Genomic DNA, 127,667 nt, shown 5'->3' on the forward strand with positions numbered 1-127,667 from the left:
CCTGCATATATGTGGAATCATCACTTCCAACTGCGGAGGAGTCAGCCACAGTGGGCATCCTCTGTGCTTCCCTGCCCATCGTCCTGGTGCTGGTGGCCTAGGCTACCTCTGACTCCCTACAACAAACCTCTGCCTGCGTGTTATGGAAGAGAACACAATGGCAGCTCCTGCTTATTGCTTAACCAGCTGTTGTTTAGTGACAAGTGGCAGATGCCTCACTCAAGTGGATTTAGACACAGAGACAAAGAAAGTGTAGATGTAGGTGTTCATAGCTCCTTAGGCAGCTGTCTCTCTTCATCCCAGCAACTCCAAGATCCCAGCCTCCCACCTTGGCAACTGCAGGGGAAAAGAATCTCCTGAAGCAGTCCCAGGTGACTTTCTAGACCATAGCCTTTGTGCTGCTTCTTTAATGGTGGGACCTGGTTTTTTCCTGGCTTCAGCCTTCCCAGATCCATGTGTTTCAGAGGAAGTGAACTCCAGTCTCAGGGGTGTTATGGACGGAATTTGGAATTGTGTTGAAGCCCTAAACCCCAATGTGGCTGTATTAGAAGACATGGTCTGATGGGAGGTCTAAAGGAGGTCATAAGGGTGCTATCCAATAGGACCAGTGTCCTTATAAGAGGAAGAGACATCAGAGCACTCTCTTCACATAGACACACAGAGGAGAGGCCACATGAGGACGCAGTGAGAAGGTGGCCATCTACAGGCCTGAAAGGCCTCACTAGAAATCAAGCCTGAGGACACCTTGATCTTGGATTTCCAGCCTCCAGAACTATAAGGAAATAAATTTCTGTTGCTTAAGCCACCCAGTATATAGTATTTTGTTATGGTAGCCCAAGCAGACTAATACAGGGATTGAACCATGATTGGTCTAAGGCAATATTTCTCAATTTTTTTCATTATTATCCCTCATTATTGACCTCCTAAAGAGTTGTTTTAAGAATTTTTTTCTCCTAAGAGAAAATATATACCCCCAATTCTCAGTCCAGTATATATATATTTCGTGCTTCCCATGAAATATATATACTACAGACATATCTATTTATGTAGTGCGGTTTCTGGGAGGGTCACAAACTATTGTCACATTGAAGATTTTGTCATACCTTACTCTAAGCTAATTTTTATAGCCTTAGGAGCAATATTGCCCCACTGAGAATGCACTGCCTAAGGCAATGCACTTGGCCTGTGATTGGTTAGAACATGGGCATGTGAGGCTAATGTAGATCATGGATGTGAATGCCACAGAGAAGGAAATCGTCCCTTTTTCACCTTTGGTCTTTATCATGGCTGGACATGAGGCCTGGATCTGCGGCAGCTATTTTGTGACTATGAGGACAAGTTTATATGCTTTAAATGGGCAGCTAGTAGATAAAACCTAGGCCATATATATATATATATATATACACACACAAACACACACACACACATATATATGTGTGTACATACATACGTGTGTGTGTATATATATATATATATATATATATGTATTTTAGATGGAGTTTCATACTTGTCACCCCAGCTGAAGTTGAATGGCAAAAATCTCTGTTCACTGAAACCTCTGCTGCCCAGGTTCAAGTGATTCTTCTGCCTCAGACTCCCAAGTAGCTGGGATTACAGGCACCTGCCACTACGCCCAGCTAATTTTTGTATTTTTAATAAAGACAGGGTTTCGCCATGTTGGCCAGGCTGGTCTCAAACTCCTGACCTCAAGTAATCCACCCGCCTCGTCCTCCCAAAGTGTTAGGATTATAGGCGTGAGCCACTGGACCTGGCCCATTGATCAAATTCTTGAGCAATGAAAGTAACCAGCCCTGAAGCTGCCCTGCCACAAACTCCCCCTTATGTGAAATGATGCATTCTCACATTTCAGCCTGTTCAGCTGTGTAGTTTTTGTAGTTGCAGCTGAAGACATTCTAACAGATTCTGTTCCTTTTCCCATAAGTTGTACCAAATCTCCTGAGTCAAACTGGCAGTGATGGGCCTGGTTAGTCCACAAGCTCAGCCCCAAACCAATCTTGTGGCCAAACTTGAATCTTGTGCCTACCCACCTTTGTAGCTCAGGGGTGGGAAGGGGTCAACCCCACCTGGACTGAGAGTTGGGGGCTGTTCCTCAGAGGGAAATCAGGGAGATATTTCCCAAAGGGATTGTGGATGCTGAGAGGGCAGATAGCTGCGTTCCACACTCACACCATCCCTTCTACATGAAATACCCCATCTCCAGCCCAACATACTCCCCCTAGTACAGCTCAGCATCTTCCTCTTCTGAAAGGTCTCCCCAAGGCCATGTTGAATTTATCCCTTCTCTTCCAGATTGTGCTCAATGGGGCATTTGTAGTCTACCTCTGTTCTTAAGAGGCCAGTCTTCATGGCATGCAATCATTCATGAATCTATCTATCCTTCAATCTTAATTAGCACCTTCTGTGGCCATCCCCAGGCCTTGGGGTGCTAAGCAAGAATAAGGCATAATTTCCATCCTCAAGGATCTCACAGTCCAGGGGAGGAAGCAAAACTCATAGGCATTCATTCAACTCACATTTACTCTCCGCACAGAGATGAGTAAAATATTCCATCTCCTCAAGGAAAGGGGTAACTCCCAAGCTAATGGGACAGACAGATGAAGAACAACTACAATGTGTAATGAGGTGACAGAAGCCACCACCCATTGCTCTGACTACAAGGAAACAACAAGATGCCTTAGAATCTCTTGGCCAAGGAAAGACACACTGGCCATGTGAATGCCATGTGAGCTGGCATCATTTCTCTGGGATGGGGTGCAGTGGAGGCTTTTGAGGCCTGACAGGCTTCCTTCACCTTACTACACTGTTTGCCAAGCTCGTGCCTGGGGGACTTGTATGTGTAAGGAGACCTGGATCTTGCAGAATTAGAGGTGAAACAGCTAATATCTGACCTCCAGGAGTCAGAATTAGTGTTGCAGGTTGGGTTCTATGCAGACATACACAAAGACAGAGTTTGACTGCAAGGTGTTTATTAGGGATCAATATCTGCAAAAGAACAGGGGAGGAATTAGGATTGAGCAAGAGGAGATATACTTAACTGCATTGTGACCCAGTAGAGCCTTTGTCAATGTGGTGAGGAAGTTGGGAGCAAGAATTATCCCTCAATGGATACCCCATTTTACATGATGTCATTATTACGAATTGCATGCCTGTATCAAAACTTGTGTACCCCATAAATATATATACCTACTACACACCCACAAAAATTAAAAATTAAAAAGAGTTATGCCTCGGAGTATCCCAAAAGAGACCAAAATATCCAGACTTTTGTCTCAACCCCTTCATTCTAATAGTTCACTATTCACCACAGACAGGCTGCCCCAGGAAGGGCATGGCCTGGGATGACGTGGCCTTCTCAAGCTGAGGCTAAGCTTGAAGGGGCTGATGCTGAAGGCTCTCTGCTGACCATGCTTCCCTGGCCTTCAGTTGTCAAGTCCTTCAGGGTCAGCTCAGTTCTGAGTGCCACTTTACTTGGGGTCACCTCTTTGATTCCGAGCAGCTCAACATAATGGCAGCCACAGTTAGGAAGCCCTGTTTTGGTGGATCAAGGTGGCCCAAGCTAAGGTCTGGAGGGAAGAAAAGAAGTCTCTGCTCAAGAAAAGAAGTCTCTGCTGTCCCTCCATCCCATTCACACTCAGGGCCAAAGGTTCTTGGAGAGGGTTTTAGATGGGCACATTATGCGCTGAAGCTAAAAATCTCTTTGAACCAGCTCACACTTGTACAGAAATGATGCTGTGATGACTAATGAAAACAAGTCACATCTATTATGTGCTTAACATATACCAGGCACTATTCCAAATTTTTTGCCCACATTAGACATTTAATTCTCACATTACCCTATCAGAGGAACAATGATGAGCATGGGTATGTAGATCACAAAGAGATGAAACCCTAGAACACAAGCATAGGGCACCAGTGAGCCCGGGAAAGACCCTGGGCCCCTGAAAGCAGTCTGCCCATCCGCCTGCTTGGGCTCGTCCCATCTTACCAAGTTATCCAGGGACTAAGGAGACTTTATGGAAACATCAAGTGGAAAGAACCAGTAGAGCTCAGTCTGCAGCCATTGCTGCCTCTTGTGGCCACATGGTGCCTCTGCTGCGCCCTGGCCCACATTCCATCGGCCAAAGCAAGTCACATGACCAAGCTCAACATCAATTAGATGTGGAAAACACTGATGAGTCACGTGGCAAAGGGCCTGGATACAGGAAAAGGTGAAAATTAGAAATAATGTGATTTACTGTGACACAGATGCTTTCTGGGGAACACCAACCCCTCCAACCTCATTTCAAGACCCTTCCTCGCTGGCCCAGGGCTCAAGGTCAATTCCCGCAACCTTCAGCCCTTTGTAGCCTTCCAGTCTTTTGAACACACTGTACTTTCTGTCTGACATGCACCTTTCCCCCCCATTCAGATCTCAGCTGAAATGTCATCTCCTCAAAGATTTGCATGGACATAGGCTTTGCTTCCAGGAGGTAGTGACCCAACAAACAAGTTTGTATGGTTGAGTCCCTGAATCCAAACCCAACCCCCGCCCTGCCACTCACTGCTGTGAGGCCCTAAGAAAATCTTATCTTTTTTCTATTGCTGTTTTCTTATCTGCCAAAAGTAAATAAAAATATCTTCCCTTATCAGTTCGGAATGCTTGCAGCTGCAGGCAGCAGCTAAACAAGTTGTAGCAAAAACAATACAGTAATAACTCACAAACTAGATGCCTGGAAGCAAGACGCTCCTGGGCTGGTTTACTGGATCAGTGATGTGATTAAGGTCTAAGTGCCCACTTATACTCTCGTTTCCTCTCCTTCCCTCTCCCCATTCTATTAGGTTGGTGCAAAAGTCATTGCGCTTTTTGCCATTAGTTTCAATGGCAAAAACCGCAATGACTTTTGCACCAACTTTATTTCCATAACGTCTTTCCTAAAACCTCCCGGAAGCTTCCATTTACATTTTTCTGGGCAGACATGGACCATATGGCCACTCTAGCAGGAAAGGGAAGTGAGAATGCCAATGTTGAGGTTTTGTTGTTGTTCAGCCTCCCTTGGGGGAGGCACCAAAGGAGAAGGGGTACGGTAAGAATTTGCTGCCATGAAATCAACCCACAATTTCTACTCCTGATCTAACTTTCTACCTCACAGAATTTTTGTGAAAATTTAGATTGCTGGTGGCACTCTGAAGGCCACAACCTAATAAGACAATAATCTAGTTTTTAAAAATTATTTATGACTTATTAAGATAAATTGATATTGGAAGAGAAAAATCATACTTTGCATTTGTTCAATAATGAACTTTTCGAAGGTGAAGGGAAAAGCAATTACTGTCTGAGCCCACACTGAGTCCCAAGTCCATGCCAAGTGCAAACCTGCAAGACTATTTCCTCCTCCAGGGACTTGCTTCGATCCGGCTAAAACAGCCTCTGCCAAGCCACCCAGCATTCCATGCTGCCAAATGCCATACTCAATTTCCTGATCTTATTTTATTTGAATTCCCTGAGCATTCAACCTGGTTGACTGCCCTCTCCTTGATACATGATCCTGTCTGGGCTTCTGTGTCCTCACAGCCCTCATTGCTCCTCAGTCTCCTCTGCTGGCTTCTCTCCCTCTACCTGAATGTCCGCTGACTCAGGACACATCAGAGCTCCTCCCCTCTCTTCCCCACCCCCATCCTTTCTATCTCAGGGTTTCTCAAACCTTAGCATGCATCACCATTATGTGGAGGGCTTGTTAACACATAGATTGCTGGGTCTCACTCCCACAGTGTCTGATTTCATCGGTCTAGGGTGAAACCTGAACACTTGCATTGCTAACAATTTCTAGATGATGGTGATGATGCTGATCCTGGGACCACCCCTTGAGAGCCTCTCACTGCTCTATCTCAACCTGTGTTTAGAGCCTTGTTTCTCAGCCCTGGCTGAAAAATGGAATCACCTGGGTGTTTTAAAATATGGACACCTGGATCTCATCCCCCAGAGATTCTAATTATAATGGTCTGCATTATATCCTGGGTACCTGGATTTGAAAACCTCTCCCAGGTGATTCCAACATGAGGCCAAAGTTGAGAGCCCCTAGTTTGGATACTAATTAAATGCTAATAACACCTACATTTATTTCCCTTTCCCAGACTTGTCCTCTGAGTTTCAGCCCAGTATGCCCAATTATTCACTCGATATCTCTGCTTATGTGACACACAAGCATCTCAGAGTTAACACATCCAAAGTGAAAGTATGAGTTTTCACTTCCAAATTGCTACTTCTCTATCTTCCCCATCTCAGCAAATAGCAACTCTATCCATGTACTGCAGTTTATTCGGGTAAAAACCTTGGAGTTATCCTTGGCTCCTCTCTCCCCTCCAGTTCCCATATACAATCCTTTGACATAGTCTATCAGTTCCACCTACAAAACATATCCCTAAATTCTCCTCTCTCCCTGCACTGCTAACACCTATGTCGGAATACCATCAATTCTTTCCTGGGTGGTCTCTGCAGCATCCTCATCTCCTTACTTCTATTCTATACTCCCTTGCCAATGCATTCTCCAAACAGCAGCTAGAAGGATCTCTTAAAATCATAAACCAGAGCATGACACACCCTGATTTAAAGTCTTGCACAACTTCCTGTCACCTTGGGCATAAAATCCCAGCTCTTGCTCATGGCCAATGAGATCCTATCCTCTTCTCAACCTTGTCTATTCTACTCTCTCCCTGGCTTAGGTGCTCCAACCACACTGGTCTTCCTTCTGTCCCTTAAACACATCCAGTTATTTCTTCCATTTACTGTTCCATTAACCTGCATTTCTGTTCCCTTGGGTCTCTGCTTGGCCAGCTACCTACCTCTCATCTTGCAGGTCTGCTTAAGTATCACTGCTTTAAAATGTCTCACTGACTCACCTGTTATGCTCTGTCATAAGATTCTATATTCTTAGCACCTATCAGAGTTGGTGATCATTTGATTTGTAAATGCATTGGTTTATTATTTGTCTTTCCCACTAGACTGTGTGCTTTGTGAGGGCAGGAACCGTGTCTGTCTTGGTCACAGTTGAAAATTCAGTGGCCAGAAGAGTGAATGAGACATAGTGGGTGTTCAAAACATACTTAAGGAGGGAGAGAAAAGAGATAGGAAGAAAAAGGAGGAAGGGGAAAGGAAGGTCTAGCAATACTCAGAGCCCAGGAACTACACACCAGACACCCCTTGTTTCCACCCAAGAGGTGGTTCAGATTAGAGGTTAGATTTCAAGGCTCCAGCTTACTAGCTCACAACTGCTTCTACTAGAGACAGGCTATTCATGCAGCAAAATCAAAATGTGAAAATGCTTTTAAGTTCCTTGAAGGCAGGAATCTTGGCTTATTTACTCTTCTCCCTGGTATTTGCACAGAGCCTGGCTCTGAATGAAGGTTCAGTAAATGGTTCAGAATGATTTGAATGGCATTTGCCTGAAGGAAATCTAAGAAAGTCTTGCCTTGGTTTCCCCATTAAATGGGGCAAGCAATTCTTATCTCCCCTTCCAGAGAGCTGCTGGCAACACAGGGAATCCATCTTGGAAGAAAAGATTGGTGGCCACCTACACCATCAGGTGAAGGGCATCTCTCAGCTGCCCTTACCACATCTGCAGCCCTAAGCTTCCAGGTGACCCCAATGGACCAGTCTGCCTGGAGCATATCCTTAGTTAGGGGCACTCCGCAGGAGGATATCTAACTGCCTTTGCTAGTGCATAGCTAATGTCCCAGGGGGCTTCCTCTAATTGAAACCCAAATTGCAATTATAGTTGTGCCAAAGCATGTGCACATGGTGCCGCTTAAAAGGGACAGATTTACAAGGCGTTAACAACTCCAGAGGCAGCCTTGCCCCAGCACCAGGTGCTACAAATCATCAAAATTAGAACCAAATGAGTCACTGGGGCTCAAGATACAGAATCCAGTGCAGATTAATGAGTGATTCCAAGAAACTTGGGAGGATTATTTAAAACACACTAACTATGCTCCTTCTACAGGGCCTTTGCACTTACTAGTCCCTCTACTTCTTCTTGCCTAACTCCCTTCAGATCTCTCTCAATTGTCACCTCTTCTGAGACACCTTCTTTGATCACATGAATCTGTACCCTGCTTAATTTTTTCTTGATAGTATTTATCATCTGATACTATTTGTTTTGAGATTGATAGTCCCAAATAGGTGTTTTAATATTGTGTAAATGTAAAACATACACAAATACACAAAATTTTCTAATTTTATGCAATACATATATATCAAGAAGATACAGCATACACACTAAGGAGGGTGCCTTCTTAGGGTTTGGGGTGGTGCGGCAGGGGAATAGAAAGATTGATTCAGAAAGAAGAGAAAAATAAAAGAGAACAAATGAGAATATTTATATATCCTAATGACAATAGTAGGCCATGATTTGAGGAGTATGATAAACTCGAATTTTCCTTCCTATCACTTGGTAAACTTAAATTATTCCTCCTTAAAGTTCTGTACTCTGGGATAATTTTTTTTTTGAAGATGGAGTCTCACTCTGTCACCAGGCTGGAGTGCATGGAGTATAGTGGCATGATCTTGACTCACTGCAACCTCTGCCTCCTGGGTTCAAGCAATTCTTGTGCCTCAGCCTGCCAAGTAGCTGGGATTATAGGCACATGCCACTATACCCAGCTAAGTTTTGTATTTTTAGTAGAGACGGGGTTTCACCATGTTGGCCAGAATGGTCTCGATCTTCTGACTACGTGATCTGCCCACCCTGGCCTCTCATAGTGCTGGAATTACAGGTATAAGCCATTGCATCCAGCCACTCTGGGATAATTTTCTTTTGGCTTTTAGAAATAACTTTATTGAATATTTTAGTACCAGTCATCTTGTGATAAATTTTCAGCCCTGGTTTTGTTTGTTTGTTTTTTGGTCTAAAACCAACTTGATTTTGTCTTTATTTTTGAAGAGTATTTTTAGTGGATATAGAATTCTAAGTTGCCAATTATTTATTTTTTTTAGCACTTTATAAATGTTATTTTATTGCCTATGGCTTTCATCATTTCTGCCAAAAAGTCTACCATAAGTCTTATTGTTGCTCTTCTGTAGGTAATGTCATTTACCTCTGACTACTTTTAAGATTTTTCTCTTTATTTTTGTTTTTCAGCAGTCTTACTATGATGTTCCTGTGATAACTTTCTTAGTATTTACCCTGCTTGGGATTTTCAGAGTTTCCTGAGTCTTCAGGTTGATGTCTTTTTTTTTTTTTTTTTTTTTTGAGACGGAGTTTCGCTCTTGTTACCCAGGCTGGAGTGCAATGGCACGATCTCGGCTCACCGCAACCTCCGCCTCCTGGGTTCAGGCAATTCTCCTGCCTCAGCCTCCTGAGTAGCTGGGATTACAGGCACACGCCACCATGCCCAGCTGATTTTTTGTATTTTTAGTAGAGACGGGGTTTCACCATGTTGACCAGGATGGTCTCGATCTCTTGACCTCGTGATCCACCCGCCTCGGCCTCCCAAAGTGCTGGGATTACAGGCTTGAGCCACCGCGCCCGGCCCAGGTTGATGTCTTTTTATCAGTTTTGAAAAAATTCTGAGCTCTTATTTCTGCAAATATTGTTAATTTTGTATTCTCCTCACCCTCTATGATTCCAAATAAATGTATGTTATTTTTTTTACTACGTCCCACATATGGAACTATACTATGACACATTCATGTATTTTCTGTTATTTTTCTATGTATACTTCAGTTTGGACACTTTTCATTCAAGTTTACTAATCCTATCTTCCACTGTATCAAATCTCTGTTAATCCCATCTAATGAATTTTAGATTTCAGCTATTATGTTTCCTCATTCTAGAGGGATCATTTTTTCTTTTTTTAATAGATTCTAGTTTTCTGATCAAATTCTCCATCTTTTCAACTATTTTATGCATTTTTTTGTATTTTTAATGTATTAATCTTAGTATTTCAAAGCTGTTATATATCTGTTTCTATTGTCTATTTTATTCTCTTTGTTTTCAGATATGCCCTAGCTTTGGCATAACTAATAATTTTAATAGAATGCCACTTATTATGCATAACGTAGAGACTCCAGATGACATATTCTTCTAGAGAAGATTTACCCTCTGCTAGACACAGAGTGGGGCTTATTATTGTAAACCAGTCAGGAATTGTGCTGAGTCAAGGCTGTAGGGTAACCCCAGGAAGGTCAGTCTCCCTGTGTTTCAGTCAGTCACACACTGAATACTTCTTCTCAGAGGATTTATGCTTAGGTTTATAGCCACCTGCTCCAGGTAGCCCAGAATCCAGCAAGTGTCCTGAGAGATTACAGAGCCCTCAAGTCTGCCAAAGGCTCTGCTGGTTTCTTCCACACTAGTCCAGTGCTATATAAAACTTGGATTCTCAGCATCCTGCTTTTGCCCAGAATTGGAAAGATGCTACATAATTCAGCTCACTCCCCTGCTGTTCATCCCTTTCCAGAATTTTAGCAATTAGTATGTTTTTTCCAATCCTATGATATCTGACAATGCTACTATAATATAATTCTCTAGTTAATTTACTCTTCCACTTCCTGGGCAACAATTTCACTTTCTCTTACTTCCTCACATCTTTGACCCCTCCTTTCTCTCCTCACATCTAACTGATGGCTCACAAATAAAAGCAAGTGGAATTAAAATAATTAAAATAATTTTTTATAAAAATTTCCACATTAGTTCATCACCACATCTCTCTAATACTTCTCCATCCCTCTCTTTTTCTTTTTCTCCCTTTCTTTCTCTCTCCATGTGCCTGCTGGATCCCATCATTCTCATTTAATCAGGGACTTTGCTCCTATAATCATCCCAGCATGAATCATTTTTCCCTCTCTGCTAAATTATTCCCATAGGTAGACAAATATACCATTATTCTCCCATCTTGTAAAAAGTATATGCCCTCCCTTGTCTCAATATCTCTGGGCAGCTACCTCCAGAGGCAGAGGTTGCAGTGAGCCCACATCATGCCACTACACTCCAGCCTGGGCGACAGAGTGAGACTCCATTTCTAAAACAAAAAAAAATCCTTGAGTTCATATTTGCTTTCCTTAAAGTATCTTCAATATGTTATGCCTTTTCATCTACCATAAAGTGTTTCAAAAAATTATAATATCGTAATGGTCTTTCTTTATGTTAAGTATTCTTTTTGCCTAGATGCCCACTTTAAAAATTTGTCTTTAAAGACTAGTTATTTTACTGGAATATATCTTGGTGTTGGTCAATAGAGGTCAATATTCTCAGATAGTTAATGTGCTTTTTCAATATGTATTTTCAATATATAAATTTAAATATTGTTTGTTTCAAGAAAGGTTATTTTTAATTACTGATTGTAGTATTTATTTTGTTTATTTGCTTCAATTTTTCTCTTTTAAGGACTCCTATTATCCATATGATGGATCTTCTTTGCCCACCAACTTTGTCACTTCTCTTGAATCTTTCTTATATTTTTTTTCTTTTTGTTTAAAAACTTTCCTCTTTTCAACTTTCTTTTTCTTAAGGTATTATTTGTTCTGCATATGACAAACAGTCACTCTGTTCCTTCTAGTTTAGACTTTATTTCTTAAATTATGTTTATTTTATTTCTAAATATAATTGCTAAGTTTTTCCTAATGTCTTTTTAGCCCACTTTAAAATTGTATATTGCAGTTCTAATATACTTTACAAACATGTCTTTCTGAAGTGCTTTCATAATCTGTAGGGATGTTATTCCATATATCCTATGTTTCTTATTTTGTATAGGATTTGACCTGGATACATTTGGGACTCATTTTTATGTTAAATTAATTTACCTGAACATTTAGAAGGATATAATTTAGAATAAGGCCATGGCTTAGGAGAGCTCTTCTGAATTCCCACAGTCCTCTCTTTTGTAGCTTTGTATAATTTTCAAAAATCCTTTGGAAAGGAAAGCTGTTCATGCCTGCCAGGACACTCTCCTAGATTGTGACAGTTCCTTGGCTTATGACAACAAATTCCAAAGCTTTACATGGTGTTCTACCTGTGGGCATGCCTGTGTCCCCACTGTCCCTTTTAATAAGGCCACCAGGCATATTGGATTAAAGGAACACCCAACTCCAGTATGATTCCTTCCAAACTTAATTAGTCACATCTGGGATGACTCTAGTTCCAAATGAAGTCATATTATGAAGTCCTTGGGATTAGGATTTCAACATATGAATTTTAGGGAAACATAGTTCAACCCATAACACTGGGTGTTTCTAGTTTCCCTTCAGGAGAGAACCTCTAAGCCCCAAGGTCCTTTGAGACCCCCGAAAGAAACTCAAACCTAGGCCCACATCTCTTTAAGTGTTTCTAGAAGAAACATCTTCCCATCGAGAGTGGTGGCATATTTGTTATCTGAACAAAGGTGTGGTGGTGTGTGCTGTGATCCCAGCTACTCAGGACGCTGAGGCAGGAGAATGGCTTGAACCCAGGAGGCAGTGGTTGCAGTGAGCTAAGATTGCACCACTGTACTCCAACCTATGCGACAGGAGAGAGACTCCAACTCAGAAAAAAAAAAAAAAATCAAAGGATTTTCCTCTGCAATTTTTTATGTCATTTGTTCCATTTCCTCATATAGGATAAAGTCTATTCTAGTGACTGTTCCATGTGCACTTGAAAAGAATGTGTATTCTGCTAGAGTTGCGTAGACTGTTCTGTAAATGTCAGATACATCTGTTTGATGGCATTGTTCAGTTTTTCTATATCCTTGCTGATTTTATGTCTATTGGTATTGATTACTGAGGTTGATGTCTCCAACAATAATTGTGGATTTCTCTATTTCTCCTTTCAATTCCGTCAGTTTTTGCCTCCTGTGTTTTATAGCTCTGTTGTTAAGTTAGGATTGTTTGCCTCTTAGTAAATAGACTCTTTTATTGTTATTTAATGTTTCTCTTTATCCTCAGTAATTTTCTTGGTTCTGAAGTTCACTTTGATATTAATATAGTAACTTCAGCTTTCTTATGGTTAGTATTTGCATGGTATATTATTTTTCATCCTTTATATTTGAACCTGGCTATATTATTACATTTGAAGTGAATTTCTTGTAGATAGCATGTAGTTGAGACATTTTTTTGTTTGTTTAAATCTGCCTTGACTATCTGTCTTTTGATTGGTGCATTTAGACGGTTGATGCTTTAACTATTCATCTGTTTGGATCTAGATCTACCTAAATAAGAAATATACTATTAATACTAATTTTCTGTTTGTTACCTTTAATTTTCATTCCACTGTTCTCCCTCTTCTAACTTTTTCAGGGGGTTGTTTGAACACGATTTGGTATTTCATTTTAATTTCTCTATTGTGTTTCTTACTATATATCTTTCTATAGTTATTTTTAGTGATTGCTCTATTTTGATCTCTCACAGTCTAGAGTCAATATTTTACCACTTCATGCGGAATACAGAAAGCTTACCACCCTATATGTCTATTTATCTTTATACTTTAATATTACATTTGTCTTATATATTATAAATGTTCCTATTCACACTTAAATGTTTATTTATAATGCTTTTTCTTTTTTTAAAGAGGGTAATCCCAAATAGTACAAGCTTAAGCTTTCAAAAAACTAGATCCAGGCCAGGTGCAGTGACTCACACCTGTAATCTCAGCACTTTGGGAGGCTGAGGTGGGTGGATCACTTGAGGTCAGGAGTTCAAAGCCAGCCTGGCCAACATGGTGAAACCCCATCTCTGCTAAAAATACAAAAATTAGCCGGACATGGGCTAATTTGGTGGGCGCCTGTAATCCCAGGTACGTGGGAGGCTGAGACATGAGAATCTCTTGAACCTGGGAGAAGGTTGCAGTGAGCCGAGATCATGTCACTGCACTCCAGCCTGGGCAAAAGAGTAAGACCCTGTCTCAAACAAAAACCAACAAAAAAAACGAGATCCAGCCTTACTTCTGCCCTCCACTTTCTCCCTCCCATCCCTCTGAAGAGATGTCAGGACTAAAGAAGACAGTCAGAGGCTGACTCCCATTCAGATTCCCTCTTGTTGGCACAGGATAGAAACTGAAGTCATTCTGTGGAAGGTGTCTAAACACATAGCTCTGAGCAGCCTCTTGCAGATTCCTGTGGGTCAGAGAATCAAGAAGAGCCAGGCACTTCAAGGTCGCACAGGTGAGGCATCAAAAGCTAATACTCCTGGCTGGAAATTAAGATGAGGAGGGCACAGGAGCTGCCGGCATGAAGGGATAACATACAGGACTAGGTGTTCTTGTTCTGGGATTTTGTAAGCCTCCAGGACTTAAACAAGCTGGTGGGGAAGAAGAGTCTTAAACTGACTATGATTTCCACCTTAATCCCTACTCTTCTCTGTCCCCACCCAGATGGGGACTTCTTCTCTAAGGCTTCCTTGGACTCTGGAGTGCAAAAGCCAGATTTCAGCTCTCTGCAACCTTTGCCTTCTGGGTTCAAGAGATTCTCCCACCTCAGCCTCCCAAGTAGCTGGGATTACAGGTGTGCGCCACCACACCTGGCTAATTTTTGTATTTTCAGTAGAGATGGGGTTTTGTTATGTTGGCCGGGCTGGTCTCAAACTCCTGACCTCAAGTGATCTGCCTGCCTTGGCCTCCCAAAGTGCTGGAATTACAGGTGTGGGCCACTGTGCTCAGCCTATTTGGCCTCACTTTCTCACATCTTCCAGGTCTCTACATAACGGTCACCTCCATGGGATACTTTCTCTGACCATTCTGTATAAAACAACATTCCTTCTCCATCACTACCTAGCCCTTCTCCTTGACTGATTTTTCTTCAGAGCACTTACCACCACCTATGCCATTCTATCGTACATTTATTTGTTTGTTTGGTTTTCATCTGTTGCTTTCATTGGATTGCAAATTAAACTCTATATTTTCATATGGAGTTGCATTTGCAGAGATTTTTACCTGATTTATCTATGGTTACATTTCCTCCTTCCTCTAGAAAAATTCCTGGAATATAGAAGCCCTCAATAAAACATTTGTTGAATTAGTTAATTAATTAAGTCTCTGCTATCTGCATGAATTGAAGCTTAAAAAATAAACAGTTTGTATAGGAAAAAAATTTTTTTAAGGTTGTATTCACTGGAATTTGTACCTAGCTCATCTATATTTGGTGTTAAGATAGACGGATTTTTAAGTCTTGCTGTTTATAAGACCTGTCCTGGATTTGTTTCTAAGTTCCTATAATACTATGACATATGTTAAGGATCCTAGAATTCTTGGCCTCAGTGGCTCTGGACAACTCACCCTAAAGTATAAAGCCAGATCTTAATGACTCCAAGATGTACAGGATAAGCCAAGGGCACCCAGCTTGATTTCACACAGCAGTTCCAGCTTGGGGGGATAATTGAAAAGATTATCACCAGGAAATTGTTTACAGGGACAAGCAAGCTCCAGACATGGCCATCACCACCTCAGGGCCCTGCCTGGTTTTTATTTTACATAAGCACTTTTCTAAGCAAAGAAAAGGATAGAACCCCGCATAGTTTTGTAGGTTTATGTAGCTCCAGGGATGAAAGGGGGGCACCCACAGAGGTCAGGGATGTCTAAGTCATCAAGGAGAGGAAAGGCTCTGAGAACTTGGGCATCCCAAGAGGTGACAGGATGGTTCTAGCTTAGAGCCAACACAGCCACATGCCTACAGGGATAAGGTCATAGTAGGCCATGCAGCTTTCATCTGCAAGTAGCCTGGTCCCTGTGACTTAAACAAGCAAAAGTGGCCAGGTAGGGGCCAAGGCAGACAGACCATCTATATCCCTTCTTATTGGGGTAGTGCTGACTTATTTTTGCTAAACAAGGATGAAGGCCCAGTATACCCAGATTTGTTTTATTTTTCATTAAAATTCAGAAATTCAGGTTTGTATGTGAAAGCTCCCAACTTTAAATGTTGGCAAGAGAATCGGATTTTAGAAGCAGTTTTCCAGTTAATGTTTCCATGTAACAAATCACCCAGATTTAGTGACGTCAAGCAACCATTTTATGATGTCCATGGTTTCTTTGTGTCAAGTTTGGACAGGGCAAGTGGGGACGGCTTGACTCAGCTCCATCATATCTGGGGCTTCAGCTGGGAAGATTCAAATGGCTGGAGCTAGAATCATCTAGAGGCTTCTCCACTCACATATCTGTCTCTGGGCTGAGATGACTCAAAGGCTGGGCTCTGCTGGGACTGTCCACTGGGACACCTACATATGGCTTCTCCATGTGGCCTGTGCTTCCCACAGCCTGGTGGCTGTGTTCTGAGATGGAGTGTCCTGAGAGCAGAGGCTGCAGATGAAAGCTGCATGGCCTTTATGACCTGGCCTCTAGTTCCATAGTGTCACTTCTACAATACTCTACTGGTCAAGCAGCCACAACCCCAGTCAGATTCAAGGGAAGGGGGACACAGACCCCACCTCTTGACGGAAGAGCATCAGTGAATTTGCAGCCATTTATAAAAGCACCACACACTGTGTGGGCCACACAAATGGGTCTGCAGGCTGGATTTGGCCAGAACATTGCTGGCAGCATCTCTGAAGGGCAGAAGTAGACTAGGGTCCAGCTCACACAGGGAAGTCAGGCAGCAATATCCCCAAAATACATATATGGCCATGGAGCCAAGACAGAGGGTGCCTGCCTGGGTGGGCTGCCCCCGGAGCAAACACCATGTGGGACTGCTGGTCCAGACACGAGCATGCTGCCTGCTCACAGCCTTCCTCTCCCCTGACCACAGACTTGGGCCCATCCCAAGTTACAGCCTGACCTCAGAACATATCTTCACCACGGGTGAGTCATCCTCTTCCTCAGGGACTCAAAGCCCCAACCATTGTTGCTTCTTCTTCCTCTCTAGAAGGACATTTCTTTAAGTCCTTGCACCTAAAGGGATGATCTCACTCTTTTTCTAGGTGCCATATAGATTCAATCTGTCCATCCAAAATTCATATGTTGAAACTTAATCCCCAATGTGGTGGTGTGTGAAAGTGAGCCCTTTGGGAGATAAAGTCCTTATGAATGGGTTTAGTGACCTTATAAAAGAAATCCCGGGGAGATCTCTTGTCCCTTCTGCTATGTGAGGACACAGTAAGATGTCTATTAACAAGACAGAAGGCCCTCACCAGACACCAAATCTGCCAGTGCCTTAATCTTGGGCTCCCAACCTCTAGAACTCTGAGAAATAAATTTCTCTTATTTATTTATAAGCTATCCAGTCTATGGTCATTTGTTCAAGCCGTATGAACAGACTAAGACACTAGACAATCTGTCATAAGTGCCTCTGATGGGTCCAAGTATTCCCAAGTGGGAAATACCTGCCTTATGCATCACCATTTGGAGGCGATCCCTACAGGAGTGCACAGGAAGGAATATGCAAGGGAAACAAGTAGAGCCAATGCACTTTCAGGTAATACACACAGTGACCCTGTGAAGTAATTATTCCAGTCTAAGAGATGAGAAAACTGAGTTTCACAGAACATCTAAAACTTGCCAGGGACACCCAGGCAAATGGGTGGTTTCACACTAGGTGGAACCAGGGAATTGGCTTCGAAGTGCAAGTGAGCAGGACAAGAGAAGACCAGCTTGCTTAGAGTAGAGGAGGTGGGTTAGGGAGAAGTGAGGTGGGCCAGGTGGGACCAAACTCTAAAGAGCCCTGCAAGCCCCATAAAGTGTCATGAACTTAATGAGTCAGGCAGTAGGGAACCATTCAAGGTTCTTGAGCTGAGGGATGACTTCATTAATTAAGGCCAGTGATGATGCAAGCAGTTTCTTACAGAGAGCTTTATTTTGCAGATCTCCTTTTCCATGCATTTCGTCATTTGATTCCCACCTGTGTGGTTAGGCTCCGCATTTGCCATATGAGCAAAGTAAGAGTCCCAGAAGTTACAATATGCCAAAATTACTAGTAGCAAAGCCAACGCAGGATGCAAGTCTCCTCCCTCCACACAAACCCAGGGAAGGGCAGTGGAGACTGCATGATACAGTGGGCATCTGCCATTCATTCTGGCCACCTAGCATCACTCTCCTTCAGCCCTTCTTTCCCTTTTGGGAACTCTCCCTCCTACCTCTCCAAATGATTTTAATGGGGCTGTTAATCATGTGATCCTATGCAAGAGTGAGCAGAAGGTCAGGCTGACCAATCAGAGTCCTTCTCAGGAATTGACATGGATGCTCTGGGAGAGACAGTCTCAGATTTTCTCTAGGGTTGACAGTGGCAATGAACCCCAGGCAACTATCTTTCTGTCATACGGAGAATACCTGCTTGAGAATGAAGTGAACAAACAAGATAGCCAGGCTGAGAAACAAAGGGAAGAGGAGTACACCAAAGACACCAGAAAGAGCCTACGGATTCAGCCATGCCTGGGCTTCTCAATTTTGAAAAACACTTTGATTTGGTTTTGTCACATGTACCTCAATCAGCCCTTGGACCTAAGCCTTATTTAGAAGTAAAATGGACTTGGGCTCTCTCTAAACCTCAATTTGTTCATTTATCAAATGAGAATAATCGGCTGGGCATGGTAGCTCACTCCTGTAATCCCAGCACTTTGGAAGCCCAAGGTGGACTGATCACATGACATCAGGAGTTTGAGACCAGCTTGGGCTACATGGTGAAACCCCATCTCTACTAAAAATACCAAACTTAGCTGGGTATGCTGGTGCTCATTTTATCAATTCATTAGATTATATTTCTGTGTTAGTTTCTTAGCTCCTCCCAGCTACTCAGGAGGCTAAGGCATGAGAATCACTTGAACCCAGGAGGCAGAGGCTGCAGTGAGCCAAGATTGTGCCACTGTACTCCAGCCTGGGCAACAGAGTGAGACCCTTTCTCAAAAAACAAACAATAACAACAACAACAAAAAACAAAGAGAATAATCAAAATAGCAAGCTAGAAAGTTTCTGGAGAATTAAATATACTTCATAAACTGTAAGGTAGCAAGAAAAGAAAAGAAAACTGTATTGAGGGACATGAAGGCCTAAGTAAATGGTGAAATATGGCAAATTCATGGATGAGATAGCTCAATATTATAAATAGGATTATTTTCTTCCATATTTAATTTACAACTAAATACAATTTTAGACAAAACTAAATTAATGAACAATGCAAATTGTTCAGGGTGGCTATTTTCAAAATAAAATTTTTAAGTTGAGGTGCCATTTGGCTGAGATAGCTCCAGTTTTTGGGGTTCCTTTATAAGCAAATCAATGCCTAACATAAACAGTAAAATGAAACTAGAGATTTAGCCAGTTTGAAACTGCCAACTAACCTCTAGGGGCTTTCCACCAGATCATGCCCAAATAAGGCAAACGCCTACCTGTAGCCAGTCAAGTAATGTCTTTGCCTTGCTTCCACATTCAGCCTATAAAAGCCTGCTACTCAACTGTTAAAGTGGAGCTTCTGAACCTCTTCTAGTTCTGAATGCTGCCGCATTCATGAATCAGATTTTTGCTCAAATAAACTCTGCTAAATTTAATTTGTCTGAAGCTTTTCTTTTAACAACAGAATAGACTGTATCTTTAGTTCCCAAAGCTCTCTCTTACTCCCTATAAGTTGTTTATACTTCCTGTGCCATTGACATCAGGCCTAGACATGTGACTTACTTTGGCCAATGATATATGACCTGAGTGAGGTAACACCACTTCTAAGCAGAAGACTGAAAAGCCACCATGTGTTTCTCCTGTGGCTTTTTTTCTGCCTTCCACCAGAGTAGTATATTCCAAATAGGGTTGCTTTATCAGCTAGGTCCCAGGAGGAAGAGGATTTGGCCAGAGGTGCAGCCAATCCTGAGTGTAAGGTGAACAAGAAATAAACATTTGTTGTTGTAAGCCAGGGAGATATGACAGTTGTTAGTTATGCCAGCATAATTTAGGGAAACTAATACAGAAATATAATCTAATGAATTGATAAAATGCTATTTTTATGCTTCATTAAAATATAAATGAAAACTTTTTGCAAAATAGTGCCTTGATGCTTTACATTGGTTTCTCATTGTTCTGCTAAACATGAGCATTCCCAAAAATGTTTCCAATAATTTATATTTTTAAAAAAGCATTTTGTGAGCAAAGCAAGCTTGGGGAAATGCTACAGGCCACTGTCTTTCTCATGAGATTCATCCCTCATATTAGCATATTAAAGACTCTGCAAAGTTCTGCAGTAAAGAAACCTTTATTAACTCAGTATTTCCTGAACTCATTTGGTGATGAAACCTCAGCCCACCAATTAATATGTTATAAGCGATGGGGATACAGGTTTTTCTCAAAATGAATATTTTTCTCTCAGCTATCATGGATTTAGCACTAGGTGCATGCATTATATCATTTAAATTCTATAAATGACCCCTGTGAGAGAGTCATCATTAGTCTCATTTTATATCTGAGAGAAAATAAAAGCTAGGAGGCATCAATTGACTTGCTCAGAAAAAACACAGCAAAAATACAAGTGAATGGTGGAGCCAGGACTTGAATCCAAGTCTGGCAACAAAGATTAAGCTCTTAATCTACCTTTCTCTTACCTCCAAAATCAACTCCTAGCTTCTGGAGCTAATAATGAAAACCCTTCATCAGTTGAAACCACGGTACCTACCCAATCCAATCCTCTCCATTTTACTCCAGACCATACCTCCTCATGCTCCACTTACCATCTTCTCGGCCATTTCTTTCTCACTAAGGGCATCCCTCCTGCTACCATCCTGACACCTCTTTTCCATCTTTAAACTTTAAGTCTTAACTTATGATCCCTCCTCCAAGAAACCTTCCTTGATTACGTTTCCCCACAGCAAACTTTCTCTGATATTACATGTCTAGATAGTGGAGCAGAGCATTTCCCTGAGATGCAAATTTTTGGATACCATCTCAAACCTACTGAATCAGAAACTCTGGGATAGGAATCAGAAATCTGGGTTTTAACAAGCCCCCAGGTAAGATTCTGATGTACTTCCAGTTTAAAAACCATGTTAGTCTAAACCAATCATGTCAGTTCCTTTTCCTTGCTATCAATTAGCTTAGTAAGAGGCACTGAACCAAATTCTGGACAGAGATGTGAGAGGAAAAGGCAAGAAAAGGACTTATGGGGGAATTTCCTCACTCTAATAAGAGACATAGGGAAAAAGGCTATACCCATTAAAGTGTTTTTTATTTCAAGCAATAAAATTCTAGCTAACAGAGCCTTCAATAAATAGAAGTTTTATCCTTCTCATTTTAAAAAAAGCTAGAGGTTGACAGTGACTGTGATGCTAGTCATCAAAGGCTCAGCAATGTCTGTGATTCTCCTGGCCTCTCCCTCCGAACACAGGATGGCTGCCACAGTTCAGGTATCACATCATATTCCAGGCAGGAGGAGGAGACAGGGAAGGCTGCTGCAAGCAATGTCTGTCTCTCTTATTGGGAAAGTAGAGGCTTCCACTTATTTCTCATTGGTTGGAAAAGTGGAGGTTTTCCAACCTCCATAATGGAGACAGTCACAAAAGGGTTAGGGCTGATATGGGGCAAGCATATCCACAGAAGCTTTCTCACTGAGTTATCTAGCTTCTCATAGCTAAAAAGCTTCCTAACAGGAAGTGTTACCAGTTTGTTCCTCAGTAGTTGCAGGGAATTGATAAAACGGCATATGATTTAGGCCCAAGGTTGGCTCAAAAACGAGATAAGGATTCACCATGACTGGCATGAACTTCTCCAGCATGTCTCTCCACTTTTCTTGTCTGTCTTTATGTTTTCTGCAGAATCATTCATCTGGGAATATCAAGGAGATGGGGCCTTAGAATTCACTAAGAGTGAGCAAGGGAGAACGGTTCTGGTTCTGAAGTGAGAGAGACCCAAGGTTCAGTTTTGGTCTGTCACTTCCACCTCTCTCAGCCTCAATTTCCTCTTCTGTAAAAAAGGGATTAATGAAAGCCCCCATCTCCCCCAGAGCAGAAATGAGGATAAATAAAGTTCACCATATAAAGCAATGAGCTCTGTGCCTAGTACTAAGCTAGGTGCTCAGTGAGCCAGTACCTATTATTGTCATTGTTCTCACTATTTTAGCACAAGCCTGTTGTGCAGCCGAGGAGATTGCTGTTATGACATCAGGCCACTGAAAATTAGTGAGCAGGGTTTCTTATTACGCCTCCTTAGAAGGTTGCTTTAACAAAAGCAAAGCTAAATTCTCACTAGCACATCAGTAATTTCCATGTACATGAGAGTCATCATAGGCATGAAAAGTTACCCTTGAGAGGAGGGGAAGAAGATGCCTCCCCCTTCAGTCTCTTTATCAGAAGATCAAGCCCAGTGCAGGGAGGGGAGGTCAGTGATTGTTCCTCCTACTCCAGGATGGAGGTGACCAGCATTCCTAGCTGCCCTCTGCACTTCCTGACATTTGTGGTTTAATCAAGCCCCATTAATCCCTCCCCGTTTCAAAGCTCAGCACAGGAACCGCAAACTCCCATAGTCTTTGACGGGAATCATGTGGCTAAAGCCAAGGGGAACTCTTTGAAAGGTAATTAGTGTCTTTGAATCCAGGACCCTTTGATTTTGCTTCCTGGCTTTAAACAATCACAGAACATTTTGTAGAAAAGGGGGAAAACACAAAGGCAGCAGCTAGAGCCCCTTACACTGGGCCTTCTGCGGCCTTTCAAGTTCTGCTGTGGCTTGAGAGAGGAAACTTGCAAATATGATGAAGTGTGGGTGAGTCGTTGAGTTGTACCAGGAGTCATGCTTCCATTCAATCATTCAGGCTCACAAGGCACCATGCTAAACACTGGATGCACAGTTTTCATTGATCATTCATTCATTCATTCATTCACTAATATCCCTGGGTCAGACACTAAGCTAAGCCCCAAGGCTATAAGTTTATCGTTTAGTGGGAGAGGCAGACAAGAATCAAACAAATAAAAACAATTGCTGTTGAGAATAAAGTACCAAGAACTAAATAAACTGAGTATTCATCCAACAAAAAGAAAGAGATCATCTTTACAGTAGGTACTTAGGGAGGGCCACTCTGAGAAGGGAACAGTGCCTGTGGGCACCATGATACATAGAAACCAGTTATTTAATCCAGAGCAGAAAGGGATCATATATCAATAGAGGTTTGTACTGTTGCTATGTTTGGGAGGATTAAAGAAAGCTACAGAAATCAGACGTAGGAGTCAGTGTACGCTAGCTAATGCTGTTGTTACAATTCTGACGTCTTAAACCACAGAGGTAGATATTTTGCTCAACACGTGTCATGGCTTGGTTGTGGCTCTGCTCACACCATCATCATCATCCTTACTCCAGGGCCCAGTTGCTGAGGCCTAGAGAAGAAAGAATTCTCAAGGGTTTCAAACCTGCTGTTAAATGCTCCAGCCTGGAAGACATGTGTTACTTGTACCTACAATTCATTGACCAGATCTGATCACATAACCTAAATCCAACCACAGGGGGACCAATAAGCAGTATCCTACATTGTGCCTGGAAGATATAGACATGTTTGGTGAATAGCCTCCTCACTGTGGACTAAGCTTTGCAGCAACAAAGCAGGACATGTGAATTGCAGACAGAGGACATAGAATATGCACAGACACAGAGGGATAAAATAGTTTGGAGTGTTCCGGTAGCTAGAGCACTGGCAGGGCTTAAAATGAGCTGAAAAGGTAGCCATAAAACCCCATGGGATGGGTACTATTATGATCTTCATTTCTGAGATGAGAAAATTGAGAACACAACTAGTGAATGGTTGAACTGATATTTGAACTGATGTAGTCTGATCCTAGCATCTAAACTTTTAATCCTTGAGGTATATTGTCTTTAAGGCATGGACCACAATACAGATGATCTTTAGTGCCAAGATAAAAAGGTTGGCCTCCACAGGCTAAGCAGTCATATTTACAAGTCATGGTGGTGGTTGTTTAAAATACGTATACTTTTTATGCATATTAAATATATAGACACAGTCTTCTTTCCTAATAAGAAATGTGGGCCAGGCACAGTGGCCCATGCCTGCAATCCCAGCACTTTGGGAGGCCAAGGTGGGCAGATCACGAGCTCAAGAGATCCAGACCATTCTGGCCAACATGGTGAAACCCCATCTCTACTAAAAATACAAAAATTAGCTGGAAGTGTTAGTACATGCCTGTAGTCCCAGCTACTCGGGAGGCTGAGGCAGGAGAATTGTTTGAACCAGGAGGCAGAAGTTGCAGTGAGCCGAGATCGTGCCACTGCACTCCAGCCTGGAGACACAGTGAGACTCCACCTCCAAAAAAAAAAAAAAAAAGGGAAGAAATGTAGTCCCCCTGACTATTTTTTAAATGGGAGATTCTCTTACTGTGTCTTTTCTTTGCCATCTTTTGATATAGAAGAGATTGCAGGGCATCATTTCTTTGTAGAAAGGAAACAACCCAAGGATAATTGTTAATGATTACTGAAATTCATTTTCCCCTTGAAGGATACAGTAAGGAATGGTGGGATCTGTGGTAAGCTAGAAAGAATCATGTCTCTTGCAAAGAAGGAAATTGTTTTTCACTTCCATTTTATTGTCACGTGGAAATGTGTAATAATTTGAATATTTTTGATATTTTGTGAAATTTTCCAATTTTAAAATATTGACTTAAAGCATGGCACAAGCCTAATAAAACACATCTGTGAGCCAAAATGCTCATGGGAGCATCAATTTGTATCTTCCATACGGTGGCCAGCTCTAAGATGGCCCCAAATGATCCCACATCCTGATATTTATTCCTTTGTGTCATCTTTTCCTACACTGAATTAGGACTGGCCTGTGTGGTCAGAAGAATATAGCAGGAGTGACAGTGTGTGACTTCTGAACCTAGCTCCTAAAGGCATTGAGCTTCCACCTTGTTCTCTTAAATCACTCACTCTGAGGACAGCAGTCACCATGCCATGGGGACATTTAAACTGACTTTTGTTGAGGCCCATATAAAAAGGAACACAGGCCCCAGCCTATAGCCAGCATCAATTGGCCAGCTAGCTATGTAAGTGAGTATCCTTGGATGTGGATCTTTCAACCCCAGTCAAACCTTCAAATGAGCACAGCCCCAGCCAATACCTAACTGCAACCTCATGAAAGATTCTGAGCCAGAACCACCTAGCCAAGCTGCTCTCAAATTCTTGACTCAGAAACCATGAGAGATTGGTAAATGACTATTGTTGTATAAAGCCAGCAGTTAATGAACTATTTCTAAAGGGCCGAATAGGAAATATTTTTGTCTTTATGAACCGTATGGTCTCTCTGTCACAATAATTCAACTCTGCAAAAGCAGCTATAGACGATACGTAAATGAATAGGTGTGGCCATGTTCCAACAAAACTTTATTTACAAAAACAAGCAGCAGGTCAAATTTGGCCTGAGGATTATAGTTTTTCAACTTCGATTTTAAGCCACTATGTTTTGCGATTTGTTGTGTGGTCATTTATAATGAATCCACTCCCTGAATTTGTGAAGTGGCCTGAATAGATCAATAGACAAAGCACATTGTTAGTAATTTAGAGGTCAGATTAGAAGAAGCTGATGGCAGGGTAAGCCCGGAAGGGCAAAAGTTCTTGGAAGAGACAATGGGCCCAGGCTTGGGCAAGGAGATGTATAAATCCAGGTGAGGAATAACTGTCTTCTGTGCTCCCTGTCAATCAACATGACAAGGAGGATGTTAAAACCATAATGGAGACCATTGCCTTTAATTCTCCCTTCAATGTCTGGTGTTGCCCTTGAACAGTCCTGGTAAGGAGCAAATGGAACAGACAGGGAGGAAGCCTTTCCCCCAACAATGCTGCAGAAAACTCACAGAGCCAGCACAATGAGTGTAGGCTTCTCAGTTGGTAACAAGATGGTTGACACCAACTGAGCCATGAGCCAAGAATAAAGGAACACACTGTGGAAGGTTCCAGGAACACTGGTTGCTGCCCCTTCCATGAACCCTCTGCTGCCTGTTCCTCTATCCCCTTTAAAGACCCCATTCCCATTCCTGTGAGTCAGGGGAGCAGTGGGGCCAGTGCACATGGACAGACCAGAGCCAGAAACGTCTGCAATATGATGGGTAGGGAAGTGGTGGTGGGTGAAGAAATAGAGACAGAGGATGGAGAAATAAAAGGGAGGAGAAAAAGGAGGAAAGGGGAGGGAATAGAGAACCAAATGGTCCAGGAGAGGCTGGACACAAGGGTTCGAACAATGAATCCACTGGGTTCAATTCAAACCCTATGACTTGAACCCCAGGCAGAATCTGGCCCCTGCCTTGATCCATCAGTGTGGACCTCATTCTCCAGCAATCTAGGTGTCTATAGCTTCTGGATTCCAAATCCACACAAAGCAGTGTCAATCTTCCAGCAGTTTTGAGATTCACTCTAATTGGCTCTCAGTTCATGTGCCATATACCTGAACCAATCACGGCAGTTGAGGCAATATCTAATTCTGACTGGCTCTCACATCACAGGCCCACATACCTGAACCAATCACTGTGGTCCAGGGAATACCTAACTCTGACTGGCTTGGGATCAACACTCCACCATTATGGTCTCCAAGCAGTGATGTTTGAGTGGAATTTTAAAAGATCAGCATCAGTTAGCTGGAAAGAGGGAAAAGGCCTTCCTAGGGATGAGAACAGCATTTAAAAAGCTCACCATGTGGTTGTAGAATGGTAAATGGCACCATATGCCTGGATGTGGCAGTGAAGAGTGGGTGATGGAGCTGAGGGTGTTGGCAGGCCCTGGTGACACAGTTTTTGGTTCTATAGCTGAAGCTGAGCAAAGCCTTGATGTTCTTCTCCACCTCTGTGGAAACTGGGAAAGGCAGGGGAAGATTTCAGGATGGAGAGTGATCATTTGTAAATATGCAAATGGCTTTGATCTTGGAGGGCTGAAGGCTGACGCAGATGTGTGAATCAGGACTCCTGGTTGCAGAGAGTAGAAACCAGCCAACTCCAACCACTGGCCCAAGTGCAGTTTAGGAAGGGATCTTGGGGCAACAAATGTTAACGATCCAAATTGGTTGTGTGAAGCAGCCATGGGGAGGTGACAATATAATTTGGTGTTTTCTTTCTGGAAAGCAGTTGGGCAAAATGAGCTAGATTCCACTTCTAGGAATTCATCCAAAGAAAAAGTAAAGATAAGGGCAAAGATTTAGTTTCACGAATGTCCACTGCATCACTGTGTATATTGGAAATAGTAGGAAACAATCTGAATGTCCTTCAGTAGAAGCCCAGCTTGTATAACGAGTCTGATGGTGGACGGTTCTTCAGTCATTTCATCTGCTGCTGTGGTAAGGATTGGTAATTCCCAGGCATTGTTGTCCATGGGCTAAGGCTGCTCTATGAAAAATGTTTTGGCTCTTCTATAGTAAAATCGGAAAAACAGAGCCAACACAAAGATGTTTGTAAAACTTTTTTTTCTATAACATTATCTCTGCTCAACTTCTTTGGCTTGGTAATGATAATAAATGTTAACTCATTTCATCTTTCCAAGATGCAAATAAGCACAACAAAAAAAATTAACAATGGCACAAACAAATAGGGTTTTTTTTTTTTAAATATGAAAAGAAGTCTGGAGGTAGATACCCCTGGAGAAATGTCAGTGTTCACCAATGCCAGGTAGGTAGGGGTCTCTGTGATTCTACGGCACTTTCTTTCATGGTTCCACCATGGCTGTCACTGTTCTTGGCATAGTGCTCATGTTTAAGGTAGGAAGAGGGAGGATGAAATAGTGCCAATGATTCTTTCCCTTCTGCATATGTCTCATTGGCTAAACTGGGTCACGAGGACACCCTTAGCTGCAAGGGAGTCTAGGAAATCAAGAATCTGTCAGAGGGAATGGGATTACCATGTCAGGTTTACTAATGATGATTAATTGCCCAGGACAGGGTACATGACCCCCTCAAACAAAACTAAGAAAGAGATAGAGAGGTAGGAAATGGTTACTGAGTGAGCAGCTAGGCATGTCTGCCACACCTAATGAGAAGAAAGTTGGTAACCCTAGGTCAGCCTGCCAACAACCCTAAATTTTCAAAGGTGGAATTTATTGCTCCATGAAATGATGAACACTAGGAAGCACTAGAATGGAAGACTGATTTTCAAACCAGATTTCTGTGTTGCCCGGAGTTACTTAGAAGCTGCTATTAGGGCAGGAAGGTGGGAGGAAGGGGTAGAGATACTGGTCCCCAACTTCCTGCCACTTTATTGGAGTATTATATTGAGCATATGCATGAAATTATACTTGCTGGACAGTACTGCCCCCTTGTCTTCAAGGGATAATTTAACTTCTCTTTTCTTTCTTTCTTTCTTCTCTTTATTTCTTCTTTCTTTCTTTTTCTTTCTTTCCTCTTTCTTTTTTTCTTTCTTTTTCTTTCTTTCCTTTTTCTTTCTCTCTCTCCCCCTCCCTCCTTTCCTTCCTTCCTTCCCTTCCTTTCTTCCTTCCTTCCCTTCCTTTCTTCCTTCTTTCCTTCTTCCCTCCCTCCCTCCTTCCCTCCTTCCTTCCTTCCTTTTCTTTCTTTCCTTATTTCTCTTCTTTCTCTCTTTCTCCAGTCTCACTCTGTCACCAGGCTAGAGTGCAGTGGTGCACTGCAACCTCTGCCTCCCAGGTTCAAGTGATTCTCCTGTCTCAGCCTCACAAGTAGCTGGGATTACAGGCACACTCCACCATGCCCAGTTAATTTTTGTATTTTTAGTAGAGATGGGATTTCACCATGTTGGCCAGGAGGGACTCGATCTCTTGACCTCATGATCTATCCGCCTTGGCTTCCCAAAGTGCTGGGATTACAGGTGTGAGCCACTACAGCCAGCTCAAGGGATAATTTCTAAGACCCCTTGTGGATGCCTGAAACTGTCATTAGTGCCAAACATCCTGATTTCCATCAGTCAGAACTTATTTCTGTTGATATCTTCCACTGACAACTGTAATGCCTTTTCCATTTTAACTAAGCACTATGGCCATAACTTTTACAGTTTGAGGTGTGACAGCAAAATTAGCATAAATTTCATTTTCCTTTTTCACAATTTCATAGATGGAAGAGTCATTCTTACGACAGATCATAGCAACCTCAGTATATGGCTTTTTTATTTCCTTATTAAGTCAAGAACTTTCATCTTTTCACTTAAAGGAAGCACTTTACAACTTCTTTGGCTTATCCAAATTGCCAACTTCACTACTCTTGCACTTTGGGGTCACTGTTAAGTAAAATAAGGGCGACTTGAACACGAGCACTGCAACACCAGGACATTCGATCTGAGAACTGAGCCAGCTACTACATAACTGACAGTTAGGGAGTGTGTACAGCGTGGGTATGCCAGACAAGGGAATAATTTCATCACATTGTTCAGAATGGCATGCAATTTAAAACTTATGAATTTTGTTTATTTCTGGAATTTTCCATTGGGCTTTGGTTGATTTTAGGTAACAGAAACTGAGGATAAACTGGGATTATTATATATGTATATGTATGTATGTATGTTTATCTGTATATATGTGTGTATATGTATATATGTGTATATTTATATATACATATTACATATATAAAAATACAGAAGGATACATAGCAGGGATTTCAAACAGGTAGCCCCTGGAGCAAAAATCAATATTTAAAATCTCTCTGATTTTTAAATTTGTTTACACTTGACTTTGTACTCTCCATTACTTCACAAATTCAGACACTCCTGATTTTTTTGCTGTCAAAGTTCACATATTTGTATTAACATTTATATAAATTAGTTCATCCTATGCACACATTTATGTTAATTTTACTACCACCCAATTCACATTTACATTAACTGCCTGGCCCCGTAAGCATTTCGTTCATGACTCTGAATATACCCTGGCATTAACTATGGTTCTCTCTGGGTCATGAGTCGTTTTTAATTTTTTCTTTTTCCTGGTCTGCCCAGTCTAATTTTGCTAAAATAAACAAACATGGCTTTTGTAATAAGGAGGAAAGACGCCATTTTAATTAAAAAGTAATAACAACGTGGCCTGTGGCCCTGTGGGCTGTTTGGGCCACGCTCCACCGGCCCCCACTGAGCCTGGCTCTTCTGGGCTGCTGTTCTTCCTGCCTCCCCAGCCTGTCTCAAATGTGTGGCCAAGTGAGCGGCTGGGGTCCCTGCCTTGCCCTATGATTGGGGTGCAGTGAGAGCTGGGGGTTGGACACTCTCTGAAGAATGGGCCTTTCCTGGAAGAATTTGGAAACCGGTTTGGGGTCTGAGGTCCTTTCAAACGCTGAACTCAAGGGTGGGGACTCAGTCCCTACAAATGCCAACTGCTTTATTCTGACTGGGGCTGTTGATAGATATATTGCTTCATGCTAATGTGGTATTATCACAGCACAGTTCCACTCTCAGCTACTGAAAGTCACTAAGACAACATCTGGTTTGAATCTTTTCTCATTATGGCCTAAAAAAATTAAAGCTGAAATTCAAACCACCCCTTTAACACTGTCTCTCTTCCTTTCTTCCTCTCCCTTTTCTCTTTCTTTTGCACTCCAGAAACTTCAAATGAGGGGAAGGAGTTTAGAAACTGTCCATCCTATGTACCCTTCTCCCCATTTTACAGATGGGGACACTGAGGCCCAGGGAGGAGCAGTGACTTGCTATATCACAAACCTTCTTAAGTCAAACAGCTCAAGTCTCCAGGGCTTCTTATCTGAAAGTCAGGATGATGCCGACCTCTCCCCACATCACCTTTAACGGATCCCCTCAAGGGGCAGACAGGATACAGCCTGGTGATCAGTAAGGAACCTAGGCAAGCATTAGCTATTGTCTCCATCAAAGGGTTTCTAGTTAATTGGGAGCAGAATTAGGTCTTTCTAGAATCCGAGTCCTCTGATTTCCAATTGTAGTGTGCCCTACAATTTACTTGGGAGGAAGGACTGAGAAGATAACAATATCTTCTAACATGCTGGGTGCTACACTATGTGTTTCATGAATAGTGCAGCATCACAGAGGAGAGCAATGTGATGGAGTCCAGCTATGACCTTGAGCAAGCACATCACTCTCTAAGCCTCTTTCCACTTGTGAAAAATGGGACTAGTAATAGGGGTAACAAGATTGTCAAGAGATGAAATGAAAGCATGTGTGTATAGAGCTAGGATTTACCATGATGCACACATGTGCAAAACTGATGCAGGCTTTACTTTCACTAATGGATCTCTGCGTGTGCACACACACTCTCTGTGTGTGTGTGTAAGAAGCTCCTGGGGATCTTGCTTCTTCTCTCTACTTCTTCCCTACTTCCTTCTCTCTACTTCTCTTTCCCGACTTGTCTCTTTCTCTTCCCTGATCTTCCTTCCCAGACACACAGGACATTCCTACCAGCTTATCTTAGATTTTTTCTACCTATGAAAAAAATAGGTAGAAAAGTGGATCTTGCTTATAGGTAGAAAAGTGGATCTTGCTGTCCAGCAGGCCAGGCTTTTCATGTGCTGATGGGACCCTAAAGAGTTGGGAAGATTAGCTTCTCTTTAAATAACACTGGCTTTCAAGACTATTTCTTTGTGAGGAACCCAGAATTTCTATTTGGCAGGTCCAAGTTTCAACGTAAACTTCTTTCTCTTAAGCTCCTGCTGTAACAATCTTGATCCCCCCTGGCAACTCTTGCTGTCTGGGGTAAAGCTAAGGAACAATGAAAGGGAAAGAAGAGAAGCCCAATGAAATATTTCAAAATCTGAGTCCTTATTACACTTCTGGGAAGCATTTACTCAGTGCCTGGCACTTAAGTAGAAATCAATGATCTCAGGGATTACTATTTTTCTCATGTATTCCCCACAATAGAAGGTATTATCATTGTATATAAGCTTCGAAAATAAGCCATTTAAGTATAATTCATATATAGAAAAGTGCACAAACCCTACGTGTACAGCTTAACATCAAAGTGATATTAAGTGAACACATTTAAGTGACTGTCACTCTTCATTTTCCCTCTGTCCTCATGTTCCCTCCCCTTCCCTGCCCCAAATAGCAACCTCTATCATGACTTCTAACACCAGGGACTCATTTTGCCTGTTTTTGTACTTTATGTACATGGAATTATACAATATGTATCTATCGTGTCTGGCTTCTTTCATTGAAAATTGTAATTGTGAAATTCATCCATGTTGGTGCATGAAGTAGAAGCTCATTTATTTTTATTGCTCTTTAGTTTTCTATTATATGAGTAAACCACAAGTTATTTATTTATTTTACTGGCAATGTACTTTAACATTATTCCCAGTTTGGGGCTTTGGTAAAATTCTGTGAACACTTTGTATTTGTTTTCTGGTGCATATAGGTACTCATTTATGTTAGCTATAAACTTAGGAGTAGAACTGCTAGGGCACAGGGTTTGCATATATTGGGCTTTATTAGATACTATCAATTTTCCAAAGTTGCTGTGCCAATGTAAAGCAAGATGTATAAAAGTTTCAGTTGACCTACATTCTTGTCTACACTTGGTATTGTCAGACTTTTCCTTTTTAGCCATTCTGGTGAATGTGCAGAGATATCTCACTGAGGCTTACATTTTCCTTTGCCTGATAACCAGTGAAGCTGAGCACATTTTCATTTGTTTATTAACCATTTGGATATTCTCTTTTGTGGAGAGCTTGTCTCTGTGTGTTATCCCTTTTTAAATTGAGTTGCCTTTTTATTTATTTATTTATTTATTTATTTATTTGAGGCAGAGCCTCACCCTGTTGCCAGGTGCCAGGCTGGAGTGCAGTGGCACAATCTCAGCTCACCGCAATCTCTGACTCCCCGGTTCAAGCTATTCTCCTGCCTCAGCCTCCCGAGTAGCTGGGATTATAGGCATGTGCCACCATGCCCAGCTAACTTTTGTATTTTTAGTAGAGACAGGATCTCACCATGTTGGACAGGATGGTCTTGATCTCCTGACCTCGTGATCCACCTACCTCAGCCTCCCCAAGTGCTGGAATTACAGGTGTGAGCCACTGTGCCCAGCTGGCACTTTTTATGTGTTCTATTCAACAAGTTCTTTGTTGGCTGTTCATAGAGCAAATGTGTTCTCTTACTCTGTAGCTTACCTTTCTCTTTCTTGATGTCTTTGGATGAACAGACACTCCTAATTTCGATAAAGTTCAGTTTATCAGTCTTCCTTTATGATTAGTGTTTCTCTGAACTGTTTAAGGAATCTTTGCCTAACCGAAGGACAAGAATATATTTACCTATTGTTTTGATTTTTACATTTAGATTCACAAATCACCTGGAATTAATTAATTAAATCAATTAATTTAATGGTGTGAGACAGGGAATTGTCTTAGCTTAGGCTGCTATATCGAAATACCATACAATAAGTATCCTGAACAACAGACATTTGTTTCTCACAGTTCTGGAGGCTGAGAGGTCCAAGATCAAAACATTCAGTTTCTGGCCAGGGTCCGCCTACAAGTTTGCAGATGGTCACCTTCTTGCTGTGCTTATGTGGCCTTTCCTCTGTGTGAGGGCATGGAGAGATACAGATCTGTCTTCCTCTTCTTAAAAGGGCACTAATCCCATCAGAAGTACCTCACTCTCATGATCTAATCTAAACCTCATTACCTCCCCAAATCTCATCTCTAAATACCATAACACTTCGGGTTAGTGCTTCAACATATGAATTTGGCAGTGGGTGGGGTGAGCTGTAAAATAGACAAAAACATTCAGCCCCTAGTAGGAATCAGGAATTTTTTTTTTTTCCCAAATGGATATCCTATTGCCCTACTACCATTTATTGAGAAGTCTGCCTTTTCCTTACTGTGCTACATGATCGTGTTTGTCCTAAATCATCACATATGGGTAAGGCTGTTTCCAGATTCTGTGCATTCCACTGGTCTCTTTGTGCCAACACTACCTTATCTTAATTACTGATTTTGTAACCTACATCTCTGCTAGAGTAAAGGCTCCTAATTTATTCTTCAAGATTTTATTTGGCTACTCTTGGCTCTGGGTTCTTATGTAAATTTTAGAATAAAATTGACTTTTTTTTTTTTTCCTAAGAAAGAAAGAAATACAAATTTCCTGGGATTGGATCAAGATTGCATTACATTTGTAGGTCCAATCAGGAAAAGCTGACATCACTGCAAATTGAACAAACATGAACATAGATTATACCCATTTTAGAGATTAAAAACATTAAATATGGGATCAGTAATGAAGTGTGACCCAATTATCTCTGAAACAGGATGATCACAAGCCCTGATAAGTCACACTGTCAAGATTAACTCCTTGGAGATTGCTGGAGGAGCTGGGAGCTTGGCAAGAGTAGTTCTAAACTCAATCAGTTTGAGAAGAAAAACAACCTTGGCCAGAGGAAGCACCCCAGATGACAGAGGTAGATGGGCTTACCATGTTCCTACCCCTGCACAGATCAAGAGTGCCTTGAGCCCATCATCTGTCTTCACTGAGCCTCATTTCTCTACCTCTGGAGGCAATGAAGCCAATATAACCTTCCAATGTAGGTTTGAAGTTCAAGTGAGATAATGGGGGTGTTCACTTATTCATTCATCCATCCATTTACACAACCAATAGATGCACCTACTGTGTGCCAAAGAGGCCCGATGAATTGGACAAAGTATCTGCTAATATTCTGAAAAGGAAAATAGACAAAATAATGACGGAATGAATAAATAATCACAGTAATGATTAAGGGTCATAACTGCCTTGTGGTGGGTAGGGCAGTTTCTTTAAAAAAAGATTTGAGGGCCGGGCGCGGTGGCTCACGCCTGTAATCCCAGCACTTTGGGAGGCCGAGGCGGGTGGATCACGAGGTCAAGAGATCGAGACCATCCTGGTCAACATGGTGAAACCCCGTCTCTACTTAAAATACAAAAATTAGCTGGGCATGGTGGCGCATGCCTGTAGTCCCAGCTACTCGGGAGGCTGAGGCAGGAGAATTGCCTGAACCCAGGAGGCGGAGGTTGCGGTGAGCCGAGATCGCGCCATTGCACTCCAGCCTGGGTAACAAGAGCGAAACTCCGTCTCAAAAAAAAAAAAAAAAAAAAGATTTGAGAACGGTTTGTAAAGTAAAAGAGCCACACATACTTGAGAATAATTTTTATTCTGCTTCTTTCTTCCCTGCTTTTTCTTCTTTAACAAGTGGAGGTCGATGTAGGACAAATTACAGTTAATTTATTCCCCCATTCCCCTAAGCCTTATTTTAAAAAGTTAAAAAACAATAAAAGCTCATTTAAAATGTTTTAAAACTTTTTTTTAAATTAAGAGATAATTCACATACTGTAAAAATTCACCCTTTTAAAAGCGTCCAATTAAGTGGTTTGTACAACAATTGCCACTATCTATTCCCAAAATATTTGTGTCACCCTAAAAGGAAACCTCCCACCAGAGTGAACCCTAATGTAAACTATGGCCTTTAGGCGATAACGATGTGTCAATGATTGTAGCAAATGTACCACTCTGGTGTGGGATTTTGATAGTGGAAGAGGCCATGTATATATGGAGAGAAAGGGTATGTCAGAAATCTCAGTACCTTCCACTCAAGTTTGCTGTGAATTGAAAACTGCTCTTTAAAAGGTGTATTTAAAAAATAAAGAAATATATCTCATACCCATTAGCAGTCAATCCCAATTCCCCATCCCATAAGCCCCCAGCAACCAGCCCCCAACTACCTTACGTTTCTAAAGAGTTGCCTATTCTGGACCCATATGAAGAGTCCAGAAGAGTCCACCACAATATGTGGCCTTTTCAGTCTGGCTTCTTTCACTTAGCATAGCATTTTCAAGGTTCATACATGTTGTAACATTGTTAAAACAAAGTTAACAAAGTACTGTATCAGTATTTCATTCTTTTTGCCACCCAAATAATATTCCATTGCATGGCTGTATCACATTTTCTTACCTATTTACGAGTTGATGGACACTTAGATAGTTTCCACCTTTTGGTTAATATGAGTAATGCTGCTATGGACACACATGTACAAGTTTTTGTGTGAATATGTATTTGCATTTCTCTTGAGTATACACCTAGGATTGGAATTTACAGGTTATATGGTAACTCTAGGTTTAACTCTTTGAGGAACCACCAAATCACTTTCCAAAAGGGATGCACCATTTTACATTTCTTCCAGCAACATATGAGAGTTCCAGTTTCTCCACATTCTCATCAGCATGTTATTGTCCTTTTTTATTATAACATCTTGGTGGATGAAAAGTGGTATCTCATTGTAATTTTGATTTGCATTTCCCTAAAGACTAATAATGTTGATCATCTTTTCATGTGTATATTGCCCATTTGTGTATCTTCCTTGAAAAAATGTCTACACAAATCTTTTTACTTTCAATAGTTTGATTATGATATTTCTATGTCTAGGTCTCTGAGTTTATCCTAGAGTTTGTTACACCGCTTAGGTGTGTAGATTAATGCTTTTCCATTAAATTATTTCTTCAAATATTCTAAATCTTTGTCTACTTTGCTTCTGGAACTCCTGTTATGCATATGGCTTTATGCTTGATGATGATGATATCCCACAGCTCTTCGAGGCTCTGTTTATTTTTCTTCATTCATTTATCTTTGTGTCCTTCAGACTGAATAATTTCAATGGATCCAACTTCAAGTTTGCTGATTTTCTTGTTGCCTGCTCCAATTTGCTGTTATGCCCCTCTAGTGAATTTTTTATTTTAGTTATTATGATTTCCAACTCCAAAATTTCCATTTGGTCCTTTTGTAAATATAATTTTAATCTCTTTATTATTATCTATTTGGTAAGACATCATTCTACTTTCCTTTAGTTCTTTATACATGATTTCCTTTAGCATGTATTTAAAATAGATTATTTAAAGTCTTTGGTAAGTTCAAAGTCTGGGCTTCCTGAGGGACAATTTTTATTGATACCTTTTTCTTTTGTACAGGGACTAGTTTCTCCTTCTTCTTCTCTTTCTCCTTATTCTCCTTCTCTTCCTCCTCCTCTTTCTCCTTCCTTCTCCTTCTTTTTTTTTTTTTTTTTTTTTTGAGACAGAGTCTCACTCTGTAACCTACACTGGAATGCAGTGAGTGATCATAGCTCACTGCAGCCTTAAACTCCTGGACTCAAGCAGTCCTCCTGCCTCAGCTTCCCAAGTAGCTAGGACTACAGGTGCACACCACCAAAGGCTAATTTTAAAAATTATTTTTGGAGATGGGGTGTTACTATGTGGCTCAGGCTGGTCTTGAACTCCTGGCCTCAAAGAAATCTCCCTCCACAGCCTCCCAACGTGCTAGAATTACAAGTGTATCTGGTCACATGGCTATGAGCCACTGTACCCAGCCATAGTTTCTTACTTCTTTTCATGTCTCATTTTTATTGTTTAAACCTGAATATTTTACATAATATATTATGGATGCACTGCATATTATATTCTAGCCCCTCCCCACATGTTGATGTTGTGGTGTTTGATTTTTTTAAGTGACTTTTCTGAGCTGCTTTTCTAAAGGCTGGATCCTTTTGTCTGTATGGTATTGAAATATTTGGCAGAAATTTACTTAAATGCCTGCAACTAATATGTCTTCCAGTTTTTGTTGAAGGTCTGTCTGCATGTTGAAGCATATTCAAAACTCAGCTAGGCAATTGATAACTCTGCCTTAGCCTTCATGTTCTGCTTGTACAGAGCCTCAAGGTCATCCAGAGGTGACAGCTTAGGGCCTTCTCAAGTCTTTCCTGTGCACATGCACAGCCCTTGGCACAAGCATAAGCCCCCACATGCTCAGGGCCTTCTAGATTCCCAGGAAAATGTCAGGGCTTTTCAAAGTCCCTATGGGACATCTTATTCTCCAGCTTTTCCTTTAAAGCTTTTTGGTTAGCCTATTGCTTGCCCCAAATGTTATTTACAACCAAAGCAATCACAAAGTTAAATAATCCCCTCTAAATGTTTTTGACAAACACCACCAGTAAAAAGGCAAGAAAAAGACTTTTTGCATTGGGTAAGCTCTGAGTCAGCTAAAATAAAGACAGTCTTGCAAGTAGGGTCTTGCAGGGAATCACCAGATGGGCCAAAAAGGACAATTCCAAGGAATGTGGCTTTGAAGGAGCTTCAACCTACTCTGTCCCCTCTGGTGGCTACCAGTTTGATAGTTTTCACTATAAATGTGGGCTACGGGTTTCCAAGGCTACCACAGAGCTGAAAAGAGGGGGATGAGAATAGGGCAAGTAAGAGCATCACACAGGTGACTGTTCTTATCAAGATTCAGCCTTTTTTTCATGAGTAAATGCTCCCTCAATTGCTGCAAGCCTTTGATTAATTTCAAGAGTCTGAAAAAGTTCATTCTGATCTTTTTTTTCCAGTTTTCTTACTTATTTTATGGAGAAAATAACTTTCCAAAGTCTTCCTCCACCATTTTTACACATGTCACTTCTGTTCTAAGGCCAGATATTGCCTTATGTAATTTTCGCCACAACTCTATGAGGCAGGGATTGATTTTTTCTTTTTTAATCCTTATGTCTATTTTACAGATGAGGAATCTGAGGCACAGACAGGTGAAGTGTCTTGCCTCAGGTCACACAGCCAACAAGTGGCAGAGCAAGAATTCAAACACAGAGTTTAACTCTAGGCCTGGAATGCTCTCTGGGATCTTTTGTCTCCCTAGAAGTGGGAAAGGAGCACTGGCTTTGGGAGTCAAGAAGTCTGAATTCAAGTCCCAGCTTTTCCGTTGTCCAATTATGTGAGCCTCAGTGTAATACTCTCGCCTGCCTCAATTTCCCCATATGCAAAATGAAGTTGTTGACTGATATCTTTTATTCTCTCTAAGAGTTTGGGTTTCCCCAGAGTGAGAACTGCCCACCAGACATCAAATTATGAGCCTTGGATGGGGGCCGGGCCTGGGCACTGCTGCCACATAGAGTACCCTGTCTTCCTTGGGTTCTTCCTTAGTGGCAGCAGCAGCCATCACAAACTGCTCTGCCAGCCGAGTCACTTGGGTGCTTTAGGTGACACCAAAGGAGACTTTTGCCTGCCAGGGCTGTCACTGGAAACGGGGTCCTTTCACTTGTGCTGTGGAGCCCAGAGCACTAATTCTCACTCTGGTTCTTAGGCGGTGCCACCCAACACCAAGGAAGGCCAGGCTGAGACGGGGAAGTCTTTCCTCCATCCTCCACTCCTCTCACCTCTACTCCCCATCTTAGTTCCCCTCCCACCAAAGCCTGCAGGAACCTGACTCTGCTTTCAGTCCATTGAATAAAGGGCATTTGTTAAAAATATTTTTTTTCCAAGTCTTTTCTTTGACCTTGTAAGGCCCTACTAATATCAGGCTTCCAAGTTACCCCTACGACCTCATCTCCTGTCACTCACCTCCCTCCCTCGGCTCTGGACACATGCCAGGCACACTCCCACCTCGGGGCCTTTGTACTTGCTGTTCCATCTGCCTGGGACAGCAGAGGGCTCACTCCGTCACCTCTTCAGGTCTTCGCTCAAACATCCCTTCTCAGTGAGGCCTTCCCTGGACTCCCTGGTTAAAATGCCTCACTTCTAACTTCCCTTTCTTCTCCCCACTTCAGTTTCCCCCTTAGGACAATAAATTGCTTTTTTGCCCAAACCAGTTTGTTTTTCTTCCTTTGCAAACTAAGCATTCCTATGAATTACAGCCTTCAATGAAGGCTTGACAGATGAACTTCCAAAGGCAATGGCTCCTCCTCTGACCCCACCAAAGGTCTTGGCATGGAGCGGGGTGCATCGGAGGCCCAGACCCAAAGCAGGACAACTTGTCTTGCTTCTGCAATTGGCACAGGGATGGTCTAAGATGACAGCTGTGGGCAGGAGGACAGCTGGGCCACAGACAAGGCAGGGGGAAGACACAGATTCAGAAGAAGCTGGACTCTGCCCTGTCCTTCCCATCCTCTCCAATTTGAGACCTGACCCAGCAGTTGGGAAACATCTTTTCCTTTTCTCTTGCTAAAGTCCAGCTGAGGCCAGCCTTTTTCCACCAGGCCATGTGAGCAAGATGGAAACTATGACAGTTCTGGATAGGCTGGAGGCTGGACTTTATCCCTGCCGCATCCCTGCCAGCCAGTCACCCTAACCTACCACATTCATGCCACCTGCCTGCCAGGCCATTCCGAGTTGCTCTGGCCTGGACAGCTTGGCAGCTGTGAAATGTCTCACACAGTGGAGGGATTAGGAGAAGATGTCAATTAGGAGTTCGGTTGACCCAGCACTTCTGGAGAGAGGGGCACACTGAGGCTCCACCAGGGGAGGAGGTGTTCAACAAAATCTCATGTTCAACAAAATAACATGGCTTGTGAGACCAGACAGACGTGGGTTTTAACCCAGTTTGTGCTGACTTTCAAAGTGGTCAGAACTATTCTTACAAGTCGTCAACACACACTGAGTGAGAATATGGGTCAAGGTTGTTTGCGTGTGTTGCCCATTTCATCTTCCTCACAATCCGGTGTAAGAGAGACTGTTATAACCTTTGATTAGGGAATCAAGGCTTCACTGTCTGTGAACTACTCTACTCTACCAGTTCATTTCATTTTCACACAACCAGGGCATATTACGATTAGTCACTCTATTTTATAGATGAGGAAAGTGAAACCCAGAAAAGTTGAGAAGTGCAGGATAAGAAGCCTGGAATCTCTGGGCCAAAAAGGACTGTAGAGAAAACTACAGCACACCCTTCTGGGGAATGTGTGATTCTAGCTCTATTCATTGTCTCTGAGCTTAATATTTTGCACTTTGTAAATTGCAGACAACTGATAGACATACAAACTTTGTCTTGTCAGAGAGAATTGACTTCCATCCCCTTTTTGGAAAAATTAGCTCTGCCTCCAATTATAATTCAATTCCTTTATTCCACATAAATGTGTGCCTTTTTGACTTGTCCTTTGACCCAGTTGTAACATGTCTGTTTCTTTTACTCCATATACGTTTGTACTTTTATTTTGAATGAGTTATAACAACTCTCTTGCCCCCTCATCGTTTAACAAGTAAAATCTTTAGCATGAGTTCACTTTTGTAGCTGTATGAGAGTCATGATTTTAACCTTTTTCTGAAAAGCATCTTTTACCAGAGCCTTAGAAATCAATGCCTGATTCTCACTGAAGTAGTCCTGGAAACTAGCCTTCCAATTCCTCCTTGCTCACCTCCAGTGCCCTTCTATTTTGCAGATAATCCTCATACACAGTGCTGCTTATCACCCCTCAGCTTACAAATGAGCAAAATAAGGCTCAAAGAGGCAAAGCAACTTGCCCAAGTCTACACGGGAAAGCCAAGCACACGTGTGTGTGTGTGTGTGTGTGTGTGTGTGTGTGTGTGTGTCCGTCTTGACTGCTTGATCAGATTGTGAACTCAGTTCCAGGTAGAGTACAAAGAATACATTTGGAAGCAGACTGGCGCTTGCTGGAGGCCAGGTGATGCTGTGGTTAAACAGCAGGTTCTCGGGGTCTTGGCAGGTTGCACCATCTCCAGGGAGCGAGGCTGCAGCAGTACCATTAGTACTGTTGGTGGTGTCTTTGACTCCTCCAAATCCTAAAGAAGTCCAGACCTAGGTGGTGGCCTATTTCTGTCCCTTCCTAGCTCTCCACCTAAGAAAACTGCCCAGGGTCATACTGCTTGTAAGTGAAAAAGCCGGGATTTGAGCCCACGAAGTCTGTCTTGTGAACTTGCATGCTGCTGACTTCAAGACCTGGACTTAAACCCAAGTTTATTCTCAGCTGTGTGACCCTGGAAAAGTTGCTTAATTTCTCTGAGCTACTTAACCTCATTTAAAAGTTGTTTCGAAAGTTGAATTAGATAACAGGTGCCAAGTGCCAGATGCATAGTAAATCCTCAATAAATAGGTGTTGCTTTCCAAGTCCTCATTATCTCAAATAATAAGCCACCTCTTCGGAGCCCTTATCATGAGCCAGGTACTGTGAGAGGCACTTTGTTGACATCATGTCCAGAAATTCTCTCAACAGCCCTTGGGAAGACACCTATAACCCCTATTTGACAATTTGATAAGCCATTTCCCCAAAGTTGCACAGTGATTAAGCAAAGAGACCGAGGTGTAAACCCAGGTTGCCTGACTCCACAACCTAGACACTTTTCTACACTGTGCACCTGCTAATGTAGTCATCTGCTCACCACATATTTATTGGGCACCTACTATGTATGCCAGGCTCTGTTCTAGGTGCCAGGGATATAGCAGTGAACCAAACAGACACAACTCCCTGTGCTCGTGGAGCTGATGTTCTTGTTTCAGGAGCATCAGGCAGAGCTTCTAGCCTTTCAAAGTGAGGCTGGTCACCCCTCCCACCTGCCTAACCAAGGTGGGCAAGTTCCTGATGGAACTTTGGGGCAGGAGCTGGACATGGGTGGCGTGGGGGCAGGGGCAAGGGTCAGGCCCAAGCCTGTGAAAGAATGGAGACGAAGATGTCTACTGGAGAAGCAGGAGGTACAGGAAAGAGAGTGGCCTCAGAAACTGACCCTCTGTGCCTCCAAGGACTTGGTTTCTTTGAGGACCGTCTCTCCCTGAGGGCAATGATGCCCAGAGCTAAAATCAGGTATTTTCATGTGTGAAGGCTGATTGCAGTGTGGACAGAGCTTGCTGGGGGGCTCTGGTCTATGGCTCCCCTGAACCTCCTGGTGGAATGACGTCAGGATGGAGGAGAATGTGCCTCTCCCTGCGTTGCTGCCCTCTGCCGGCATTTAGGTGGGCCCTGGTGCCCTCTTGTGGCTTACCTTGTCTCTGCAGGGACTCTTCATGTGTCCCTGTGGTTGGAGTTTCCCATGCCTAGACCATTTCTCTGTTCCCAGCCTAGTCCCTTGACCCTTTTTTCTATTCCCAGCCTTTTCTGCCCCTGAGGTCTGAAAAATGGTCCTCAGTCATGACTCTCACCTTTCCCTGGGTAGATCTTGAAACTCAGAGCTCAAGATCCCGCAAGCGCTTACTGATGATGTCAGAGGCTCAGCACTGTGGTGAGGAGCAAGCAGGCAGACCACCTGGCTCCAGTCCTGACCCTGCTGCCCTGCTGCTTAGGACAACTGCACAACTCCTCCCTTACTTTTCTCATTCTTAAAACGAAGAGCATAATAGTTTCTACCTTAAAGTGTTGTTCTGGGAATTAAACGAGGTAATATACCTTGGGCAATTTGTCTGTCAAAGCCTCAGTACCAACCGCCACCCCCCTCCCAGCTCCTGGCACCCAACACATACACATTTTATGCCTTTTCCTAGTATTTCAGGGGTCTGAAGCCTAACAGCTGCATTTTTCAAAATGACTTGCCGGCAGGGTTCCGAGTGAGATCGAGCCATGGGGAGGCAGAAGCAGGGGCACATTACTGCTTCTTCAACAGCAGTGGCAGAATCTGGAGTTTCAGGGTTCCGTTAGGCAGCAGTCTCTGCTAGGTGCCCCGCCACCCTACATACACACATGCTGTTCCAGGATGGAGGCAGCTGTGATCACTGCTGGTGGTTTCCCGAAGCTCTTGCAATGTTCAGACTTTCTGAACGCTGGTGGCAGCTTTCCCTAATCTTTACATTCCAACCCATCCACTGGTTCAGTAAGCACCACATTTTTCCTTGGCAGGTGTGGAAAATGGTACTACAGCCACTTTGGGAATCCATTTGGCAGTTTCCTATAAACATATACTCTACCATAAGATTCAGCAATTCTACTCCTAGGACTTTATCCAACACCAGTGAAATCATAAGGCCGTATGCAGACCTGTACACGTATGTCTACACAGCAGCATTACTCATCAGCATTCCAAGCTGGAAACAACCCACGTGCCCATCCATAAGGGACTGGACAAACTGACACATCCATACAACAGACTATTAATAAAAAGGAAGGGGCTGATACACACAACATGAAGGAAGCTTGGACATGATGATGAGTGAAAAAAGCCAGGCATGAAGGGGTATATATTTGAAGTGTCAGCTGTGGAGGGTTGCCAATCCTTCTTCAAGAAAATAATTGCCATGCAGCTATGAGGAGTGCAGTTTGCTAACAGCCCCCAGCTGTAGGATCACTGGGACAATGCTAAAGCCATGCTCTTCGCAGGCAGCCCACCAAGCACAGAGTAAGCACTAAGACCTGGCCATTTCAGTGCAACAAGGAACTCTCCATGAGATTTCTTGGTGCTGGAGTTCCGTGTTGAGCTGGCTGAGACTTACTCTCTAATCCTTATTCCTTCCTTCTCTTTTGTAGCTGCCAAATCTGCAGAAAGACCTGAAGGTTCTCCCCACATACTACTGTTCCCACTCCCCTTTTTCTTTTGTGAGACTTTTCCCCAATAAACCTCTAATACTGCTAACTCCATCTTGGCATCTGCTTCATGGGGCAACGTATACATTTCATCTATATGAAATTTTAAGAGGCAAAATTAGACACAAAAAATATAGATTCAAAAAACGCAGATCAGTGGTAGCCTGGTGATATGGTTTGGATGTTTTGTCCCCTCCAAATCTCCTGCTGAAATGTGACCTCCAATGCTGGAAGTGGTTCTAGGGGGAGGTGTTTGGGTGATGGGGGTGGATTCCTCATGAATGGCTTGGCGTCCTCCCCATGGTAATGAGTGAGTTCTCACTCTATTAGTTCATGTGAGAGCTGGTTATTTAAAGGATCCTGGCATCTCTTGCTCTCTCCCCATCTCTCTCTCCATATGGCATGCATGCTTCCCCTTTGCCTTCCACCATGATTGAAAGCTTCCTAGAAGCCAAGCAAATACTCTTGCCATCCTAGGCAGACTGCAGAGCCTTTCTTTACAAATTACCCAGTCCCAGTTATTCCCTTGTAGCAATGCAAAACGGACTAACACCTCAGCTAGAGGCTGGAGAATTTAACTTCTAAGGCACATGAGGAAATTGTTTGGAATCATGTAAATATGCTATATCTTGGTCATGGTGGTTACACTGATCTATACATTTGTTAAAAACTCATGTTAAAAACTAAAATGGGTGATTTTATTGTATGTAAATTATACCTCAATAAAGATGAATTTTTAAAACTCCTTTCTGGAAATACCTAGAGAATATGTTGCTTACAGAACTACGTGCATTTGTCAAAACTCAGAATTATACACTAAAAAGGGAGAGTTGTACAATCTATAAATTATATTTTTGGCCAGGCATGGTGGCTCATGCCTATAATCCCAACACTTTGGGAGGCCAAGGCAGGTGAATCACTTGAGGCCAGGAGTTCAAGACCAGCCTGGCCAACACAGTAAAACCTAATCTCTACTAAAAATACAAAAATCCTGCTGTGACTGATGGTGTATGCCCGTAATCCCAGTTACTCGGGAGGCTGAGGCAGGAGAATCACTTGAATGCAGGAGACGGAGGTTGCAGTGAGCCAAAATCATGCAACTATACTCCAGCCTGGGTGACGGAGGAAGACTGTCTAAAAAAATACACACATGTATATTTTTTCATGCAAGAAGAATGAATCAGGGAAATAATAATTTTTACTGATTATCATGTGGTTATTGCTGAAAATAATTTTATAGATGACAAGGAAGGTGTTAAAAAGTTGTCTGCTCCACTGAAGGCCTCATACTTCCTGATTTCAAAACTTACTACAAAGCTAGATAATCAAAACATCACGGTCCTGGCATAAAGACAGACACATAGACCAGCAGAACAGAATAGAGAGTCCAGAAATGAACCTTCACATGTATGGTCAAATGATTTTCCACAAGGATCCCAAGACCATCCAATAGGGAAAGAACAGCTTTTTCAGACAATGATGCTGAGAAAAGTGGATATTCATATAAAAAGGATGAAGCTGGACCTCTCCCTCACACCACACATAAAAATTAACTCAAGATGAATCAAAGACCTGAATGTAAGACCTAAAAATATAAAACTCTTGGAAGAAAATGTAGTGCAAACTCTTCACAACTTTGGCAGGAATTTCTTGGATATGACATCAAAGGCACAGGCAACAAAAGAAAAAACAGGCAAATTGGACTTTATGAAAATTAAAAGCTTTTGTGCATCAATAGACCCTATCAACAGAATAAAAGGCAATTCAAAGAAAGGGGGAAAATATTTACAAATTGTATAACTGATAAGGGAATAATATCCAGAATATATAGAGAATACCTAAAATTGAACAACAAAAAAGAAACAGTCCACTTTAAAAATGGGCAAAGGACTTGAACAAACGTTCTCCTAAGTCATACAAATGGCCAATAAGTACATCAGAAAATGCTCAGCATCCCTAACCACTAGGGAAATGCAAATTAAAATTATAAGAAGATACCACTGGTGGGGCATGGTAGCTCATGCCTGTAATACCAGCACTTAGAGAGGTTGAGATGGGCAGATTGCTTGAGCTCAGGAGTTTAAGACCAGCCTTGGCGACATGGCGAAACCCCATCTCTATTCTCTATTTAAAAATAAATAAATAAATAAATAAACAGATAACAAGTGTTGCTGTGAAGGTGGAAAAATTAGAAAGCGTGTGCACTATTGGTGGGAACATAAAATGGTGCAGCCTCCGTGGAAAACAGTATGGTTAATATCACTAAACTGTATACCTAAAATGATTAAGATGATCAGTTTTATGCTATGTGTATTTTACCACAAATAAAAAAACTTTAAAAAATTAATAGAGTTATATAAAAATTATAATTTTTTTTAAAAAGGGATACCTGGTACAGGTATCAAATATGTTGGATACCCCACTAGCAAGGGGAATGGCAAGTTGGGAAGTCTTGGGTATCAGTCACTTGGTGGAAGCAAAGAACAATATTAATCATGGAGGGTTTCCTGGAGGAGGTGATATGGTTGGGCTGATGCCAGGCCAAAGAATTACAGTGGTGAATGATTTCACCTCAGTGCCCATCTAGGCGTTGCCCCCTGGTTCAGTTCTTCATGGTTTCCAAGGAGTCAGGGAACTTGGAATACCTAGATTGCTGTCACTTGGCAACCAGGAACTGGTGGCTGCAGCCACCAGCCAAGTTCTTTCCATAATCCTGGGCCCTCACCTCTGGCATGGGCTCTGTTCTTCCTACGTAGTGGGGGCCCAGCCAGGGAGGCACCCGCCACTTGCTTCCCTAGGCCTGACAGAGCAAAATGGGACTCTCACTGATGTAGGTAAGTCCACAGAAAGTGCTGAATGGATCAGGGGAAACGCACACACACATACACACTCCAGCCCCAGGAGGTCCTCCCATTTGTTCCCATCCCTGGAGGATGCTGGGGTTCAGGGCAGGTAGAACATAGTCCTGGCTTTCAGGGGATTCACAGCCTAGTGTAGGAGACAAAGCTCACCTCATTTTTTTTTTTTTTTTTTTTTTGAGATGGGAGTCTCACTCTGTCACCCAGCCTGGAGTGCAGTGGCATGATATTGGCTCACTGCAACCTATGCCTCCCGGGTTCAAGCAATTCTCCTGCCTCAGCCTCCTGAGTAGCTTGGATTACACGTGCACACCACCATGTCTGGCTAATTTTTTTTTGTATTTTTAGTAGAGGTGGGGTTTCACCTTCTTGGCCGGGCTGGTCTTGAACTTCTGACCTCATGATCCACCTGCCTCAGCCTCCCAAAGTGCTGGGATTACAGGCATGAGCCACTGCGCCCGGCCCTCACCTCATTCTTTAAACACACTTATGCCAGTGCCTATTCCATGCTGGCTTCTGGGTTACAGACTTTCTAAGGCATGGCTCACCCTTGGTCAGGGGTGTGGGAGGACATAGCAGAGAGCACTACAACACCCTTGTCACCCTTTAGCAGTCACTTCTAAGAGTAAAGACTGCTTTCTCTAGATAATGCAACTCTCTGCCAGAGGGCCTTTCAGGACCCCAGAAGCAGCTCTCAGCATGTGGCAGATGCCCTCAAGTGGAGCAGTTCTGAGACATGCCCCACACTGCCCCCCAGAGTTCCCAGGCAGGAGTGCGGTCCAGTTGCCCACAGAGGTAACTGGCTTCATCACACTCCCAGACTGCCTTTCCTTCCTGTCTAACTTCCCTACTCCTCCACTGCCCCACTGCTATTGCCTGGAATCAGCTCCCAAATAAACCACTCAAATCGCTGTCTCACCATGGGCTTCTGAGGAACGCATGCTATGAGAGAGATGATGGTGTAGAAGAGGGAACCAGCATTCTGTGAGATGCCAGCTACAACCAGCTGTATGCACAGCAGTGTTGAACTGAGGGCTGGGGGTGAGGGAGCTGTCTTCTCTGGTGCAGACAAGGAGTGGGTACAATTCTTGTAAAAAACTTAAAAGCAGTAATAAAACAGACCAAAAGCCAGTCCACTTTTTACTATCATCATGAACCAGCAATTTCAATCAATATCAATGATAAAATTCTCTACCTGACTGAGGCTGATAACTCTCACTGTCCCATGCCCACCCCTTGGCACTCCACTGATGCCAAGCACACCAAGGAAAGAGCAATTAATCATGGGCAAAAGAGATGAGGGAAGCCTCACTCAGGAGGCAACATTGATCTTCTGATCGCACAGAGCTAGCTGCATTCCACCATGCCTTTGCACGTACTGTTTCCTTTTACTGGGACACCTTTTGTTCCTTAATCTACTCTTTTTTTTTTGAGACAGTCTTGCTCTGTTACCCAGGCTGGGGTGCAGTGGTGCAATCTTGGCTCACTGTAACCTCTACCTCCTGAGTTCAAGCGATTCTCCTGCTTCAGCCTCCTGAGTAGCTGGGACTACAGGCTTTCACCACCATGACTGGCTCATTTTTGTATTTTTAGTAGAAACGGGATTTCATCATGTTGGCCAGGCTGCTCTCAAACACATGACCTCAAGTGGTCCGCCTGCCTTGGCCTCCCAAAGTGTTGGGATTACAGGCGTGAGCCCCAGCACCCAGCTGATCTGACTTGTTTTCTAACAGAATCTCTCTGGTTGTGGAGTACAGTACAGACTAGAGGGAGAAAGAAACAGAATAGGGCAGTTCCAAGGCTGATGCCAGGAATCCAAGTGAAAGATGGCAGAAGCTTGAACCAGCTTAGTGACTGGGATGGGGAAACTAAATTTGTGTAGGATACAGTAAATTCCTCTTCAAATAACCAATATGTCAGTATGTTCAGTCTCCCTGTTCTTTGCTCTCCATTTTAAAGTTTAACTTCCTCCTTCATCCTTGCTCCTGGTTTCAGTAAACAACCCCCTCCTAGCCTCTATCACCTGCTTTGTCCTTAGTCATCCTTAGTCACCTGCTCTATAACCATCCTTCCCTGGGGAAACAACTCACCCCGCCACTCCGGAACATACTCCTGCTGTGTTTAAAATAGCCAATCAGAATTAGCTTAGACTGTGCAGTCCAATCCTAGCCAACAGGGGAAAGACACAGCAGTAGGGACTAGCTGTGTCAGGGATGAGACCCCCTTCCCCTCACTTGCCCACTGTGCTCTCGCCATTGCTCCATCCAGAAGCACCCTTCTATAGAAGTAAATTTGGCCTGCTAAGAAAATTTGTTTAAGTGCTATTTCTTCTGCAACACCAAAAACTTATTTCTAACATTTGGGTAAAAGCAGTAAGCGGATTTCATGAAACCTGTTGAAGAAGTAATGGGTGGTAAAAATCATAAAGGGGGTAGGCAAATAAATGATTGAAATTTGGTAGTGGGTCAGGAGCTTCTGCTCTGCAGGCAGCAGTTGTGTCTTCTTGGAGAAGTGGCTTCAACACACAGCCACTGTCATCTGCAAAATGGGGATAGTAATGGTACACACTGGCTGGGCCCAGTGGCTCTTGCCTGTAATTCCAGCACTTTGGGAGGCCCAGGCGGGTAGATCCGGAGGTTAGGAGATGGAGACTATCCTGACTAACATGGTGAAACCCCGTCTCTACTAAAAATACAAAAAATTAGCTGGGCGTGGTCATGTGCACTTGTAGTCCCAGCTACTCGGGAGGATGAGGCAGGAGAATCGCTTGAACCCAGGAGGCGGAGGTTGCAGTGAGCCGAAATTGCACCACTCCACACCAGCCTGGTGACAGAGCGAGACTCTGTCTCAAATAATAATAATAATGGTACACACTTCACAGAGTTGTTGACAAGTTGATATTTGACATTTTGGGCTGGATGATTTAAAAAAAAAAAAAAGAGAAGGTGATGTAAAGGTTTCGGTACAACATGTAGCACACAATAAACACTGAATAAATGTTATCTTAGAAGCCAGACTGCTAGGTTCCCATAACCATCCCAGCCATTCACTGTTGGCTGTGTCATCTTAGCCCTCGGTGCCTCAGTTTCCTCATCTGTGCAATAATGCACATTAATCGTTGATATCAACTGCATAGAGTTGGGCTGTGTAGATTAAACACATGAATACAAGTAAAGCATTTAGAATAATGTGGCCGGTAGCAAGCACTGCGTACGTGTTAACAATTATTAACAACGTATTTTGGCCATATTTCCCAGCCCCTTCCCTGGCCTAGCTTACCCCATTTTGCGGATGGGAAGTCTGGCTCACAGCAAGGTGGCCTCTTGGAGAACGACGTGCCCGCAGTGCCTGTCGATTCCCCGTTTGAGGCGCCGCGCCCCGCGCGCGCTCCCTGGCGGAACCTTTCAGCGATGCGCTCGCGTTGCCAGCCCGGCGCGCCTCACGCAGACGCGCCGGTTCTTGGGGCTACTTCCGGCAGCCCCGCCCCGCCCAGCCCCCGGGCGTCTCCATTTTGGTCTCGAGTGTAAATACTCCCAGAACCAGCCCAAGAGAGGAGCCGAGTTATAGCTACCACGGCCGCCGAGTCAGCTCACTGCACCACCCCTGCCCCCTTCTTTCCTCCAGACGCCGAAGTCGCGGGCGATCATGGCGGGCCTGGAGGTACTGTACGAAACGGCTGCGCCGGCCATCACCTGCAAGCAGGACGCGCTCATCTGCTTCTTGCATTGGGAAGTGGTGACACACGGCTACTACGGCTTAGGTGTCGGTGACCAGGTACGCCACGGTGCCGGCCAGGGTGGAGGAGGGAACCGTCTTCTGCCCAAACTCAGAGGACCGGAGGCCTGGTCCAGAGCGCTCGATTTCCCCGCCTAACCCAGTGCGGGGCCTGGGGCTCATGACAACGTTGGTAAAACCTGCGGGTCGGAGGTGCTCAACTGCCTCATCCCAACCCAGAGTCCCTCACAGCACAGCTGGCACAACATGCTTTGTAGACTCAAGGGCAGAAACTCGTTTCAATACAGCCTCGCAACCGCTCAGGTTAGGACTGTGTGTACCAAGGGTTCCATAGAATGGAAAATAATCGAGATAGGGGTTTAGCTCCTTAGAGCACTCCTCACCCACCTGATGCCCTCTCAACTCCTTACCACCCAGCCTCGGGGTGAGGGGACTGACTCAGTACCGCCCTCATACCACACTGTTATGAGGCTCCAGCCAACATCTGGATCCAACCACAGGAGTGAGTTTTGACCTACTCAGCCCCAAGGCAGAGCCGCTTAGTATGGGCCCAGAGCGCTCACACACCCTTCACCCTTTACTGAAGGGCCCAGCGTAGTCCACTTGCTACTGCCATCCCCAACTCAAGCTCTGGGAAACAATCACCCCCAGGGTCGTACACACATACACCCTGGGTGTGAGGGTCATATAAGATTTTCTCCCCATAGCTGCCTCCACAGGGCCAGCCCCTCCTGCACTCCCATCCCCAGGCTCTACCTCTTATAACTGGGGACATTGTTGTTCCCACAGAGTTCCAGGGCTGCTAGGCCCAACCAACTCACTAATTCTTTGCTCTAGCATTCTTCTGTCCTTCCTGTCTCTTCCCTGTGACCCTTATCCCCCACATCCACATCATCCTAGATATCTGCTCCCTGAGAGACCAGGGCCTGCCTCCATGCCTGCCCCTCACTGTTACTATTCTCTCAGTCTCAGAACCAAAACCAGCCATGGGAAACAGACATCCCCACCCATTGCACCTTGTAATGAGATTTTACCCTTCCTCTCCTTTTTGACTGCCTCAGTTCTCTCATCATTTTTTCAGCTTCTCAAATAGAGTCTTAATTCTTCTCTCCTGACATAGCTTAAGGGATTGCTCTTCAAACTTGCTTTGTACATTCTGAGCACTCAGGCAGGTATCGCCCTTTCCCCCATCCCTCACTGCTGTCCCTATTCCTCTCTGTCTCTTAGAACTAAAGACCAAGACCACGATACCCCTTTCACACTTTACCCCCTTCAGCAAGAATCAGAGCATAAGAACTGTCAGGGATTTCTGGCTCTTTTTTTCCCCAGACCTCATGTATCTCGCTGGGACCCCAGGTACACACTCAGGATCCCCATTCCCACCTCCACACTCACATACTTCATCTCTCAAACGGGCTCTAAGGCTGAAGATGAGGATGGAAAAGAACAGCCAGCCTTTCACACACACACACACACACCTGGAAGCAGGAACCATTTCATCTTCCCAAATGCATTTGTCCCTGGCCTTTTTCTGTGCTTCTCTTCATTCCACATACTTTACCTTTCAGCATTTCAGACCTTGGAACCAGGTAAAGACAGCAGCCCCTCTTTCAATGCATAGTTCCCCTAACAGAAATCCTGTCTCCCCACTTGCCTCACTCCAGCTTTTTAATCTTTAGCAGCTCTTCACTTGCCCCAGTCATTTTATTTCAACTTTTCCTAGATTCTTCAAATAAGCTGGTATGTGGATGGTGCAGGGAACAGCGGGGCTGAGAAGAGGAATAAGATTGATTTTGACCTGGGAGCTCCTCCATTGACCCTTAGCTCCCTCTGCCCATTGCCCTGCCCTTCAGATGGAACAGCTCTGCTCTGCACTCTGGCCCCTGTCATGTACCTCACACCCCTTACATACTCCTTGCTAGCTACTTCTACTCTGCAACACTGTCAGAACCCTGTCCACCTCTGCTTGGAAAGACAAGGAACCAGTTCTGGTTCTCAAAACAGGTTCCTTGTCTTTCCAAGCAGAGGTGGACAGGGTTCTGACAGACTCAGAACTGGATTTGGTTCTAAGACTGAGAGGGTGTGCCTGATGCCCTTCTCTTCTTGCTGTTCCACAAATAAATGTCAATCACTGTGGATCTGCTCCCACCATTCTTACTCTCACTCATCCTGTCTGGGTCACTTTGACAGTTTAGGGACATCAGTTCACATAAGTTGATACTTTTTTCTAGCTGGCTTGCCATATACTCAAGGCTTGCCGTATCCCCTTGCCATACACTCAAGGCTTTAACATTTTCAGATGAAATATACAGGAAGAATACGATCTCATTTTAATACTGGTTTTTTAAAAAACAAAGGTCCTTGACCAATTCCCAAAGGTCCGTCTAATTTTTCTCTGTTCATGGTGCTATTTGTTGAGCTTCTGCAGGCCAGAGAAAGAGGCTGGCTTCAGACTTCTTTGGGGAGACCCAGGAGCCTGGGGAATGGGGTTTTTGTATGCAATTGTCACCTTTCCTCTATCTATCCCAGCACTAAATCTTGCATACCCCCAAAGGAATGGGTGTTTGGATTGCAAACTAGAGTGTGGTATATTTTTGCTTCTCTCTGCCTTTACTCCTTGATTGCCATTGGGGCTCAGGTTGCACTTGTCCTCCTGTCACTTCTGCTGAGTCTACTTTCATTCAGAGTGGAAGCTAGAGAGGCATCTTTCCTGTTAGTTTATTTAAAAGGAAGTTTAATTTTTCACCTGGGGCCAGCCAACTCAGCTGCCTCAATGGTGTTTTCCAAGCTCAGAGGATATTTGTGTTGCCTCTCCAGCCACCTCCTGTTCCCACCCGTCTGTGGGTGATAAGAGGGAAAGGAAGGTCCCAAGAGTATATACTTGACTATACAAGTTGACAGTTAAATGGAAAGCTAGATTGCCTACTTTCTCTTAGGTTTTGCCTCCTCTGTTATAGGGGAATTGTGTACATAAAACTTCATTAGAAGAGCAATGCAGCCACTGACTTCAACAAAAATCCAATATTTGAATTTGGATTTCTTTCTTGAAGTTAGCACTGCTCCTCGTAAGAGCTTTAGAACGTTGTCAGGTGATTTAGGTGGCAAGGGGATAGGTAAGGGATAACTTAGGTGGTCATCAACGTAAGTTAGAGAATTTTGTTTTCTGTTGTGGGAAATCTAAGGACTGTTATGAAAGAGAGCAAATGCCCAAAATGATCTGTTTAAGTTTCTCTGTGTGTGTTTTATCTGAGAGGCATTGGGGCAAACTCATGGCCATTAAAGAATGTTTCCAGTGCCAGGATTTTCCCTAAGAAGACAATTCTTGTAGGGCCAGTCTTGTGGACCTAGCTGGGAAAAGTCTTCTCTAGCCATAGCCTAGGCGACCAGGAGCTCTGAATTCTAGGCACAGCCCTGCATCTGACTTGCTGAGACTTTGGGCAGCTCTCAGCCCCTTTCAGGCCTTAGACTTTTCTTTTCTTTTTTTTTGAGATGGAGTCTCACTGTCACTCAGGCTAGAGTACAGTGGTGAGATCTTGGCTCACTGCAACCTCCGCCTCCTGGGTTCGAGCGATTCTCCTGCCTCAGACTCCCCAGTAGGTGGGATTACAGGTGCCCGCCACCACGCCCAGCTAATTTCTTTTGTATTTTTAGTAGAGACAGGGTTTCACCATGTTGGCCAGGTTGGTCTCGAACTTCTAATCTGAAGTGATCTGCCTGCCTCAGCCTCCCAAAGTACTGGGATTACAGGCATGAGCCACCATGCTCGGCCCCAGGCCTTCAATTTTCCATCAGAGGAAGTTAAACCATGTGACTGTGTATTTAGGCTACTTTCCAGCTGTGGCTTTCTGGGACTCTTGATATTTGATGTCAGGGTTCACGGGGCAGTTGCATGCCATGTTCGGCCTGATATCACCAGGGTCTGTCCTATGTTTACTGGGGAATATCAGTTCCACTGCAGTTAGAGATATCAGCCTCACTTCACTTCAGGGACTCTGTTACTCTGAAAGCCAAAGGTGATGGGGTGGTGAGCACACCAAATTGTTTATATTCCAAGAGAGATCTCTGGTGGATTGAATACTGTACATGGAGGATAATATAAATTTAAAGGCCTTTGACAGAGCAAAGATGAGGCTGTCATCAAATTCCTGGCTTCCAAAGTAAACAAATCCACAACACTAAACCCTAAACATATTCAGAAAATTTACCCAGTTTGGGGCGAGAGGATAGTTTCTCTTTCTCAGAAGAATGGTTTGATTAGTTTCACTTTGGTTTTTCCTCACTTTCATTTCTGTGCTTCAGGCCTGTGAATTTCATTGTCATCCAGCCAGGTTTTAAACCATGTCAGTTGTGACATCCTGAATTATTTGGGATCTCTTTCCACTAAGGATTTCTGAGCATCAGAGGTGACCAAAGAGGAGAGGCCAGCAGTTCTCAATGTACGGTCTCCCCTTGTCCTGGGTATGTGAAGTTTTGCTTTGCTAGACCTTTGTCTTTTCCGTTTTCTTCATCTCTGGTCCCGCTCCCTCCTGCTGTATTCTAACGACAGATATTCCCAGTCCACCTGTCCCATGGTGAGCAATACAAATATACATCCATGAACAAAGATTATAGCATTTTTATTGCGCTTTTTAAAATTTTTACATAAATGGTACTGGAGTATAAACCTCATTTTGGGGGAACTTTTCTTAAATCATATTTTTTATTTTATATGTAATACCACAATTAAATCTGGTTTGTTCCTTCTGACTGCTATATAATATTCCACTGTAAGCACATTTTGCATTTTGTCTCCACTTTGACTACCCTAGCCAAGACTGTAATGAAGATCCTTTGTTACGTACCCTGTGCACAGGGTTTCTTCCGGGAGCAAGGATTTTGGATCATAGGATATTGGCTCACCTAATTGCACTAAAAACTTCCAGATTGCTCCCCAAAGGGGCTGTACAAATTTAAATGCTCAACAGCGGGGACTGGAGGTTCCCATTCTCCCCACACCTATACAGACATCCGGCAAAAAATAGAAAACTGGTAATAACAGAATTCTATAACTTAGTATCTCATTATTTCAGTTCTGCTCCTCTGATAGCTAATAAAATTGAGTAACTCTTTAGACACTGTTAGCTGCTGTTTTTCTTGTTCATATCTTTTGCCACTTTTTGGAGTTCCGATTGTTACTGTTCATTTTCCAGGCATTCCCTTTATGTAAAGATTATTAATTTATTTTCTTTACAGCTATGGCAAATATCTCTTCCTAGCCTATGGCTGCCTGTTAACTTCATAGTGTCTCTGTTGAACAGAAGCTTTAAATTATGAACAGTCTCAAAGGCAGCATTTTTTTTTTTCTTTTATAGATCTTGTTTAAGAAATCTTCCCCACCTAGAAATCACTATTTTTCCTGTAGAAATAATTTCAGAACTATTTCTCAAACTTCAGTGTGAAAGAAAGTCTTAGGATTTTTTAAAAAGAAATGAAAGGAAAACATTGCAACTCACAATAAAAGATGCATTTTACACCCACAGGCTAACAAGCATGAAAATGGCAAGCATTTTACCCCCACTAGGTTGGCAAGCAACAATAGCAATGTTGCCAACTACACGGAGCAACAGGAGCTCATACATTGTTAGTGGGAGTATAAATTAGTAACTCTTTAGAAAACAATTTGACTTTATCTTATAAATTAAAAGCTTTTCCTCCATGCATACTCTATAGAAATCACCTGTTGGACTCAAGTGATTCTCCAAATCGCCTGCTGGGCTCAAGTGATCCTCCCACCTGAGCTTCCCAAATACTTGGATCTACAGGCATGTGCCACCATGCCCAGGTTTTTATTTTTTGTATAGATGAGGTCTTGCTGTGTTGCCCTGGCTCAAAATGTGTACCAGATGTGTACAAGAATGTTCATAGCAGCATTGTTTATAATAGCAAAACAAATAAACTGGAAATACTCCAAATCACCATCAACAAGTAGATGTATAAATTGCAGCATTGTCATACAGAATGCTGTGTAGCGGTGAATGTGAATCAGCTGTAGTTAAATGCATTGACATGGATAAATTTCCAAAAACAATACTGAATAAAAAATGCAAATGACAGAAGTGATGCTGTTAATTTAAAATTCAAAAACATTTGAAATAATATATTTTTATCGTTGCATGTGTAGTAATACAACTCTAAGGAAAAGTAAAGAAAGTTTTTAAGAGTGGTGGTTACCCTTGAAGGGGAAGGAGGGAGATTTATTGGAGTGTACTACCCAAGGCTTAGCAGTATTGCTGATGTTCTATTTCTTAAGCTGGTGGTAGTGACTTTTTATTTTATAATTCTTTGTTATCTTTTACATGTACTATATTTTGTGTGTTATGAAATTATTTATAATTTTTGTACATGACTGCAGTCAGTCAGGGCGTATTAGGATCTGTGTTTTTAGGCAACACTTTGGTGATCCTATTGCAGTTAGCCTAAGGTCCAAACTTTGAAAAACACTACTTACAACTTCGCAGTGCTCCTTGAGATGACTGGTTTTATTCTTAGCAGAGAGATGGGGAAGAGATGATTATTAAACCAATGCTGCAGATTCTTGACAGGTTCCAGGGCTATGTCAGAAAGGTAGCTCGATATGAGGGAGAGAACAGTAGAACAGGAACCAAGAGACCTAGACCCTAGGCCTGTCACTTGCTGTAGGATCTTGGGCAAGTCATTTCTCTTGACCTCCACATTTTCATCTGTGAAGCAAGAAGGTAAAATTAGCTTATCTTAAGAGGTTCTTTATAGCTCTGTGTTTTGAAGTCTTGATCTTTCTCCTCCCAACTGTGGTGTCTTCTCAGCCGGGTCCCAATGATAAGAAGTCAGAACTGCTGCCAGCTGGATGGAACAACAATAAGGACCTGTATGTTCTCCGGTATGAGTCTAAGGATGGGTCCAGGAAGCTCCTTGTGAAAGCTGTCACCGTGGAGAGCAGCATGATCCTCAATGTGCTGGTGAGTCTCTGAGACGTGAGTGCTGATGAGATGGGAATTGGAATGGCTCTTTTGAAACCCATTTAACAGTACAGATCCAGAGCTTCAATGTTCATGTAGCCTTTACCCAGTGATCCCACTTCTGGAACTTTATCTTAAGGTGAGAACCCTAAGTATAGAACACCTTTGTGCACAAAGGTGTTTGCCACCTGGTATTAAGAAGGAGGAGCTTTCTGTCAACAGGGGAATATTAAATAAGGTAAATCTATTCAGTGACAAGATGGAAGGAAAAAACTTAGGTAACCCTATTGGGCTACTTCAGTTCCTTAAATAAGTTGAGTTCTTCGCTGCCTTGGAGCCCTTGCACTTCACATTTCCTGTGCTGGAAGGCTCTTCCCCTCCACCACCTGCTCCCTCACACAGCCCTCCACCATTCCTTCAACCTGGACAATTCTCTTTCATTTTTCACTTCCTCAAGAATTTCAGTCCTGACTGCCCACTCCTGCTAAAAAAAATATGTAAATTATGACTCTTTACTCCATCATTTTATTTTCCTACCTGAAACTTACTGCAGCTTGTGATTGTGTACTTATTTGTGCTTTGCTTTTATTCTGCATGGGACTGTAAGTACCACGAGGGTAGTGACTTTCTTTTTGTTAACTCTTGTCTTAGTGGTTTGTGTGTGACCATGTAAAAGTATCCCGCTCTGTGTATTATGCTGCACTTTTCTTTTTTTCACTCGATGATTTGGAGGTCTTGACATGGAACTACATATAGGTACACCTTATTTGTTTTAACTACTATGCAGTATCCCATAGCACCGTAATTTCTTTATTCCTTTCCCTTTTGATGAACATTTAGATCTTGTGTCAGATAGGCTTCTTGGTTTCAAACAACAAAAACCTCTTGGGTTAGTTTAAGCAAAAACGGTTTATTACAAGAACCAGGATCACCCAGGTGCAGTGGCTCATGCCCGTAATCCCAACACTTTGGGAGGCCAAGGCAGGTGGATCACTGGAGACCAGCCTGGCCAACATGGCGAAACCCCGCCTCTACTAAAAATACCAAAAAAATTAGCCAGGTATGGTGGTGGGTGCCTGTAATCCCAGCTACTTGGGAGGCTGAGGTAGGAGAATCTCTTGAATCCAGGAGGCAGAAGTTGCTTTGAGCTGAGATTGCACCACTGAACTCCATCCTGGGTGATAGAGCAAGCCTCTGTCTCAAAACAAAACAAAACAAAAAGAACCAGGATAGCTCATTAAAACAGGTTTAAGGCTGGATTTCCAGAGGCAGTGTCCCAAGTCATGCCCCGTGAACCACTGCTGCCACAACCACTGTCAAGTATTAGGTACTGGCTGATTCTGTCTGCCCTGGTTCAACCTTAAGCTGCTGATGTGATCGCCTGGTCTCTGCTGCAATCCTCATTAGCAAGATATCTGCCCCTTGCTGGGTCTGCTTCTTCATGTTGCTCACTTGCAGCTCAAAGTTGATGCATCAGCTCGACACCTCGATTGCCATGCCTGAGCCCTTTTGCAAAATAGCCTGAGAAGTAGCCTCTGCCTTGGAAAGACAATATTCCTAAATCAGAGATGTCTCCAAGCCTTAGGAAGGTATTTCATATAAACAGTCCTTATATATGTCTCTGTAGACATGTGAATATTTCTTTAGGTTCAAGACTTTGTTACTTTCCCTCCACCCCCCCACTCGTAGCCTGGAAATATTCCAGTCTCTCATTTTCTATTTTCACTCATCTAGGAATATGGCTCACAGCAAGTGGCAGACTTGACCCTGAAGTTGGATGATTATATCGATGCAGAACACCTAGGTGACTTCCACAGGTACTTACTTCTAAATGATGTCTCTTCCCTGGGAAAAAAAGAAAGAACCAATGGCAAGATATAAGGAATAGGGTGGATGTGTCCAGAAAATTAAGGAAGGTGAACGGAAGAACCTTTTACTTCTAGGCACAACTTCTTAATTTTCTTTTCTGTTTTTAATGTATTTGAAGAGGAGACTCACATAGGAAATGCCACATGAAATAAAATGATGGAATCAAGAGTCTACAAGTGCTGTGGTAACTGCAGAGTAAAGATGGACCCAGGCCAACTAGTTCAGTCAGAGCAGCTCCTGGAAGGAAGTGTGCCTCATCAGGCCCCCAACCCCAATCTCCAACTTTTTTTAAAAAATGAACATTGGGAGGCCGAAGCAGGCAGCTCATGAGGTCAGATCAAGACCATCCTGGCCAACTTAGTGAAACCCTGTCTCTACTAAAATACAGAAAATTAGCCAGGTATGATGGCTTGTACCTGTAGTCCTAACTACTCAGGAGGCTGAGGCAGGAGAATCGCTTGAACCCGGGAGGCAGAGGTTGCAGTGAGCTGAGATCACTCCACTGGACTCCAGCCTGGTGACAGAGCAAGACTCCATCTCAAAACTAAAAAATAATTTAAAAAATAAACATTATTTTCTTAGGTCCATTTTAGGTACAAGCAAAATTGGGCAGAAAGTGCAGAGCATTCCCGTATTTCCTCCTGATCCCATATACCCACAGCTTCCCTGTGTCAGTATCCCATAATGATACATTTGTTACAACTGCTGAGTGTACATTGACACATCATTATCACCCAAAGTCTATCATCTACATTAGGGCTTAAGCTTGATGTTGTGCAGTCTGTGGGTTTTGACAAATGTATGAGAGTGTGTATCTACCATTATAATGTCACACAGAAATTAGACTACCCTAAAAATCCGTGCTCCTCCTATTCACCACTCCGTTTTCCCTAACTCCTGGCAACCCCTGATCTTTTTACTGTCTACAATTTTGCCTTTTCTAGAGTGTCATATATTTGGCATGGAGTAGTATGATCCTAGGCCTTTTCAGCAGATAGCTGGGAAACTTTTTTCTTTACCTTGTGAGTTTAAACTGACACCTCCATTTTTAATATAACACTACAGGATTCTTTTTCTCTTATTCCATACTTATATCTCCCTTCTCCTGTGGTGAGAGCCCTGATTCCCAATAGCATCAATGTATTTACTCATTTACGTAATCCTAGAATACACACCAATATTTTCTGAACTGCTGCATTAGTCCCTACCAAGAACAAATCTACTAAGTAAAGTTCCAAATGATTTCTTTCCAGTTCTTTTTGTCTTTTAACTATGTTTCACTAAAGATGTAGGCGGATGGAACTGTGTTCCACTAAAGATTGTCTTCCAGGCACTTAGATTAGTGCTTGTTTTTTAAATCAGTATAATGAAATTATCTGTTTTATATGTAGTTAGGCTGATTTGTGTCTGCTTTATTCCATTTTAGGGACTTTCCTCCCATCTTCATTGACCTCCTCAGGGTTTTATTTTTTAATTTTATTTTTTTGAGACAGACTCTAGCTCTGTCACCAAAGCTGGAGTGCAGTGTGGAGATTCAAGCAATTCTCCTGCCTCAGCTTCCTGAGTAGCTGAGATTACAAGCATGCACCACCACCTCTGGCTAGTTTTTGCATTTCTAGTAGAGACGAGGTTTTGCTGTTGGCCAGGTTGGTCTCAAACTCCTGACCTCAAGTGATCCACCCACTCAAGTGATCCTGCCAAAGTGTTAGCATGAGCCACCACGCCCGGCCATCTTCAGGGTTTTAGAGTAAGCTTGACATCACTATAAATGCACAGTTATCAAACCTTAACCGAACCTCAGAACTACCCAGAAACCCTGTTACGTATAATAGCATCTAATCAGCACTACCCTCTTTGAACCTATTCCAGTCCTCACAGACTTTGAAACCACCAGCCTCCATATTCTGGCTACTCCTCCCCTCTTCCATGCAGCGTCTATGTGAGGAGATCTTTTACATATTCCCCTCCTGCTTGCCACTCTCCAGTGCATTTCCCACATAGCAGTCGGACTAATCTTTTTAAAACATAGATCAGATCATAGTTACAACTCTGGCTTAAAACCCTTCAGTGATACCACTTCACACCCATTAGAATGAGCACTATCAAAATAACCAGAAAATAAACAAGCATTGGCAAGGATGTGGAGAAATTGGAACGCTTGTGCACATTGGGAATATAAAATGGTGCAGCCACTATGGAAAACAATATAACAATTTCTCAAAAAAATTACTGTATAATACCGCATGTCCACTTCCGAGAATATCCCCAGAAGAACTGAAAGTAGGTCTTCGAGAGATATTTGTACACCTGTGTTCATAGATGCGTTATTCACAATAGCCAAAAGGTGAAAGCAATCTAACTGTCCATTGACAGATTAATGGATAAAAAAATATGTTATGTAAATGCAGCAAGATATTCAGCTTTTAAAAGGAAGGAAATTCTGGCCCATGCTACAACATGGACGAACCTTGAGGACATTATGCTAAATGAAATCAGCCATTCACAAAAGGACAAATTCTGTATGATTTTATAAGAAGTACCTAGATTAGTCAAATTATAGAGACAGAAAGTAGATGGTGGTTGCCAGATACTGGGGCAAGAGGGGAATGGGGAGGGGAGTTAGTGATTAATGGGTACAGAATTTGTTTTGCAAAATGAAAAGAGATCTGGAGATGGATGGTAGGTGATTGCATAACAGCGTTAATGTGCTTAACACTACCGAACACTTAAAAATGGTTAAGATGGTAAATTTTATGCATATTTTATCACAGTTAAAAGTCTTCAGGAAATGTTCACTGCTCCTAGGATAAAGAACACAATCCTTGATGAGGCCTGAAAGCCTAGCACTCACCTCTTCCATCTCACCTAGTACTGCCTTCCCCCATCACTGTGCTTCAGTCACAGTGTCATTCTTCTGCCCTCTTCAGACCTTTTTCCTCTGCGCAGAGTGTCCTCCCTAATCTCATGTAGCCAACTCCTATTTATCTTTTGGTTACCAGCTTGAATGTCAGTTCCTCAGAGAAGCTTCCTCTGGCCCCTATGCTTGAAGCTTCAAAACATTTTACCATTTTCTTTGGAGACAGATTTCCCTCTGTTGCCCAGGCAGGCTGGAGTATAATGGCACAGTCAGCTCATTGCAGCTTCCGCCTGCTGGGCTCAAGTGATCCTCCCACCTGAGCCTCCCAAATACTTGGATCTACAGGCATGTGCCACCATGCCCAGACAGGTTTTTATTTTTTGTATAGATGAGGTCTTGCTGTGTTGCCCTGGCTCAAAACATCATTTTTTAAGCATTTAATCAATCTGTATATTTTATGATTACCTCCTTAAAGTTGGTCTTCTCTCCTTGCCTGTGATCTCCTTGAGGGCAGGGCTTGGGTCTCTTTTGCATACAGAAGACAAAGGGTGGAAAGGGGGAAATGAGTCAGGCCTGGCCAGCAGAATGCTGTTCCTCTGGGTATTGCACATACCCTGACACCCTGGCCCCTCTCGGTGGGTAAGGGAGGAACATTTAGAGTGTTGTCTCTTGACTTCTTCACTCTGGAATTCCATTGGGAGAGAAATTGACAAAACCCATGGAAGAATCTAGGAATTATATTGGCCATTCATGCTCATTAGAGCATTCATTCTGCTCAGCAATACTGAGAGATAAATGTGATCCTGTCTCTATTTGTTTTTTAAGTACATTTGTTTGAGAGATTTGTGTGTGAGGGAGAGGATGTGTGTTGTGTTTTGTTTTTTGATTACTATGAAATGAGGGACACAATAGTACTACCTCAGTGTTTTTCTGAGAATGAAATGAGATGTCAGCACATAATCCAGCTCTTAGTAAAATACACAAAGGAGAAAAAAAATCTGATCAGGAACTATCTCCATGGAAACTGAGGCAGTGAAAGCTAAGGTATGGCTCTGCCTCCTGATCAGAGGCCCTCTCTCCCTCCTGTGCCTTTCAGCCATAGCTTCCTCCACCTAGCCCTCTTTGTTAGGTCATCGTGGCATGTCTTGCCTCTTCTAGGAATTTGTGCTCCTCAGTGAGCAAACTGATTGGCTAAGAAAGATACACCTATTGTGCCCCATTCTGCTGAACTCTTTCTTTGAGATGAGATGATAGGCCGTCTTTTGCCACAACCAAAATGGTGGTTGTTCTGCCAAGGCTTAGGAATTATGTGAGAACTTCTCCTTCAGGACATGGTGGTTTTTTTAATCAGGCCTGAATTTTACACATGCCTAGGGAGATCAGAGGTCTCCCTCTGATCTGATTTAAAGGAAAGAGGAGTTGGATTTACCCAGCCTGGGCAGGCAAGCAGCAGGCTCCCCAAGGTTCTGTGTTCTTAGTAGGAATATGATCTGTGTAGGATTTAGGTCAAGACTCATTTTTTTACCCATGGATGTCCAATTGCTCCAGCATCATTTGCTATTCCTTCATTGAATTACTTTTGAAACTTTGTCAAAAATCAGTTGTCTGTACATCTGTGGTTCTATCTCTGGATTCTCTATTCTTTTCCATTGATCTCTATGTCTCTTCCTCTGTCAATATTAATCTACCAGTATTGATTATTGTAGGCCTTAATATTGAGTAGAATAATTCCTCCCACTTTTTCTTCATCAAAATAATTTTAGCTATGCTAGTTTCTGTGCCTTTTCATATAAACTTTAGAGTGAGCTTGTCTATATTCATGAAAAACCTTGCTAGGATTTTGATAGGAGTTGCATTAAACCTATAGATTAGTTTGGGGAGAATTGACATTCTTGCTATGAACATGGTGTATCTTATCTCTCCATTTATTAAGATTTATGTTTGATTTCCATCAGTGTCATTTATAATTTTCAACATATAGATCCTGTACATATTTTGTTATTTGTTTAAAGCAGAAAGGGAGATGATTATAAGTGGCATTCTGTCCTTTGTTTTTTCAAATGTGCATTGTTAGTATATAGAAATGCAGTTGATATTCCTGTGTTGAACTTGTATCTTGTCACCTTGCTGAATTCAAGGTGTTCTAGGATTTTTTTTTTTTTTTTTTTTTTTTTTTTTTTTTGTAGATTCCTTGGGAATTTCAGGGCAGACTATCATGTCATTTGCAAGCAGAGACAGTCTTATTACTTACTTGCTAATATGTATGCCTTTTCTTTTTCTTCCTTTATTGCAGTGGTCACAATGTCCCATATTAAATAAGAGTAATGAGAAAGAACATTATTCCCTTGTTCCCAATCTTAGGGGCAAAGTATTCAGACTTTTACCATAAAGTATATTGTTAGGGGTAGGTTTTTCTTTATCAGGTTAAAGAAGTTCCCCTTTATTCTTAATCTGTGGAGAGTTTTAAATCTCAAATGGATTTATCATGTGGGATTTTGTCAGGTGCTTTTTTCTGTATCAATTGATATGACCATATGATTTTTCTTCCATGGCTTATTGATATGGTAGATTACATTGATTGATTTGTGAGTATTAACCAGCTTTGTATGCCTAGAACAAATCATACTTGGTCATGGTATATAATTCTTTTTATACATTTTTAAATTCAATTTGCTAATATTTTGTTGAGAATTTTTTGTGTGCATAAGTTCTAAGATATAGTTTGTATTTTTATTTTATTTTTTTTTTTTTGGTATGGTCTTTGTCTGGTTTGGATACCAGAGTAATACTGGTTTCATGAAATGAACTGGAAACTATTCCCTCCTCACATATTTTCTAGAAGTGACTGTAAAATTGATGTTAATTCTTCTTTAAATGTTTGGTAGAATTCTCCACTGAAATTATTTGAGCCTGGAGATTTTTTTTTTTTTTTTTTTTTTTGGAATGTTAATGTAATTCAGTTTCTTTAATGAAATTATTCAGATTATCTGTTTCATTTTGGCTGAGTTGTAGTTTGTGATTTTTAATAATTGGTCTATTCTGAGTTGTTAGATTAAGTCATTCTTATTATTCTGTTGTCCTTTCAGTGGCTACAGATACAGATCTATTGTAATATCCCCTGTTTCATTCTTGTTACTGGTGACTTGTGTCTTCTCTCCTTTTATGTTTGTCAGTCTTACTAAAAGTTGGTCAATTTTATTCATTTTTTTTGAAGAATCAACCTATTGTTTCATTAATTTTTTCTATTGTTTTTCTTTTCTATTTTATTGACTTCTGTTTTTACCATTATTACTTCTGCTTGCTTTGGGTTTAATTTGCTCTTCTTTTTCTAGGTTCTTGAGGTCAGAATTTTGGTTATTGATTTGAGTTCCTTCCTCTTTTTTGATGTAAGCATTTAGTACTATGAAGTTTCCTCTCAGCAATGATTTAGTTATATCCTACATATTTTCATATGTTTTTATTTTCATTTTAATTCAGTGCTCTGTTTCTTTTTTAGGACTTTGATCCAAGGATCATCTAGAAGTATGTTGCTTAATTTCCGTGTATTTAGAGAGTTAACTTTTTGTTTTGATTTCTGTTATGATTCCACCATATGGTTGGAGAACATACTGTATGATTTCCGTGATTTTACATTTGTGAGCTTTGCTTTATGGGCCAGGATGTGGTTCATTTAAAAATACCAGTGTTTTAGGAATCCTGGAGTCCTGCCCACTCTGTTACCTCAGCCTGCCTCCACACCTCAGCTGTGGCTCACGTCACTTGTCTCTTACAGGCAGAGAAAAAGAGGCCCAGGCAGGATGGGACAGGTGTTAGGAGCAACCTTCCTAGGACCCCTGAGTTAGTGACATAACTGGACCTTGAACCCCCAGAGCTCTGCCTGCCTGGCCCAGGAACTTGGTTCATACTCCCCATGGAGCCTTTGCCTTCCATGACCCTTCCGATGACACATGATGAACACACAATGAAGCTGAGGGAGGGGTGAGGCAGGTGAGGACAGAGGAGTAGCCAGTTCAGGCCCTGTGCCCCTACACCCTCACCTCTTTCTAATGGGGTGGTAAACGAGGAGGGGCAACTCAGATGCCTAAGAAGCTTAGGCCCAAATCTCAGAGACAGCGTGGGGCTGTTGCCCCCCTCACCCAGGTCCGCCGGGCGGCCTGTTCCCCCACTTGTAAACAGGCCAAGCGCAACGCCAGGAGCTATCAGGGTGGCCGCCGCCGTCGTTGCAGCCAGAATACCACTTCCAGGGTTGCCAGCCAACTGCAAGCAGTTGACTCTTCATCTTGTTCTTGCAGGACCTACAAGAACAGTGAGGAGCTTCGGTCTCGTATTGTGTCTGGAATCATCACACCTATCCATGAGCAGTGGGAGAAGGCTAGTGTAAGCAGTCCCCACCGAGAGTTCCCCCCTGCTACCGCCAGAGAGGTGGACCCACTCCGGATTCCTCCACATCACCCACACACCAGCCGGCAGCCTCCCTGGTAAGTACAGAGCACCCTGCGGGAAGCCTATGCTTCTGCAGAGGAATTCCAGCCAGCTATCCCTATCTGCCGCTTGACCTCATCCCTGGCTCATGTGTGTTTTCAACAAAATGATCAATGTCTTGGGGTGCATGGAGTTAGAAAGCAGAGACATAAGTGGAGTATGAGTTCTTGCACTGCTACTAGTGACCCTAATTACCCAACATTTTAAGGCTGCCTGACTCCTTTCTAGAGGGCACACAGAGCCCCTGAGTATACCTAAGGATCAGTGCCTCTGGGGCTAATGTGCAGTAGTCTAGGGTCACTGCCCAGGTAATTCACAGCTAATTCATTCCAGAGCTCTTTGTCTAGATAGGGCCCTGGGCCAGTCTTTTTGAGAAAATGCAAAGATGCAGAGGTACTAGCCAAGAGGAGATGCAGTCCCAGTGTCTTGCTCATTTCATTTCATTTCATTTCATTATCTCATGTCATTTCATTTCAGTCCTCCAACCTCTCTATCAACTTCAGGAGTTTTCCAAAGTAGCATGGGGTGTGAGTGAGTCACATCCAAGGTTTTTGCAGACCAGGATGGCACCGTTATGACTGGAGACTTCTGCTCTGAGGGAGGATACAAGGACCAGGGGACCCTAGTCTCTAGCTGAGATAGCACTTACCGATTTGGAGCCTATACTGTGATACCATACTGTTGGTAGGGATAAGGGACAGAGTTTACTGTGAGGGACATAAATAAGCACTTAATACATGTAGACTACCATCATTATTTTATTCTGGTTTGCAATAACATGCCTTTAGTTAGCTAAAAATTGGAAATCAGTTTAATTATTACAATTAATGATTGGCATATCTCTTTGTCAAAATCTTTACCAAAAATATTGAGTCTTGTGGAGAGAATGGAGAATAATAAAAAGTGGTTGAAAAGGTTGGAAATGGTTTGTCTGATCTATCTTGTTTTATCAAAGGAATAGAGATCAGATGACCTGCCTAAGGACACCTGCCACTAATAAAGAGCCAGAGCCAGGTCATAGTCTAGGTGTCCTCACTTCTGTACAGTGCTCTGGCTGTGATGTAACCAGATGTGCTCTAACCACCTTTCTATGATGGAGAGATTTAATAAGCAGCCCTGGTCAGAAGCCAAGTTGGGAAAACATTTTAGACTTGAAGTAAATAGTAATTCTCAGCTTTGTCAGACCCAATGCCCATTTCAAAACAAATATTCTGTGAAATATCCTTTACTATATTGAAATGGAATTCGTAGGTAATCTAACTTACCTCATGCACATTTCAGGGGAAATCAGTAAGAAGTCCTAACTGTAACATAATTAGAAAAAGAGAGTAATAAGATGATGATGTGTATTCCATGTGTAGGTGCCTGAGTACATGGGAGAACATAGATGTTTACACCTGTGTGTGGAATTATCTTGAATTCAACAATGACAAAAGCTGTTGTATAAAGATGTATTATATCAACAACTCAAATATGCAAAACTCTGTTGCTATTACTAACATGACTTTTTTGAAATGGTAAACAGCTATTAGGAGAATTGCAAACAAAATAGTGATTGTATATTATTTCTTCAAGTAAACCATAGTAACATTCCTGGAAAAATGTGCTTGTTTTAAAGTAGTAGGGAAAAAAAAATATTTTGTGTTCATATATAAAATGGCCTTAGGTTCAGGTAATTTATTTAGGCTTTACACCTCCATGAATATCTAACAAGACACTTGAAAATTGTGTGGGATGCAGGTCATTCTTCATTTTGTGAAACTCTACCATGAATTGTAGAACATCCAGCATCTTTGGTCCCTACCTGTAAATGCCAATAAGGCCCTCCAACTACTATGACAAACAAAAATGTCCACAGGGCTTGCACTATGGCACCTGGAGGCTGTGTCAGCCTATTTGGGAATCATAGACCTAGAATATAGAATTGTGAAAGTAAAAATCCTAGCCTTGGAAGAACTGAAAGAATTAGAAAATCACCATGTTGCAACTTCTGCTGAAATAATGTACCTAGTCACAAATTGTAAATGGTTGATAAAACTATTAAGTAAAGGTTGATATGGGACTTTATAACAGGTGGATCTGGCCTGAACCCATTGATTAATTTTAACGCTAAAAGTAGCATAATCAGACACTGTTTTCTAATATTATGCAATAGTAAGTTCACGGCAACCTCAATCTAGATCTAACTCCCAGTCTAAAAGTGTGAAGAACAGAAGAATGAGTTAAACAGACACATGAGGATATAGCAGCCAAAACTGGAATATGAAAAAATTTTATAGGATAAATTAATCGCATGGGGAGAAAAGGGAGAAGGAGGCTGTTATGGAAACAGTCATGCCAACTGAAATGCAGTATTGGACCTTGTTTGGATCTTGATTCAAACTAATTTTTAAAAAATATTTTTTAACATTTGGGGACCAGGTGTTAGACATTCTAAACATTTGAGCATGGACTAGGTATTAGATAACATTAGGAATTACTGCTAATTTTGTTAGGTGAAATAATTCTGCTTATGTTAAAAAAAGAAGTCTTTATCTGTTAGAGAGATACATTGAAGTATTTAAAGGTGAAATGATATGTGTGGTATTTACTTTAAAATAATTTCAGTCCCCCCAAAAGAGTAAAGTGTTAGGGAGGTGAAGTGTAAGTAAAATAAGAATGGTAGACTATTGATAATTATTGAAGTTAGGCAGAAATACACACAGCAACTCATACCATTTTTACTATTTTTTGATATGTTAAAAAAGTCCTTAATAAGGATTTTCTATTAATACCAGTTCTTCACAAAGTCTTCCAAAAAATAGAAGAGGAGGGAATACTTCTCAGCTTCTGTGAGGCTAATATTGTCCTGATACCAATACCAAAGATATCACAAGAAAACTACAAACCAGTATCCCTTATGAATACAGATATAAAAACCCATAACAAAATACTAACAAACCAAATCCAGCAATGTGTACAAAGGATTATATACCATGACCAAGTGAAATTGATTTCAGGAATGATTGATTTAATATCTGAAAATAAATCAGTGTAATACACCGTGTCAATAGAACAAAGGAGGCCAGGCGCGATGGCTCATGCCTATAATCTCAGCATTTTGGGAGGCTGAGGCAGGTGGATCGCCTGAGGTCAGGAGTTCAAGATCAGCCTGGCCAACGTTATGAAACACTGTTTCTACAAAAAATACAAAAATTAGCCAGGTGTGGTGGTGGGCACCTGTAATCCCAGCTACTTGGGAGGTTGAGGCACAGGATTTGCTTGAACTCAGAAGGTGGAGGTTTCAATGAGCTGAGTGGTGCCACTGCATTCCAGTCTGAGCAACAGAGTGAGACTCCATCTCAAAAAAAAAAAAAGAACAAAGGATAAAAGCTACATGTTCATCTCAGTAGAGAAATACAGCATTTGACAAAATCTGATGCCCTTTCATGACAGAAGCATTCAGCTAGCCTGGGCAATATAGTGAGATCCTGTCTCTACAAAAAATTTAAAAATTAGCCAGACATGATGGCATATACCTGTAGTCTCAGCTACTCAGGGGGTGTAGGTGAGAGGATAGCTTCCACCTGGGAGGTCAAGGCTGCAGTGAGCTGTCGCCACATCATTACACTCCATCCTGGGCAACAAAGTAAGACCCTATCTCAAAAAAAAAAAAAAAAAGACATTCAACATAGAAGGGGCTGGGGCATGGTGCCTTACCCCTGTAATCAATCCCAGCACTTTGGGAGGCCAAGGTAGGTGGATCATTTGAGGTTGGGAGTTCAAGATCAGCCTGACCAACGTGGTAAAACCCTGCCCCTACTAAAATTATAAAAATTATCTGGGCCTGATTGCACATGCCTGTAATCCCAGCTACTCGGTAGGCAGAGGCAGGAGAATCGTTTGAACTTGGGAGGTGGAGGTTGCAGTGAGCCGAGATCATACCACTGCACTCCAGCCTGGACAACAGAGTGAGACTCTGTTTCAAAAAACACAAAACAACAACAACAACAACAACAAAAAACCAAACAATAAAAGGGAAGTTTCTCAAGCCAATAAAGAGCATCTGCAAAAAGCTCACAGCTAACATTCTCCTTAATGGAGAAAGATGGAGTGCTTTCCTCTTAAGATCAGGAACAAGGCAAGCATGTTTGCTTTTGCTTTTGGCACGTTTATGTAACATTGTACTTGATATTCTAGCCAGGGCAATCACTCAAGAAAAAGAAATAAGAGGTATCCAGATTAGAAAGTAAGAAGTAAAATATCTCTATTTGTTGATGACATGAGATCTTGTATATAGAAAATCCTAAGGAATCCTCTAAAAAACAGAACTAAGCAAGTCCAACAATATGGCAGGATATGAAATCGATAAAAATCAATTGTATTTCTATACATTAGCAATGAATGATCTAAAAATTAAATTAATGAAATGACTCAATTTATAACAACCCCCCAAAAAGTAATAGTTAATAAATTTAACAAAAGAAGAATTGTAAAAGATTTGTGCACTGTGAAAGATTTGTGAAAAAATTGTATAAGATTTGTATACTGAAAACTATAAAAGATTGTTGAAAGCAATTAAAGATTTAAATAAAGGAAAGACATTCTGTACTCATGGCTAGGAAGAATTAATATTAGCCATACTCTCCAACTTGGTCTATGTATTCAGTGCAATCCCAGTGAAAATCCCAGCAGGTTTTGGGGTTTTCCCCCCGGAAATTGTCAAGCTGATCCTAAAATTCATGCAAGGGAACCAGAATGGCTAAAACAAATCTCAAAGAAAAACAAAGTTGGAAGACTTTCAAATCCCAATTTCAAAGCTTATTACAAAGCTTCAATCATCAGGACAGTATGGTAGTGGCATTAGGATAAACATACAGAGAAAGGAAATAGAATTGAGAGTCTAGAAATTAACCCATACATTTTTAGGAAATTGATTTCAGCAAGGGTGCCAAGGCTATTTAGTAGAGAAACCACTCTTTTCAAATGGTGCTGGGACAACTGGATATCCGCGTGGAAAAGAATGAAGTTGGGTCCCTTCCTCAATTAACTCAAAATGAATCAAGCACCTGAGTGTAAGAGCTTGAACTATGAAACTTCTAGACCTAGGAATAAGACTACCTTGGGTAGTCTTATTCCCTAACATTGGGTCAGACTGTGGTTTCTTAGACAACACCAAAAGCACAAGCAGCGAGAAAAAATAGACAAATTGTACTTTGTCAAAATTAAAATATTTTGTACATCAAAGGATAGTATCAAGAAAGTGAAAAGACAACCCACAGAATGGGAGAGAATATTTGCAAATCATGTATCTGACAAGAAGCTTGTATCCAGAATATATAAAGGCTCTTATAACTGAACAATAAAAAAGAAAACCCAATATTAAAATGTTCAAAGGATTTGGATAGATACCTCTCCAAGGAAGATGTACAGATAGTCCATAAGCACATGAAAAGATGTGCAACATCATTGGTCATTAGCGAAATGGAAATCCAAGAAATAGCATTATATGTAATACTCAAAAAGTAGAAACAACCTAAATGCCTATCAGATGATGAATAGCAAACATGATATATGCTTACAACTGAATATGTATATTACAGGAGTAAAAATGAAGTACTTATACATGTTATAAAATGGATGAGCCTTGAAAACATCATGTTAAATGAAAGAAACCAGTCATAAAATACTATATATTGTATGATTGATTTATGTGAAATGTCCAGAATAGGCAACTTTATGGAGATAGAAAGCAGATTGGTGGTTTCCAGGAGTAGAGGTGGAGGATGAGAAAGCAGCAATGAGGAGAGACTGCTAATGGGTACAAGGTCTCTTTTTGGGGTGAAGAAAATGTTCTAAAATGAGAACATTTACACATTCTGTGAACATTTAAAAATCACTGTATTATACATGTTAGCTGGTTGAATTTTTTAAGTGAAATATATCTTAATAAAGCTGTAAAAAAAACGAGTATTTTACAAAAGTCCTAGCCTTGGCTTAATTGGAAACATGAATATATAATGATAGAAATGATTTCCTTGAGCTCAAACCATAGTCCAAGATAATCAATAATAACTGCCCATGACTGGGGCTTCTTTTGTTGCTGTTTTAAATATTTTGCCTTTAGCTACAGAGTAGTTTGTTAGTACCTAAACAATATTTTAAGGGGTCATGATCATACCAGTAAAAGTGCTTTATTTAAAATTAGCTACTGAATGCCTTCCCCTTAAGGAACAAGGCAAGGATAACCGCTATGACCACTCTTATTCAGCATAATACTAGAACTTTTAGCCCGCACATTAAAACAAGAAAAGGAATTAGCATACAGATAAGGAAGGAAGAAATAAACCAGTTTATATATGCAGATGACATAATGATCTCCATAGAAAATCCCAAGGAATCTACCAAAAAGAAAATAATATTAAATAAGTTTAACAAGGTTGCCGGATACCCGACTAACGTACAAAAGTTAATTGTATTTCTATATACTAGCAGTCAACACGTGGAACTAAATTTAAAATACAGTACTATTTATAAGTGGTTCAAAAACTACTCAGGTAGGCTGGGCACAGTGGCTCTGGGAGTCTGAAGAGGGTAGAATACCTGAGGTCAGGAGTTTGAGACCAGCCTGGCCAACCAACATGATGAAACCCTGTCTCTACTGAAAATAGAGAAAATTTTTTTTCTAGAATTATGGGTGATATTTATTTTATTTTATAAAAGTTTATTTATTATACTTTAAGTTCTGGGGTACATATGTGGATTGTGCAGGTTTATTACATAGGTATACACGTGGCATGGTGGTGGTTTGCTGCATCCATCGTCCTGTCATCTGCATTAGGTGTTTCTCCTAATGCTATTCTTCCCTGGGTGTGGTGGCACACACCTGTAATCCCAGCTACTCAGGTGGCTGAGGCAGGAGAATCACTTGAACCCGGGAGGCAGAGGTTGTAGTGAGCCAAGATCGCGCCATTGCGCGCCAGCCTGGGAGACAGAACAAGACTCCTTCTCAAAAAAGAAAGAAAGAAAGAAAGACTAAAATAGGAGACAGAGCAGACTCCTTCTCAAAAAAAAAAATAAATAAATAAATACTCAGGTATAATTTTAACAAAACTTGTTTAAGACTTTTATACTGAAAACAGCAAAATGCCAATGAAAGAACTCAAAGAAGTTCTAAATAAATGGAGAGACATAACATATTCATGGACTCAGCATAATAAAGATGTTAGATACTCCACAAATTGATATACTATTTTAATTCAGTTCCTATCAAAATCCCACCAAGAATTTCTACAGATATAGCAGTTGATTCTAGTATTTATATGGAAAGGCAAAGAATCTAGAATAGCTATAACAATTTTTTAAAAGAATAAAAGGAGTCATTCTACCTAATATTAAGGATTATTGTATAGCTAATCAAGATGGTGGAATTGGCAGAGGGACAGACATATAGATCAACAGAACAGAATAGTGAACCCAGAAATAAACCCACAGAAGTAAGACCAGCCAGCTTCTGACAAGGGTGCAAAAGCAAGTCAACAGAGGAAGGCACACCTTTTCAGCAGGTGGTGCTAGAGCAATTGGATAATCACAAGCAAAAATATGAGCCTTGACCTAAACCTTATATAAAAATGACCTCCAGTTGAATCACTGATTTCAGTGTAACACATAATACTGCAACACTCCTAGAAGAAAATGAAAGAGGAAATCTTCAGTATCTAGGGCTTGGTGAAGACTTCTTAGATACAGCACTAAAAGCACAATATTAAAAAAAGATGATAAATTGAGCTTCATCAAAATTTAAAACTTTGGCTCTGTGAAAGACGCTGTTAAGAGGATAGAAGTATAACCCATAGGTTGGGAGAAAATGCTCGAAAACTACATATTCAACAAAGGATTCATATCTAGATAAAGAAATTTCAAAATCAACAGCTTAAGAAACAATCCAGTTAGAAAATGGAAAAATGAAGGCCAGGCATGGTGCCTCACACCTGTAATCCCAGCACTTTGGGAGGCCGAGGCGGGTAGATCACCTGAGTCCAGGAGTTTGAGATCACCCTGGCCAACATGTTGAAACTGTCTCCTCAAAAACTCAAAAATTAGCTGGGTGTGGTGGTGCATGCCAGTAGTCTCGGCTACTCAGGGGGCTGAGGCAGGAGGATCACTTGAACCCAGGAGGTGGAGGTTGCAGTGAGCCAAGATCACACCACTGCATTCCAGCCTGGGCAACAGAGTGAGACTCTGTCTCAAAAAAAAAAAAAAAAAAAAAAAAGAAAATGGAAAAATAATATGAAGAGGTAATACACTGAGAAGAATGTACAGGTGGCAAATAAACAATGAAAAGATGCTCAGCATTGCTAGCCGTTAAGCTAGGGGAAATGCAAATGAAGCCACGGTGGGATGCTTTGTACTTATTAGAAAAGCTAAATTAAAAATAGTGATGGTACTAAATTCTAGAGAGAGCACAGAAAAACTGGACCATGTACACTGCTGAAGGGCATGTAAAGTTTTACAGCTACTCTGGAAAATCATTTGGCAGTTTCTTAAAAAACTAAACATGTACTTAATAATTAGATCCGGGAATCACTCCTGGGCGTTTGTCTCAGAAAAATGAAAATTGTACCCATGGGAAAACCTATACACAGATGTTGAGAAGTTTTATTTGTAATAGTCAAAAGCTGGATATAATCTGGATGTCCCTCCTCTGTGATGAATGGTTAAAGGAACTGTGGCATATCTATACTGTGGAATACTACTTGGCAGTATAAAGGAATGAACTGTTGAAACACAGCAATTTGGTTAATCAAAGTCATTATGCTGAGTGAAAGCATTATGCTGAGCCAAACCCAAAAGGTTACATATTACGTGATTCTACTTACATAACATTTTCAAAATGACACAATTATAAAGGTGCTAAACAGATTAATGGTTGCCAGGGGTTACAGATGAGGGCAGGGCTGTAGGTGTGGTTATTAAGGGGAGTAGCATGAGAGAAATCTTTGTGGTGGTTTAACTATTAGAGAAAACTGAGTGAAGTGTATTAGAACTTCTTGTACCATTTTCCAACCCCTGCGAATTTTTATTTTTATTTTTTTGGGTACAGAGTCTTGCTCTGTCACCCAGGCTGGAATACAGTGGCGCAATCTTGGCTTACTGCAGCCTCCACCTCCCCAGTTCAAGTGACTCTTCTGTCTCAGCCTCCCAAGTAGCTGGGATTACAGATGCCTGCCACCATACCCGGCTCATTTTTGTATTTTTAGTAGAGATGGGGTTTCACCATATTGGTTGGCTACGCTGGTCTCGAACTCCTGCCCTCAAGTGATTGCCTGCCTCAGCCTCCCAAAGGGCTGGAATTATAGGCATGAGCCACCGTGCCCAGGCCCCTGTGAATCTTTATTATTTAAAAACAAAAGGGTTTTTTAAAATTTAGATGCTGAAGAGCCACTTAGGTTCTCAAGTCCATGGTATTTATTGAGCTCACTGTGTCAGGGGACGATGGATCTAGCCCTGAGTGTTTCACAAGGGCCAGTGAGGCCTTCTGCCCTACTGCTCGCCCACCTCACCTAGTCAGGGATGAGCAATGGGCAAGAAACACATAGGGAAAGGAACCTGAGCCATACCTGAAGGCTTCCCCCAGGAAGGTATTCTTTAGGACCACTAAACAGGCTCCTAAAGAATAAGGAAGAGCGCTAGACAGAGAGTAGGGCAGAAAGGGCATCTTAGTCTGAAGGCCTGTCCCGTACAGAGCCCTGGAAGGACAGGCACTGTAGCCAGAGCCGGGAGGGTGTCATTAAGTAGGTTGCTGAGCCCAGGTCAAGCTTCCCCACGTAGGGTAAGGGAAAAGATACGATACTCCTTATCAGGGTAGAAAATTTCCAAAAGGTGATGTGGGCCTCAGTTCAGTGAATCTTTACTAAGTGAAGGCTCTGAGTTTTTGGTCTGAAGAGGCTTTGGGGAAGATGTGGATATTCTACTAGGTCTAGAAAATGGGGAGGAGGGTACCAGCCAAGCACCGGGCTGCTACAGGTCTAGCAAGGCCTGCCCCAACCTGGTTTTGGTTGACAAAAAACGTCTGGTTCTCTATCTCTGGAGTTCATCCCATTTTTGACAGCACCACCACTCATTTATTTTTGTCTGATCCCAAAATTACTGGCTTTTTTCAGGCGCATATTTTCTTTGCTTTGTGTTTTCATCCATTGCTTGGACCTGTGCATTGTACATTTTTGGTGAGCCCTCTATTCAGTAAATATTTGTATCTCTGTGGGTTCAGGGATTCCTAGGCCTGGGCCCGTAGTTCAGAGGCATGCATTCCCTCTGTGGCATGGGAGACAGGTGAGTTAGAGAGATAATTGCTGTTACAGAGGTTAGCACAGAGATCCTTCTTAATAATTCTGGGAACAGCTGTTTGGAAGTGCTGCCTGAGCTGTGTCTTCATGGGAAAGGGAATTATTTCTTAAACTCTCTTTCTGCCTTTTCATATGTCTGAATTACTACATAACAGATTTTTTTTTAGTGAAAAGGTTGTTCAGGCTGAGGAAACAGGTTAGAGGCATCAAGGTCTAAATGCATGGGGCCGTCCCTGAACTTTTGTTGGACAAAGATAATTTGTCTGGAATCCTTGCATATACCAGCTATGGAGGATGAGACCAGATTTTGGGAGGCCCCTGATGTGAAATACATGAACCACCCTGTGGACAGTTGGAAACCACTGAAGGATTCTGATGGTAGCAGTACCTTTGGCTAAAGAGCCTGGTGCGTTGGAGGGGATCAGGCAGAAGATCGAGCTTGTCCCTCTTCCATACCACAGTGAAGAAAGGACTTGGTCTCATTCCTTCCCTGCCTCACCTCTCCCCCAATGTCAAGGAGAGAGTATTTATGGCAGTTAGGAGCATGGGCTTTGGAGATCGATCAGCTGGGTTCAAACCCTGTGCTTGCACCTTTCCCTGTCTTAGCACATTTAGCCTCTTGGAGCCTCTGTTTTCTGATCTGCACCTTGAGAATAGTTACACCTGTCTTAGAGGTTTTGTAGGATTGAATGTGATGATGGATGTCACATGTTTACATTCAATAAATATTCAGTGGTCTAGTAACTGGCCGCTGAGGGGAAAAAAAATATTCAGTGCATTCCCATTCAGGTAGCTGGCAAGGATGAGAACAACACTGAAGGTTTAATGAGTAGAGGGTCTCTCAAAAGAGAACCTTGTTTTATTCTTTTTTTAATACCCACTGTCTTCCCCGCAAAATGGATTTGATGTAATGCAACCAGTCGGTATGAGAGTGTCGGCCCGGAGCAGGTGTTGAGCGACTGTATCTAGGCTCAGGCCCAGGTCCATTAAGGACATTGCTTCTGTTATCATCATCATCACCCTGTGTTGAGGACAGAAGTAATTTCCATTTCTTGGTTGTTCACTGTGTGTTGGCCTATGAACCAAGTGCATTAATTTATGGTTGCTCATCTTCTGGACAGTCCTACAAAAAGATCAGTGGCATCCTCACTTTACAGCGGAAACAGTAGCTGAGGGAAGTAGTATAGCTTCTCAGCATTATCTTGCTGGGAGGGTGAGCACTGGGATTTACCCCTAAGTGGGTCTAACTCAGCAGCTGTGCTTTTCCCACTGCACCTGACAGCGTTAGCTCATGTAATAAGCAATGTGTGTATAAATTCAATGTAGTATAGACTGATTATGGAGAAAAGCCCATCCCCTTTCCCCTACTCAGTTAAGTCTTTCTCAGCAGACCTGTTTCACAGGCACTGAACTGGAGAGGTGGTTGGAAGAGGAGGCAGAATGTTTAAGAGGCTTTTTCTTAGCCTCTAGCAAATAGACAGCCTATCAGACCTCCCCTCTGTAATCACCTCACCTGCATCTGCCCCCTGGCTCCCTGCTTATTCCTTGGCCAGCCCTCTTTGTCCATGAGCTCAGATAGCTGTGTTGACGCTGATTCTTTTACTACAGCTCCCATCACCACCATGTTGCTCAGCCACCAGGCACTCACACGTCCACCTTTTCCTTTCCTCCTGAAATGCCCAGTTTTGGGATGAAGCCGCAGGGCAGGAAGGAGGCAAAAAGCAGCACAGCAGCTGGCCTCTCTGGCTGCTTGCAGAGTGTTAATTACCTCATTACTGAGCAGCCATCACTGAACACCCCTGGCTGGTACTCTGAGCAGAAATGGAAGCCTCTGCTTCTTTCTGTAGGGCACGGTCCTGTGTCTCACCACTCACCTTAAACACTCTTGTTTTGCGTATCTCATACCTGGAAATTTCCAAATACAAACTAAAGTTGGGATTGGCTGCCTTAGAGCATAAAGAGACTTGTTTCCCTAAGTGTATAGTGATGTATGGCTGCAGCTTGTGAAAGGATTCTGGGTCTGCTGTGATGATACTGGGTGCTTCTAGGCTAGGAGTACAGCTAGAGAGGACATTCCATTTTAGTGGAAGATTGGAGGTGGGCAGGCCTTTCCTTACCCCTGAGATGTCTAGGAAAGAATTAATTTCCCATCTGTAAGGGAGAGTTTTTTTATCCAGCCTAACTTTTTATTGTCATTATAAGTCTAACCTGTTTCCTTTTGCTTCATCTGTCCTCTGATAGTCAAATCTGCTCCCTGTTTTGAAAAAACAATTTTTTTCTGTGCTTAACCAGCTTATCTAAAAATAAATCTTTAGATATAAAGCTCTTATTTATGTCATTCTGAATTCATTTTTAATCCCAACCAATCTGTATCTTTACATATTTTTAAATGTTCCAAATAGTTTTCATTTTGCATTTTCTTTTTAAATTTCATAATCCATTTACTAAAGTGCTAAACATAACTCTTTTAGTATCTGGTATTTTATTTTGCTAGTGTGCTATGGTTTATATAACTTCTATGGGGTATATCAAGCATTTCTAATTTTTCATTGTAAATAGTACAGCTATGAACATCCCTGTTTATTAGGTTTTTTAAATTTTACTTCCTTGCGTTATATTACTTATGCTGGAGGACCTCAAACTTTATGTTCTCAGGAACCCTGTAGCACTCTCAAAAATTATTGAGGACCCCAAAGAGCTCTTATGTGGTTATATATGTCAATATATACTGCATTAGAAGTTACAAATGAAATTTTCAAAATATACATTTATTTATTTATTTAAAAATAAGCCCATTATGCATTAATATAAATAACAAATTTCTATGAAAATATCTTTTCAAAACAAAAAATTTAGTGAGAAGAGTAACATTGTTTTACATTTTTGCAAATCTCTTTAATGTCTAGCTTAATTGAAGACAACTAGACTCTCATTTCTGCTTCTGCATTCGGCCTTTAGGGGATGTGTTGTTTTCATTGAAGCTTTTCACATATCAGTTGTTGGAAAAAAAGAGGACTAGTTTAATAACCTTTTCAAATAATTGTAGATATGCTTTACTCTTAAACCAACTTGACAAGTAGTTTTTGTAAGTGTTAGTTGTAATATGGAATCTGAATCCATATAAGTGAGCTTTTCATATACCTGTTACATTAAAATCCACTGGTCTATCATGCCCTTTGAATGGAGCTTCTACCTGTGTATGAAACTATTATAGAATACTGTATACTTTGGTCATTTGGAAAATACTGATTCACTGAGGTATGCAGATCTGCTCAAAGTTGACGCATTTTATTATACAATATCACTGCTAATTTTTGCTTGAAAACTTGAATTTTCTCATTGGCAGTAAATACCATTCATTGTTTTCCTTGAAGTAATGGGCTTACATCCTTTTGGAGAAAATGTCTGCTATGTAGCCAAGTCTGAATAAGCATGGTTTGTCATTCTTTCAAGTATAAAAAAAAAAAAAAATTCTTTGAAAAAATGACGGCTTCAGCTTGCAACTTGAACAATTGCACAAGTACTTTTCATTATGACAATTAGTGTGCTTCTGCGTGCAGTAGAAGCCCTGTATGCAAGGCCAGGTGCGGTGGCCCATGCCTGTAATGCCAGCACTTTGGGAGGCCGAGGCAAGTGAATTGCTTTAGCCTAAAGTTTCAGACCAGCCTGGGCAACATGGTGAACCTCTGCCTCTAAAAATTAGCTGGTCGTGGTGGCCTGAGCCTGGAGTCCCAACTACTTGAGAGGCTGAGGTGGGAGGATTGCTTGAGCCCAGGAGGTGGAGGTTGCGGTGAGCTATGATCACACCACACTCCAGCCTGGGCGACAGAGTGAGATCCTGTCTCAAAAACACACAAAAAAGAAATATTTTATGCCCATTTCCCACGTCACACAGAATGTTAAAAAGACATATTTGGCTGGGCACAGTGGCTCATGCCTGTCATCCCAGTACTTTGGGAGGCCAAGGCGGGCAGACCACAAAGTCAGGAGTTTGAGACCAGCCTGGCCAACACAGTGAAACCCCATCTCTACCAAAAATACAAAAAATTAGCTGGGCATGATGGTGGGTGCCTGTAATCCCAGCTATTTGGGAGGCTGAGGCAGGAGAATCGCTTGAACCCAGGAGGTTGCAGTGAGCTGAGATTGCACCACTGCACTCCCCAGCTTAGGGAACAGAGCTAGAACTCTGTCTCAGAAAAAAAAAAAAAAGTATTCAAAGATTGAAATTCTACAAACTTGATAATCTATACGTCTTCATCAAGTACATTCTAAAGTGAAGCTGGACGTGGGTGGGTGGGTGGCAAGGGAGGATGGAGTGACTGCCAGGTTAGTGCTGCTGCTTTGAGTCATACTATGGCATCAGCAGTTCCACCCACTATTGCTTTTGCACTGGCAGTATAAATGTCAACACAGTGAAAAAGCAAATAGCTTCTGAGATGAAATAGTTTTGATGTCATGGTACAGGAGTTTATGAATCACATTTTAAAGTTTTTTTTTCTTGAAGTTTACTAGCCATTTGGACTTCATCTTTGTGAAGAGGTATCAAACTCTTGTTCATTTTTCTGTTGGATTGTCTTTTTATGACTTGTTGGCATTGTTTATATATTCTGAATTTAAGTCCTTCATTAAATATATGTATTAAAAATGTCTTCCTCCTCTTTTTAACTTGCCTTTTTACCTTGTTAATGGTGTTTTTAACATTCTTAATTTGTATGTAATCTGGCTCATCAATGCTTTCCCTTTATGTCTGGGGCTCTTTTGATTTTTGATTAAGAGTCTTTGCTCTATGCCAAAGTCATGGAGAAATCCTCATATATATTCTACTAGAAGCTTTAATGGTTCACCTTTTATATTTAGATCAATAATCCATTTTTATGTGTGGTATGAGATTGATATTTTTCCATATTGATATCCAGTTGGTCCAGCACCATATTTTGAAAAGAATATCCTCTTCCTATGTTACTTTAAAATTTTAATTTTCATCTTTCATTACTTGTGAAACTATTATTCTCTATTCTTAAAATTTGCCCTCATTCTTTTCCCCTTGGGGGTCACATAATATTGATCCCTTTGGTTTTTTCCTCTGGATAGCAAAGTTCAATAACATTTATATAGCTACTATTTATTAAGTGCCAGTGATTCCAGACAAATGCTGGGCATTTCATCCATGCACTCTTTTTAGTCCCCTCAACAATTCCATGAGATTGGTAAGGGCTATCCCCATTTTGCAGATAAGGAAGCTAAAGTTCATATACAGTCAGTAACTTCATCACAACAGTAAGAAGCAAAAGTTGTGTTATAATAGTAAATTATTGAATTCTACTTATCGAACACTTTATAATGTACAGGCACTACACTTTTGTAGTTATTCTCGTTTAATATGTATAACAACCCTGTGAAATAAATACTATTGTCTGTTATTTTACACAAAAGAAAGCTAGGGCTTGGATTTTTTATAACATTCCCTGGGTCACACAGCTGTGAAATGGTGAGGCCAGAATTTGGACTGAGTCTTATCCCCAAATCATTCTAAGTGTCCATCATGTGCTACTCACTGGGAATATGTCATGTGTGGACACAGCCTTTAAAAAGCTCACAGTTGATTGGGGCTAATTGCCCTTTTCATTCCAGATCATAAATCTTTTTAAAACAACGGTAGAAGTATGTCTGAGATCTGCTGAAGCCCAGTGAAGAATGATTAATCTGAAGGGTAGAAGAAAAGGCTTCATAGAGATGATGCCTGATAAGCTAAATTTTAAAAGACCAATAAAAATTCTGTGGTATTGAGGGTAACTGATTTTATGGCAGAGGGAACGATGGGTACCAATGGAGCTATGAAATCATCTTGTAGAAGCGGGGGAGTTTTTGTTTCAGTCATGTCAGCATGTGAAGGGAAAAAAGATGAATGCGAGGGCCAAATCACAAGGCCATATGTGCTAAGAAGGTGGATTTGATCCATGGGGTGATGGGAGCTGTCAGAATGTTTTGAAAAGTTATGTGGTTGGGACTCCATTAACCATGGATTTTTTTTTCTTTGAAGAATGCAGTCATATTCTGACAGTGGACATGTTACATGGTTAATATTTATTGAACATTTACCGTGTGCTGAGCAGTTACATTAAGTATAAAGTATATGTAAAATAATCTCTTTTAATCCTCATAAGAGAATGAGGTAGATGCTCCTGGTATCCCCGTTTTATGGAAAAGAAAACTGAGGCACCAAGAACTTGACTTGCCCAAAGCAACACATCTCATGAGCATTGGAGCAGAATTCAGCCCTTACTATTTCCAACTTTTGACACATGTATTGATAATTGTTTCAGAAGCAAGGAGCTTGGCTTGGATTGCTCCAAGAACAAAGAGAAAGTATGGTTGGAACACAGTAGAACAGTGGAGCAGAGATGTAGGAGGTGACACCATGGGGTAAGCACAAGCCAGTGCATTTAACCCATGGGGCCAAGATTAGAAGAATGGGAAGCCACTAGGCAGTTTTAACAAGGGAGGGACTTCGTATTGTTTACATGAAAAAAATAAATAAATAAATAAGCCTCTGGCTCCTTTGTAGAGATAGATTATAGAGAGACAAGAGTAGAAATAGACCCAGAAAAGGAGCCGACACAGGCAGCCAGGCAAGAAATAATGGTGGTAGATGGTAGATGGTGGTAGATAAGGCAGGTGGCTCTGGGGTATATTTGGAAGAATACCTGACAGGACTTGCTGATGGGTTGGCTTAATGAAGGAAAGAAAAATCAAGGACGACGCAAGTTCTTTTTTTAGCCTGTCATTTCTGATTTGGGGCTACCATAACTAATGCTTCAGTGAACATACTTTTTATGCAACTTGGAACACATCTCTGAATGTTTCCCTTAGAATAGATTCCTGTAGAATTACCACATTAAGGATCAAGCCTGTTTATAGAGATTTTGATACATATTGCTCAGTTGCCCTTCTAAACAGTTGTGTTAATTGACATTCTTACTATATTTCAATGTCATTTCCCTATCCTTACCAGTGCTGGAGTCAGTCTCATTATTCTTCTAAATTACTCAGAAAAACATTGTCTTCATAACATCTGTAAGCTAACTGAAGCCAAATTATAAGGCAAGTAAAGTGGAGAAAGCGTTTGCAACATATATGTGCATCATAAATTGCCACAAACTTAGTGGCTTAAAACTGCACCCACTTATTATCTCATAATTCTCTAGGTCAAGAGTATGGAATTCCTTGGCTCATTCAGGTCATTGGCAGAATTCACTTCCTTGTGGTTATAAGACTAAGGTCCCTATCCTTCTCCCTCATCTCCATAAGACTTTCTGCATTTCTTCTCATGTGGCTGCCTTATCTTCAAAGCCAATAGTGCTGTATTGAGTCTCTTCTTGTCATTCTTCTTCTGCCACAATCCGTGTTCTGTGCTTTTAAGGGTTCCTGTTCATTAGATAGCCCATCAAGATAATCTCCTCTTTTGAGGTCAACTGCACCATATAACAAAAACAATCACAGGATTGCTTTCTCATCACATTCATAGGTACTGGGGATTAGGAGCTGTGGAGTCTTGAGCAGGGATCAAATTCCATCTACCACAGTCTGTTCTCTGGCTTCTCAAATGTGAAATACATCTTCCTTTCCCTGAGGTTCCCGAGAGTCTTAACCCATTACTGGATCAACTCAGTTCACAATCTTATCTAAATCTCATTAGTTTGAAGGACCAGTATCTAATCATCTCAATCAGGTACAGTTGAGGCTTCTGAGCACAGCTCCTTTCAATCAGTCGATCAAAGAAACAAGTTCCTTGTTCCCATCTTATAGCAGTGGGGTGACAGAGGATGTCTGTTTTCTAACAGAAAAAAAAACATGTGCATGAAAGTTATTAAGTACAGTATTATTTATAGTTACATATGCACACCCCAGAAACATCATCAATGCTTGCAATAGAAAATTAAGTAAATTTTTAAAATTTGCTTCACTTGAGTATGTATTACTTGGCTATTAAAAATGTTAATGGCAAAGACAGCTTAGGAAATACAGCACTTATTTGGAGGAAAGCAGTGGGATCCAAAATGATGTAATATTGTTATAATCATATTAAAACATGCTTATGAAAGAAGATATGAAAATAATGCATAAGTAATCATTGTGGTAGAGTCAGATTATGGGTGACATTTTTCTTTTCTGAATGCTTTGGAATTTTTAACATAATTTATGTATATTTTTCTTTCTCTTTTTCTTTCTTCTACAAACCATTGATCACTTAGCCTAAATATAGTATTTTCCAACCTTTCTTAGTCCTTGGTTCACCTTTGATCTCACAGGATATCCTTCAGGGTAAGGAAAAGGAAAGGTTTATTGCCCTGTTTGCTCAGGGCCCTATGACCAGTGCTACTCTTATATATGTACACATACACTTCTTTGCCATTATCAGCATCTCCATTCCCCCAATTCTAAGTTTCCACACTTGGCTAGACAGAGTTAATAAACTCAGACACCAGAATTCCATGACTGAATTTGTACTGTGACTGGGAAATAGTATAGCCCCAAACCAGCAATGTCAGCTCACCTGGGAGCTTGTGAAAAATACAGAATCTGAGGTCCCACTCCTAGTCTTCTGAATGCACATGAGTCAAGTGGGGGAATCTTAAAATGTAGATCCCTCACTTGACTCATGTGCACCTGACAGTTTGAGCAGCACTGGCCTATGTAGTTCAAATAATGCTGTGGAATTAGGGATTAGGGTCAGAAAATATTTAGGTTGTTGATACTAGCTGCTCTATGAAACCGCTGGCATTCCTAAAGCAGCCTGGTGTGCAGTGTTCACACCCAGTGATCAACCACAGGTACAAATTAGCAGCTGTGAAGGCAGCCATATTGGCATTCTGTACTGGTTTAGAAGGTTGTGGTTCTAGAGTAAGCACATGCCATCCTGAGTTTCCCATTCAGTGCAACCTTACAGAATGCATAGAGTGAAGCTATTTGAAAATATGAAAAGTCCTCATTAAGAAAGCAGATTGGAGAATAGCAGAGTTTGAAATACCACTAAATGGGCAGTGAATTCACCATTGTTCCCCTCAAATATCTTCCAGTCCAAATTCAAGCACACCCAAAGTAAGGAAATGAACATTGGCATGGACAGAGAGTGTTCCAGGAAAGGCCTGCACTTCTGGCTAAAGGAGCAGGGAAAGAAAGGTTCTACTAATGCTCAGAAAGAGTGGAAAAAATCTCCCATGTTTCTTTTTCCTTTTCTCCGTTCATTTACATCCCGCCTGCAGCAGTCTGCACACACCTAAAACTGAGGAAGAACCTTCCTTTCCAACAAGAGGACCTGTCGTCTCAAGAGTATGAGACAAACCACTGTTGCTTTTTTCTTCCCTTTGTCCTCCCTCCACTTTATTCTGGACACAGGTACAGTCGTAGGAACTACATGACAGAGCAGGTAAATAAAGCCCCAGCTTTCTGATCAGAGGACCCAAAAAGAAGCCACCCAGGGAAATGGAAAGTACTGAGTGGACTGCAGAGAGGGAAGAGCTGAGAAAGCACCCCATAAAGTTGTTATGGCTTACCTGTAGCTTTATGTTAGTGGATCTGATTCTAAATGGCACATCAAAGACTTCCAGAACATAACTACAGGAGAGCTCACTGTTCAGATCCCAGACTGACAACTACATAGCACATGCATGGTAGAGACCTTAGTAGCACTGTAAAGCCTGTAAAAACAGAACTGACATTGAAAGAAAAACTTGGAGCCTGAACTTAACTGGATTGATTGCCTGCTAAAATATCAAGATTATTCTAAAGCCTCATAACAAAATGTTCAAAGTATCTAGGATAAAGTCCAAAATTACTGGGCATAAAAAAAAACAAGAAAATTTCAACTCACAAAAAGACAATCAACAGATGTCAGTATTAAGATGACACAGATGTTGGAATTATCTGCCGGACTTTAAAGTGGCTATTATAAAAATGCTCCAAGAAGTGACAGCAAACAGTCTTGAATGAAATGATAGACATGGCAGCTAATAAACAGAAGACCTTAAGAACCAAATGGAAATTTTAGTACTGAAAAATACCATAAGAAAATTTAAATCTCACTGGATAAATCAGTAATAGAATGGATTTGACTAAGGGGTCAGTGAACTTGAAGATAGGTAAACAAATTATTCTGTTTGAACAACAGAGAGAAAAAAGATTTAAACATAATGTCTAAGGGACCTGTGGGGCAATTATCAAAGGTCTAACCTTGGGGCCACTGGAGTCCTAGGAGAGGAGAAAGTGTGGTACAGAACTCTTTAAAGAAAGTAATGGCTGAAAACTTCTCAGATTTGGCAGCAGGAATAAACCTACACATTCAAAAAGCTTAGCAGACCCTAAATAGGATAAACTTAAAGAAGTACATGCCCAAACATATAATCAAACTGCTGAAAACTAAAGATTTTTTTTTAAATTTTGAAAGCAGAGAAGAACAACTCATTACTCATAAAGGAACAACAATTTGAATGATTATGAATTTCTCATCAGGAATCATGGAGGCCAGAAAGAAGAACAGCATTCTCAAAGTATGAAGAAAAAAATAATTGTCAACCCAGAATTCTATATCCAGTGAATATTTCACCTTCATTTCTAAAGGATATTAAGATATTCTTTGTAAGAAACTAAGAGAATTTAGAGTCAACAGATCTTCTCAAAAGAAATTGCAAAAGGAAGTTCTTCAGACAGAATGAAAATGATACCAGACAGAAACTTCAAACATCAGGTATAAGAGTGGTAGAAATGGTAAATATGTAGGTAAATATAATGGACAGTTCTTTAAAATATGTTTTATAGTTTTATTAGTCAGGGTTTTCTTAGAGAGACAGGAACTAATAGGAGATATATATATTCCTATTTGTTTATATATATGTGTATATGTATATATATACGTATATATAAACATATATAAACAAATACATATAAATATACACATATATGTATATACACACATATATATGTAAGTCTTCAGTAAGCACCTCAGTAGGTTGTTTGTTTTTTTTTTTTTTTTTCCTTTTGGAGTGACCCAAGCCGTCATTCCTGAAGGGTCTGGGCCATTACGCAATCACAGGGTCCCACAATAGGCTGTCAGAAAGCTGAAGAGCAAGGATAGCCAGTCCGACTCCCAAAACTAAAGACCTTGGAGTCTAATGCTCAAGAACAGGAAGCATCCAGCACAGGAGAAAGATGTAGGCTGGGAGGCTAGGCCCATCATCTCCTTTTCATGTTTTTCTGCCTGCTTTATATTTGCTGGCAGCTGATTAAGCTGTGCCCACCAAATTAAGGGTGGATCTGCTTCCCTAGTCCACTGACTCAGATGCTCATCTCCTTTTGGCAACACCCTCACAGATACACCCAGGATCAATACTTTGTATCCTTCAATCCAATCAAGTTGACACTCAGTATTAACCATCGCAAGTCTACCCCTTGTCAACGTGAACCCATACACCTCTCCTGAGATCATATATAATCTTTAAATAAAGACAATAACGAGGGTGAAGATATTTTCTTAATACAAGTGTATATATGCACAAACATGTTTTTAACAAAAGAAGGAGAAAACGCTCATGACAATTACAGTCCTTGTTTCTGCAGCTGGTCACGTGGTTGTAGCTGGCATTGATGACTACCTTCTTCTACTACCCATTCTGTATTCCCTTTGCCTTCAGTAAGCACCTCTGCAGGTTGTGTTTTTTTTTTTTTTTCCTGATGGAGTGACTCAAACCTTCATTCCTGAAGGGTCTGGGCCCTTTGTAGTCCTGCCTGGATTGGGCTGTTGTAGTTTCCCATTGATATTAATCACTGGGTATGGTAATACAAAGAGACTCCCTAATGAATCTCCTGTATTTCATGTGTACTCTTCGTTACCTCCATTGTGGAGCAGTAGACTGATTTCATCTCAATAGTTGGGTCAGTCACTCCAGCCAACATTGTAACTCTCTCCTTAGCCTGTTGACTTCAAGATAGGAGGAGCCCAAAGTGTCAGTTGGCAATCTTAACTTCCAGTTTAATGGAAGCATTGCTGTGTTTTCTGGTGGCAGCGTCCCTCCCTCTGGAACTGAGACCTCTAGACCAGCAGAACACAATGTTACAGGAACAGGAAGTAAAAATTTTGCTAGTGGATCTTAATCTTTTAAAAACTAAATTTAGCACAGCATCTGACACAAAGCAAGCTCTCAATAAATAGCAGTGGCCGCTGTTATTTCATCCTTCCAGGTCTTTCCTTTAACAAACCTGTTCACATACAATGCTACATTTTACCATCATGGCAGGCCCTGTGGGTGTTACTACCTAGATTTTATGTCTTAAAGACTGAAGTGCAGAAGTTTCATGGCAGACTCCCGGTAGCCAGCTGGAAAATCCCCAACCCAAAGTCCAGAGCACACCTCTGACTCCCAGTCCTGAGGCCTTTCCAGTTCCCAGACCACCTCAGCTGTCAGCTGGATTTGTGTGCCCAACGAGGCATGTGGCTTTTATATAAAAGAGAAGCACATAAGGAGGAAATCATGAGTGTTCAGGATCACCTTCCAATTCCTTAAAGAGGTTGCTTTTGCAGTAGCGACATACTACCCAGTGGGCTCAGCCATGCAGTTTTTCCTGCAGGGTTAGAGTGGATCATTTCCTTCAGTTGATCACCATTTGAAATAGTAGGGGGGCTTGAGTTCAGAGGCCATGTACAAAAATAATTTTTAAAATCCCCAGAGCTTCATTAAGCACATACAAGACTGAGAGTGAGCCAAGAGGGGGCTATCTAGAGAAACATGGACTCCCCTCCCCCATGCTGTTTATTCTAAATGGGTTCATACAAAAATTAGCCAGGCATGGTGGCACATGCCTGTAATCCTAGCTACTCAGGAGGTTGAGGCAGGAGAATTGCTTGAACCTGGGAGGTGGAGGTTGCAGTGAACCAAGATTGTGCCGCTGTACTCTAGCCTGGGTAGCAGAGTGAGACTCAGTCTCAAAAAAAAAAAGAAAATAAGAAAAATAAATAAATGGGTTCTAAGTGTGTACATAATGGGGTCACAGAAGTGTTCATGTGTTGCAGTGAGTCTGTGTCGAATATGAGCCTACTGAATATGTTGTTACAATTTCTAGTACACAAATTATTGGGCAAGCCTTGCAACTGCTTTTTTAGAAAATGTTTATATTCTTCCTTAATGATAGAGATAGGGTCTCACTATGTTGCTCAGGCTAGTCTCGAACTCCTGGACTCAAGCAGTCCTCCCACCTCAGCCTCCCAAAGTGCTTGGATTACAGGTGTAAACCATTGCACTTGACCTTTTTTTTTTTTTTTGGATTTTTAGTAGAGACATGGTTTTGCCATGTTGGCCAGGCTGGTCTCGAACTCCTGGTCTCAAGTGATTTGCCCACCTCGGCCTCCCAAAGTGCTGAGATTATAGGCATGAGCCACTATACCCAGCCTGCAACTGCCTTTCTGACCTTCGTTGTTCTGTTTCTTCTCTCCTCCCCAATTCTGTGATCTGGAGAGAAAAATCGAGATGGTTGCATATTTCAGAGTAATCAAGACTCTATTCCCAAGCATTTTAACATCCATTAGAAGCCCCCTATGTTTGCCACTCTGTGTGGCGGGGCACTTCATGGAGTCAGATAAGATGCTCACTTCCCTCTGGCACCACCTGGTCTGCCTCCAGTTAGGCAGGATGTTGGAGGCCACCAGAAACTTTGACTGCTAGCTCCATCAACCGTGGCTTGGGAGCAGTAATCTAGGTCAGGAAAAATTCCTTCCCTAGGAAACCTGGCCTGGTCCGTTTAAATCACAGTATTCTACAGTTCCAACCCATTGGATGGAACTGACTGGAGGAGAACCTACTTTTGGATTTTTTCCCAGATCTCTAATTAATGGCTTCTTACCTGTAAGCTTAGATTAGCTGCTGTTTATAAGGCCTTCCCAAGGTCTGGCGGGAACCTGCCAGTGACCTGGAACTGTCAGGTTTGTACTGCTTGCCAGGGCTCTGTGAAGATTCCAAAGTGCATCTTTCAAAATACTAAATATTTTTGTTGTATTATATCCATATCTATACCCTGTGCAGAAAAAACAGGAAAGTATAAAGATCTCACCACCCAGGAGTAACTCATTGTTTACACTCTCAGTACACTTCTTTCTTTTTTTGAGACAGAGTTTCACTCTTGTTGCCCAGACTGGAATGCAGTGGCCTCCTGGGTTCAAGCGATTCTCCTGCCTCAGCCTCCTGAGTAGCTGGGATTACAGGTGTGCACCACCACACCCAGCTAATTTTTTTATATTTTTAGTAGAGACGGGGTTTCACCATGTTGATCAGGCTGGTCTCGAACTTCTGACCTCATGATCTGCCCGCCTCAGCCTCCCAAAGTGCTGCGATTACAGGTATGAGCCACTGTGCCTGGCCTAGTACGCTTCTTCTAGTTTTAATATACATACCACCACCACCCTGCATATACACCTGCACACATTTTTCACAGTTGATTTCCCTAGGCTATTGATAACCCCCTTTCCCCTAGAGCATGAATGTTTTTCCACATCATTTTTAAAACATTCTAAGAACATGGTTTTTATTGTTTTCATGGCTACATTTAGGGATCTGCCATGATGTTCCTAACTGGTCTCCATTTAGGCTGATTCCAGTTTCCTTGATTAATATCTTTGTGAGTATATTTTAATTTAAATTCTGTATTCTTTATTTAAATGAATACCTAGACATGAATTTATCAGATCAAAGAATATAGAGATATATAAGAGGGTCTCACTCACTGCTGCTGGTCTGTACGCCACATCTTCCCGCCGCTCTGCTGCCCGGTTCCTCCGCTGATCACAGTGAAAGAAGACATTGCCGTGCTTGTCATTGATAATGGCTCCAGCATACGCAAAGCTGGTTTTGCTGGGGATGACGCCCCTCGAACCGTGTTTCCCTTCACCATCAAGTGCCCCCAACACCAGGGCATGATGGTGGGCATGGACTAGAAAGACTTCTACATGGACAACAAGGCCCAGAGCAAGCACGGCATCCTGACACTGAGTACCCCATCGAGCACAGCGTTGTCACCAACTGGGAAGACATGGAGAAGATCTGGCACCACACCTTCTACAACGAGCTCCATGTATTCCTGGAGGAGCACCCAGTGCTGCTGACTGAGGGCTCCCTGAACCCCAAGGCCAACAGAGAGAAGATGACTCAGATCATATCTGAGACCTTCAACACCCTGGACATATATGTGGCAGCCCAGGCCATACTGTCCTTCTGTGCCTCTGGGCGCACCACTGGCATTGTCATGGACTCTGAAGATGGGGGTCACCCACACAGTGCCCATCTATGAGGTCTGTGCTCGCCCCATGCCATTCTGTGTCTGGACCTGGCTGGCCAGGACCTAACTGACTGCCTCATGAAGATTCTCACAGAGTACGGCTACAGCTTCACTACCGCAGCCGAGCGGGAGGTTATGTGTGACATCAAGGAGAAGCAGTGCCACTTCACCCTGGACGTTGAGCAGGAGATGGCCACCGTCACGTCATCCTCCTCCCTGAAGAAAAGCTGCAAGCTTCCTGACAGCCAGGTGATCGCCATCGGCTATGTGAGGCTTCGGTGTCTGGAGGCATTGTTCCAGCCCTCCTTTCTGGGCATGGAATCAGCCAGGCATCCCTGACAGGATGCAGAAGGAAATCACTGTCCTGGTGCCCAGCACAAGGAAGATCAAGATCATTGCCCCTAGCGAGCACAAGTACTCAGTGTGGATTGGCAGCTCCATCCTGGCCTCACTGTCCACCTTTTAGCAGATGTAGATTAGCAAGCAGGAGTATGACAAGTTGGGCCCCTCCATGTCCACTGCAAATGCTTCTAAATGGACTACAAGCAGATGTGTAGCATCTGCTGCATAGGTTAATTCAGATGTATAAATTTGCCCCTGACAAATGTGTATACCTCATGCTAGCCTCACCGAACTGGAATAAGCCTTTGGAAAAAAATTTGTCCTTGAAGCTTGTGTCTGATATCAGCACTACATTATAGAACTTGTTGCTGATTTTGACCTTGTATTCAAGTTAACTGTTATCTTGGTATTTGTTTAATAGTTTGTACATATCTTTGATTTCAACCCTTAGTACATGTGATTTAGTCACTTCATGGCTGAGGTGAGGACATGCTTGTGGAAGACAAGTCCAAGGCTTGGTGGGTCTGTGTGGCCAGCAGTCTCCCACTGGTGCAGGGTATTAATGTGTCAGGGCTGAGTGTTCTGGGATTTCTCTAATGGCTGGCAAGAGCTCCTGAACCAGTTGTCGTGTCTGTCTTGCCTATAGGACCCAGTTTCCTTTCTTAGCTGATGTTTTCCTGCCAGAACACCGTGGGCTGTTACTTGCCTTGAGTTGGAAGCGGTTTGCATTTACACCTGTAAATTTATTCATCCTTTTCATTTATGTAAGGTTTTTTGGTATGCAATTCTTCAGTCTTTAAGAGATTACAACAAATTTTGGTTTTCTACTGTTATGTGAGAACATTAGGCCCCAGCAGTGCATCATTGTTTAAGAAAAAATAAAAGTGCTGCCATTAAAAAAAAAAAAAAAGACATACAGTATAAGACTTTTGAAGGATTATGTATTTTTTTGTGTATATCTATATATGTTACAGAGATAATACAGAATTACTCTCCAGAAAGCATGCAGTCATTTTTGTGCTTTCTAGCTCATGCATTCTCCATGAAGGCAGAAATTGGTTATTGGGGTCGGGGACAGTCCTGGAGATTACAATAGTTTGTGGCCCTCCTGCAGGCACAGTGTATACACAGATACACAGTACATCTATAGTACTAAAATTGTATACAGGGGCTATTGACAGAAAGGTTAAGAAGCACTGTTCTAGCTGTATATGACTCCATACATCTGCCTTTGAAGCTTTTAAATCTTAGCTTTGGGATTTTGGTTTTTGGGTTTAAAAATAATATTTTTCTGATGTAAAACTTCTTGGTTCATTATATAAAGTTAAGAAAATGGAGAAAGATGTGAATAAAATTTATCTGGAGGTTACCAATAAAAGGTTACCAATTAATATTAACATTTAATATTTTAATCCATGGCTTTTATTGTTTTTTTTTTTGTTTTAATCCATGTTTTTAGGTTTGTGTTTCACTCTTCTCACGTAATCGCCATTGTAAGATTATCAATGTTCATCTGAGCCAAGGACCACCCTGAAATATCCCTTGTGTTATGGTCTCATGGAAGGGTTTCCCCTGTCCCCCATGCCTGGGAGTGTTTGTGATCTCACATGCATCAGGTGCCTGACTGCTCTGGGACTTGAAATAATTGTCTCTTGTTTATTTCAGGTGTGATCCCCTGGGCCCATTTGCTGTCGGGGGAGAAGACTTAGACCCTTTTGGGTGAGTACTGCTGGGGAGGTGGCAGCAACACAACTTGCTCTTGTGGCTTTTCAGCCCCAGCTCATCTTCTAATTTTAGAGTTTTCGGTCAGTCTCTTTCTTCGGGGAGGAGGAGGCAGTTGTTGCTGAGTGGCTGAGAAAGCACTGCCACATACGCTGCTCCTCCACACCTAGTGCAATGCAGGAGAGCGCTGAGTGTTGGCAGGGAGCTGAGCAAGCCCAGAAGGCAGCTCTTCTGCCATTTCCGGCCCCCTTGCCCACCCTAGTTTATCAGATGTATAGTGAGGAGCACATGGTGGGCCTTAGGGCAGCTCAGGGCTATTCAGAGGTTACCCCACTTAATAAAGGGAGTCCCTGAGCCCCATTAGACTCTGGATGGTTCTTATCATGCATCCAGCAAAGTTACTACAGCCTCAACTATCCACTCTCTTCTCTAAATGATTCAGACTAGATTTTAAGCTCTGCTGCAAAGTGACCCCAACTTCAGCATCTCATTTTTAGACAGTGGGGAGATCACTTAGGTCTGCAGTGCAGCTTAAGCTGTGACTTCAAAATTTGGGGAACCATCAGCTCATTCATCCTAGTTTGAGCACATGAGGTAAGGTCCATAGAGCTCCATGAGGGACAGATACTTTCAGGAGCCAGACCTAGGCAACCCACAGGCAGGAGAAATTGCCCTGAGGCCCTTAAAGAAAAGAGAGCAAAAAAAGCCAACATCACGAATTACCTCAATGGTAGTATTAGTCCTTAACCCTAAAGCTTCACCCTGCAGAACCTTGTGAGGGCGCTGTATTGACCTCGGCAAGTTCTGGCCCTCGGTCTTGATCAAGTTGTCCCTCTTGGATATGGCAGGGATCTCAATTTTGAGGAGCCCTACAGAACCAAAAGCACTGTGCAGAAGAACCAAGCCCTGCAGAGCCGAAAGTACTCACTCAGCTATGAGGTCTGCTCTTCGTGTAGGCTTTGTGTTCTTGCCCTTGCCCACTTCCTGCTGGCTCTCAGGCAGCCATCCACATGTCTGCTTGGGCCATCCAGAGTAGATATCCCTGCCATTCTTGGTCCATTCTCACCTCCCTTGCCTTTTCTCCAAGGACAGTCCTTCCACACCTACTTACCCAACTTTTCTTCTTGCCTCAGGCGTCGGAGAGGTGGCATGATTGTGGATCCCCTGAGATCTGGCTTCCCAAGAGCACTTATTGACCCATCGTCAGGCCTCCCGAACCGGCTTCCTCCAGGCGCTGTGCCCCCAGGAGCTCGCTTTGACCCCTTTGGACCCATTGGGACCAGCCCATCTGGGTAGGTAGTCACTCAGGTATGCCGAGAAGTAGGACTTGATGGCAGCTTGGCTCAGTGTGGCAGCAACAAAGGTTTCTAGCCCCAGGCACAGAGTTACTGCTGCCTCCACCTGTTGCTTCCAGGAGAGTGGAGCCTCCTCCAGGGCTCTGCCTGATGCCTCCCTGGAGCCTTCTAGGAGCTCCCTGTCCCTCAGTGCCTCTCTTCCCCCAGCTCCCCTCTGGGGAGGACTCAAAGTAGGAGGAGGAACTAACAATTCTTGAAAGTTTGTATGTCAGAAACCCAGTGGATCCTTTCTTTAGTAGTCTTGGGTAGATGGTGCTGTCTACATTTTATAGATGCAGAAAATGAGACCCTGAAGGATTAGGTAACTTATACCAAGTGAGGGAGTCAGGATTCAAACCCAGGCTGTCTGGCTCTTGAGTGCATGTTTTTAAATTCCTCACACCACAACATTGTTTTGAAGGGCAACCTCCCTCAGTGCAGGGTCATGTCTGCACCCTGGTCTCTCCATCACTCCAACTCATCAGCCCCTCTTTCCATTCCAGACCTAACCCAGACCATCTCCCCCCGCCGGGCTTCGATGACATGTACCTGTGAAGGCCTCAAGAATGTAACATCCCAGGCTTCCCTCCACTCTCCTGGAGCTGCCACTGCTGTCCCCATCAGCAACTGTGTTTTTGCGGGCTGAGGGCAAGGGATTCTGCCCATGTGTTTGCAAGCCAGCTGGGATAGCCTCCCCACCCCTTATCAGAGCCAAGGCACCAGCTGCACCTCTCCACCTGGCTGCAGATAGGTCCCAAAGAGAAATCAGTGTGTGTCTTTCACCACCAGCTCCTCCCCTTTGACCACCAGCTCCTCCCCACTTCCCAAGGGAGACTCCGGCAACCTCCAGCGACATATATCCTTGACCAGATGCAGTCCCAGTTGCAGCGCTATAAGAACAGAACGCATTTTGGATGTTATTATTAAGAACCAAATGTCAATACAGAATTCATGTTGCCGGTTTCCCACTTTTCTTTTTACATTAACGCATAGCTCCTTCCATTTATAAGACTTTAGAGTCTGAGTTTCTGTGGGGCTGAATGACCCCTTTTCCTACCCTTTGCCTATTCTTGCTTAATTCAGGCGCCTTCCTTTCATTAATTGCCATTGCTCCTGACATCACTAAGATGGGTCCCCATCTGGCTGCATGGATGGAAATGAGTGACTGGAAATCCCATAGGCCACAAGAATGACTTTCACAAGGGCAGGAACATTGTGGAAAGACTGAATCATTCTGATGAGGCAAAATCCTCCAGCTATTCCTGTCTGGGCCAGTTTTGTAGGTCCATCTGTGCATGGGCAGCAGTAGTCAAAAAGCTGAGGAATAAACAGGACAGACCTGAAGGCTAATCTTATTTTTGCCACTAACTTAATGAATGACCCTAAGCGAGTCCCTTCTCCTCTTGGGCCTTGTGCCAAGCCTATGAAATTAGAGGTGGCTTTCCTTCTCTAAAGCATTTTGATGTCTCATTCTGTGTTTGGTAACCGTAGAAACTGGGGCAGAGGCAAAGAATGACAGTTCAAGGAGGTACTTGCCTTGAACCTTGTATAGTTCTTGCCTAACTCTGGTTTTTGGACCCTGTGGGGCCCAGACAGAGCTGCCTTGAACCTTGTATAGTTCTTGCCTAACTCTGTGTTTTTTGGACCCCACGGGGGCCAGACAGAGCACAGGAGCATGGGCTACATCTGAGTGTGGTGTTGAACTTCGGGAGGAGCAGGGAGCCCTGTGCCTTGTGACCCGGCCCACCTGACCTTTGGTGTTCTCCGGATCCTTTTCAGCCCGAGGCCCGACAGACGAGGGCAGTGATGAGCCCTGTTCTGGAATGGAAAGAGCACGATAGAGCACCAGGCTAAGAGGCACAAGATCAAGGTGGTAGTCACTTCCGCTCTGCAGCTAGCATTTCAACCATATGTGGGTCCTTTCACTTCTCAGCTCCTTGGATTCCTTTCCCTAAATTAGGACCTATTACTTATCTGTAGGTAAGCAGGCTACTGTACCTTTTCTGAGGTATCTGCTAGGCTGTTTTCTGTAGCCTAAGATTGCCTTTCTGTTTAGCATGAGAACAGATAGACGAAAACTAAACTGATGCCTAGGCCCAGGGTCAGTCTCAGGTGGAAACTGGGCCTGGGTGGGAGGCTAGCATGAGCAGCTCCCTGGGTATTTCTGTCAGTCCTCGTGGCAAGCAGTGATTTAGTAAAAGATCCCAGAGGCAGGGAAGCCAACCACCTTGAAACCTTTAGAACATCTGTGCTTTGGAGAGAGACCCAGAGATCAAGCGGAGGTGCAGATTCAATCATTACTTATAACCTTCTTTGAGGGCTGACAAATGGGAGGGATGTTAGTTTTTGTTTTGGAATTGGACCATACTTGCAATCAAAAGGACTTAGGGCAGTTTGCTCATAAAAATATCATTTATTATAAAAAGAAGTATTTAAAGGAACATCAGACTAGAGACCATCAGACAGAAGCAGGGAAGGTAGATAACTTTTAGATCCTTGATGTGAGGAAAAGATAAAATTTAAACAATAAATTTGCCACTTAGACTTTTTAGTAGCAAAGGTCAAAAAGATAGTCATATACAAAATTCTGTTTTCTGAAAACAGAAAATTGTGATTCACCTGCAGAATCAGCCATTTTTTTGTGTGAGTTTCCTTGCATCAAGGACACTGAGAAACGCAGTTATTGTCTTAGGTGTTCTATGGGAGGAAGTGAATGGAGCCTTTAGGAACTTCCTGGTCAAGCTGATGGTGCTTAGTTTGGCCTGAGCCACTTCCCTCCTTCCAGTCATGAGTAGTCATCAAGCAGCAAAGTGGAATGTTCAGGTGTATATTTTGTAGAACCCAAAAGATTGGAGCCTTAACAATAAACATCAGTACTAAGTGACCTGTTCCTCCTTTTTTTTAATAACAGCTGTATTGAGATAAAATTCACATACCCATAAGGTTCACCCTTTTAAAGTATACAATTCAGAGGGTTTAGTATGTTCACAGTGTTGTACATCCATCACCATTTCTAATTCCTGAACATTTTCACCACCTCAAAAACAAACCACAAACTCATTAGCATGACTCCCATTCCCTTGCCCTCAGCCCCAGGCAACCACTAACATCTATCTCTAAAGACTTCTTTTTTTCTGGACAGTTCTTATAAATGGAATCACTCAACATGTGACCTTTTGTGTCTGGCTTCTTTAATTTCATGTGATGTTTTTAAGATTCATTCATGCTATGGCATGTGTCCATGGCATGGATGTGTCACGTTTCCCTTATCCTTCTGTCAGTTGATGGACAGTTGGGTTGCTTCTACAAAAAGGCAATTATGAATAATGCTGCTAAGAAGATTTGTGTACCAGTTTTTGAGTTTTCAGTTGTTGGAGTTTCAGATGTTTTCAGTTCATTTGGGTATATACCAAGGAGTGGAATTGGTGGTTCACATGGTAGCTCTATATTCTATTTTGTGAGAAATTGCCAGGCTGTTTTCCACAGCAGCTGTACCGTTTTACATTTCCACTGGTAATTTATGAGGGTTCCAGTGTCTCTACATCCTCACCAACACTTGTTATTCTTCATGCTTATGGTCATCCTAGTTAGTGTGAAGTGGTACCTCATCATGCTTTTCTCTTCCATTTTTTAAAAAAGGAGAATTTTGACCTACAAGGCAGAGACCAGAGTCAGCCCCACTTGGGGAGCAGTCTATGGCTTTGATAATCGCCACCTTGGGATGAAGATGGTTGGTGAGCTGCAGAGGAGTTGGTTTGACTTTTGGTTCTAGGCGGGATGTGATACAGGGCAGGTTCTGTCTCTAGGGAAGTTCCCATGACCTTTTCAGATCTAGTGAGATTCACATCATCACTTTGGTTTGGTTTGAAATTTCTTTGTTTATCCAGTGAATTACAAGTAGAATAATGAACTGGTTCTAAATCGTCTTTTGGTGCTGAAGTACCATAGACCAACTCAGACCACTTCTCTGATGTACCAGCAGCCCCCACATCACACCTTCACCTTGGCTTGTCTCTTCCCCAATTCTTTGAGTTAGCTATGTTTTTTACTGCATCCATCTACTCAGTCATGAGCATCTGTCAACCTCCATTGTGAAGTCATGAGTCTCTTGAGACCAAAACTCCAAGAATGTATTGTGCTCACAGTGGACAGGGTGTTCCTTTGCCAGGTGGTCAGTAGTTGTTTATATGTAGTTAGAAAATAGATAGCAAGTTCCACGCAGCCTCATTCTTTGGAACTCAGCCTCTCCTGTGGCCCTTCTACTGTTGCTAATAACATTTTATTAATGATCTATGCCTCTCTTCACAGGAGGAAAATTAGAATCTATGGAGCAGTTCGTATTCTTTTTCACCTAAATTTGTCTACTTCTGTACATTTCCAATAAGACACCATGGTGAGGGAAGATTCCCCACATGTATATCCCCAGCTGTCTCTATCATAAAACTTATATCCGTGTAAACCCACCATTGACATTTTGCACCAAAAAAGATATTCAAAGGCAGACATCCAAGTCCCCAGCTCTTTATTGCCTTTGGGATACCACAAGGCACACCCTGAGTCACTGCAGCCATGCTTGGCCCTGAATCTCTCCTGGAGGGTGGGTCAAACGGCAAGGATGGCAGGCAGGATGGTGGGCAGTGAGGAGTGGCAAGGCCTAGCTGACTGAGGACACACCTAGCAACAATGACAGGAGGTTTGAACACCACATGAGTGGCAGTGCCCGTGGGAGGTGCAAAGTGGAAGCCCAGCCCCTGCTTAGAGGAACATGAGGCGATGGTGCAGTGCAGTAGAGGACACTGGATGGTCATTTGAACAGCTGCGTTCCAGGTGAGCCACCTAAGGTGAGTGTTGTGAGACTCACAGTGGGTTCAGAGGGACAAGGTAGTGAGAGGGTGCTGCTGACGCATTTGTCCTGGGATTCAGTTGCAGTAAACAGAAATTTGCCTTTTGTAACCAAAAGGTCCAGAGAGCAGCAGGATCACATCACCATTGCTACACTCTTGGGATTAGACACTCCAGAGCCACACAGCAGCTGCCTATGTCTGCATCAAAAAGTGGATGTCCTTTACACTGCCATCTGGACACCACTCAGCTAGCTCATCCAAGTTCAAGGCTCAATTGAATGCATCTGGTTGTTGGAACCTACATGGCCTTTCAAATGATACTGGCATGGGATCTTGGGAAAATATCTTTATTCCCTCTTTCCACCTTTCCAGGCAGGTGCACTGGGACAGAGGTCTGGTAAGCCAATCTTCTGTGTTGTCTACGCCATGGACCATGATATAAATGGGTACCACAGCCTTGCATGCCTGAGCCTAACCATCTCCTGAGATGCTTGCTCTAAGTACACATTAGTACATGCTGGGCCCCAATCCAGGTCTCAAGGGAAGAGTCTTCAAGTCCATTTTTTACAAGTTCCTCTTGTGATTCATATGATTCTGCAAGTTTGAGAACTGAGAAGGGAGGGGAAGACCTACATCCTCCTTACTCAGACCACCAGCAGCAGCAGCAGTATCACCTGAGAACTTGTTACAAATGCAGAATCTCAAGCCCCATCCCAGACATTGAATGAGAATCTGCATTTTAACAAGTTTTCCGTGAGATTTGTGTACGCTTGATGTGTGGGTAGCTCACATATACTATGTCTTTTGTCCTTTACATGATTATCAAGTACCAAGAATTGAGCCAGTCAGTCCTCTTGGTTAACGGCACATTATGATTAATGCATGCAAGAACTCTGATTTGGCATTTTCCTTGATTTTACCCCCAGTATCCACTCCATTCCTTTGCCCCCATGGGTCACTCAAATGTGTTTCATGTATCTTTAAAAATGCAGCACCTTTATAGCATACATTATATCTTCAAATCATAACCATAATGACATATTATCCCCATTTCCTAGATCAGAAAAGGAAAGATTGGAAAGATCCAGTAATTTGCTGAAGGTCAAGCAGGAGTCCCAGATTCAGTCAAGCATGGGTGACTCACAGCCCTTCCTTGGTCATTGTGTGGCCTTCCTCATCTGCAAAATGAGCATTACCCCTACCTGCAGGATTCTTGCAAGATCCAACCAAATGTGTCTTATTAACAGATAGTTGGGACTCGATGGCTGCTTGCTGCAATTGTCACCGAAGTCATATGGATAGATAAGGGTGGGACTTAAGGACAAGAGGAGAGGAACCTTGGAACGTCCCCCAGTGCAGGAAACAAGCATTTATCTGGTGCACACACAGTGTGCTAGGCTTCTCATCATCACATGTAGTACCCCTGAAAACCCCAAGGTAAACACAGCTGGTGGCATTAGTTGAGATGCTTAACCCCTATGGGTGGCAGAATCATGACTGGAACCCAGGTCATTGTTCTTTTCAGTAGAACTGCTGTACCCAGACCTCACACCCTCTCTAGGCAAGGTGCATGGGTCCCTGGGCAAAACCCATTCCAGAAGCTGGGAAACCACATCAGAACTTGTGTGAGAAAGAAGTGATGGTCTTAAGGCTCCTCAGTCAGTCCTGTTTGCACAGTGTGCCTCATGCTTCTGAGTACTTCCACCTGCAGCCCCAGTGCCCAGAGCACCTGATTAGGAGGAGCATATGAAACCACCTGCACAACCTCCATTCCACAGAGGAAGAAACAGGTCCAAGAAGTCCTTATGTGAGAGGGAGCTGCTAAGAGGCTTCCCTAGGCCACAGCAATGGGCTCGGGCTCTGTGCAGGGTTCTGTCACCTGGCTCCATGTGCTACTCACCTCAGCCTTCTGAGTTTAGTAGGATCTGTCTTCCCTATTGATGAAAAAAGCAGGTCCACAGCTTTTTTCCCAAGGCCACACAGACCACAAATCCTGGCTTCAAGTCCAAGGCATTTCCAGTAAACAGTGCCCAAATCAGTCATGGAGGTCCTTTAGTGACAAAAATATGAAGGAACCCTTCTTTCCCCCTCCCAGTTCCACAGCTAGGCTGTGTTAAGAGGAAGGTGCCATACAGGTTCAGCACCCTGGTCAGCGCCTAGCCTCCCTAAGGCCGCTGGAGGAGGCCTTTGGGGCCAGGTCAGGTCAGTGTCTGCTGCTCCCTGATCCAGGATGGCCCATTCTGAGAGGAGGGGGCCTGGACCTAGGTGTCTTGCCACCCAATACAGAGCCCTGCCCTTTCCCTCTCCTCCAGAAGGAAGCATGGGAGCAGTCCCATCCTCTAGGTTTCTTGGTTCCCAGGACAGAAATTGAAGTGAGAAGCCTGTGAAGAGTGGGTTGGGCCAGGGACCCTGAGCCATGGTAACCTTGAACAAGTTTGGCTTTCCCCATCTGCAAAATGGAGATAAGGATGAACTCACCTTCCCAAGATCCTGCCCATCTATGAGAGTCCATGACTGAGTGGCCCATGGGTTGGACTGAGTTCAGTGCTACCCCAACCATCCCTTCTGTTCTTCCCCACAGAGCTTCCCAATTCACATGTAAACCACAGGCATCAACGTGACAGCTGACAGCCCAGGTTTGCCTATAAATGTGCTCTGACTGGCCTGCATGTTATTAAATTTGATACAATGCATGATGGCAGTTATTAAATTTGAGTCTTCACTCTGTTCTTTACCAGTAGTGTGACCTTCGGCAAGTCACTTAACCTGCCTGTGAAAGCATCCTCATATGTAAAATGGAGGTAGTGATAGGACCCCTCTGTAGGGTTGTTGTGAGCTTCAAATGATCTAGCAGATGTAAAGACATAGATGAGGGCTTGGCACAGAGAGAACACTATTGTTTAAAAATTGGGTGACTTAATGTGTGTAATAAGTGACCAGTTCATTGCAGTGTACAAACATGAAGTGTTTGCTTTTTATCCAAATGACCTCTATCAAATGTTCCTCTGTTATCTCAACATCTTGGGCCCAGTCAATAACTAATTAGGCACTTTTGTTTTCAAACTCAGTCCACTTCAGCTTAAACTTTCCAGCTCATCCAGTTCCAAGAAGTGGTCTCTTCTTCTGAGCTTTTGCCCTTCCAGTGTGGTGGGTGGGGAGGAGGAAGGGAGAAAAATAAAGTCTCTTCACTGGCCATGATGATGAGGTTGGCAAGAGGAGATTTTGTTTTTTTAAGAGACAGAGTCTCTGTTACCCAGGCTAGAGTGCAGTAGTGTGGTCAAAGCTCACTGTAGCCTCAAACTCCTGGCCTCAAGTGATCCTCAAGATGGAGTCTTGCTATGTTGCCCAAGCTGGACTTGAACTCCTGGCCTCAAGTGATTCTTCTGCCTCAGCCTCTGGAGTACCTGAGATTACAGGCACAAGCTTCTATGCCTAGATACAGGTGGCCTTACTCTAATTCATACTAGGTTTTGGGGTTTTGTTTTGTTTGATGCTGGGGTCTTCAGTAGACTACATGCATAAGTTGGGGGTGTTGGTGAGTGCTTTGTCCTGGACCCTCAGAGAGGAGTGGGGATCTCTGTCAAATCTAAGAGGCTCACAGCCCTACTCCTTGATGTAGTATGCTGGGCTCCATTAGTTACCTGTGCCACCCACAGCTCAGCCTCCTCTTACCTTCCTGCATCAGTGCTTGGGGCCCCAGGAACAACAGGGTCCTCCATCGACCTCCAGGGGCTCTAGGACTCTGGGAGGGGAGGCAGGACTTTCCCTCCTCCTGCCTGATCCCTTCAAGTCAGCGTGGGCTGTTCCCATGGGCTTCCCACCTCAGGAATTCTCTGGTCAGAAATAGACCTCATCTTCATGTTCACAAACACTTCTGAGTTCCAGAAGATACATTTCAAGCCCTCTCAAGAATACCCTCCTAGCATTTTTCATCTGTTCAGTGCCGTATTTCCGAAACCTAGCAGAGTGCTCAAATCTTTGTTGAAAGAATGAATAAAGGGTGCTTGGATGGGTAACACTCAGGTGGTCCGCAGGCCCTGCAGCTGGGAGGCAGGCCCTTTCTTAAGTGATTTAGTAAGTCCTGGGCAGGGGGAAGAGTGTGGAGGTCTGGTCCCAGCAGGTAGCATCTCATTAGACACATCCTTGTCCTCAACCACCATTCTCAGGCAGTGGGATAATCCCTTTCAGCATGCTCTTACCCACACAAAGGTCCAGCAGTCCAGCTGCTCTTGAAAAATCAGGAGCTCTGGTAACCCTGAGCCCGTCCACCACAGGGCAACAGCCAGTGAGAGTTGAAACAGACCTCTCCTTTAATCCTGCCACTGTCCACAGCCACCTGCTTAGTTTGTTAATGTCACCTGTGGAAACCTGTAGGCATTTGCACTTGGTCCGTGCTTTAATCTGAAGAGGAATGGTGGGGACTCTCGGGAGCAGAGTCAGGTGGCTGGCAGGAGAGGCAGTAGTAGCAACAACTCTCCTGTAGGTGTCTAACCCCCATGAGTGGCTTCAATAAAATGAGATGTGGACACAAAGAAGAATCAAAAAGTGGAGAATAGGGAGAGATTGGAGGAAAGGAAGAAAGATGAGACAGGAGAGAAATGGCTTTTGCTGAATGCCCTTGGCACTAAGTCAGCACTGGCCCAGACACTGAATCACCCAGGGAAGAGACTGGTATGGAAGCCACCTTCTTCCTCTGCCCTCCTTGCTCCCCTAGGGCCAGCTTTCCTTCCACTCACTAACCTCCCCCTTGGCCCAGGAGAGCAGCAGCTGCCACCTTGACGTTGGTGGCTCCAAGGCCAGGTAGGAACAGGTTGCCGAGATGAAGTACCTGGATCTTAAGGTCATGTGCTCTGGCTGCAGTGGGATCCCCGAGAGAAGGGCTGGGGGTACTGGAGTCCACAGTCCCACAGACGGGCCTCCCCAGTGCCAGTGTCATCCCCATAGTGCATGACATCAGAAGATTCTTCTTGCCACACACATCTGCACGTGATTATAACAGCTGACAGTAACCTCTCTCCACATGCTGTGCACTGTCCCTGTATGAACTGAGTCTTCATAATGGCCCTATAACTTCAGTACTGTGGTTGACCCCATTCTACAGATGCTGAAACAGAGGCATGCCCTTCATTATACCTCATCTCCACACTCCAGCCCAAAATGTAGACCCCCCTCCCACCCCCATAGTGGGGCCGTGTAGGCCTCTGAGCCTCTGCTCATGCTGTTCCTCTGCCCTGAGTGCCTTTCCTTCACTCTCTCTTCACACTAGATACTGCTTCATTATTTAAGATTCCCATTAGACCCATCCTTCTTCCAGGAAAGCCTTTTCTGACCCCAGTTCAATGAGATCTTTCCTCTGCACACACAGCCCATTGTGCATGCCCATGACAGCAGCAATTACATTGTCCTGTTTCCCCAGCCTGTGACCAACTCAAGGGAAGAGTCTGTGTGAACCCCACAGTGCCTAGCTCAGGGAGGAATGCAGATTGTGTGTGAATGAATGAATGAGTGAACAAATGAACACGAATAGCTGACATCAATTATGAAGTGCCAGGCACAGTGCTTTACAGGTATCGTTTTGTTTTCTGCTCACCACAGCCTTATGGGGAAGGGACTGTTACTAGCACTGCCCTTTTACAGATAAGGAAACAGAGGCTAAGAGGTGTTAGACAATAACTAAGCATCCAGGCAGTCAGACTCATCTGACTTACACGCTTATCTGGCAGACCATCCCCAGTGGACCTCCTCTGTAAGGGACCCTGTCTCTGACAGGCCCTTTTAGATTTAAGTAGGCAGAAAGCTCAGAATCACTTGGCCCTCCGGGAGGAGGAAGGTGGTCATCCTGCAACCCTCTGCACCATCAGGTCTCCTTGATCTAGAAGAGAAATCATGTGGCGGAGAGGGTTTTTGGGCTAAAGGGCCAGGGTTGTTACTGTCTTTAGCCAGGCTCTGGCCATTGGAACATTGGCTCCCCTCAAAGGGGAGGTTTGAAAGCTTGGGGAATCTCTTGGCTAAATCCTACCCATCGCCACTTTGCTCCATCCCTAAGATATCCAATACCTGAGCAGTAGATGCTAACATACCTCCACTGACAAAAAGCTCCCTACCACTTCAGCCCAGATCTCAGCAAGTTTCTCTTTCCCTAGCTGAAATGTACTTCCTCGGGAACGTCAAAAGGAGTCCATTCTCCAGGAAAGACCAACAGGCCCAGATGGAGGGCCTCCCTGACTCTGTGAGTGCCTCCTGACAGAACCTGACACAGAACCCCATCTCCTGTGGCTCCTTCATAATGCCTCCCTCCCCGCTTTCCTCCTGATCCTTCAAAGCTCTCCAGACAGAGTACCAGGCCCTGAACTTTGGAAAGCCCTCTGCTTGTGTTCTCTGATCCCCCAGCTTTCAGAGAAGGCAGAGCGGGAAGGTTTCCAATTTTGCTCTGGAAGACCAGAGAGATGAAGTAAATTACCCAAAGGCCCACACACAAGAAGAGGTGACCAGCAGGACCTAGCTCTCCTGGTTCCCAGCCCAGGACCACACAGTCCCCTCCAGAAATGCCGGGACAGAAACGCTTCTGGGCATCTCTCCCCCTCCTGCTATGGGCAGGGGGAACAGAAAGAATGCAGAGACACCAGCCTTGCCTGGGGAGAAGAAACTTGATTGTTGCTGTGAGGTTGGCCTCCTAGGAACTGCAAGGCCTGTGGCTGATGGAGAAATAGAAAATGTCATCAGTCATCCAGAGGATGCCCTGTCTTGGAGCTGCTTTACAAGATGTGTCCTTGGCTTCTGGGGCTAGGTCGGACAAAAGGAAGTTGTGAGGTGTGTGTGTGTGTGTACATGCACACGTGCGTGCATGCACATATGCATGTGTGTATGTATGGATATGTACATGCAGAGAGGACATTTTAAAGAGAATCCCAGGGAAAGTCATGCTTATTCTCAAGGAAAGGAGCAATAGTGGTGGAATCTCGGGCAGCTGGCATTTTTGGCTGGGAGATGCCTGAGGTAAGTGAGTAGATATGATCATGGATACTGGGGTTCCAAAGGGCCAGGCCTGGACACTTAAGGTCCCTAAACACCCAGCAAATGTCTCCCAGGTCTAGTTGGACCCTGGCTATGTCGCAACAAGGTTGGGGGAGAAGGGTCTTCATGAGGGAGACCCCTCTAACCCTTCCACATAAAGCCCTACCAAGGCCCAAGGAGAGGAAGGCAAATGGGTTCCCAAGTTCCCAGCTGCAGGGCCCAGTGACAAAATCATCACCGTCGAGGCATGTGATCCTTTTGCACAACCGATCCTTACCCCTAGAAAGGGCTCCAGGAGTTTGGGAAGGAACCGTGGGCCTCCTGGGTTCTGCATATGGCTCTGCAGCACTGGCAGGTATAGGAAGCTTTTGTTACATTTATTCATCCCTTCATTCAACAATGAGCACCTACTATGTGCCAAACATGTTTCTAGCACTGGGAGTACAGCAAGAACCAGTTAGACCAAAATTCCAGCTTTCATGGAACTTGCAATCCAGTAGGGGAGGCGGTGGTTGGGAAAGACAATGTAAGTACAAGGCTCAGCCTGCTGGGTCATGATTAGTGATTAGAGAAAAGGCAGCAAAGGAGAAAAGGGAATGAGGTGGGATGGGGTGCCATTTAAATAGGGTGCTCAGCAAAGGCTTCACTGAGGAGGAGATATTTGCATAAAGCCCCTAAGGAGGTCAGGGAGTGGACTTTGCAGATATTGAGGGGAAGGACCTTCCAGGCAGAGGAAACAGCACGTGTAAAGTCCCTTGGATGTGAGCATGCCCAGTAAGGTTGAGGAATGGTCAAGAGGCAAGTGTGGCTAGGGTAAATGAACAAGCAGGTAAGGTGTGAGAGATGAGGTCAGAGAAGCACAGGAGACCACTTGGTTGGCGGCCTTGTAGGCCACTGTGAGGAATCCAGGTTTGGGGGGACTTGAAGCGTATACAGTCCAGGGGGACAGCCTCAAGATAGGTAAATCAATTCAGGGCCTTGGAAGGAGCTTGTGCAAGTGAGAGGCCCAGACACTTAAGCTTTACCAGTCTTGCTATAAATCAGCCACTAGTTGTGGTGAGAATTTTGGCTTTTGCCTGGAGAGGGAGCCATAGGAGAGTTTTGAGTAGAGGAGTGGCAGGACCTGACCACCCTCTGGGCTTCCTCTGGCCGCTGAGTGGAGGATGAACCTGTTGGTGGGGCAGGGAGGAGAAGAGGGGAAGAGAGAAAGCCAGAACAGCAATGAGCAACGTGGACTGGCAGTGACAGTCGAGGGTGGACAGTGATCAGAATCTGAAAGTGGAGCTGACAAAATGTGCTGATCTGGGATGTGGGGTGTGATAGAAGAAAGGCAGAAGAGTTGACCCAGTGTTTAAGGCCCAATCTAGTTATCCCCAGTGGAGGTGAGGAAGGAGAACATCCTCGTTCCTGGACCCCATATTATCCAGTTCTCCATTTTGTTTGTAATCTGCACCACTACACTGAGGCAGAGCTTTCATTAATCCCACTTCGCAGATAGAGAAATCTAGACTCAGAGGGGTGGAGTAACTTGCCCAAGGTCACACAGCCAGTAAATGGCAGAGCCTGGATTCCAACTTTAGTCTTATCGACTCCAAAATCCATATCTGTTCTGATGTACCAGGAAAAGCAAGGTTGGGGCCCTAGGAGCATGTTGGGTGGGAGAGGCAGTTGCTGGAGGAGAGGCACATTCCAGTAACCACAGGGGCCCCTGGGATGACTGCAAAGAAAGTTTCCAGCACCCTGCTCCATGTTCCTCCTCAACTCCTTCTTAAACCTGCTTCTAATCCACCAGCTGGGAGATCTCAGCTATAATCTTGGGGAAACGTTTTTGTCATCTCTCAAGTTTTCTTAATTGACTGACAAGGTAGTAACTGCCTCAATCTGTGATACACATTTTCTAAAGAAGTTTCAACATTAGAATGCAAAGCAGGCTTCTCTGGCTTAGAAAAACCTGAGATTCCTGGGATTTAATCATCAAACAGATTTAGCTGCTAAATCTGTGTGATGATTAACATCAAACATTTCATAAGAAAAAAAAAATGGCAACGAAAACAAATGGCAATGTGGCCACTGTGTCCAGGCCACCCAAATGTGCCTGATTTCTCCCCCAATTAAACTCATTGCATTTAAACTGATATAAACTGATGGTCCCAGGTGCATTCACTCAACAGGTTTAGTATCCAAATGAGTCTGCCATTATCACAGTAACCCATCTGACTTGGTTGATATTTTTATTATTATCAATATGGATTGCAAAACCTTAGCCCATGATTTGGGATGCCCAGTCCTCTGTGGTTTACTTAGAACAGCTCATGCCACTTTCTGTGGCTGTGCCCTGCTTGGAGCCTGGGAGAAATTGACACAACCGTGGAAACCCAGGACTTGTGAATCTTTTACCATCTCGGAGCTTTGCTCTTTTCAAACCATACCTCTTCAATACCACAACAAAAACCTGGGAAGCCAAGCTAAACAATTCTTGTCCCTTCCAGCCTTTCTCTAGCTCTCTGCTCTTGGTAAAACCTACCAGCAGGAGCAGATATTTGATCTGTCATAGAAGCTGTGATATTACACTGCCCAGATGTTTTACTCACTAGACTGAAGGCTCAAGTTACAGCTAATCAGGGCCTCTCTACCCTACAGACCCGATGCCCACCCCACCTCCCACCCCCAAGAAACAGGATCCTTGGCCCACGTGGCCAACTAAGGTGGAATAAATAGGACCTACATTGGGAGGGGATTCACTAAAATGACCCCTGTAGGGTCTCTACACCAGTGGCTTAGAAGGCATGTGCTCTCAAAGCCCTCTGGGGCCATTCAGACTGAAGGATGCCTCCTCACAGTCCTCAAACACCTGTATCTCCTTGCCCCAAGGCCTACTTCCTTTCCTTATCAAGAGTTTAAAGAGAGTCTGCAGGAACCTAGAAATATTTTCATAAGAAAAAAACAAATGGCAACGTGGTCAGCGTGTCCAGGCCACCCAAATGTGCCTGATTTCTCCCCCAGTTAAGCTGCGGTTTCACTTTACTACTATATGGTGAGATTAAGTTTACAAATTCAGCATAAAAATTTTTTCCTGCTAGCAGAATAAGGTAAAGAGCGAGAGACATACTATTGAGGAGAAGGGGATCAAGGCCTACATCATGCCCACAGAAATAAAGCCCTTGCTCTTTCTTGTATGAAAGATCCTTCTTGCCCAGAGAACTGGGGAAGACTGTGCACTTGGCTTTGTAAAAATGTGTCACTGCAGGAAATTAGATCCCAAGACCAAACAGGCTGTAGCAAACTGAACTGAACCCGAAGCCACCAGGGAGCTCTTTCCCGAGACCATGAGAGCTGCTGGCTGTGGTGTTCCCTGCGGTCAGGCCAGAAAGTGGCAGGGAGACTAGTTAGTGCCTGGTGGATGCCTTCCTCCCCTGGAGGGGTGACCGGAGACAGAAACTGGGTTCCCATTCTCAGGGAAGAACTAGAGAGACCCGAGGGGTCATCTAGTCCAACCCTCTCACTTGAAGACAGGGCAGCTGAGGCCTGGTGAGGGTAGGATCACAGTTCAGTCAGCAGGGGTACTGGGGGGTCACTCCAGTGCTGGCTTCTCCCCTCATCATGAAGCTACCTCCCACATGGCTGAAAGGGACCCCTCCATGGCCAATGAACACCCTCTATGATGACAGAGGAGGTCCCTCACTCCCCAAGACATGAGGAACAGGATGGGCAATATTTCAAACAGCTCCCAATCTTCAGAAATGCCAAAAAATCTCATCCTCCAAGAGCAGTGTTTCCAAACTTTTGTATTTTTAGCAGCAGAAGCCATCCTCCAAACAAAACCGTATGTAAAACCTCAGCTACAAAACAGATCAGTGGGATGCTGGCCCGTGTGGGGCCTGGGCTGGGCCCCGAGCTCTCCCTTCGGCACCAAGTACTTCTTCCACAGGGCCCCTATGTGAGCTCAGTTTGAAACCCCAGGCCTTGGTGGGGGTGGTGGGGGACCTTGTAGCACTGGAGCAAAAGCAGCCAGATATGGTGGGCTCATACTTAAGACCGCTGGAGGGTATGGCTAGTCTCTGGGACCTGGATGACTTCGTTCTCCACCAGGGCCTGGCCCCCATCCCCATTGAGCTGTCTCATGCGCAAGTTAATGGAGCCGTAGGTCTTCCTGGAGCTCCTGCCAGGGACGAAGGTCCTCCGGCGGTACAGCTCACCCTTGCACAGGGAGACCATAAGCAGCACTGACAAGAGCATGCCGCCCACCGTGAGCAGCCCCAGGCCTGCGATGATGCACTTGTCCAGGTGGGAGCCTAGGCGGGCGTAGTACATCTCTAGTCGTTCCATCTCCCGTGCTGTCACTGTGTCCGGATTGACTCGAGCCTCACGGGGGATGGCGTATGCTGTCACCACCAGGAGAATCCCACTCACCAGGAAAACCAGGGCGGAAACGAAGCCATAATCCACCGGGCGGCTCACGGGTTCCAGGCCTGGCCCCTCCTCTGAATGCAGGGACAGATCATCCCGCTGGGATCGGGGCAATGAGGGGACACCCCCAGGGGGACTGGGTGAGCTGCCCAGTCTCGTGTTCCTGGGGTTCTGGAAATAGGTCTCGTGCTCCTCTGAGGAGAAGCAGGCATTCTCCACACCCTCCCTGGATGGGGCCACTGGGCCCAGGGGAGCTGATCTCCTTGGGGCTTGGGGACCATTGCTCAGTGTCTTCAGTTCCAGACCAGGGGGAGATGCCATTGGGAATGAGGGCCCCAGCTCATCCCTTGGCCCCTTGGCAGCTGGAAGAGAAAACAGAAAGTCAGTTGAATGTAGCAACGTCTACCTGTTGTGGAGGACATCACACCAGTCCCCAAGCACATGAAGGTGAGTCAGGCACGATTCCCATTTGGGGGTGTCTGCCAGGCAGAGGGGGAGATGGGGAATAAGACAATAAGAGAACAGTGTGATCCAGCCCAGATCCCACTCCACCACCAGCTGGCGTATGGCTGTGGGCAATTCACTAATCCTGTCTGGCTTCGGTTTTCCCACCTACAGAATAATAATACTGCTACTCCCTAGTTCACAGGGCTGGAGTAGGATTGAGATAACCCATACAAAGGACTCAGAACACAAAGTGCCCAGTATTAGCAATGAGTTCTATGATGATGGAGGGAATGTAGACAGAGTGAACATCAGGCTCCAATCCCAGCTTCACCACTTGAACTTGGGCAAGTGATGTGACCTCTCCAGACTCGGTCTTCTTCTTATCTGTAAAATGGTAATGAACAAAATGCCTTCCTCACAAGGTTGTTATGAGGATTTCATAAAATAGTGAATGCAAGCCCCTGGCCAGTGTGATCCATGGACCTTGTTGTATGAGAGAAGGATGACAGAGGGGTGGGGGAGGTGGTAGAAAGGCCAAAGTTGATATGGGAACCAAGAGGAAGGGAAGTTTCTGGGAGGTGGTGGCATTTGAGTCAGATCTCAGAGGATGAATTGGGTATTTCCCAGCAATGGAAGGCGATGAGGACATCCTGGAAAGGGGAACAGACTGCTTCAGGGGCCAGCTGGGGCTGGCTCACAGAGGACTCTGAAAGCCAGGGAGCCAAGGAGACTGGGAGCCAGGCACAGCTGAGGAGCTGGAGGGGGAAGTGCTGACATCTGCCTAGGCTTCAGAAGAAAGGAGGAGTGATGCGATGGGAGGAGGCAAAGTGGAGGACAGCCGTCCAGCAAGGAAGCCAGCAGATCGGGGATGACATGGCCTGAGAGGGCCAAGAGGAAGGAGCAGACTGGAGGGCCAAAGCCAAATGCCTTTATGTAAACAGAAGGGTGGGGACCTGGACTGGGACCATAGGAGGGGAACCAGGAGGGGGAGGTGAGAAGAGGTACACACTCCGTGCTGCAAGAGGAGTTACCCCACCCAAGAACCTGAACACAGGCACCCCCAGACACAGACAGCACACATGCATTCCTGCCGAAAGATACCAGCCCGGGGACCATATTTGGCTGATAGAAGTTTTGCTGTGTTTTGTTCCTGGCCTGTTCATTTGTTTTTGGTGAATTCGTTGCAAATGTATAAAAAGCAAAAGATTTTAGATTTTACATTTTAAATGTTGCATTCCTGGCTTCTCCTGCAAAATGAAAGAATCTGGCCACCTTAGGCTCCCATTCCCTTGTAACACTCACCTGGAGTTGGCAATCGGGGCTCTCCCCAACAGGTCCCAGCTCAGCCCCCTTCCCTGCCTGGCATGTGTAATTCCTGATCCACAGCGGAACTGCATCATCCCTTGTATACACTGATGGCCTGAGGACACATACACTCAGAGCCCCAGGCACACAAGTCCTCGGTTTACAGAGACCCCCAGGTGCAAAATGGCTTACGTGCTCCAGTGTGTCTACACACACATACGTGCACACACACACACACACCCCCCCAAACGATTCTCTGCATTCTCATGCTGGAGTTTATTTTCCAGTGCACTGTGGTTCTCTGTGTGTGTGCATGCGTGTGTGTAATATGAGCAAATGAAGTCAGAATGAATGAATGAATGAAACTCAAAAGAGCCTCAGTGCAGGAAGACATGTTTTTCAATCTTTCTGACCTTCCTCTCAGTATGGACTAGCATCAGACACCTCCTCTTAGCACATATAGGGTCTTTCATCTGAGTACAAAGCTCTTTTCCATTTACAACCTGTTTCTATCACTACATCTCTTTCCAGAGTCCCAATTTAGCAAATGTTTACTAAGCACGTACTAGCTATTGGGCCTTGTACCCGACACAACGCAGGAGTATCTCACATCACCCTCACCAGCCCCATGATCCGGAATTACTGTCTCCATTTCATAAAGCATGGCCAAGATCCCATGGCATGTATGGGAGTGTGGGGGGACAGGAGTTGAATGCAGGTTCCCTAAGAATTATTATCATGTACAAACCAGCAAACTCATACTCCCGTGCCGGTGGCATCACTTCACCCTCCTTCCCTGGCACTCCATCCCTCACTCATAGACCCTTCATTTTATCCAGCTGTTTCACACCAACCGTGAGCACCTTGAGAGCAGGGATAAGTTTGAATTCCGTCTGGCTCCCCATCCTGGGCCCAGACTGCTCTCACTTTCCAGTGAATAGACAGAAAAAAGAGATGCGTTTGTTGGTTAGCTTTTTACTCTTAGCACCAAAAACATTTTCCTGGGTGCCCAGCCACAAACAGGGACCAGCAGGGGTGCCACGTGGGTGCTCAGAAATGGCCCCCACCCACACCCTCAGCACCTTCCACCCAACTCAGTTCCTGGAGTGGCCCAGGAAGCCCTTTCCCAGACTGACTTATTGATGCCTCCATACCTCGGAAGAAATCTGGAGCTCCCAAATTCTGGGAGCAGGGCTTTCCTTCATGCTGTAGGAACCCAAAACTTTTTCTTAGGATGCCACAGTGAGAAGGCAGAGAAAAAAAGAGGATTCCTCTCACCCAGAGTTAGGATGTCTCTCTGTTTCATGCACAGGTTCAGAGATATCAGTTACACAAAGGCTGTGCCCAATTACCCAAACATAAGCAGAAACACGCCTACTGACACAGCTACTCCTGCCCACTGTTCACACCCCACGACCCCACCAGTTACTCTCTGATTTCATCTGCAGTCAGACAAGTCCTGAAAGGAACGCTCCAGTTCCACACTCCCTCCCCCAAGCAGTCGTTCCCACGGCAGTACCCACAGACACCCAGAAGCCACGTAGTGTGACCCCCAGATCTTCGGGCCACTCTAGTACCCATAGCCCTAGAGGGGGCAGGACTGGTCACATATACGCACGCACCACACGCGCGCGCACGCACACACACACACACACACACACACACACACACACGTGCCCCTGGGAGTAAGATCCAAGCCAGATTCACAGAGACCCGCAGGGGCCCAACACTCCACCCACCGCGCGCACTGATACCGGGCGAGACGGACGCACAGTGGCTGTGGATGAAGCTTCACAAAACCCAATCGATAGACACATGCACGAGTTGTACACAAAGCCTTGGGGCGCGCAGATACGCACACGCAGGTCCACGCTGGTGTACCCAAAGTTGCGCGCAGAAAGCCCCAGCATGCCGCCTGCCCACCGCGCCCGCGCGCTCCGGCCCGCAGTCCACACCCCCTGCTCCTGCCCTTGACCACAGATGCGGGCCGGGCCAGGCCGGATCGGACCGGACAGAGGCCCAGGGAGGCCAGGTCCCCTGGCCGCATGTCCTTTGGCGGGCCGCGAGGTCAGGCTAGCTGTCCTTCGCCGCCACTCCCCGCCCCCGGCCCTCGGCCTCCAGCCGCCCCCCGCAGGCCCCTCTCCGCGTGCGTACCTGTGCCGGGCCTCCCTTCCTGCCTCCCCACGCGGGGGCGAAGGGCGAAGGGCGCCCGGCGGGCGAGGGTGCGTCCTCCCGGGTGCCTGCCCGCCTCCCTGCAGCCAGCGTCCGCCTGCGGGGGTCCCTCCTGCGGCGCAGCCCGGAGGGCGCGGGCCTGGCTGCCTCTGCCTCGCCCTCCCCTGCTCCCGCCCCCTTCCCGGCCCGGCCCGGAGCCGCTGCCGAGGCGCACGTACCTGCTTGCGCCGCGCGGAGCTGTACGGCGGCGGTGGCGGCCGCTGTGGGGGGGCGGGGGGGTTCCGGGGACAGAGGGACAGGGGAAGGGGCGGGGGCCGGGGATCGCCGAGCGCCGCGGAGCGAGCTCCGCCTGCGGCCGGCGAGGACGCCCGGAGAGTTAGCACGGAGAGGGACGGGGAGGCGGGTGATGGGCTGGGGTGAGGGTGCGGGGGCTCCAGTCCATCGTCCTCCCCTCCCCTCCAGGCAGATCCGGATCGCCAGCGCCTGGGCTTAGGGAACCGGGGCTTCGAGCCCGCGGTCCCCGGGCGTAGGGGCGGGGCGGGAGGGGGATGCAGGAGAAGACCCCTCCCCCGCCGCCTGCTTCTCTCCACACCGCTGGAAAGCCCCTATTGCGCCAAGCCCAGGTGCCTTTCCCCACCCTCACTCTCCCACTTCCCCTTCCCCCCACCCCCCACCCCACACACAGCTCCGAGGTAGGACCCTGGATCCTCTCTGAGGTCCTTAGGTCGGGACAGTCTCCTCAGGCGCGTGCGGCTCCATGGCTCAAGGGCGCCACCTGAAGGCTTCAAGAAAGAATCTGACGAGCCCTCCTCCCCCTTTTCTCTGCTTTTTTTTTTCTCTGTGGGACAGTGGAGTGCTTTGCCCAAGAGGGGTGTTCTCTTGGGGCATTGCCAATGGCCATACACACCCTCACCCTCCAAGGCCCAGCTGTGGGGCCTCCTCTCCTGGAACCCCTCCCTGGGCACACACACCCACTCAGCCCTCCATCTGGGCTCTTCTTTTGCCTGCACTGTTGCTCTTATCCCTGATGGCCGTGATTTTCTTTAAGGGTCAGCCTCCTCCATCGGACTGGCAGCTCTTGGAGAACAGGACCCATGTCTGATCACCCAGAATGAACTAGGTGGGTGTGGCTGAACAAGCTGTGAATAGGGGTGACTTTCACCTCTTTCCTTTATGGGGCTGGGGTTAAGATGAGTCAAGTGAAGTGCCTAAAGTACCAAATTCAAGGAGACATTTCCTCTTTGGGGAACCCATGCCAACCCCAGAGAAAGGTTTGATCTGATTCGTGCAGGTTTCGGGAAGACACGTGACCAGCTGAATCGTGTGGTTTCGGGCAGTTCCTCTGGCCTCTGAGCCTGTGTCCATTTCTGTCGATGAAGATCGTGAAGGTGCAGCCTTGGAGGGCTCTGGGAGAGCCGGCAGAAGTTGGCCATGTGGAAGGACAGGCGAATGAGAGTGCCATGTCCTGCTCCTTGGCCATCTCATGAGGGGAGCCTGACCTGTCCTCCTCCAAAGTTCTGTGCAGTCCTCTCCAACCAGGAGACTGGAAGTCGCCATGGATCATAGATGCCTGTGTCTTCAAGAACAGCATAACCTCGCCCTAGGCAGGACCACCAGGGCTGGGAAGGCCTCAGTTTCCTCCCAGCCTTGCAGAGGCCAGGCCTGTTGTTAGAGACTTCAAAGAGATGCTAGCCCTGGCACACCCCTGTTCAAATCCCAGCTCCAGCCCCACAGCTGGGTGCCCTCCCCTAAAGCACTCACTGTTCCTTCCCTCAGTCATACACTGTCCTACCTCAGCCTTGGCTGTTCCTTCTGCCTGGGACATTCTTCGTTCTAATACTTCCAGCACTCACCCCCTTCCCTCACTTCCTTCAGGTCTTCACGCAAATGTCACCTCAGAAGCACCGTTCCAGGCCATCATTTCAACAACAGCAGTGCCCCAGCCCTCTTTACACCCTCACTCTGAATTTTTCTCTGTAGCATTTACCAACTGACATTAGTTTCTGTTTGTTTATTGCCACCTCCACTAAGAAATAAGTGCCCAGATAAGAGGGTTTTTGCCATTTCCCTCCCTGCAGTATCATCAGATACTAGAAAAGGGGCTGACACCTAAGAAGCTCTGGATAAGAAGTCATTGGATAAAGAACAGAGAAAATGGGCAAATATTTTACACTATTCAGCTAGCTAGACTCCATCCCTACACTCAAAAGCTCATCTTCTAGTGGGAGAAAAGGATAAGTAAATGTAACATTGCAGTTATAGTAAGTGCTACCAAATAAAGATACACAGCGCAAGCCTCAAACAAGGGTGCCAATCTAGTCTTGGGGATAGGAATGGCTTCCTGTGAAGTGTGGACTGAGCTGAGGTCAGAAGGATGAGTAGTAGGCAGCCAGGTAAAGAGGGCAGGAAAGAGAAGTCCAGCAGAAGGACTAGCATAGGGGAAGGCCTTGGGAATAGAAGGAAGTGTGATGAGTTTGAGAATTGAAGGAGACCCGTGTGGTTGTCATGGAGGGCTCAAAAAGGAGCATGGTAGGAGGTGAGCCTGGGCTTAGCAGGCCAGGTCACTGCAGAGCCTTGCAGGCCAAGGAATTTGTTCTTTATCCTCAGAGCACTGGAGAACCTCACCAATGAATATAAGTGAAGGGTTAACAAACCCTTTTCCTCTTTTGCATGAGAATTTGAACTTTGGTTAACTGTCAAGCTCTGTTTCCTAGAAACAGATAAACATATGTCTGCTATGTTACTAAGCAACATTGCTTCTGATAAAAATGACCCCTGAGGAGGAGGCTAGAATGATCCATGTGGCAACAGATTAGAATTGGAGATACCAGAATGAACTCATGTTTAGCTTAATATAGATGCAGATGATTACATGTAGAAAGTTTCATACACACACACACATACCCACACGGGCTAGTATACACACATATATGTCCTTACTGTCAGGCGAGAGGGCCTAGAAGCAATGATACTCCATAGCAACAAGCACACGTAGCACTGAAATCTTGGTTTCTAATACCATTCTCCAGTAAAAGGATCCAAGGTTCCTTGGAGAAATTGTTGTTTATAGGACTTGGGCAGGAAATACTACAAGGTGAGCCTGTAGCATCTGATAGTGCCGCAAAGTAAAGAAATGCTACACACATGCACACACCACACACTACACACTCTACACATACCTACTGCACACACACACCACACTCACTGCACAACACACACACTCTACACATACTACACACACACCACACACACACTGCACAACACACACTCCACACACACTCCACACACCACATACCATACACCCACTACACACACACTACACACACACACCACACACACCACACACACCACATGCACTACACACACACCACATGCACTACACACATCACACACATACCACACACATCATACACCACATGCTCTACATACACACCACATACACACACTACACACACACACACCACACACACTACACACACACAACATACATACACTACACACACACACGCCACATGCACGCCAAATGCACATGCCACATGCACACCACATACATACACTACACACACACACCACACACACTCACCACACACACACCACATACATACACTCCACACACACACACGCCACACATACGCCACACACATACCACATACATACACTCCACACACACGCCACACACACGCCACACACACCACACACACACGCCACACACACACACCACACACACACCACACACACACACACAAAATGGTGGGGGTAGGAGTTAACTGAATGAGCACTCAATGGCCAAAGCTGGAAAAATTTAAGTGACAAAATAAATAAAGTAATATCAGATTGTAACAAAAAGTATGAAATAAATATCTATGAGTCCATACAGATAAAAATAACTGAACAAACAGGTAGAAAAGCTAAATCTCCCATGCAGAATTCCAAATTCCATATGTAGGTAACTCAGTGTTCGAGGAGGGAAACTATAACTCTCCCTTTTGAAAGTATGAGTTGCACAAAGTGACTTCCTTTCCAAGAGTATTTTATGGAAAGCAGGGGGCAGGGGGGGAATAACTTTACATTGGAGAAAACTGATGACCTTAGCCAGGTGATGAAAGTCAACTCCAACACTCAAATCACATTGGTAGTAGGTACCTTGGATATGATGTGTCACAAATGGCACTTTACCTCTGTTGTCTTCCTCCCCAAAACCCATAGCTGCAGTCTAATCATGAGATAAACATCAGACAAATCCCAAGGAAGAAGATTCTACAAAACATCTGACTAGTTCTCCTCAAAAGGTCATCAGAACAAGGAAAGTCTGAGACATTGTCACAAACAAGAAGAACCTAAAAAGACATAACAACTCAGTGTAGTGTGGTATCCTTGTTAGAGTACTGGAACAGAAAAAGAACATTATGCAAAAACTAAGGAAATCTAAATAAAGAATGGACTTTGCCAATAACAATGTATTGATATTGGTTAATTGTAACAAATATACTAATGTAAGATGTCAACAATAGAGGAAAGTGTGTAGGGGGTTGATATCCTTTGAATATTTGTCTCCTCCAAATCCCATGTTGAAATTTGTCTGCAGTGGTGGACTTGGGGTATGGTGGGAGGTGTTTGGATCATGGGGGTGGATTCCTCATGAATGGTTCTGTGCTGTCCCCATGGTAAGTGAGTTCTCACTCTATTAGTTCATTAGAGAACGGATTGTTAAAGCAAGAGCCTGGCACCTTTCTCCCCTCTCCCTCTTGCCATGTGATGTCTGCGCCCCTCCCCTTTCTGCTGTGATTGGAAGCTTCCTGAAGTCCTCACCAGAACCAGGTGCTGCCATGCCTCTTGTACAAGCCCACAAAACCATGAACCAAATATTAATAAACCTCTTTTCTATATAAATTACCCAGCCTCAGCTAGTCATTTCTTCTCCATCCCTCCTCCTCCTCTTTTTCCTACTACTCCTCCTTTTTCGTCTTGTTCTTTCTTCCTCTTCTTCTCCTTCTTCTTCCTCTTCTTCTTCTCTTCCTCCCTCTTCTTCTTCTCCTCCTCCTCCTTCTTCTTCTTCCTCTTCTTCTCTTCTTCTTCTTTCTTTCTTTTCTTTCTTTGTTTCTTTCTTTCTTTCTTCTTTCTTTCTTTCTTTCTTTCTTTCTTTCTTTCTTTCTTTCTTTCTTTCTTTCTTTCTTTCTTTCTTTCTTTCTTTCTTCTTTCTTCTTCTTCTTCTCTCTTCCTCTTCTTCTTCTTCTTCAGAGATGGGGCACCCATCCTGGCTGGAGTGCACTGGCACTATCATAGCTCACTGCAGCTTCAAACTCCCAGGCTTAAACGATCCTTGCACCTCAGCCTCCTGAGTAGCTGGAACTACAGGTGTGCACAACCAAGTCCAGCTTTTTTTTTTTTTTTTTTTTTGTAGAGGCAGGGTCTCACTATGTTGTCCAGGCAGGTCTCGAACTCCTGGGCTCAAGCAACGTTTCCTCCCCAGTCTCCCAAAGTGTTGGAATTACAGGCATGAGCCACTGTGCTCTGCCTAGGTATTCTTTTATAACAACTCAAAATAGACTAAGACAGCGATATACAGGAACTCTCTATATTGTCATCCCATTTTTGCTGTAAATCTAATACTGTTCTAAAAAATTAAGTTGTTGTTGATGATGCTTTTAAACACCCCTGAGAGAACTTGCATCTGGGCTGAAGGGAACTATAAATGCCTGGTGGGAAATCATACTTTTGGCATAGTGATTCACGTAACTGGACAGGTCCCAAGACGTTGGATCCTGTAGGATGTGAAACTTTTAAGCCAGGATTGTTCCTGTACCCACCTGTTGGGGATTTCGTCTGGCACCTGAGTGGTACTGCTCTGCCGGAAGAAGCAGATTCCCGCCAAGAAGAGCATTTAGTGCCGTGCTAGCAAGCGGAAGTGCCTGAGCTATATCCTTCAGAGTAGGTCAATGCCAAGTGTGACTTATGGTCATCTGTTGAGCCTGAGTGTGTAGCTGAACCTCAGGAGACTCTCTTGTGGACATGGCAGTGGGTGATAAGCAAGGGAGTGATGTGAGTAGATTTGCACATCTCCCCCTGGCTACTCCCAGGTGCAAGGGGACAAGGGAGAAAACAGACCATGTGGGAGGTTATCATGGTATATTGGCAGAAAGTCATCAATCAAATAGCTGTAATGATGTATCTGTAGAGATGTGTGACCTGTGAGAGACAGAACGAGGACTTCTTACAGGAACATTAGGGCATCGCTAGTCTGCGATGTTCCAAAGGTAGTGGTATATAACATAATTTTAGGTGTGAAGTAAATAAAGCTGTTTCGATTATCTATCAATCAGTGCATAACAAACCACCCCACAACAGCAGCTTAAAAGAAAATTATTTATTTGCTCACAGTTTTGCAGTTTGGGCTACTCTCAGCTGAGACAGCTCAGCTTTCTTCTGGATGGTGTCAGCTGGGGTGGCACAAACAGCTGAGAGCTGGCTCAGACCTGATCGTGTGTCTCTGGGCTTGGTTCTCTCAGCTGGGATTTTTCATTCTCTTCTACACGATCTCTCCGTGTAGCTAGCTTCGGCTTCCTTACCCAATGGTGGTCTCAAAGTAGTCAGAGTTCTTTCATGGCAGCCAACTTTCCCCAGAGCACAAAAGAAAAAGCTGCTGGGCCATGTTAAAACTGAAGCTTGGAACCGGCCTGGCATTGCTTCTGCTGCATTTTATTGCTTAGCGAAGGTCATGGGCCAACCTAGATTCAAAGGGAGGAGTCTACATAAGGATATGACTACCAGGAGGCATGAGTCTTTGGGGGCAACTAGACTAACAGTCTCCCATCATCTATCCTACATTTATCTCTGTGTCTATAAACACACATATCTATACGTGCAGATTCATTTCAACAGGTGTTTATTTTAAATTGGTTTAGAAAATACATAACTAACTCATGAAACCAAAGATATCAAGGGTGATATTGCCTAGAGTAAGGGTAGAAAAATCAGTCTATATGAAATTGATGCCATAAAGTCTGCTGCTTTCCTCTAGTATTCACTCACTCTTTCTTCCACTGTAATAGAAGCTTTGATCAATAGAGGGTACAGTGCACCCCAAAGAAGGATTTCATTTCCCAGCCTTCCTTGTAGCTAGCTATGGCCAAGTGGATGGTACGCCTTTACAGTATGAGAGGAAATAGTGTGGGAAAAATGTATTAAGTTTTCTGAAGGGAAGGGAGTGTGCCCTCCTACTCTCTTTTTGTCCTTCCTGCTGCCTGCTTCCAGGATGCAGAACTGATGGCTGGAACTTGAGCAGCCATCTTGGACCATGAGGTGGAAGCCTATTAGGTTGGGAGAGCAACAAAATTGAAGGAACGTGGATCTCAGATGACTAGATGGAAACACCAGCCTGTGATAGTTTCTCATACTTTTGTGGGTGAGAGAAACAAACATTATTTTTGTATAAGCTACTATTACTTGGGATTTTCTGTCACTCCGAAGAACTAAGCCAATCAAAGTAGAATCAGGCTGGGCGTGGTGACTGACCTCTGTAATCCCAGCACTTTGGGAGGCCGAGGCAGGTGGATCACTCAAGGTCAGGAGTTTGAGACCAGCCTGGCCAACATGGTGAAACCCTGTCTCTACTAAAAATACAAAAATTAGCTAGGTGTGGTGGTGTGTGCCTGTAGTCCTAGCTACTAAGGTGGCTGAGGTAGGAGAATTGCTTGAACCCAAGAGATGGAGGTTGCAGTGAGCCAAGATTGCACCATTGCCCTCCAACCTGGGTGACAAAAGCAAAACTTAGTCTGAAAAAAAAAAGTAGAATCAGTAGGCAAAAACTGAATAGGTATATGAATAGCCAAAAATCAAGAAATACAGATGCAATCTGATCCCCTGTATTCCTGGTAAGAAATCTCTGAAGCCAGCCTGTAGAGTGTCCAGGAGGATGATATGAAAGAAGTAATAACCCAGGGGAGACTGAGGTTTTTCTAGGTGAAGGGAGTGAGTGGAGTAAGGAAAAGTTTCTGGAAGAGGAAACAACACTTAAGCCCAGAGATGAAGTAATAGTAGCGAAATATTTGTGTGTTTGACAAACACTTATATAACCCTTCCCATGTGCCAGGCACATGCTTTACAAATATTAACTTACTTAATCATCTTAACCACCTTATCATGTGGATACTATTATTATCCCCATTTCAAGAGGAGGAAATCAAGGCACAAAATGATATAACACTCTGTCCTAGGTTAGACAACTGATATCTCAGGGTTTGGGGATTCAAAATCAGACCTCAGCTCAGTGACTGTAACTGCTCTGCTGGTTTTCATCGTAATTTTCAAAGCATTCACAGAATTCTTGAGAGGTTGTTAATATCATCTTCATTTTCACATTTGGGAAATGTGAGTGCCAAGGAGAAAGGAGATTATCTTACCACCACACTAAGGAAGCTAAATTCCAATCAGACCCAAGGGCCCCTGACTTCCAGATTGATTTGGGGACCTCAGATAAATGTAAAGTCCTGGGGCTGATTGCCCCCATGCCTACTCACCCATTCCCAAATCTGTTTTCACCTGTCTGTCAGAATCCAGTTGGGATCTGGTGTTCGGGTTTGTTTACTTGTGTCAAATTCACCCCTGGCATTGGCCTGGCTCATCTGGTTTTCCTGGAGCTCTAATACTTTCATGGAGTGGCCTGAATTCATGGTAATGGGACATGGTTCAGGGATTTCAGGAAATTAATCGGTGGTCATGCTCCAGCCCCTGGAAGAAGTGTCCGCAGACACACTCACATGCACACAAATCTTCAGCCAGCCTGGCTGGCATTCTCTCCCTTTCCACCTGGTCTGTCTGGATCTCCCAGCTTTGGGGAATAAAAATCCTGAGTGTCGTGTTCTCTCTCTGCTGTGGAAGGAGTAAAGGAGGGTGAGAAAAAAGAGAAATAAAGACCCATATTCCTAGCTTCTACAAGAGTGAGTGCACTTACCTAGAAGCTCCTTGAGGGCAGAGGTCTTATTGCCTCTCATCCATGTGCCAGCACAGGGCCCGGCACACTGGGGATGCTGGGCTCAGTAGATTTCAAGCCACTCCCCTGGGAAAGGGCAGGCCCAGCAAGTAAGGAGGAGATACCATGATGGAGGTTGTTTGATGGAGCACCTTCTATGTGGCGGTCCCTGCGTGTGTTATCTCACATGGGCCCTCTGCACTGAGACAGATTGGTAACCTGGAGCTTACTCACCATGGGAGGAAATAAGGGCTCAGATCAATCAGGCTACCTGCCTCAGACTCACACCCACGCCTAGTTGAGGCCAAGGGATGTTTTTCTCACTGTCCTGTTCTGCTCCACCTGAGTCTCTGTCATCTCATCAGGGTCAAGGGCTGCCCTCCATACAATAGAAGATTGCAGGATGGTGTCCTGGATACACCAGCATGAGACAGGTGTGTATAGGATACAGGTACAGAGCAGAAGGGCAAGAATACCCATGTCTAGGACACTCCTGGATAGAAATACACAGGATAGATATGTGCAGAAAGGGGTGCAGGGTGCTTATGTGTACAAGGCACATATAGATAGGACACTGTCTTTGTCCCTGTTTGCTGCTATAACAAAATACCCAAGACTGGGTAATTTATAAAGAACATGGCCAGGTGCAGTGGCTTAAGCCTGTAATCCTAGCGCTTTGGGAGGCTAAAGCCAGAGGATCACTTGAGCCTAAGAATTGGGACTAGTCTGGGAAACATAGAGGGTCCCTGTCTCTACAGATAAATAAATAAGTCAGGCACAATGGTGCACACCTATAGTCCAAGCTACTTGGGAGACTAAAAAGGAAAGATCTCTTGAACCCAGGCTTTTGAAGCTGTAGTGAGCTGTGATGGCACCACCGTACTCCATCTGGGTGACAGAGATCTTATCTAAAAAAAAAAAAAAAATGAACAGAAATTTGGAGGCTGGAACATCCACCAACAAGACACCAGCATTGGCATCTGATGAAGGCTGCTCTGTTTCCCAGATGGTGCCTCGTTGTTGTGTCCTCACATAGCAGAAGGCAGAAGGGCAAGAAAGTGCTCCCTTCAGCCTGGTGCCTTTTTATATGGGTGCTAATTCCATTCATGAGGTCAGAGCCCTCATGAATTGCCTCCTGAAGACCATACTTCTTAATACTGTTGCATTGTGGATTAGGTTTCAACATCTATTTTGGAAGGGACACCAACATTCAAACCATAGCAAACGTGTTGTAAGTTGAGTTCCCTTAGAAGCAAACACAAGGCAAGAATTTGAGTGCAAGTGGTTTACTTGGAAAGTTGTTCCAGGAAACACAGCGGAGGAAAGGGAAGTGAGACCAAGAAGGAAGTGCATCCAATAAACTATAAATGCATGAGTGAGCCCCTGACTGCCATGGGCAACTGGGACTCATACCCATTGGACTGTTTATTTATTATGAGACCGAGTCTCGCTCCTGTCACCAGTTTTGGTGTGATCTTGGCTCACTGCAACCTCCACCTCCTGGGTTCAAGCAATTCTCCTGCCTCAACCTCCTGAGTAGCTGGAATTAAGGGCACGCACCACCACCCCTGGAAAATTTTTGTGTTTTTAGTAGAGATGGGGTTTCACCATGTTGCCCAGGCTGGTCTCGAACTCCTGGTCTGAAGCAATCCACCTGCCTCGGTCTCCCAAAGTGCTGGGATTACAGGTGTAAGGCACCATGCCTGGCCAAGTTGTATATATATTTATATAAAATTATATTTACATAAAATGCATGATCCCACTTGCCATATATATATATATTATATGTATTTATATATCTATACTTTATATAAAATTTACATATATAAAATATATAAGCCCACTTGCCATATATATACATACACACACATACACACCCACACACACACACACACACACATATATATATACATGCACCAGGCTTGTAGTATAAAGTAAGATTTTGAACCAGCTGATTGTGAATGGACCCTCTTACTAGCTGGGCCACAAGCTCTGAGAGGTCTGGCTTGAGATCTTTCTTGCTCACCACTGTATTCGAAGCATCCAGAGTCTGGCACAGGGAAGCCGTAGTAGTACAGGTTGCCCATGGATGATGAATGGCTAGCCATTCTGGCTTTTGTATTTGTTAGTGACATTTTTCCTCACTCAGGGGTTAAGTTCTTTCCCTTTGCAGGCCTCCTGGCTCCATCTCCCCTCATCTCTGTGTGCCAAGCCTTTCTGAGCCTATGAAGTAAAATATGCTCTGAGCCAGAATCCTAAGAATGGAATTAAAAATAAATGAAAATGCATCAAAACAAGTTAACCACAAGAACTGGCTTTCCAGGGTAATTAGGCGTCAGCGCTGGAGGCCAAAGACAGAGTGCCAGACTCTAACTGCCAAACACTCCTATCAGCACCACTGCTGTGCAAGGCAGAGAACACCCCAGGCCTGGCCTGAGCCCCTGCTTGGGTCTCCACCCTTCAAGACAACAGGCAAGACCCCTTACACCCCATGAAGGTAAGGGAGGATGGGTCCTAACTTCAGTTCTGCCACTTATTGGCTGAAGTGATCCTAGGGAAATCCACTCCTCTCTGAGCCTCAGTTTTCATATCCGTAAGAAGTTGTGAATAATATGATCTATCTGTAATCACCTATAAAATGCAGATAATGAT

The 127,667-nt window shown here is 43.6% G+C and overlaps 2 protein-coding genes across 6 annotated transcripts; one reads left to right on the forward strand and one right to left on the reverse strand.

Annotated features, from left to right (window-relative positions):
• Positions 1 to 50,260: 50,260 nt before the first annotated feature.
• PSMF1 (proteasome inhibitor subunit 1) lies at positions 50,261 to 98,742 on the forward strand. Of its 3 annotated transcripts, XM_032295378.1 has the most exons (8): positions 50,557 to 50,674; positions 55,021 to 55,093; positions 57,457 to 57,609; positions 59,344 to 59,426; positions 66,628 to 66,813; positions 94,468 to 94,521; positions 95,658 to 95,816; positions 96,362 to 98,742. In XM_032295378.1, exons 2-8 carry the CDS (start codon positions 55,070 to 55,072, stop codon positions 96,411 to 96,413), a joined length of 711 nt encoding a protein of 236 aa, XP_032151269.1. In that variant the 5' UTR covers positions 50,557 to 50,674; positions 55,021 to 55,069; the 3' UTR covers positions 96,414 to 98,742. The 3 variants fall into 3 exon arrangements, with proteins under 3 accessions (XP_032151267.1, XP_032151268.1, XP_032151269.1); XM_032295376.1 differs by lacking the exon at positions 55,021 to 55,093 and having other exon boundaries at positions 50,261 to 50,674; XM_032295377.1 differs by lacking the exon at positions 55,021 to 55,093 and having other exon boundaries at positions 50,261 to 50,674; positions 97,638 to 98,742.
• A 12,739-nt stretch (positions 98,743 to 111,481) lies between these two features.
• TMEM74B (transmembrane protein 74B) lies at positions 111,482 to 116,806 on the reverse strand. Of its 3 annotated transcripts, none has more exons than XM_032295382.1 (2): positions 116,030 to 116,806; positions 111,482 to 112,485 (listed from the first exon to the last, which is right to left on the reverse strand). In XM_032295382.1, exon 2 carries the CDS (start codon positions 112,442 to 112,444, stop codon positions 111,746 to 111,748), a length of 699 nt encoding a protein of 232 aa, XP_032151273.1. In that variant the 5' UTR covers positions 112,445 to 112,485; positions 116,030 to 116,806; the 3' UTR covers positions 111,482 to 111,745. The 3 variants fall into 3 exon arrangements, with proteins under 3 accessions (XP_032151273.1, XP_032151272.1, XP_032151270.1); XM_032295381.1 differs by having other exon boundaries at positions 116,266 to 116,700; XM_032295379.1 differs by lacking the exon at positions 116,030 to 116,806 and adding an exon at positions 113,672 to 115,974 and having other exon boundaries at positions 111,482 to 112,954.
• Positions 116,807 to 127,667: the final 10,861 nt, after the last annotated feature.

The sequence above is a fragment of the Sapajus apella genome, unplaced genomic scaffold, assembly GCF_009761245.1.
Source record: "Sapajus apella isolate SASKATOON/1434 unplaced genomic scaffold, GSC_monkey_1.0 scaffold33, whole genome shotgun sequence".
In the NCBI taxonomy this organism is placed as follows: Eukaryota; Metazoa; Chordata; class Mammalia; order Primates; family Cebidae; genus Sapajus; species Sapajus apella.

What these genes read in the sequence shown, in the direction of transcription:
- PSMF1 (XM_032295376.1), top strand. Translation starts at nt 50,546, where the DNA reads ATGGCGGGCCTGGAGGTACTGTACGAAACGGCTGCGCCGGCCATCACC. An exon ending in GCATGATCCTCAATGTGCTG is followed by an intron (nt 57,610 to 59,343) that starts GTGAGTCTCTGA and finishes TCACTCATCTAG; the next exon opens with GAATATGGCTCACAGCAAGT. An exon ending in ACCAGCCGGCAGCCTCCCTG is followed by an intron (nt 66,814 to 94,467) that starts GTAAGTACAGAG and finishes TGTTTATTTCAG; the next exon opens with GTGTGATCCCCTGGGCCCAT.
- TMEM74B (XM_032295382.1), bottom strand. Translation starts at nt 112,444, where the DNA reads ATGGCATCTCCCCCTGGTCTGGAACTGAAGACACTGAGCAATGGTCCC.